The sequence below is a fragment of the Homo sapiens genome, chromosome 4 (genome assembly GCF_000001405.40).
Source record: "Homo sapiens chromosome 4, GRCh38.p14 Primary Assembly".
In the NCBI taxonomy this organism is placed as follows: Eukaryota; Metazoa; Chordata; class Mammalia; order Primates; family Hominidae; genus Homo; species Homo sapiens.
Genome location: NC_000004.12, coordinates 59,101,138 through 59,245,316, shown reverse-complemented (window position 1 = coordinate 59,245,316; position 144,179 = coordinate 59,101,138). Strand labels below are relative to the sequence as shown.

General features: G+C 35.4%; 1 annotated feature.

Moving 5' to 3' along the window:
• Positions 85,620–86,121: an enhancer, noted in NCBI's record as "NANOG hESC enhancer chr4:60024914-60025415 (GRCh37/hg19 assembly coordinates)". NCBI's record gives its function as "activates a minimal SCP1, AML or CMV promoter by ChIP-STARR-seq in naive H9 embryonic stem cells {active_cell/tissue: H9 hESC(naive)}" and the evidence as "EXISTENCE:reporter gene assay evidence [ECO:0000049][PMID:30033119]".

Below are 144,179 nucleotides of genomic sequence, written 5' to 3'. Positions count from 1 at the left end.
CTTGTTATCAAAGCATTGTTGGAAATCAGTTCTGGAATTTTGCTTGGAAAGAAACAATACAGTATACAGTGAAAAGTGCAGTGAGATACAGTGAAAAGTGCAGTGAGATATTTTCTCCTTGTTCTTTTTGGGTTCCTGTATGTCTTCATCTCCAGGACAGAAGTTTTAATGATACATTACAGGACCAGATATCAATGGCATTGTCATTAAATGCTATTCAAATTTTATAATTTGTAAAGAGTCCTTCAACTCTTTACAGTTCTCACATTTAGCCAATCTTGAATGCTTAGATTAACTTGAGAAATTTGCACATGAAAGAAAGGAAGCCCATCCTTAGGGGAATAGACCAATACAGTAGCAAGATTCTTTTCTTTTTCTTTTTTTTTTTTTTTTAATTGTGGTAAGTACATTTAGCATGAGCTCTGTTAAGGTTTTTTTGTTGTTGTTGCTGTTGTTTTATTTTTGTTTTTTTTTTTTTGTTTTTGCTTTCTTGTTTGATTTTGAGATGGAGTCTCGCACAGGCTGGAGTGCAATGGAGTGATCTCGGCTCACTGCAAGCTCTGCCTCCCAGGTTCATGCCATTCTCCTGCTCAGCCTCCCGAGTAGCTGGGACAACAGGTGCCTGCCAACACACCCAGCTAATTTTTTTGTATTTTTTATATTTTTAGTAGAGACGGGGTTTCTCCGTGTGAGCTGGGATGGTCTCGATCTCCGGACCTCATGATCCACCGGCCTTGGCCTCCCAAAGTGCTGGGATTACAGGCATGAGTCACCGCTCCCAGCCTCCCGTTAAGGTTTTAATTGCAAAATACAGTACTGTTGACTATATGCATAATGTTGTACAGCATATCTCTAGAACTTACTCATCTTTTATAACTCAAACTTTATACCCCTTGAAGAGCAATTTACCATTTCACCTTCCCTCCAGCAGCATCAAGTAACCACTATTATACTCTCTGTTTCTATTAGTTTGACTATTTTAGATACCTCATATAAGTGGAATCATGTAACATTTTTCATTCTGTGACTGGCTTAATTCACTTAGCATAATGTCCCCAGGTTCATCTATGTTGTCACCTATGGTAGTATTTCTCTATTTTAAGGCTAAGTAATACTCCATTCTTTGCATATACCAAATTTTATTTTCCATTCATCTGTCAATGGAAATGTAGCTTGTTTTCACAGTTTGGCTATTGTAAATACAGTTTGTAATAATGAACATGGGAGTCAGATAACTCTTTGAGATCCGGATTTCAGTTCTTCTGGATATATGTCCATAGTGGGGTTGCTGGATCACTTAGTAATTCTCTTGTCTTTTTCTTTTGTTGTTTGTATTTTGTTTGTTTTGTTTTTTGAGGGACAAAAAGCATCAAACATAATTAAATGCTCTTTCATGATAAAAATTATCTACAAAACAAATGAGGCATAGAAGGTATCTACCTCTTTTATCCTTTATAGGCCGCACATGACAAGCTCACAGCTATCATCATACTCAGTGGTGAAAGACTGGATACTTTTGCTCTAAAATGAAGAACAAAGTGAGGCTGTCCACTCTTTTTATTTCTATTCAGCATAGTACTATAAGGCCTAGCCAGAACAATTAGACTATAAATGAATAAGTAAGTAACATCCAACTCAGAAAGAAAGAGGTAAAATCAGCACTATTCCCAAATGAAACGTTTGTACATGTAGAAAGCCCTATAGACTACAACTACAACCAAAAAAGCAAATAAAACCCTGTCAGAGCTAATAAATACAATTAGTAAAACTGAAGAATACAAATCAACATAACAAAAATCAACTATTTTTCTCGTCACTGGTTGCAACTGATTATCAGTAATGTTGTGAGTGGTAAAATAATTTACCAAAACAGCAGTGAGTTAAAGAAAAAAGTTTACTAGAGAGATAGTATGTTGTAAGGAAGCAATGGGCAGCACAGCAGAGAAGGTGCTGTCTGCCAAGAGGGAAGGGCTGGAGTGAAGTTTTAAAGGGTGGTGCTAGAGGGACTATGTGCAGATAAGGTCATGCTGCTGGGGCTACAAGCAGATTTAAAGAGTTGGGGCTAGAGGGACTATGTGCAGATAAGATCATGCTGCTGGGGCTATGAACAGGATGTTGTGCCAGTGAGTTGTCTGTAGTTAGCCATTTCTCAGAATACTCTCCTGCACCTGAGAGCACTTCCTTGTTCTTGCTTACTTACCAAGATTCTATATTTCTACATATTAACAACAAACCATCCTCACCCATCAAAAAATTAAGACAACAATCTCATTTACAATAGCATCAAAAAGAATAAAATGCTTAGGATTCAAATGAATTAAGGAGGTGAAAAACATGTACACTGAAATCTACAAAACATTGATGGAAGAAATTAAAGAAAAGGCAAATACATAGAAAAATATCCTATGTTCATGGATTGGAAGACTTAGTTTGTTAAAATATGCATACTACCCAAAATGATCTACAGATTTACTGTGATCTCTATCAAAATCCCAATGGCATTTTTACAGAAATAGAAAAAGAAATGTTAAAATTTATATGGATCCACAAAAGACTCTGAATATCCAAAGCAACCTTGACAGGAAAAAAATGAAGCTAGAGGCATCACACTTTAGGATTTCAAAATATATTACAAAGCTACAGAAATTAAAACAATATGGTGCTGGCATGAAAAACAGATGTACAGACCAATGGAATAGCATAGGGTGCCCAGAGATAAACCTTTGCATATACAGACAATTGATCTTTGAAAAGAGTGCAAAGAATACACAATGGTGGATGGATCATCCCTTCAAAAAATGAAGTTGGGAAAACTTGATATATACATGTAAAATGATGAAATTGGACCCTTATATTGCACCATACACAAAAATCAATTCAAGTTGGGTTAAAAACTTAAAACCTAAAATAGTAAAACTCCTAGAAGAAAACAGAGGAAAAGTTCTACAAGATTGGTTTGGGCAATAATTTCTTAGATATGACCCAAAGGTACAATACAAAAGCAATGATTAGACAAATGAGACTACATCAAACTAAAAATCCTCTGCTTATCAAATGAAATAATCAAGAATGAAAAGGCAAACTACACCATAACAGAAAACATTCACAAACTATGTATCTGATAAGGGGTTAATATTCAAAATATATGTGACTCCTACAGTTCAAAAACAAAAATAACATGATTTTAAAATGAGAAAAGGACTGAAATAAATAGTTATCCAAAGAAGACATAAAAATGACTAATAGGTATATGAAAAGATACACAAAATCACTGATCATCAGGGGAATGCAAATAAAGACAACAATGAGATAAAACCTCATTGTCATTGTTAGGATGGCTGTTAACAAAAGACAAAAGATGACAAATGTTGATATGAATGTGAAAAATTTATACATTTCCTACACTGTTGGTGGGATATAAAATGAAATACACTGAAAATTTAAATAACACTGTGAATGATAGGATACTCAAATCAATGGATCCCAGAGAAGAGCTGACCTTGTTGGAGGAGTAAGAAATGGGGTTAGCTGGAGAAGATAATTTTGTATGTCCAGGAAATGGAAGTTATAGCCAAAAGAAAAAATATTATTCAATACTATATTAAAAATATATATATAGTTATGAATATATATATTTACATAAATTTAAATAAATGGCCATACCTGTCTTTTAATCTCTCCATGTCTTGTTTTTCTCATCAGAAAGTTACAGGTAGTATTTATACATTTTTTAAATTTAATCCATAAAAAATCACAATTAGAACAAGATTATTAGTTTTGTTTTACCAATAACAATGCTGAAGCTCAAAAAGCAAAGTAATATGTCCATTATCATAAATGTTATTAAGAGGGAGAACTATGCTTCAAAGCATACGTTGCTGACTATACATTGATTCCCTTAAGCTATACGTGAGCCTGTTGCACACTGTATGCTGTTGTTGTGGGATATATGATCTCTAGAGCTAAATCCTCCTGATTCACATTGTAGGTCTGCCACTTATTGGCTGTGCAACTTTGAGCAAATCACCTTACTTCCTTATGCAAACTGTTGAAGCAGATTACTTGACTGTTTTCTTTGTGAAAGAAAGCTGATGATAATATATACCTCACAGGAGTTACTTTACGTAAAAGTAGTGCCTGGACTAGACAACCTTTAACTACCAAGGAAGTATTACTACAAATGTTTTAAGAAGCTAAAACACAAAAGGAAAAGGCACATGCAAAGGGAAGGGTGATCAAAGATGAACTCAAAGGATTCTGTTCATGGAGGATACTGTTTCAGGCAAGGGGATAAGCATTAGAAATGAAGGTGTCTTTTTTTTTTTAACATACTTTTCCTTTGTGATTTGATATCCTTTCAAGATTGCTTATGTAGGTTCATTCCTTAAAGGCTTGCAGACCTTCAGTATGTAGGAGCAGGAGTGAAAAGCTCAAAGAATGGGCATATGAGCAAAATAAATCACAGATACAGATTGCAAAGGATACATTGATATAGTATGTGATCAAATGGATCCAGTTGCCTTTAGGTAATCCCTGGCAACTCAAAAAATATATATGGTTCTCTTAGTCTATTATGAGACTCAATATCCTCAAAATAGCTTGTAAGAAAGAGAATGCAAGGAGTAACAGCAGCAAACAGCAAAATTTCTCCTACAATGCTGAGAATTAGGGAATGGTGAAAAAAGAAAAGGAAAGGTGAACGTGGATCAAAAAGCTGCAGTATTAAAGCTAGTCTGAGACATTTCAATATGCTCTTTATTTCTTTCACAAGATGCTTTTCTATGTATCAAAAATTGAAATTAGAAAAACGTCTCTGAAAACCAGTGTCACCCCTGATTAGAAATGGCATAAGAAGCAGGAGAAAAGCTTTACACTCAGCTTGAAGTCTTGGAAAATAAGAAAAGCTTTCAAGAGTAAAAACAAAACATAGTAGAGGAAAGGCAGATTACTGTGACTTCAGAAATGAGTTCTAAGACGACTGAAGCACAGTGTATTAGCTTTATGACGAGAGCTATTAGCTCTCCACGGACAGGCAATATTTCTAAAGAGCTACACTGCGCAGAGAAGAAAATGCAGAGGATCTAGGAAAAAAGCTTTGCTTTCTCACCAGTTATTAACCTCATTTATACCACTGAGTTCCTATCATTATGCTCATTGCCCTGACATGGTTCAGTGGATTGACATTTCATTCAGCAGGGTGCAAATTGTGACGACAGAGGAAGGAAACCCGGGAGGCTTGGCTGCAATTGTCTTTGTTATGACCTGCTGCACCTCTGGTCAAAGTAAACGTCTAAGTAACTATTCTGGAAAAAAATTTCCTAAAACATTTTCAGAGTCATTTTTCCTGATGCCAATTTGTCAACTATCTGTTTCTAAACCTCTGCAGGTTTTAAGTTCATTTTCAAAAAGCAGTTGCATTCTTTTATTCTACAGCATTGATAAACACAAGTTGTAAAGTCAATGTGGATCTTTCCATTAGCCTCCTTTGATTTTATTTTGTTTTTAATTTTATTTGGTAATATATTTCTATATATTTAGGGAGTACAAGTTCAGGCTTCTTACATGCATATATCGCGCAGTGGTGAAATCTAGGTTTTTGGTGTAATAATCACCCAAATAGTGAACATTATATCCAATAGGTAATATTTAACCTTTACCCCCTCCCACCTCTCCATATTTGTAGTCTCTAGTGTCTGTTATCTGTTATTCCATTCTGTATGTCAATGTGTACCCATTGTTTAGGTCTTGCTTGTAAGTGGGAAGATGTGGTATTTGACTTTCTAGTTCTTAATTACTTCATTTAGGATAATGATCTTTAGCTCCATCTAAGTTGCTGCAAAAGACATAATTTCATTCTCTTTTTATAGCTGAGTAGTATTCCATGATGTGTGTGTGTGTGTATTCAATATAAAGAAAACACACCACATTTTCTTTATCCAATCTTCCATTGATAGACACTTTGGTTGATTCCAAATCTTTGCTATTTTGAATAGTGCTGTGATAAACATATGAGTACAGGTCCTTTTCCGATAAAATGATTTAATTCCCTTCAGTTACATACCCAGTAGTGATATTTCTGGATTGAATGGTAGTTCCATTTCTAGTTCTTTGCAAAATCTTCATAATGTTTTCCATAAAGACTGTACTAATTCACATTCATACAGTGTATAAGCATTCCCTTCTCTCCATAGCCTTTGTAACATCTGTTTTTAGGCTAGCTATTCTCACTGGTGTAAGTTGATATCCCATTGTGATTTTAATTTGCATTTCTATGATGACCAGTGATGTTTAACATTTTTTTCACATGTTTCTTGGCTGCTTTTATGTCTTTTTTTGAAAAATGTCTGAGAGAAAAAGATGGTCAACTAGACACAGCCAGGTGAAACAGCTCCCACTGAAGGGCCAAGATGACTGGCACATTCTTAAACAGATCTCAGAGGGTAGGCACAGAGATTGGACCGAGGGAAGACACAGAAGCTGGGCTGAAAGAAGACGAAGCTGGTAACCCTGCAGGGTGTCTTCATATACCAGGACTCATTCCTGGCCCCCAATGACTCCAGGGGAATGGGTGGGTTGAATAGTCAAGGAGTAACCCACTCTCGCCATGGGTCTTTGGAATCACAGAAGGATGAGACCCCACAACCAGCATGGACACTTGAGTTGGTGGAAAGAGTTGCTTAGAGAAGTGGTAGGGGCAGAACGCCAATGGAAGCAGAGCCCAGAGGATTTGGTATGGCAGTGTCTGCAGTGGAGCATAGCAAGGGAAGCCAACTATAGGCTTGACTTGCCCCCATAGGAATCTTTAGTTCCAGGGAAATTGTTGGACCTCAACTCTGCAGGACAACTTTACCCATCAGATGGGACTTTTCCAACCTGAGCACCCCTTGGTCGGCTGGCCACTTCCAGGGTCCCTGCTTGGCCATGCCTGCCTTTATGCACGTGTGTATGGGTGACTTTGCCTTGCCTGTCCCACCAGTACAGCTGTTTGTGTTCACCCTGTCCTGCCACTCCTGTGGTGGGAGTGCAATCTATCCCCACTTACCCACAACAGACTGCCATTGCAGTCGAAGCCTTGGCAGGCACAGAGTTAGCCAGGCCCATCCCCACCAGCATCCTGCCTTCTGCCAACACTGCCATTAGAGTGAAACTAGGCACAGAGAACAGCAGACCCTCCCTTGCCCTGAGTGACCACCCCTGCCTGAAGTGCACAGAGAATGCAGACAGAGCAGTATTCATGAGTGCCCTGCCCTTGTACTAACACCACCACCAGTACAATTGCATGCCCAGTTTCCAGGAGAGGTCTCCCATTTCCCCAAGCCACACTGCCTCTGCCACTATTGTGAATGCCTACACAAAGGCAGGAGCCCCAGCACCTACCAACACCCTGCTCCACTTGATGAGTGTGTACTCTACCATACTGCCACTGCTGCTGGCATATGTAAACAATGATACTTCAGGATCACCTTGACCCCCCTACAGAGCAGTGGACTCCTAACCAAAAGGAGCTAGAGAACAAAGTTGGGGCCTGATACAAGTCCCTCAGCATCAGAGCACGTAGTCCAGGATTTGGGAGCTGAATATTTTCTTCCCAACATCTTACAAAAACAAAGCTAGTTGGCTGAATCCACCTTATACCACAATCAAATCCTCAAAGTTTTCAAGTAGGATAAAAGAAAAAAAATCAAAGATAAGCAACTTTAGATTGAAGAAACATTAGCCTACAAAGATGAGAAAAAACCAATGAAAGGAATTTAACAACGTAAAAAGCCAGAGTGCTTTCTTTCCTCCAAACAACCACTCCCCGTCTCCAGCAAAGGTTCTGAACTGGCCTGAGATGCCTGAAATGACAGAAATAGAATTCAGAATATGGATAGGAATGACAATCATCAAGCTTCAAGAGAATGCTGCAACCCAATCCAAGGAAGATAAGAATCACAATAAAATGATACAGGAGCTGACAGACAAATTAGCCAGTATAAAAGAGTACATAGCCAAACTGATAGACCTGAAAAAGCATTGCAAGAATTTTATAATGTAATCACAAGTATTAAGAGCGGAGTAGACCAGGCTGAGGGAAGAATCTCAGAGCTTGAAGACTGGCTTTATGAAATAAGACAGTCATAGAAGAATAAAGAAAAAAGAATAAAAATAAATGACCAAAACCTCTGAGAAATATAGGCTTATGTAAAGAAACAAAATCTGTTACCAATTAGTGTAGCTGTAAGAGATGGGGAAAGTGTAAGCAATGTAGAAAACATATTCTAGGATATCATTCGTAAGAAATTCCCCAATCTAGCTAGAAAGAGCAACATTCAAAATCAGGGAATGCAGAGAACTCCAGTAAAATATTTCACAAGAAGATCATCCCCAAGACATATAATCATCAGATTCTCAAAGGCCAAATGAAAGAAAAAATGTTAAAGGCAGCTCAAGAGAAAGGTCAGGTCACCTACAAAGGGAAGCCCATCGTACTAACAGTAGACCTCTCAGCAGAAACCCTACAAGCTAGAAGAGATTGGGGGCCAATATTTATCATTCTTAAAGAAGATAAATCCCAACCAAGAATTTAATATCAGGTCAAACTAAGCAAAGGAGATATATGATTCTTTCCAGAGAACCAAATACTGAGGGAATTTATTGCCACCAGACATGTCTTATAAGAGCTTCTGAGAATGCTCTAAATATAAATAGAAAAGATTGTTACCAGCCACTACAAAAACACTTAAATACACAGACCAGTGACACTATGAAGCAACCATACAAACAAGCCTGCATAATAACCAGCTCACATTAGGACGGTAGGATCAAATCCACACATACCAATACTAACCTTAAATGTAAATGGCCTGAATGTCCCAATTAAAAGGCACAGAGTGGAAAGCTGAATAAAGAACCAAGATCCATTGGTATGCTGTCTTCAGGAGATCCATGTCACATGCAATCTCACATGCAATGGCACCAATAGGCTCAAAATAAAGAGATGAAGAAAAATCTACTAAGCAAAAGGAAAACTGAAAGAAGCAGAGGTTTCAAACCTAATTTCAGAAAAAATAGACTTTAACAAAGATTTTTAAAGAAGACAAGGAAGGGCTTTATTGTGGGTGGCAAGCCACCCAGGGGCCAAGGCAAGAGACTGAGGACATGAGCTGTTCCAGTATAATAAAATATAAAACAAGAATAGTTATATTAGATATAGATCTTAGATATGATTATATATGAATATCATTAATCATTGGTTTGTAGCAATTACTCTTTATTCCAATATTATAATAATCCTTGCTCTATAATCATAACCTAGGAAAAACCAGGCCATACAGAGATAGGAGCTGAGAGGACATAGTGAGGAGTGACCAGAAGACAAGAGTGCAAGTCTTCTGTTATTTCCAGACAGGGCCACCAGAAGGGCTCCTTGGTCTAGTGGTAATGCCAGAATCTGGGAAGACGCCTGTTGCAAGGTGGACCATGGTCTAGCAGTAGCGTAAGTGTCAAGGAAAAACACCTGCTACTTAGCAGACCGGGAAAGGGAGTCTCCCTGGGGGGAGTTTAGAGAAGACTCTACTCCTCCACCTCTTGTGGAGGAACTGACATTAGTCGGGCTCGCCCGCAGTTATCTGGAGGCCTAACCACCTCCCTGTGATGCTGCGCTTTAGTGGTCACACTCCTAGTCCACCTTCATGTTCCATCCTGTACACCCGGCTCTGCCTTTTAGATAACAGTAGCAAAATTAGTGAAAGTACTAAAAGTCTCTGATATGCAGAAATAATGGCGTAAGCTGTCTATCTCTCTCCCTCTCTCTCTCTGCCTTGGCTGCCAGGCAGAGAAGGGCCCCCTGTCCAGTGGACATGTGACCCACATGGCCTTACCTATCATTGGAGATGACTCACACTCTTTACCCTGCCCCTTTTGTCTTGTATCCAATAAATAACAGTGCAGCCTGGCATTTGGGGCCACTACTGGTCTCTGCGACTTGGTGGTAGTGGTCCCCCAGGCCCAGCTGTCTTTTCTTTTATCTCTTTGTCTTGTGTCTTTACTTCTACACTCTCTCATCTCCGCACACAGGGAGAAACCCACCGACCCTGTGGGGCTGGTCCCTACAATTATAAAATGGCAAAGGGTTCAATTCAACAAGAAGACCTAATTATCCTAAATATATGCACTCAATAAAGAAGCACCCAGATTCATAAAGCAAGTGCTTGGAGATGTTTAAAGAGAATTTGACTCCCACACAATAATAGTGGGTGACTTCTACACCCCACTTACAGAATCAGACAAATCATCAAGACAGAAAATTAACAAAGACATTCATTACCTGAACTCAGCATGAGACTAAATGGGCTTGATAAAAATCTGCAGAACTCTCCACACAAATGCAACAGAATATAAATTCTTCTCATCACACATGAAATATACTCCAAAATCAACCACATATTGGACACAAAACACTTCAGCAAATGCAAAATAACTAAAATTATAACAGTCTCTTAGATCACAGCACAATCAAATTTCAAATGAAGACTAAGAAAATCACTCAAAACCATACAATTACATGGAAACTAAATAAGCTGCTCTTGAATGAATTTGGGATCAATAGTGAAATTAAGGGAAGAAATCAAGAAGTTCTTTGAAACTAATGAGAACAAAGATACAACATACCAGAATCTCTGGGACACAGCTAAGACAGTGGTGAAAGGGAAATTTATAGCACTAAATGTCCATATCAAAAAATTAGAAAGATCTTAATTTAACAACTAAAATAACTAGAGAACCAAGAGCAAACGAACCCAAAGCTAGCAAAATAAAAAAAATAACCAAAATTAGAGCTAAAGTGCTGGAGATTGAGACACAAGCCAAAAAAAAAAAGAAAAAAAAATTAAAAGATCAATGAATTCAGGAGCTCTTTTTAAATAAAATAAACCAGTAGCTAGACTAATATAAAAGATTCAAAGATTTAAATAAACCCGATTAGAAACAAGAGGCTATTACCTCTGACCCAACAGAAATGCAAATAATCATAAAAGAATATTATGAACACCTCTATGCACAAGAACTAGGAAATCTAGAAGAAGTTGATAAATTCCTGAACATATACACCTTCCCATGACTGAGCCACAAAGAAATTGTATCCCTGGGTAGAACAGTAATGAACTCTGTAATTTAATCTGTAAAAAATAGCCAACTAACCAAAAAAAAAAAAAAAAGCCTGGGAACAGACAGATTCAGAGCTGAATTATACCAGATGTACAAATAAGAGCTGATACCACTTCTACTGAAACTATTCCATGAAATTCAGGAGGAGGGACTCCTATGTAACTTATTCTACAAGGCCAGTATTATTCTGATAGCAAAATCTGGCAGAGACACAACAAAAAAGGAAAACTTAAAACCAATATACTTGATGAACATCGATATGAAAATCCTCAACAAAATACGGGCAAACCGAATCCAGCAGCACATCAAAAAGCTAATCCTTCATCACCAAGTGGGCTTTATCCCTGGAATACAAGGATGGTTCAACTTAAGCTAATCAATAAATCTGTTCATCACATAAACAGAAGTAAAGACAAAAGCACATGATTATCTCAAAAGCGGCAGAAAAGCCTTTCGATAAAATGTAATATCTTTTTATATTAAAAACTCTCAATAAATTAGGTATTGAAGGAACATACTTTAAAATAATAAGAGCTGTCTAGGACAGATTCACAGCCAATAACATACTGAATGGGCAAAAGCTGCAAGCATTCCTAAGATAAGGATGCCCTCCCTTATCACTCTTATTCAACATAGTATTGAAAGTCCTGGTCAGAGCAATCAGTCAAAAGAAATATAATAAATAAAGGGCATCAAATAATAAGACGAAGTCAACCTAACTCTGTTTGCAAATGGTATGATCCTGTATCTAAAAAAACCCATGTATTCTGCCCAGAAGCTCCTTCAGCTCATAAACAACTTTAGCAAAGTCTGAGGATAAAAAAATCAATGTACAAAAATTACTAGCATTTTTATGCAACAGTCAAGCCAAGAGCCAAATCAGGAATGCAATCTCATTCACAATTGACATAGAAAGAATAAAATACCTAGGAATACAGCTAACTAGGGAGGTGAAAGATCTCTACAAGAAGAACTACAAAATACTGCTCAAAGAAATCAGAAATAATTCAAACACATGGAAAAAAAATCCTATGCTTATGGATACGAAGAATCAATATCATTAAAATGGCCATATTGCCCAAAGCAATTTATATATTCAATGCAATTCCTATTAAACTACCTATGACATTCTTCGAGAAAAAAAAATCTTTTAGAATGTATGTGGAGCCAAACAAGAGCCCAAATAGCCACAGCAATTTTAAGCAAAAAGAACAAAGTTGGAGGCATCATGCTATCCAACTTCGGATTATACTACTTGTCTACAGTAACTAAAGCAGCATAGTACTGGTAGAAAAACAGCCATATAGACCAATGGAACAGAATAGAGATCCCATAAATAAGGCCACACACCTACAACTATCTGATCTTAGACAAGGTCGACAAGAACAAGCAATAGCGAAAGGATTCCCTACTCCATAAATAGTGCTGAGATAATTGGTTAGCCATGTGCTGAAGATTGAAACTGGACCCCTTCCTTACACCATGTACAAAAATCAATGCAAGAGAAATAAATGTAAAATCCAAAGCTATGAAAACCCTGGAAGGCAATCAAGGAAATTCCATTCTGGACATAGGATCAGACAAAGATTTCATAACCAAGATGCCAAAAGAAATTTCAACCAAAGAAAAAATTGACAAATGGGATCTAATTAAACTAAAGAGCTTCTATAAAGCAAAATAAACCATCAACAGAATAATCAGACTTCCCACATAATGGAAGAATTTTTTTTGCAAACTATGCACCCGACAAAGGTCTAATAACCAGCATCTATAAGGAAGTTAAACAAATTCACAAGAAAAAATAAAAAACCCTACCAAAAAGTGGTCAAAGTACATGAACAGACACTTCTTCAAAGAAAACAGACATTAGACCAATTATATATAAAAAAGCTCAACATCATTGATCATTAGAGAAATGCAAATTGAAACCACAATGAGATACGATCTCACACCAGTCAGAATGACTATTAATAAAATGTCAAAAAAAAAAACAGGTGCTGGTGAGGTTGCAGAGAAAAAAATGCTTATACACTGTTGGTGGACATGTAAATTAGTTGAACTATTGTGGAAAACAGTGTGGTGATTCCTCAAAGGCTTAAAAACTGAATTAACATTTGACCCAGCCTTCCTGTTACTGAGTATATACCCACAAGTATATAAATCTTTCTATCTTAGAGACACATGCCTGCATATATTTGTTGCAGCACTATTCACAATAGCAAAGATATGGAATCAACCTAAGTGCCCATCAATAAATAGTATACTGGATAAATAAGATGTGGTACGTATACACCATGGAATACTATGCAGCTATAAAAAAGAACAAGATTATGTCCTTTGCAGAAACATGGATGGAACTGGAGGCTATCATCCTTAGCAAACTAAGAAACAGAAAATCAAATACCACGTGTTCTTACTGATAGGTGAGAGCTAAATGATGAGAACACATGGACCCAAAGAGTGGAGTAACAGATACTGGGGCCTACCTGAGGGTGGACGGTGGGAGGATGGCAAGGATAAGGAAAAATAACTATTGGGTACTAGACTCAGTACCTGGGTCATGAAATAATCTGTACAACAAAATCTCATCACACAAGTTTACCTATATAACAAACCTGCACAAAGTTTTCCTATATAACAAGCCTGTTACCTGTATAACAAACATGAACCTCTGAACTTACAATAAAAGTTAAAAAAAGAAGAAAACTGTCTGTAATTTTGTTCAATTGCTTTGGGCAGTATGGTCATTTTAATATTGATTCTTCCAATCTATTAGCGTGGGATTTTTTTTGTTTGTGTCACATATGATTTCTCTCAGTAGTGTTTTGTTATTCTCCTTGTGGAGGTATTTCACTCCCTTGACAAAATATATTCCTAGATATTTTATGTGTGTGTGGCTACTATAAATGGGATTGCTTTCTTGATTTGGTCCTTAGTTCTTTGGTCATTGGTGTATAAAAATATTACCAATTTATGTACATTTATTTTGTATCCAGGTACTTTATTCAATTCACTGGTCAAATCAAATGATTTTTAGTGAAATTTATGGGGTTTTTCTAGAGGTAAGATTATACTATCAGCAAGGAAGAATAATTTGACTTCCTGTTTAGCAATTTGAATGACTATTTTTTCTCTTGTCTGATTGCTCCAACAAGGATTTCTAGTACTACGTTAAATAAGAGTGAGGAAAGTGAGCATCTTTGTCTTGTTCCAGTTCTTAAATGAAATGCTTACAACTTACCCACACTCACTGTGGTATTGGCCATTGATTTTTCATACGTGGCCTTTATTATGTTGAGATATGTTCCTTCTATGCTAGTTTTTTGAGGATTTTCATTCTGAAGGATGATAAATTTTATTGAATGCTTATTCTGTATCTATCAAGATAATCACGTACATTTTGTTTTTAATTATCTTCATGTGATATATCACATTTATTGATTTCTGTATATTGAACCATCATTGCATCTCTGAGATAAATCCTACCTGATCATAATGTGTTATCTTCTTGACGTGTTGTTGGATTCAATTTGCTAGTATTATGTTGAGGATTTTTACACCTATGTTCATCAGGGATATTGGTCTGTAGTTTTCTTGTTCTGTTGTTTCCTTGTCTGCTTTTAGTATCAGGGTGATGCTGGCCTCATAGAATGAATTAAGAAGAATACCCTCCTCCTTAGTTTTTAGGAAAAGTTTAAGAGAGAATGGTATTAGTTATTCTTTGTATGTTTGATAGAATTTGACTGTGAATTTGTCTGGTACTGAATTTAATTTTTTGGAAGATTTTTAAATTGCTGATTCAGTCTCACTACTCATTATTGATCTGTTCAGGAGTTCTGTTTCTTCCTGGTTAATTCTGAGGAAGTTGTGTTTCTAGGATTTTATTTATTTCCTCTAGTATTTCCAGTTTGTGAACATGTATTGTTCATAATAGTCTCTGAAGATCTTTTGTATTTCTGTGGTAGAAATTGTAATGTATTCTTTTTCATTTCTGATTGTGTTTATTTGGATCTTCCCTCTTCTTTTCTTGCTTAGTCTAGCTAGTAGGTGTGGTGGCTCATGCCTGTAATCCCAGTGCTTTGGAGGGCCTAAGTTGGAGGATTGCTTGAAGCTAAGAGTTCAAGACCATTAGCCCCTTTAATGGGAAACAGCTTTACTTAAATTTAGGAATATAATCTGTTGGGACGGTGGATTGGAAGGAGTGGGAAAGGTAGTATTTTAGCTACTTGAAAGCTAAAAGAAAGAATGCGTGCTCCAAATTTGGAAACTATCCTTTTAGGATGAGGATCTTTGGTTTGACTAGCATTCAGTGAATCACAAGATCTTGTGCTTTCTTACTTTACGGGTATGCTATGAGAAAGTCACTACAAAAAGAATAAAGATGTGTTTAATAAAATTACATTAATTATAATAACTTTGAGTTGCAATAATGTTTGATAAAATGTTATATCTCTTAGTAATTAAAACAGAAGATAAACTTTAAGTATAAGCATAATAGCATCTGTCTCTCTAAAATAAAACTTAATAGAAACAACCTTAAATGGGTTGTTTTCATTTATTAAAAATTCTTGATCACTCATACATAATATAATTTATAAATGTCACACTAGTACAGACAATTTTCCCTGACATTTAGAAATAACCTTAATGAAAGTTCAAATATTGACCAGGCATGGTGGCTCACACATGTAATTCCAGCACTTTGGGAAGCCAAGGCAGATGAATCACCTGAGGTCAGAAGTTCGAGACCAGCCTGGCCAACATAGTGAAACCCCGTCTCTACTAAAAATACAAAAATTAGCCGGGCGTGGTGGCGGGCACTTGTAATCCCAGCTACTCCGGAGGCTGAGGCAGGAGAATCACTTGAACTCGGGAGGCGGAAGTTGCACTGAGCCGAGATCGCGACATTGAAATCCAGCCTGGGGGACAAGAGCGAGACTTCTAAAAGAAACATTTTTTAACACTTTAGCCTGAATTAATCTATAAATTTGCATTCACGGGAGATATCTGAAATCAGGTTACTGACCAGAAAGTAAATATCACATCTATTCAGGACTTCATAATTTGTTAACCAGTAAAACACATACATATGTCTAATCAGAAGACTATATTCGTATAAGCAAATGACAATTCTGATGCATTGGTGTATATTACATGTAAGGATTTTAAAAGTTGTTATAGGGCCAGGCATGGTGCACTTTGGGAACCCAAACCTGGCAGATTGTTTCAGCTCAGGAATTCCAGACCAGTCTGGGCAACATGGCAAAATGCCATCTCTACTAAAAATATAAAAATTATCTGGGCATGGTGGGTGCACCTGTAGTCCCAGTTACTTTTGGGGCTGAGGTAGAAGGAGTGCTTGAACCCAGGAGGTCAAGGCTGCAGTGAGCCAAGATAGCACCACTATACTCCAGCCTGGGTGACAAAGTGAGACCTTGTCCCCAAAAAAACTTGTTATAAATGCCAATGTTTTATTTTAAAAGCCCAAATTCAATAGTAAAAACAATGACATTAGCGTTCAATATATTATTTTAAATAAAATTTAAGATACACATTTAATATATCTTAAAATTCTGATATAAGTATTACTTGCCATTAATGACTTTGATGTTTCTCTTGGTTTCAAGCCGCTTTGCCCTGTGGTCTTTAGAGCAACCAGACCCATTTGGCTGATGTGTTTACTTGCTAAATTTATCTCTTCTGTGAAGAGGTTTTAGGATAGTCTTCAGGAGTGTTTCTGCCCTCTGACCAAGAGATCTTGATAAAATATTTGCTTTCCAAAGTAACAAAAAATACAAATTAAAAATTCTACTCTTCAGTGGAGGAAGCGGGTAAAAGGGTAAGAAAAATTGCCAAGGATTAGTGGTGATGTGCTAATGAGAAGTCTGAGATGAGAATCCATGAGAAGGGGAAGAGGAGAAGTGAGGAGTAAGAATTGGCAAAAAAGCAAAGGAGATTGAAGGAATCTCAGTTGTTTCTGAAATAATGCTATTACAAACCACAAATACTGATATTGCAACCCTTTTAAATAGTACAATATAATAGAAAAGAGCTACACCCAAAAATCACAACCCACAATTAGCTCTGTGGGTGGAAAAAGCATAACATAAATAATTAAACTGAAATGAAGCAAGGGTAACTTAACTTCCCTTAGCTAGTTCAAAAAACGCTTATATTTATAAACTTTTCAGTCTTAATCGAAGGTCAAGAAAAATTTGATAGTTCGTATCTACCAAATAGAGTTTGCAATTTTAACACTTGATCTATGTGTTTCTTTGAAATGTAATTGCCCCAGTTTTTAAACTCAGATCTATCTCTTTTGAAAGTTTTTAAATCTTCTCGTTCACATTTCTGTGATCTGATGTTTTTGAGTGTGTTGACAACACAGGTATCTTTAACTCCTAGCAAGAATTTTCTGCCAGTGTAAGAAATAGTGAATACATTATTCCCTACAAACAAGTTATATTTAATCAAAATGGCCTCTGTGAAAACTGTTTATCAATGCAATAGGTGATTTTTAGATTAGATAGGTTCTTGAGATTTTATAAATAATCAAGTAAGCTCAATCAGCTTACAGTCAAATAAAATGCCTGTGCCAATGAAATTCACAATTGCTAGTTAAGGCTGAAATCAAACAGAACAAACTTCTAAATTTCTCCCTTTGAATTGTGCTTAGACAAAAGTTTGATAGTAATGTGAAGTAAAAGACAACTAAAGGAAGGGGATGAATTTGGCAAATAGATATAGATGAGCTATGATGTAATTCCCACATTAATTTAGATCAAGTTATTTTGAGAAAATGTCCCTGCAGAGCAAAAAGAAAAAGAAAATAACAACAAAAATGTGTATTTATATTGTTTGCCTATAATTATTTAGCCAAACCAATACAAATATCAAAATAGTTTTATGCCTTACATTAGTTTTTTGTTCTTTTTTTCAGTCATAACCTCTGGTTTTTAAGAGCATTCCTAAATGCTTCCAGATGCATTCTTTATAATTTTTGCAATATCCTCCATGTAAACTTGATTTAAGATATTAGTGAGAATTCTAAAATATTTTTAATAAGATAAATGAATTTTATGGCTAACATTTAGAAAATTATTTGGAAAAAATACTGTTTTAATTTAATGTTGATCATCATAAGGCAATTATATTACAAAAATAATAATGATGTTAATGTCAATAAAAATTAAAAAGCATACCGTTTACCGAATATTTTCTTGGTGTTAGTAACGTTCACTTTTTTATTAATTTATTATTAAAATTCTATGATAAAGGTAATTTTCTATTTTATAGTAAAAGAAATCAAGGCCAGAGATGTTAAGCAAATTGTCCAAAGTTACATGATAAAGTTAGTATTCAAATCTATATGTAGCAGCCTGTGAATTTAATTATTTTAACCAAAGTGCTATATTCAGTACCCACCTCACCTCCAAAAGAATATACTAGTTAAAACAAATAGCAGTAACTGGATAGTTGTCAGAATGCATTGAGTAAAGAGAAAGAACATAATGCCAATTCAAAGAATGATATACATGAATAGATTTGAATACAATTTGCTATACAAAAAAATTCATGTATTTAATCTATAGACATTTATTGGACATCATATATATTCCTGTTGTCACTGGGGATGCACAAGTGAATAAAACACAAAAGTCCTTGCAACTGAAAAGAATAGACTTTCTATTTACTGAACTGGGAAGACAGCTTCACTTTATATGTGGACTAAAGCCCGCATTTTTTCGCCATAGCCTTCAGAATCTCAAGGATATGCCGTGCCTGCCCATCCCTGCATCCTCAAATTTTGACACTATCCTTATTGCTCTCTTAGTTTCAGCTACAATGACCTTTTTCCACATCCTAAAAAACACTATGCACATTCTATTTCTTCTACCTGGAATGTCATTTTTTTTAACATCATTAAAGACACAGTGAAGATATTTCTTTTTCAGGGTGAACTTCCCTAAACGCAAGTACAAAGTACCCTTGTTTTGCTTTTTCTTGATGACTTTTACCATTTTGTTATTTTTCTCTAAATTATGTAGCATATTTTGATATATTTTATTTGCTAATTATTCAAAAATCATGAAGACAACATTTTTAAACGTATATTTTATTCATTACTGTGAATCTACCATATTACTTAGTACCTGGTACATATCAGACAGTAAATAAATATTTTTGACTATCTGAATTGATGAATTTGTATAGTTTTGTAGTCGATTACAATTATATTTCTATTACATTACAAACAATGTGATTATGTAGAACTCTCCAACGATTATTTTTAGAAAGCAAACATTTTTATCCAACAGTTATTTGTGAATTGCTTTCTATATTTGAAACCCTGTTCACCGGGGCTATAACAATCCTTATGCTCACGAAGATTATTTCTTTTTTCTTTTTTTTTTTTTTTTTTTTTTGAGACGGAGTCTCACTTTGTCACCCAAGCTGCGGTGCAGTGACGCGATCTAGGCTCACCGCAAGCTACGCCTCCCGGGTTCACGCAGTTCTCCTGCCTCAGCCTCCTGAGTAACTGGGACTACAGGCGCCCGCCACCACGCCCCGCTAACTTTTTTGTATTTTTAGTAGAGATGGGGTTTCACCGTGTTAGCCAAGATGGTCTGCATCTCCTGACCTCGTGATCTGCCCGCCTCGGCTTCCCAAAGTGCTGGGATTACAGGAGTGAGCCACCGCGCCCGGCCCGAAGATTATTTCCTAAAGAAAAGGCAGAGGCAATAAACAATTTAACAAGAAATTACAACTAATTCTGTAGAAAAATTAGTTGGACATTATACATAGGGAAGGTCATGCCTGAGGCAGAGTCAATTTTCGATATGATGTTTAAATGAAGTTCTCATTGAGAAAGTGACATTTGAACAAGTAGTTGAAAGGGGTGAGTGAACAAACCATGTGGATATCATAAATTATAAAGGCACTGACTTGAGAACTTGCTGTATACACAGAACAGTGGGAATCTGCAATTTCTATCTCCTATGCTTCTCACCCAGGTGACTGACCTCAGCTCTTCAGCCCATCTGCAGGTAGGTTTCAGAGAGTCTCCAAATAAGTAGTATCTACTTAGAAGAGGGAGACAGAGAAGAGCCATACTAAAAAACAGAGGGCAGGGTGAAAGTCTACACTCAAGAGTAAGACCAATTTCAGTTCCATTCCCTTGCCTTGCTTCGAAATGTCCATTGCCAAACCTATTTCTGTTAGGCAGGGCATTGGAGGATTCTTTGCTGAAAGAATTTAGGAGTCTCAATAAAATGTTCAAAAAACACAGTGAAGGGATTGAGTGACCATCTTCTTATAGTATAGTCCACATGTCAATTTTCCCTATTCAGACAAGCAGAGCTGTCAGACCATAATTAGTCATAATTACTCTTAATGATGAATGAACAACCAACAAACACCAGACATGAAAAGAAAGTCTACAACATGAAACACAGTCATCAAAAAGTTGGGGTGGGATTTGGTGGCAGGGGAAAAGAGACTCAACCCAACTAATCCAAATAAGATCTTGGGAACTAAAACTTTAGTTGCATAAAATATTATTCAACAATTACATAAGATGATATATATAAGCACATATAAAGAAATAACAGAATATAAAACAAAAATCAAAAGAAAGAGCTAAAAAAATTAAAGAATAAATTCAGAAGTTCCAATACACGACAAAAAATTTCAACAAAGAACAAATAATGCATAAGTTAACACATGAATTGTTTTAAAATAATATTTTAAAAAATAATGTTAATATATAAATATTAATTTTAGTACTTAAAAACATCTTTATTGTTAAAAATGTCTCCATATGGAAAGGCATACCCTACTGTGTACCCAACACAATGCATGAAATGATGCACAAAACGTAATCTAAGGCAGCTGAACATGAAGTCTTAGAACATGAGAAATAAAGAAAATACCAGAATGAAAAGTTATGTTGCAAAAAATAGAACAGAAATTTTAAATTTAAAATCAGATTTAAAATTTTAATTTTAATTAAATTTAAAATTTAATTTTAATTAAATTTTAAATTTAATTAATTTAAAATTTAAATTTCAGATTTCTCATTAGCAATATGATTAAAATTTCTGATGAGAAAGAATTTCCAGCTTAAAATTATATACCCACTCAAATACTAGTCAAGCAGAAGGATAGAAAAGAAGACATTTACATTAATGCAAACATTCTCAATATTTACTTTCCATTGTTCTTTTGACATAGAGCTGCTATAGAATGTATGATCCAGGAAACAGGAAATTTAACACCATAAAGAGGCAATGGATTGTCTAGGGTTCCATAAGCAAATTATTACAATGACAGCATGTAGAAGGCTAGAATAGCCAGGCAGCACTTAGAGTAGCAGAAAGAAGGAGGCATCTGGGGGCAGGGAAAATGACCCTGATTATTATCTAGTATGTTTAGATGTCTTTAAAGTGACATTGATAGATCTATATCAGGTCGAATGGAGCATATGGAAACAATTAAATTAGATTAAAAAAACAGACAAGTTAAAACATGAGACAATCATTAATTTCAGAAAAACGAGTAAGTTTTATAACAAAGAAAACTAAATATGATTATTGATGCAGAAATAAATAATTTAAATATATAATTTATAATAAAAATACAGCTTTTGATTGAACAAAATGCTGATACAGCCATAAATGGCAATATGTAGGGAGCTGAAGTTAAAGGAATATTGGTATAATCAAATTTTACCTACCATACAGAAATCTGACATAAAATGTAAAATGTTGTCATATGAAATTACTAACATAGCATACTGTTTATGAATATAAGGTAAATACTACTAATAACAGCTAAATATTTGAAAATGGTTACCCTCTTGTGAGAGAGTAGGGACTGGGGAGGCTTAAGCGAAGTATTGCTATTTTCATTGTAGACTTAGTATCTTGTACATATTATTTACTTTATTTTTTACTAATTGAATGCATTTTAAGACAATATAGTTCAAAATGCTCTATACAATATAATGATGAACTGCATTATCCTGAAAGTAACCCATTCCAATAAAATGCACATTTTAAATAAAAGCCTTAAAATCAGAAATTAAAAGCTTGCCATTGTCAGGCAACATGATGGAGGAAAGTGGTAAAGAACAGGCATAAATTGTTCCGAAATTTTTAAAAATTTTATAAGAATGAAGTTGAGTATTATCTCTATGCTCTGCCATAAACATTTTGATATTGATATCTGTAATGGTTCACTCATTTTCACATTTTTGGTAGAGATATTTTGAGTAAGGAAGGAAATATAAATTTCTTCCTCTAAAGCTTCGAGTTTTTTTTTCATATTACAGCAGTGTCATGATCTTATGCAAAATTATTCCGCTGTAGTCCCCTTAGAACAATTTTTAAAATTATCCCCAAACTAAAGTCAGCTAGTTCTTTAAGAACGAGTTCATTTTCCATGAAAATATCTCAGTCCCTCAACATAAACTCTATAGTTCTTCCAAGTGGTAAGAGTCTAGTCTGGTAAACAAATAAACTACAATCAATGAGAAAAGTACACAATAGGTAATCGTTGCTTGTTTGCAAAATGAACAAATTGAATGAATGTTTTCAAAGCAAATTAAGAAAAACCAGAAGTGTGGATTGCATTACATTCTAATATCCATTTTTAGCATCTTCCTTTGGAAGGCTAGCAATAAGCTCAGCAAGTTATTTTAATCGCGGGGAAGACAAACAATTGCCAAACCTAGTGCAGAGAAGCCACAAAAGAGCCATCTGTTTTTCACTGCTGAATAAATGATCTACAGCAATAAGGAAATTTTTGCCAACTTTTCAGAAAGGCAAATTGCCTTGGAAGAAGGAATAAAAGTCAAGTCCGACATCTACCACCATGTTATATTGAATTATTTCTATAACACAAGCATTTTCTAATTGTAATACATTATTTACTGCAAAAACATTTATTCATCTTGCTATTACTCTATAAGGAATATTAGATAAATAGAAATTTTCCATGGATCTGTTCTAGGCTGCCTTCTCATCTTTTTATATATATTCTATCTCAATCATCTCACCAGATCAGAATTTAATTTTCACATCTGGTGCATGACTGCCATATCTGTGTTTTTAGCCTCTACTTTTTTCTTATTCTGAATTTCCAGCCCCTGCTTCTTAATATCTCCAAATATCCTAGGATTGTTTCAAATTATGATGCATCTTTCATCTCAAATTTTCTGTTTTATTTTTTCTTATTTATGCACATATTAATCCTCATTTGTCGAATCACCTGAGCTCAAAACCTTAGTGTCTTTCTTCTTGTTTGACTCTCTAATTTCTTGCCAATTGCATGTATCTTTTCTCAACAATGTTTTCACACATATACTCATTGTTTATCCCCTTTTTCGCTCTCCTAGTTGACATTTTCCTTACCTTCCATGTTTTCATTACCTTTCATCTAGCAAGCAAGCTTAATTCCTACCCTATGTATTGTTAGCATATACGTTCTTCAGGAAAACCAACACTGGTGAACTCTCTGGTCAGAAATCACCAATGCTCCTTCAGCATTTAAGAAATAAATCCAGTTTCCTTGGTTGTAATTTTAAATTTGTCAAGGTCTTGCCTCCAATTATTTCTAATCTCATTTTTCAGTGCTTACTTTCTAGCATCTTATTTCTCTGTCAAACCATTTCAATACTTGTGCTTGCCTGCCACACTTTGACCCTATATTCATGTTTATATTTGTATTGGGATTTCCTTTTACTGTTAGTTCCACCAAGACAAATTCAATCCGTCTTCCCAGACTCATTCATATGTCAACTACGACAGAAAGTTTTTCACATTACACCACTAAAAAATGATGTGAGTCCTCATAGTAATTTTTGTGTGCCTAATTGCTAGTCTTTTTATCCAGTGTAAAACAATAATCTCTAAAGGCTAGGATTTATAATAGGTTGTCCGTATATTATCAAGTCATTTATAAAGAAAACATTTGCTATATAACTGATACTGATCTGTGTATTAAGAATATAGAGATGAATAAAACAAGATCTTTGATATAGTAAAGTATTCATTCCTTTAGTGGGAGAAACAGTTATTAAATGAGTAGGTGAATAAACACAACTGAAGGGAGTGAGTAGTGCCTCAAAGAAAATAATGCAGGGTAATATAATAGAGAGCATTTGTAGTCATTTGGTAGGGAAAAAGAGTCAGCTTAAAGCATTTAATGTGATAATATAATGAAAAGAAAGAAGGAAGAAAAAAGAAAGAAAAAGAAGGTGTATACATTGTACTTATACCAAACAATATATAGAATTGTTCATATATTTATCAAAAGCGCATATTGAGCAGCTCAAATATTCAAGATCTACTGTAATTACTGGATAAATAAAACATGATACAAACTAAAGTAGCTCACGTTGTGAGGAGACAAGTATGTAAGATCATATAATGCTATATGACAATTTCTGTAATAGCATGAAATGAGTATAAAAAAATTCTATTAGGAACATGAAACAAGTAGTAATTAGTGCAGTCTTGAAACACCATCTGCAAAGTCTGATGAACAAAGCGATTTCTATGCTGGATCTTAAAGGATTTAGTGCTCAGCAATCTTTTCTCCTTTCTAGTTATTGGGCTCATTCCAACAATATACTGCTCATGGAACTTCCAGTGCTTTATGCTTTTATTTGGTGCTTATTTATTTATTTATTTTTGTGCTTTCCTGGCCACACTGCTTTATCTATTGGTGGAGTTGTGACCCAACACTGTAGTACATTCTTGGGTCACAAATGGTTAGTTCCACGGTGCAAACCTAACTAAATGTGAACCTTTTTAACAGGAATCTTAAACTTGATATTGCAGATAATACTGAGTCTATGTCAAAAGCAAAGCTAACAAATATTCGTCAAAAATCTGCTGAGAGACTTATTTCAAAATCCAGGGACAATGTCAGTCAAAAATAATGGAAAGGACATAAGACGACATAAAAGGAGAAGCAGATATGCAATGGAAAGAAAAAACAGATCTTTTTTTTTTTCAAGATTATTTGTTAATTCCTGAAATCTAGTTCAATCCTTCAACTTTCTTTGGTTTAATTTTTTTTGAACTTCCATTTTTCTTAGCTGGTTCAAATTAGCATTACGTTGCTTAAAACCAAAAAACTTCCAGATTAGTTTAAAAATAGAAGGATGTTCCAGGTAGGGAAGGGAGAACAAGGAAAGACAAAGGCTAAGAGCTTTCCATGAGTTTCATTTGTTCAGGAAGTACAATGTCACCATGCTTCTCAGGACAGAACAAGTGAGGGGTTAAAAGTAATAGATGTGATGAGCTTAAGTTTTGGTGACAATGGTAGGAAAAATTGGTTAAATTAGCAGCACTATTATGGTTGCCATCTACCTTTTACTCTATGGTTTGCCTTTGAACCGTATATTTAAACTCTTTCAAAATTTTGCTTCATAAAAATGCTTTTCTGCTTTTCTCTTCACTCATCTCAGATACATTTTCCAAAAAAATTACCAATTTCATGGGAAATATCTTAACATTAAATTGGCTTCTGGAGAACTAAAAAAGTACTGAATTCCAGAAAAAGATAATCAAATGCATACTACACAAGACAATTTTTAAAATTTGATTAGGAATTAAAAAAATATGAGCAATAACAATAACCAGTTATATAGAGATTAATCTTGTAAGAAGGTAGATATGGTTGGTTAGCATGAAGACACGTCATATTTATATCAGAATCAATATAAGCTACTATTATTAACTTTGTTTTTTTATTTACTTTAACTTAAAGTACTTGAAAAATTAAGTATCCATTCTATGTCCAATTAGAGTAGAAGACAAAATACTATTTTATTTGCTTTTTACCAGTATGAAAAATAGAGTCATGAGTCATTCAGAATTAGTACAGTAAGATTTTTGAGTTGAACTCAATTTGGGCACAATATCAACATGTCAGTGTCCTCGCAGATTTATTCCATTGTTATCTAACTGATGAAAACCTATTATTCGTCCATTTTGTCTAGAAAAATGGATAGCAAATCCAAAATTTCAAAAAAGAATACTGAAGCTCCTGAAAGGTACTCCAAAGATATGTACATTCATTTTTTATAAAGGATATGGTAAAAAACAAAAACTGAAACTGAAGACAACGTGCCAGGTTTACAGTTGCACAATATTCCTTTCTTTTTTACAGGAAAATTTTGCACTTCATGAAAGCTTTGTTTGGTTGTTTAAATAGAAATTTGAAAATTAATGCATTTTATTATTATAACTGGGTAGGAAGACATGGGAGAATGATGTGGTTATGAAGAAATATGCTAGGAGACATTTGAAGTGTGTATAATTGGTTTGATCTTTAAAAGTTTTTATTTACATGACACATGTGACATAGTGAGACTTGCATATACATTTGCTTTGTATTTTTGCACTAAGCTTTTTAAAAAGGGATTTTTAATATTAAAATATTGTCTAATAAAATCTAATAAATCATAACCCTATTGATTAAATATTGCTATATTTAGATAATGTCGTTATTCATTTAAACATTAAGAGCACATTAAAAACAATTGACTCAAAGACATGAATTGTTCAAAACGTCTTTATTATCATTAGGGAAGACATGTATTCATAGCTTTTTACAATTAAAATAAAATTCCAACAATTCTATAAATCTCAGACATGAAGAAATACAGTTAAAGTTTGCATTCAATAATTAGTCATTAATGAGAATTGCGAAATACTAACTGACTTTAAAGAGTTTGGGCAAAGAGAGGAGTGGACAGATGAGACAAAAGTATTTGAAGTGTAATGCAAGCACCTCTTCACCCTAGCAATGCCAAGGAAATCGCAACACGGTACTTCTATGTATACTTCTCAACAAGGTGGAAGTTAGATACGTTTGCAGGTGGATACATTAACAGAATGGTTATCCAACTTGCTTATGTTTCAGTCAATTATATTAATTCCACAGCCCATTTTACATCAATATACTATATTGGAATGTTGTAAGGTTTCTGGGGAATTCCTTCCCCTTTTAATGCTTCAAAGTTTTGACAGATGACATAATGACACATTGTTATGAGATTATCAGAGCAAATAATCATGATACAGATAACATATTTACTTAAATTCACAAAATAACTGAGTTTTTGGCCCTTCATTCAATTAGAATGTTGGGAAAGCTTTAACTTTACCTATATCAAAATTGTATTGAGTCAATCCAAGACTATAAGTACAACATTAAATATACTTCAAAGTAGAACATATTATATATATTTAAATCTTCAACAAAGTATATTCTATTTATTAAAACTAAGATATTCTTGGATATTTTCTTGAACATACTTAACATGAAAAATACCAGGTTTCTGCAAAACTTGATCAATTTTTAGGTCCAAATGACTATGCCATGCCCAAAACGCACTCATACATGCATTAATATTTCCATTCACTCAATAATCATTGCAAAATAAAACTGGAGAAAAAGTAAAAAAAAAATAAGTTAAAGGATGACATCTTATTTAAATAACAGAAACAAAGAATGAATGAAGTTGTCTGAATTGTCCACTATTAAAAAAAAAATTATTTAAGTGAAATATTCCTTGATTGCAGTTTTTCTTAACTTTGCAGGTCCATTTGCAAATATATATATATACATATATATGTATACATATGTATATATATGCATGCATCTTTTTCTATATTAGCATTTAGAAAGTCCAGTGTAAGCTTATGATTTATACACACATGGGCAACAGAAGAGAAACAAAATTGGCTGTCAAAAAGCCAAAAACAAGTACAGAAAGATACAAGAAGCTGGCTTTGCTGTGAGTCTGAAAAATAGTCACAATGGAATACATGAGGGAGATGGCTAGAAAGAAGTTAAGTTGATTTCAGAATGAAGCAGCTGAATTTATTATTTCTGAAACAGCACAAGGCTGGCTATTGGCAATGTCTAAGGTGGTGATGTGGGGATAAGTAGCAAATGTACTTTAGTGGTAAAGATCACTTTGTGCAGTCTGATCCTATGAAACATGACATTATAGAAATATGATCAATCTAATTCTTCTCCATTTTAGATTTCTAGCATATATTTCAGTATTGACAGGAATTTCATCTCTAGATTCCTGCAACAAATGAGCTTATACTATGTGCCGGGCATTGAGCTGAGCGATTTACATACGTAAATTCATTTAATCCTTACAATAACCACATAAGAAGACAAACTCTAAACTTAGAGGTGAAAAAACTGTGGTTCTAAATATGTGAGTAACCTTTTGAAAACTGCATAGTAGGTAAGTTATGAAACAGTGTTCAAAGCCAGATAATCAAACCCCAGGTACTACATTCTTAAGGAATTGCATTATACTATTATCTAAAAATAAAGCCCAGAAAAGAGAAATAGATCTAATTGGATATTGTGATGGTTAATTTTAGGTGTCTATTTGACCTGACTAAGGAATTCCTAGAAAGTGGGAAAAGCAATATTTCTGTGTGTGTCTGTGATAGTGTTTCCAGAGGAGATGAGTGTGAGTCAGTGGACTGAGCGCAGAAGATCTGCAGTCAATGTGGGCGAGTACAGTCCAATCTGCTGGGGGCCTGGGTAGAACAAAAAGGCAGAGGAAAAAATAATTCTTCCTCTTTCTATTTCTTGGATTTGGGACCTCCTTCTACTGCCCTTGGACTTCAAATCTCTAGAGTCAATGGGCTTCGGATTCTGGGACTTACACCAGCCCCCACCTGGGTTCTCAGATCTTCAGCCTCAGCCAGACATTTCACACATTGGCCTCTGTGGTTCTGAGGATTTTAGACTTAGGTTGAGCCATAGTGCTAGCATCTCAGGGTCTCCAACTTGCAGATGACGTATCATGGGACTTCTCAGCCTCTGTAATCACAAGAGCCAATTCACCTAAAAAATACCCTCTCGTGTACTATATTTATATTTATATCTATATATCTATATCTATATCTATATCTATATCTATATCTATATCTATCTGTAGCTATATATCCCATTGGTTCTCTCTGGAGAACCCTAATACACAACTGAACAGCAGAAATAGCAATAATATTTAAGCACATAGGGAATATTGTCTTGCAGTGTTTATTAACTTTTGACTGTCACAGACCCATTAGCAAATCTAATTAGATCTAGGAACAATGTCTAAAGAAAATGCACATACATATATATTACAAAAATGGTCTTGCATAGATTTTGGAAAACAAAAAAATGAAACATTTATTAAAATGATAGGCCATAAGAAAAATATATAATTTGAAACACTTTGGTAAAATACTTAATACTTTGTGCAACATGGGAGATATGTCTATGAAGCTGGTTACATTTTTTATAGTCACTTTGGGCCTTAAGGATTTTAAAATACAGTGTGATCAGAATTAATGAGCCCCAGTTGACAGAGCCATCAATAGCATTATGGTATTCTTTTATGTGAGACATGAAAATTCCAAACATCCTGTACTTACTAAGGTTCTGTCTGGCAAAGGATTACCATGAGACACCTTTATGAGTTGTTTGAAAATTTCTTTGCAAAGATCAGTTCCCTATAGAATTGATATTGGTAATTCATTCAAAAGCAAAACTACCTCTCCAAAATGTGCAACTTTCTGTCTATTACAGCTGAGAGGCCAGGAAAAAAAAAAAAAGAGCCTTCTAAATTATCTTTGTTTCTAAAGCAGACTTACTCAGAGTTGGTTTCAAGGGCATAAGAATCCATACTCTTCAGCATTTTCTGAAAATTTCATGATGAGGCAAGGTTCCTACCTTGTGAGAATTATATATTTCTTTTTAAGTTAAAAATTGGCATTTTTAGAGCTTATTATTTGCTTCCCTCCGGCAGCTGCCATATTGCTCTGAATATTACTGTGTCTGCTATCATTTGTGACATACTCTTAGAAGGCCCGTCAGGAAATTTGGTCTCAGACTCTAACCTAATGCAGATTTAACAATAAGAAGAATCCTACACTTTAATAAAACATTAAAAACATCCTTGGCAGTACGAAGACTAAAAGAGAGCCAGTGGTAAACTCTGAGCTGTCTGTTGCATTCTGAGAGAATCAAGATGAGAGCACTCAAGTGATTTTGTAGCTTCAGATATGGTCAAATTGTTGTGTGACTGATTTGTGAAAATATGTATCTAGTAATGGGCAAGATGGTAAATTTACTTAAAATAAGTTCCAGATGAAAATTGTAAGACATAGTTCAACTATAGTTCATTCTTTCAGGAGGAATCACAGAAAGGGAATAACGACAATGTGTGTTTCCTTCCTGTTTTGTATCCTATGCATTATATAATTCTTCATGTCAATTAGTGCATTCCTATGACGTTTCACCTTCAAACAGCTTCTGGGGAAACCATAAGAAGAAGAAAAGAAAATGAATAGGAAAAGATTTAAAACTGAGAATGAGGAAACTGAATCATAGACAAGGATTGAAGAATAGAAATTAATCATTTACTTGTGTGTTACAAAACATTTTTATTGGCTGTGTAGAACAGTAAAACAGTGTGTCCTCTGAAAATGTGAAAAATAAATGTACTAAAATAGTTTCTTAGACTTAAATTGGTCAAATTTGTTTATTCATACAATTATTATTAGCAAGTAGTGGGAACTGTACAACCAATTGTACAATTGTAGCAACCAGTGGGAATTGTACACCTTTAACAAAAGTGTATTCCTTAGGCACTTATAAATACCTGGAGCACCAATCAGGCTACATGGAATTGTCATCTGAGATTCTGTACTTGAAAGGGATTATAATTTATCATCTAAAATCTGATCATTGATATTGACCCTGTTTAGGGAAATACTATGCAAGTAGTTCATTGCATAGTCTTATGGGAAAAAATGCATTTTCTAAACACAGGCAAACTTGGACTGAAGATGTTAATGCTTTGGTCCATATGTGGATTGTGGTATGACTCTTAACCTGGATTGGCTTAGCCCATTTATTCCTGTTGCTCCATTTCTATTTTCAACTTCTGACTGTAATTTGTCTTCCCATGAAGATTTCCTCTAAGGACAGAATATAATGATCCAATTATTTAAATATTTGATGCCCTGGACAGTTGATTTTCTGATTGAAAAATACAGGATCATAATTCTGTCATAAACCATTCTGTGTAAAATTGGGTGTTATGATTTCTCCCTGAGAATTCCTTACAATTTCGATTGCTAAAAAGAAAGAAAGAAATGTTTCTACTTTTAGGAGCTTCCAGTTAAATTTGGGAAAATGGTTAAGTCAATGAGGTATTCTTTATATTGGGAGGTACACTGTCAGCCAGACAGCCAATTAAGAGACAGTCAGCTAGTCATCTTTCTTTCATGACACTCAGCTTCTATCAACTAAACTAAGTCAATTTAGCCAGTTGCATTAGGCTATTTTGGTAGATACACACAGGCTTTGGAAATTAGATGTGAGGGCTCTAATTCTACTCTCCCACAATCTCTCTACCAGGTGGAACTACAAGATAAAAACAAGTCTCTAAATGAATTCTATACCAGAAAGCAGGCAAAAATTGTCACACAACTTACTTTTGTAAGTGCAGCAAAGTCTCACACACTCCTAATCACTTTGGATGATTGATTCAAGGCAAGTGCCATGATATTTTAGTAGCAGAAACCAGATAACCTTTAGTTGGAATCTCATTACGGTATTCATTATTATATAGCAAGAAAACAGAATCAGACAGAACTTCTATGCCTAGAGTACCAATGGAATTGGTATAAATTTTTGTTCTAACTAGAGCAGCTGTTCTTAAACAATATTTACAGCCTGCTCTTGTATCTAGAACAGCAAAGTCAAAGTTTTTCTATCACTTTTTATGCTGAACCAATTAGTCTCTTGCCATCAATCTGACAATCATAATAATGTTATTGACAATCATTGTGTTGGTGAAAGGTTAACTTGTAATTCTTTCCTAAATCTCCACCTCTGTAGCTGGTTTGTATGCAGCATTCTCTAAGAAGTTGAAATCCTTGAGGCCCGGCGAGGTAAAACAGGGAGTTTGAAAAGACCACTCAGTGGGCTAACACTGTCCAAATCTGCATGTGTCCTCTGAGGACATGAGAGGAAAGTGTCTTAATGTTCCTGGCTGATCTCTGTTGCATCTCTCTGGTTTGCTTTACACCAGTGGACTCACAAAGCATAAAAGACATATCTCACAGGGCAGTCAGTTTTACCAATCTCAGTGAAGTGGCACATCACTGATAGGTGAACTAAAATTGATTCTTGTGAAAACAGCTTAAGAAATAGAGGCATTCTGGGGATTAAATGGGTCCAGCTGGATAGAAATACAATGATACATAAAGGAAGGCTGCAGTTGTTAAAGTTGCTACTATTGCTAACTCCATGGGATAGTTTCATCAGTGTCAGCCCCTAAAAGGAACTGAACAAATTAGGACCTTTGCTATTTCTGCGTAGTAAGTTAGAAAAGAACACAGTGAATTGTTGAGAAGCCAATTACCAGTCTCTAGCATAGTTAGATGTGCTGATACAGTAAAGCTTTTTTTTTTCCCCCTAGGGATAAGCTTCTTTTCTTTTTTTTTCTTTTATTATTATTATACTTTAAGTTTTAGGGTACATGTGCACAATGTGCAGGTTAGTTACATATGTATACATGTGCCATGCTGGTGTGCTGCACCCATTAACTCATCATTTAGCATTAGGTATATCTCCTAATGCTATCCCTCCCCCCTCCGCCCACCCCACAACACTCCCCAGAGTGTGATGTTCCCTTTCCTGTGTCCATGTGTTCTCATTGTTCAATTCCCACCTATGAGTGAGAATATGTGGTGTTTGGTTTTTTGTTCTTGTGATAGTTTACTGAGAATGATGACTTCCAATTTCATCCATGTCCCTACAAAGGACATGAACTCATCATTTTTTATGGCTGCACACCATTCCAGGGTGTATATGTGCCACATTTTCTTAATCCAGTCTATCATTGTTGGACATTTTGGTTGGTTCCAAGTCTTTGCTATTGTGAATAGTGCCGCAATAAACATATGTGTGCATGTGTCTTTATAGCAGCATGATTTATAGTCCTTTGGGTATATACCCAGTAATGGGATGACTGGGTCAAATGGTATTTCTAGTTCTAGATCCCTGAGGAATCGCCACACTGACTTCCACAATGGATGAACTAGTTTACAGTCCCATCAACAGTGTAAAAGTGTTCCTATTTCTCCACATCCTCTCCAGCACCTGTTGTGTCCTGACTTTTTAATGATTGCCATTCTAACTGGTGTGAGATGGTATCTCATTGTGGTTTTGATTTGCATTACTCTGATGGCCAGTGATGGTGAGCATTTTTTCATGTGTTTTTTGGCTGCATAAATGTCTTCTTTTGAGAAGTGTCTGTTCATGTCCTTTGCCCACTTTTTGATGGGGTTGTTTGTTTTTTTCTCGTAAATTTGTTTGAGTTCGTTGTAGATTCTGGATATTAGCCCTTTGTCAGATGAGTAGGTTGCGAAAATTTTCTCCCATTTTGTAGGTTGCCTGTTCACTCTGATGGTAGTTTCTTTTGCTGTGCAGAAGCTCTTTAGTTTAATGAGATCCCATTTGTCAATTTTGTCTTTTGGTGCCATTGCTTTTGGTGTTTTAGACATGAAGTCCTTGCCCATGCCTATGTCCTGAATGGTAATGCCTAGGTTTTCTTCTAGGGTTTTTATGGTTTTAGGTCTAACATTTAAGTCTTTAATCCATCTTGAATTGATTTTTGTATCAGGTGTAAGGAAGGGATCCAGTTTCAGCTTTCTACATATGGCTAGCCAGTTTTCCCAACACCATTTATTATATAGGGAATCCTTTCCCCATTGCTTGTTTTTCTCAGGTTTGTCAAAGATCACATAGTTGTAGATATGCAGTGTTATTTCTGAGGACTCTGTTCTGTTCCATTGATCTATATCTCTGTTTTGGTACCAGTACCATGCTGTTTTCGTTACTGTAGCCTTGTAGTATAGTTTGAAGTCAGGAAGTGTGATGCCTCCAGCTTTGTTCTTTTGGCTTAGGATTGACTTGGCGATGTGGGCTCTTTTTTGGTGCCATATGAACTTTAAAGTAGTTTTTTCCAATTCTGTGAAGAAAGTCATTGGTAGCTTGATGGGGATGGCATTGAATCTATAAATTACGTTGGGCAGTATGGCCATTTTCACGATATTGATTCTTCCTACCCATGAGCATGGAATGTTCTTCCATTTCTTTGTATCCTCTTTTGTTTCATTGAGCAGTGGTTTGTAGTTCTCCTTGAAGAGGTCCTTCAAGTCCCTTGTAAGTTGGATTCCTAGGTATTTTATTCTCTTTGAAGCAATTGTGAATGGGAGTTCACTCATGATTTGGCTCTCTGTTTGTCTGTTATTGCTGTATAAGAATGCTTGTGATTTTTGTACATTGATTTTGTATCCTGAGACTTTGCTGAAGTTGCTTATCAGCTTAAGGAGATTTTGGGCTGAGACAATGGGGTTTTCTAGATATACAATCATGTGATCTGCAAACAGGGACAATTTGACTTCCTCTTTTCCTAATTGAATACCCTTTATTTCCTTCTCCTGCCTAATTGCCCTGGCCAGAACTTCCAACACTATGTTGAATAGGAGTGGTGAGAGAGGGCATCTCTGTCTTGTGCCAGTTTTCAAAGGGAATGTTTCCAGTTTTTGCCCATTCAGTATGATATTGGCTGTGGGTTTGTCATAGATAGCTCTTATTATTTTGAGATACGTTCCATCAATACCTAATTTATTGAGAGTTTTTATCATGAAGCGTTCTTGAATTTTGTCAAAGGCCTTTTCTGCATCTATTGAGATAATCATGTGTTTTTTGTCTTTGGTTCTGTTTATATGCTGGATTACATTTATTGATTTGCATATATTGAACCAGCCTTGCATCCCAGGGATGAAGCCCACTTGATCATGGTGGATAAGCTTTTTGATGTGCTGCTGGATTTTGTTTGCCAGTATTTTATTGAGGATTTTTGCATCAATGTTCATCAAGGATATTGGTCTAAAATTCTCTTTTTTGGTTGTGTCTCTGCCCAGCTTTGGTTTCAGGATGATGCTGGCCTCATAAAATGAGTTACGGAGGATTCCCTCTTTTTCTATTGATTGGAATAATTTCAGAAGGAATGGTATCAGCTCCTCCTTGTACCTCTGGTAGAATTCGGCTGTGAATCCGTCTGGTCCTGGATTCCTTTTGGTTGGTAAGCTATTGATTATTGCCACAATTTCAGAGCCTGTTATTGGTCTATTCAGAGATTCAACTTCTTCCTCATTTAGTCTTGGAAGGGTGTATGTGTCGAGGAATTTATCCATTTCTTATAGATTTTCTAGTTTATTTGCATAGAGGTGTTTGTAGTATTCTCTGATGGTAGTTTGTATTTCTGTGGGATCGGTGGTGATATCCCCTTTATCACTTTTTATTGCATCTATTTGATTCTTCTCTCTTTTCTTCTTTATTAGTCTTGCTAGCAGTCTATCAATTTTGTTGATCCTTTCAAAAAACCAGCTCCTGGATTCATTAATTTTTTGAAGGGTTTTTTGTGTCTCTATTTCCTTCAGTTCTGCTCTGATTTTAGTTATTTCTTGCCTTCTCCTAGCTTTTGAATGTGTTTGCTCTTGCTTTTCTAGTTCTTTTAATTGTGATGTTAGGGTGTCAATTTTAGATCTTTCCTGCTTTCTCTTGTGGGCATTTAGTGCTATAAATTTCCCTCTACACACTGCTTTAAATGTGTCCCAGAGATTCTGGTATGTTGTGTCTTTGTTCTCATTGGTTTCAAAGAACATCTTTATTTCTGCCTTCATTTCATTATGTACCCAGTAGTCATTCAGGAGCAGGTTGTTCAGTTTCCATGTAGTTGAGTGGTTTTGACTGAGTTTCTTAATCCTGAATTCTAGTTTGATTGCACTGTGGTCTGAGAGACAGTTTGTTATAATTTCTGTTCTTTTACATTTGCTGAGAAGAGCTTTACTTCCAACTATGTGGTCAATTTTGTAATAGGTGTGGTGCAGTGCTGAAAAAATGTATATTCTGTTGATTTGGGGTGGAGAGTTCTGTAGATGTCTATTAGGTCCGCTTGGTGCAGAGCTAAGTTCAATTCCTGGGTATCCTTATTAACTTTCTGTCTCGTTGATCTGTCTAATGTTGATAGTGGGGTGTTTAAGTCTCCCATTATTATTGTGTGGGAGTCTAAGTCTCTTTGTAGGTCACTCAGGACTTGCTTTATGAAACTGGGTGCTCCTGTATTGGGTGCATATACATTTAGGATAGTTAGCTCTTCTTGTTGAATTGATCCCTTTACTATTATGTAATGGCCTTCTTTGTCTCTTTTGATCTTTGTTGGTTTAAAGTCTGTTTTATCAGAGACTAGGATTGCAACCCCTGCCTCTTTTTGTTTTCCATTTGCTTGGTAGATCTTCCTCCATCCTTTTATTTTGAGCCTATGTGTGTCTCTGCATGTGAGATGGGTTTCCTGAATACAGCACACTGATGGGTCTTGACTCTTTATCCAATTTGCCAGTCTGTGTCTTTTAACTGGAGCATTTAGTCCATTTACATTTAAAGTTAATATTGTTATGTGTGAATTTGATCCTGTCATTTTGATGTTAACTGGTTATTTTGCTCGTTAGTTGATGCAGTTTCTTCCTAGCCTTGATGGTCTTTACAATTTGGCATGATTTTGCAGTGGCTGGTACTTGCTGTTCCTTTCCATGTTTAGTGCTTCCTTCAGGAGCTCTTTTAGTGCAGGCCTGGTGGTGACAAAATCTCTCAGCATTTGCTTGTCTGTAAAGTATTTTATTTCTCCTTCACTTATGAAGCTTAGTTTGTCTGGATATGAAATTCTGGGTTGAAAATTCTTTTCTTTGAGAATGTTGAATATTGGCCCCCACTTGCTTCTGGCTTGTAGAGTTTTTGCTGAGAGATCCGCTGTTAGTCTGATGGGCTTCCCTTTGTGGGTAACCCAACATTTCTCTCTGGCTGACCTTAACATTTTTTCCTTCATTTCAACTTTGGTGAATCTGACAATTATGTGTCTTGGAGTTGCTCTTCTGGAGGAGTATCTTTGTGGTGTTCTCTGTATTTCCTGAATCTGAATGTTGGCCTGCCTTGATAGATTGGGGAAGTTCTCCTAGATAATATCCTGCAGAGTGTTTTCCAACTTGGTTCCATTCTCCCCATTGGAACCATTCAGGTACATTCAGGTACACCAATCAGATGTAGATTTGGTCTTTTCACATAGTCCATATTTCTTGGAGGCTTTGTTCGTTTCTTTTTATTCTTTTTCCTCTAAACTTCCCTTCTCGCTTCATTTCATTCATTTCATCTTCCATCACTGATACCCTTTCTTCCAGTTGATCTCATTGGCTCCTGAGGCTTCTGCATTCTTCACATAGTTCTTGAGCCTTGGCTTTCAGCTCCATCAGCTCCTTTAAGCACTTCTCTGTATTGGTTATTCTAGGTACACATTCGTCTAAATTTTTTTCAAAGTTTTCAACTTCTTTGCCTTTGGTTTGAATTTCCTCCTGTAGCTCGGAGTAGTTTGATCATCTGAAGCCTTCTTCTCTCAACTCGTCATTCTCCAGCCAGCTTTGTTCTGTTGCTGGTGAGGAACTGCGATCCTTTGGAGAAGGAGAGGCGCTCTGCTTTTTAGAGTTTCCAGTTTTTCTGCTCTGTTTTTTCCCCATCTTTGTGCTTTTATCTACTTTTGGTCTTTGATGACGGTGACGTACAGATGGGTTTTTGGTGTGGATGTCCTTTCTGTTTGTTAGTTTTTCTTCTAACAGACAGGACCCTCAGCTGCAGGTCTGTTGGAGTTTGCTAGAGGTCCACTCCAGACACTGTTTGCCTGGGTAACAGCAGCGTTGGCTGCAGAACAACGGATTTTCGTGAACCGCAAATGCTGCTGTCTGATCGTTCCTCTGGAAGTTTTGTCTCAGAGGAGTACCTGGCCGTGTGAGGTGTCAGTCCTCCCCTACTGGGGGGTGGCTCCCAGTTAGGCTGCTCGTGGGTCAGAGGTCAGGGACCCACTTGAGGAGGCAGTCTGTCCGTTCTCAGATCTCCAGCTGCATGCTGGGAGAGCCACTGCTCTCTTCAAAGCTGTCAGACAGGGACATTTAAGTCTGCAGAGGTTACTGCTGTCTTTTTGTTTGTCTGTGCCCTGCCCCCATAGGTGGAGCCTACAGAGGCAGGCAGGCCTCCTTGAGCTGTGGTGGGCTCCACCCAGTTCTAGCTTCCCAGCTGCTTTGTTTACCTAAGCAAGCCTGGGCAATGGCAGGCACCCCTCCCCGAGTCTCGCTGCTGCCTTGCAGTTTGATCTCAGACTGCTGTGCTAGCAATCAGCGAGACTCCATGGGCATAGGACCCTCTGAGCCAGGTGCAGGATATAATCTCCTGGTGCGCCGTTTTTTAAGCCTGTCGGAAAAGCGCAGTATTAGGGCGGGAGTGACCCAATTTTCCAGGTGCTATCTGTCACCCCTTTCTTTGACTAGGAAAGGGAATTCCCTGACCCCTTGCATTTCCTGAGTGAGGCAATGCCTCGCCCTGCTTTGGCTCATGCATGGTGAGCTGCACCCACTGTCCTGTGCCCACTGTCTGGCACTCCCTAGAGAGATGAACCTGGTACCTCAGATGGAAATGCAGAAATCACCCGTCCTGTATGTCGCTCATGCTGGGAGCTGCAGAACGGAGCTGTTCCTATTCGGCCATCTTGGCTGCTTCCCCAGGAATAAGCTTCTTATTAGTGCTTCTGCAGCCAATCCTAGGAGTCTAAACAGGTTTCTTGACCAGGGTTCCTCTTCTCCTGCTCTGGCCCCAGTCTGCTGAAGAAGAATGGTCTAAGGCAAGGTCATTGTCTTCAGCTTCACTGACAGACATTTTTGCCGTCAGTGAATTGCCGGAATACATTTCTTGCTTTTGGTTCTTATTGTTTTGCTTTTTACTTCACTAAAAGGAGTAAAATAGTTTATTTTATAATAATAAAAAGTAGTGGGAAAAGGGACAATGTTTTTTCTTCCACAAATCACCCTCCCAAGCTTGTGGGAAGTACTTCAGCCATTATCTTTATTAAATCTTCAATCTTAGGCACTTGGACTTTGGATAATATTCAGCCAAAACTTCAGCTTCCCTCACTTGTCATCTTTTGGGCTATCCTTTGGTGATTCTACTTTTCTAAGTATGTTCTCCACCTCATGTGGCTACTTCATTCTGGATGCTTCTCTTGCTCCATTTCATAGCATCTGAGAGTGTTAATGTCAAGCAAAACAGAAAGGATACAGGTGGTTGTTTCTCCAGCTGCAGCCTCTGCTCCTCTCCCATCACTTTCTCTCCCTCACTGCCACCAACCTTCCAGAAATGGGTAAGTAAAACTAAGAACATGCATTATGAAACAGAATTGCTCAGATAACTAACCACTTTTTTGGAGTGTGCATTGCTGTGTATACTAAGTAACCTCCCTGAGTAGCACAGATTAAGGCCAGCAAGCATGCGTTTATATTGAACACATACTGAATGCATACTGAAACATTAAATATTAAATTAAGGTAATATAACACCATCATTATACATTCCATTTTCAATTTTAAATGCATAATATCATATACTAATGCAAACACCCAAGACGTATTATCAATAATTTCTTGAAAACATTACAAATGGCCTTACGAGTTGTGTTAGCTTTTCTAGAATGGAGTGCAGTTAAAATGATGTTCTGGCACCCCCAAGCCCAGGCCTTAAGAGAACTGGCAACTTGTATTTTCTGTCTCTTCAAGTCTAGCCTCTATGCTCAAAGAAACCCAATGCCAAATGGAAAGACCACATAGAATATAACCAAAATACTATATTTAACGGTCCTAACTGAGCTGCAAGCCAACTGCCATATGAGCGAGGTATTTTGGAGGACCTGCCCTAGTTGAGCTCCCTAATTGATAAGTACATCTCAGCTGACATCACTTACAGCACAAGAATCACTGGGCCAAACCCAAATAGCCTACAAAATCACGAGTGATGAAAAAGTGGTTCTTATTTTAGGTTATTAAGCTTTGAAGTTGTCTATTATTTATTTAACAATAGATAACCAAATTTTGTATATGTATGTCTTTCTTTAAATAGAGGAATCAAGGAACTGACAGCATTATATGTAGGTGTGTACACACACACATTAATTTTGGATTCACATTTTTAAATGGTTATTTTAGATATATTGCTTGCAACATAATTAAAGAACACTGACAAGTATCTATGTGAAGTCAATTGACTACTCCCAGCATAAAGAAAGGTGATCTTCAGACCAATAACTTCCTTTCAATTGCCATGTAATATCATACAATACACATGTGCTGAAGTTGATCTCTGTGCACTTAGATGTTTCTTAACTTTTAAATAAAATGAGAACTGAAAATGTATGTCATACCAGCTGGTTAGTAAGCCGCAGAAGGTAGTAGTGGCATTATATTTTTAGACATTAATGGATACTTTCTGGTCTGGCCTTTAACATTTCCTTAATTCTTTTCATAATTGGGCAATTTGAAGGACCAAATTAATTTACCTTGGGGGAACAGCAGAGACAAATTATCGATCTTTGAAATTCAAACCTCAAGGTGCAACATTGCGGATAATATCTGCTATATGAAAAAAAGAGAAGTGAAAAGAAGAGAAAGAAAGAGAGGAGAGGAGGGGAGGGGAGAGAATGGGAGGGGAGGGGAGAGGCTGGTGCATGTACCAGGGATAAGAGTCTTCTTTCTGTGAGTCTCAGGCCCTACAAAGCCAAGTCCAGAGTAGAATAAAGCATTGATTTGAGCATCAATAATAAAAGAATATTTGTACTCCCCATACCACTGAGAGATTCTTACTTGTTGGTAAGGTTCCAGAGATTTTCTTTACCCAACTAATGGGAAGCAGTAGAAGATAGATGAAGGTTAGCGAGCCACATGAATTCTTAAGAGTGCAGTGGTTCTCAAGAGGGGGCGATTTTGCACTACCTCCAAGGTAATTGAAGATGTTTGGAGACTTTTTGATTTTTAAAGACCTGTGGGAATGAGGTATTTATTGCATACATTTCAGGGTTAAGGTTAAGCTTCCTACAGAGCAGAAGACAACAAAGAATTATGTGGTCCAAAATGTCAATAGTGCTGAGACTGAAAAGTCTTTCATCACCTCAGTGTGATGCAAATAATAGAGAAAATTATTTCATCACCAATAGAATTACCGTTAAATTAATGAAGAGCTTTAAAGAATTCTACTCACTTTTTCAGCCCCCGAGTGGATTGAGAACAATGCATTTTTAAATGTGTCTAAAAAGGTAGGAAAACACTGAGAGAAAGGCAAGTCTGCAAAGATCTTTTGTTTTCAAACATGGGAGAATACAACACCATATGGTGTAAACAACACTTGAAAACCAGATGAAATGATGTTCAGCAATTGATAGTTGGCAGCATAAAAGATCTAAATGCCAGGATTTCTTGACCCCTTCTTCCACTGACTGGTGTATTATGTAAGGCCCTCATGTTAGGTATGGCATAAAAGATAAGGATAGAGTTTAAATAATTTTTTACCTGAACTCAAGTTTTCATGGCCAGCAAAATAAAAACATGACTAAATATAAGTTCAATTTTAGAAACAAATAAATTTCTAGCACCTCTGAATTTCTAGAATCAATATCGTATCTGCTTCTAAACTATCATCTTTAGGTGAAGAAGAAAGTTATCAGCTGCACCAACCTGGGCTACATCTTTTACTTTCTTGAAAGCAAAGTGAAGGATAGTAATGATCAAACATTAAAATTTTTAAAATATTAAATCTGGGACATTATTGAGTATGAAAAATATTCCATGATTAAAAATGTCAAAAATATGAAACTAGACATATAGTGTTATTAATGTTAATTAGTTGTATAATATTTGATTAAAACTTTTCATAATTATTTTTATTTATTTTGTAAACATTGTTATATCATTGTTTTTGTCATAAATTGTTTATGTATTGTGTTATATGTAAAATGGGAAAGAAAGGATGTACATGGAATTGCTTTCAATTAACTGAAACATACTTCATAAGCATTCATACATTTCTAATAGAGAGAATTTGCAAAGATATGTGACTTTCTCTATTTAATGGAGGACAGAGTTCAGAGTATCTATAAACTTATAATTTCCAGGTGGAATATAAAGGAAAGTCAGGTCAGAAAAGGGTTGAAAACTTTTGAAAAGGTGAATCCATAAAAGAATTAGTTTTCATCCTTCCACCTCTCCCACTCATAGAAAAAAATATAAGGGGGAGAGGAAGAAGGATAGGAAGTTGCACCCTGAGAGGATTTTTCAGAGTTCAAATTGCTGAATAAAAGTAGCTCTGAGTTATGGTAAGGTTTAGGTTACAGTTGTGTGTGTGAGTTGCTGAAAGAAAGTGAAGACAAAATGTTTCAGAGAAGGAAAGGTCAAGGAGAGTCAAGTGATACATGCCAGTTGACATGACAGTTAATTGTGACTTCATTACTCCATGTTCATTAAAGATGTGCAATATACATTTTTCTTAAAATGATTTACGTGAAAAAATTTTTGTTCAGTTGAATTATTTTCCTTCTTTCAAAGAAGGAAAACTACATTATATAACTTTGTGTTCTTTTTCTCTTTACTACTGTGATTTAAAGAATATTCTAGAAAGTAAATCAATAAGAAAGAGGAAAAGAGAGAGGGAGAGGGAGAAGAAGAAAAATAGAAAGAGAAAGAAAAAGAAGAAGATGAAAAAGGAGAGGAGGAAGGAGTTGCAAAGGAGTAGCATCTATGCTAACATCTCTTCACAAAAATTCAGAGTAGGTTTAGGTAATGGGTTGTGATAATTTTTCCTTCTGAGCGTGAGCACAACAGTCATGATTTCTCCTCCAGCTGGTACTCCACAAAATCATTACCAATTTACTGAAAGTGGCAAGTGAGATAAATGTATTTTCTAGTTTCATTATAGATGGATCAATTGTATTTCCTCTCGAGAAATTACTAAACAAAAACTGATACATAACTGCAAGTATTAGCACATCTGTTCATATTTTCCTCCCTATAGGTTACCAATGTATATGAATTCTTTCATATATTTAACAAATACATGTCAAAATACACTGCTTGAGATGCAAAGAAAAAAATTCTTCTGGTCACTGAGGAACTTGAAAATCAGTATAAACAAGAAAATGATGAGAAAGAGAAAAAGAGATGGAAGAAACATGAAAATGGTGGATGAGAGAAAATTGCTAGGAGAGGAGATAGATGGGTAAGAAAACAGGTTACACTTGAGCTTAACTAGATTTCCATACGATAGACAACACAGCAGTGACAGAGGAAGGGATAGCCAGTGCAGAGACAAGGAAATGGGGAATAAGGGAGAAACTGAATAAGTGAAAAACATTGCAATTGCAACAAAAATAGAGTTTTCTTATTGCTATTACTTTATACTGCTATATCTTCAATTCCTAAAATAATGCTTGGGACTATTCTAGGTGTTCCATAATACTTCCAGACTGAAATTATAACTTCTAGTATTCTCTTGTTCTAAAGTATTTTCAAAGTTCAGTAGAGATAAGGATATGAAAATGGCTTTTCTGCAGTCCCAGCTACTCGGGAGGCTGAGGCAGGAGAATGGCGTGAATCCAGGAGGCGGAGCTTGTAGTGAGCCGAGATCGCGCCACTGCACTCCAGCCTGGGCCACAGAGCGAGACTCCGTCTCAAAAAAAAAAAAAAAAAGAAAAAGAAAATGGCTTTTCTTTGTTCACGTAGTTTTACAGAATGAACGTAACATTATGTTTTACACTGGGAAACATTACAATAGGTATGAATTTTAAGTTGTTAGTTATGCAGAACTTTCGTTATCATTTTATAACATTGTCAAGTTCTTGGGGAAATAATTTACTTTGCATGAGGCCTGGCTCAGTTCTGTCTGTGTATGCTGGTGCTGGGTAGACAAGCACATTTTTTAAAGCTATTTATAGTGTTCTTCAGAATTGAGCAATACCCTAGGGAGCTGTCAAAGCATTGCCTGAGGTGATTTCATATGTTTGTGCTTATAATTGTGAAAATGTAACTGCAGTCGCACAGCATAAATTTGTACTGGGACAGGTCTACCTAGTGTTACATCTCCTCCAACAATACTCTACCATCCAGAAGCAAGAGAAGAGGGGTTTGGTGTGTGAGTTATCTCAGCTGGGTGATTATTGCTTTGGGCAATACGGAAAGTTACTTGAGTAAAAGACACAATACTAAGGATAGCATTGAAATAGCAAGCTAGGCAAACACCAAGGAGAAAGAATATGAAAATCAAAAGGCTTGAGGAGTCTAGAGCGTAGAGTAGTGCATTACCCACCTTCCCAGTGGCTCTCAGCTAAGTACATTGAGAGAAAAAGGCTCTTAGTTTAAGAGAAACTGATTATTCAAGTCATACCACGTCCTCTAGGAGAGCCTACATCCAAAGACTGGTGCAAGGCAGCAGCTAGGATGGGGATGGGAGGAGAGTGACAACCTTGACTCAAAGTGGTCAATTTAAAGAAACATCCCAACTCTCCATGGGATTGGTCAAGGCCTTTTTTTCATACTGTGTCAGAGTTCAATTCTTCCTTTGCCCAATCCTACTTCACTCATCTACCAAATGTTGAGCCTAAGGGCACTCTCCAATACTACTTCTCTCAATAATATTTATTCATGCGTATCTGCTTCTCAAAGTTTATTTTCTGAAGACACTGAACTAATATATTTGGTGCCAAGAATTATCTAATGAACGGTCTCTAAGAATATTTTAGAGACTACATGGTAATAAAGACCTCATCACTTGTAGTAGGTGGAATTCTAATAATCTCTGGTATGCTATTGCAGTGCAATTGTTAAAACATTTACTGGTAGAAAATTGACACCACTAAAATGTATTGTAATGCTGGTTGCAGTATCTTAGGCTAAGAGATCTAAGAAGTACTAATTATATGAAAAATGGAATCAGACAGCTAGGTTGAGTGTCATTGATACTTTGGAGGATGAAAATGAAACTCTGGGGGTAATTATTCTCCACTTACGACTGCTTTAGCAATACTGACTAAAAGTCAAAGTGACTCCTTGGCAGCATACAAAGAGAAACTCACCTCCTGCAGTCAAGAGGAAGATTATACGTGTTTCAGAGTACAGAGAAAGTTGAATTATCAACTGTGGCCCCTCTGGGCTGCCAAGGTTAGGGCGCTGGTTGAGAAGGAGTGGGACACTGAGACTTAAGATGTGGATATCTGACTTAACCTTCTTGGAAATCTCAAAATTTCATATTCCCCAGAACCCATTGAGTATGCACAAATGATTCCTCCTTTTCTTTACATGGCTAGCGTTTCTCTCTTGCTTAGACATTATGCAAACACATCAGGATCTACCCTCATTTTCTCTCTTGAGCACTAGATTTTAACTATGGTCATATTACATGATTCAGCTAAAAAAGGGGTAGGCCTTCTAAGAAAGTAAAGGACCTATATTCCAAAGGACCTCCAGGACCTAGTCCACTCATTTTGGAAACAGCTCATAAAGCATGTATAATACTAGACCCCAAGAGAGCTATAGGAAAGCTGTTGGAAAGTAATGATGGGGGGAAAAAAAAAAAAGCATACTGGCTCCTAGCATATGGGAAGAAGGACCTTGGAAATGAATCCCTGTTAATACTGCTAAATGCCTCTTGGAAATTGGTAGGAAGTAATTCACCATATTAAGTGCAGTGGATATTCCACGTTGACAGACAGTGAAAAAAGGGGCCAGAAGGCTTAAAAAATTAGGCATGCTAGAGTAGCTGTACTTTGTGAGACCTGAAAACCCACCAACTGATTATGCTTCACAGAGGAGCCCAGAAGACATCCCATTTTATAAAGTGATAGACCAGGCCAGGCCCGGTACCTCACACCTGTAATCCCAGTATTTGGGGAGGCAGAAGCTGGCGGAACCCCTGAGCCCAGTAGCTCAAGAACTGTCTGGTCAACATAATGAAACCCTGTACCTACCAAAAAGACAAAAATTTGCCAAACACAGTGGCGTGCACATGTAATCACAGCTACCTGGGAGACTGAGGTAGAAGTATCCCTTGAGCCTGGGAGGTAGAGGCTGCAGTAAACCATGATCACTCCTGCACTCCAGCCTGGGTGACAGAGAGAGATGATGTCTCAAAAATAAATAAATAAATAAAAGAACATATGCTCATGAGAGTTAAATCTTAGATATCTTTGTGAAGCTCAAGGATGATTATGCTTTCGTAGGTCAGTCTAATGGTAGGGAAAGCTGTAAGAGAACAGAGGTTGCTGAGGGCAATAGTGATGATAAACCTCAGCGTAATAGAAACCAAATGGCAGATCAACAGTGTCAGGAATAAGGTGAGCATGCTTATCATAATGGGCAGCAAGACTGGACTGCCAGCTAGAAGGATTTAATCTGCCGATAGGTGTTAGGATGTAAAAGAAACTCTACATCCATAGGAGCAAGAGAGATGGGCAGACCATAAGGGCATTGGTTGATTCTTCAAATCAAAATAAAGATTGGATGATAAGAAAACTGACACAACTCTCTAATAAAAAGGCACAACGCTTTGCCTCGTTCCTGAACTGGAGCCAGTTTTTAGACCTGGAACCCACTAAAGAAAGAAGCAGCTAGATCTTCTGGAGGAGGGATCCTGTGACAGTACAGCAAATGTATAATACTTCTCCTTCCATTACAACACAGACCAACGCTGAGACCATTATATGACATTATCCCTCAAGCAGATCAATAATCCGTTTAAATGGGACCCCTTGCAACTGGAAAAAACATCAGTTAATGGTGAGTAAGATTTACAGGTATATTGATTGTGGATTTATATTTACCTTTTGAACTCAGCCAGCAACACTATCCATGTCAGTGTTTGATGCCTCAGCATGGGATCTTATATAACATCTCATTCAACTGAGAAACCCAATTAAAGACAAAGTATGGCATGGGATCCAGTGATCCTACAGTATGAGTTATCATTCAGAAGCTGCTGCAGGCCTTAAAGTGTAATAGGATATGGGATGACCTCTTTAAAGTACAATTGAGTATTCAGGTTAAAACTGATACTCGGCAAGATGAGACATCATCCTTCAGGGGAAGGGAGAGATGTATACATTTATAAATATATATGTATAAATGTATTTATAAATTATAGATACAAATTATATTATCTATATATAAGCCTAAATAAATGTACATCTATATATGTATATCTATAGATATAGATAGATATATCTCAATGATAATTATATGGTGCTGTATTCCAGTAGACAGACTACTTAGTTCTAAGAACGAAGGCATGAAAATAGCAGTGAGGATGATGACGCTCTTCATCAATCTTAGTGGTCCACTTGTAGAATGTTGCATCTTATTTCTACAACTCTGGGATACTCGGATTTAGAGGTCAAAATCTTCAGATATAGAAGTCTGTTGTAGTAGGAAAATGCTTTTACAAGAAAACTGACCAAGAGTCCTAATTGACTATAGCCCAGTTACTTTTAGATCCCTATACCACTCTTATGTGCTCTACTAATGTTCTCTAGAGCTTCCCCATTTGATTCATTGGTACCTTTGTTGTTACTCCACCTCAGTTTAACTCCCTTGCACAATCCTACTATTTTCAGCCACCACCAGTTGATCCTGGGGGCACTCTAATAAACTACCTACACACAAATTTTCATCTCAGAGTCTTTCCCTTGGAACTTAAAGTACAAAAGATAACCCAAAAGTAGATTAATCAAATAGGTACTAGATAGTTACCTTACTTCATCTAACCTAAGTTCTATCAATTTTAAAAGAAAACATTATTTTAATATTAAAACACATTCTAGTTAAATAGTGATAAAATGCAATCTTTTCACTTATGTTTATTTTATGAGCTCTTTGAGATTTATTTAGACTTAGATATTTATCATATATAATTATTGAGTATGCATTTAAAAAGCTCTAAATGATATAATTTATTAACCTATAATTGATTAAGCTATATCTAAGATATGTTTTCGTTCAGGTTCTGACTCTTATAATTCAATAGCTGGCACAACCACCATTGCTCATGTTTTCTTGCATAATATTCTCCTCCATGCTATGAACAGCCTAGCTGTCTCTGTTGTGTTGCTGTCTCTGGGATTCCCTTACAAGCCCCTAACATTCATCCTGCAGGTTTTGGTGCTGGAGATTTTCTTTCTACAACCCATTTCATTTCTGAGGAAAGAGATGCTCAGCAAAAGTAGGTGATATATAAAATCTCCAAAACAAGACGGTATGTAAGTAAAAATATTTTTAAAACTTGTATCGCAGGTGGTTAGGGGGAACATATCTATACCTATACTTCTATGCCGTATTTACAGAGAACCACTTTGCTGTTGCATAGGTGATAGTAATGACAAGAGAGAAATAAATAAATGAGAAGTTTTGCATTTTCCTAGTCCCAATGTTATCCTAAGAAACTGGGTTAATATCTACCAACCATTTGTATTAATTACAGATAACTACTTAAATCTGAATTTTTGTGGCCTGTTACTTCTTAGGGAATGTTCTGCTTCATGAAGGATACCTAGGTTCATACATCTAAATTAAATAGAGATTTTTGTTTGTTCCTTTCCCCTCATACTTATCTTTCTGTAGTTTAAATACAGCTAAGGACTCGCCCAAGGCAAATGTGGAATTTAAAGATATATAATGAAGCAATCCAAACCAAAAAACACAGCAAGATAGGTTCATGCAAAGTCAATCAACAACACAGCTATTTATTAAGGTTAGTAAAGAAGAAAGGAGAAATGATCAGAAGGGGTTTAATACATGTCACCAAGCAGGTGACAAGAGAGACAATTTCAAAGTCAGGATTCCAGGACCTGTAGAGGGTTCAAATAGCCACAGGGAACCTTGACACTGTTCTAGAAATGAAAACATGCTAAACAAGAGCCAGAGTAGATGGGGAGGCATTTCAGGAATGATAAGGCAGAAATATTTCCTGAAGCATGATGTTGAACAGAACATCCTTTATCTCACGGCATTCTAGGCAGCCCTCACAGTGCCCACTCTTCCTCTGAGGTGTCAGGGGAGACTTCCAACAGGGAGATCAATAATGACTGTAAAACAAACACGATTACTACTGATGCTGAAAGTGTTAACAATATTGCAGCTTAAGCAATAAGCAACCATGGCAACTAGGAAATTTGTTTCCAGATGCCTGCATAACTGTGAGTGCTTTGATGGACTAGAGAATCTTCTCAGTTCAGAGGATTCACAGTCCCTTATTTTTTCCTTTAATAAATATCAATTTAGCACCTATAATTTGCCACACATTTTCCAAATACCAATGTTAAAAATTCAAAAAATAGACAAAACTTGGATTTTTGCATAGAACCATACAAGTTTAGCATCAACTATTCACCAAAAAATCAACTTTGTACACACTATTATATTTTGTGCATGAACAATAATTTACTTCTGTAAATTATATAGGGCATTAATTATGATGAAATTCCTGTAACATGTATTAGAATTGTTTTATAGTGTTCACTTGAATTCAATGTGCATTTATTTTCTTTCCCAGGAGGTTTACAAGATAACACTCTAACTTACTATTTTGTTTTTGTCTTTTACCAAAGTAAGAATGAAAAATTTATTAACAAATAATTGATCATGAAAGAAAAGCAAACAGTTTTCTGCAAATGTAAAGTTAGGGAATATTACTAATGGTAATTTGCATTGAAAGACTAAGGGAGAAGATACTTAATCATATATTTCTTGTGATTTGGTGTATGAAAATTTCGTTTTAAATATATCGACAATTATTATGCATAACTCAGTTATACCTAACAGTTTTTGTGTGTCCTACAGCTGATCCATTCATACTGATTACATTCTAGTTTAATCAAATTGAAAAACAGATGGCTTGAAATGTATTTCATTAATAATCCATTTCAAACTGTGACTCATATGTGCATAATATTTTCCTCTATTTTATTAAACTTATTTTATAATTAGACACATGTATTTATTTGGCAAATGTTAGAAAGAATAGGTAAAATTTTATTGACATTATGTTTAATATCAGGTTTCAAAAAAAGCTTTTGTAATGTTCTTTGACGTTTTCTTGCCCAACAAGGAAAAAACATGAGGCCAAAGATTGTTCCTTTAAAGTGGAAAACATCTCTCAGTTCATAAGTTTCTTTTCCCTGGAGTGTTTTTCCTGGTGCTTTATTATCAAGGGCTCCAGATTAAAACCAGATCCCTGGAGGACAAAAACATACCAGTATTCCTCTTGTATTTTCCCACTACTCTAGAGCAATATTCCTTTCTGAAGAGAAGCTCAAGAAATATTGTTTGTTCACAACTTAATCCAATTTATTTTTAGTAATTTAGAGATGAAAGAAAGTTGCATGAATGCTTCCAATTGTTAGTATCAGAAGTTTCCTAAGGAAAGCAAGAAGACAAACAGATTGCATGCATGTGCACATTATAGAAACACCTTTGTGTAAAGGACATATCACTTCACTTGCATTTCAAAATGCATGGCTTCTTCTACAAGTGTTTTCTCAAAAGAATTTATTTTGTAGAACAAAAAAATATGGAAGGAAAACTACCAGTAGCTATAAAAACATTCATGCTGCATTTCTCTATTTCATTTTTCAGACACTATTTTTAAAATGTGTTCCTGTTCTGTCGTTTTGTATTCATCTGTGTGTGGTTATGTAGCTAGCAATAGGCTGCTAACACTAGGTGAATATCAGGGTTTAGAAATGTAATTAGCTTTTACTTCTCAGGAAAGCAGTGTGACTTCCATATATCTATTTGTTGACTAATTCAGCACCTTTTTAGTTTAATTTTATTTTATTTTTAATCCATACTTCAAATTAAGTTGTTTTTATAGATGCTTTTCCTTATTAAAATGCTAGGAGTTCTTGAATGGATTCTAATATTGAGTAGTCTGAAAGATCATCACTTTAAGTATCTGGCATTCTTAAGTAGAAATATATTGATCAGACAACACCCCATACATAATCATAATTCTCTAAGGAAAAGGCCTTTCTTTGGCAGCTATGGAGATGGATGAGAAAACATCCACTCTTAAAGTTCTTTAAATGCCTATACATGAGGACAGCTTCAATAACTAAAGATATCTGTAAGTTTGTCTGAGCATGGTAAAAGCTACCTTTATTTAAAATGCAATTGATCTATACAAAGTAGGTAAGTAGCTCCTCCTACCTACCTGACACTAAATTTTTGCATTTCCTGAGACTAAGAAGTACTCTGGCTTTAGTACACACTAAATATTTGATATGCTTTTAGAAAGACCTTTTCATGCAGACTGTGCATGTCTGGATGTCTATATAAAATAGATGGCATGTTAAAATTAGGATAATTCTAGGAGTCTTTAAAAAGGGACTCTTTAGAAAGGTGTAGTTGGGTATGAAAGAACCCAAGGGTGTTCGTTGGATGTAAGAAAGAATACAATAATCTGGGGCAGGGAACACAGAGTGATGGTTCCTAGAAACTTGAAGGAGAGTGTCCAGGGGAGAAGAAAGCTTTGAGAGGGGCAATGACCTTCAAGGGAGAGACACAGTCAGTGGAGGCATCCCCTCAAATAGGGAGCTAGAAAAACAATTACCATGATCTCACTTTTTGTCTTCCCTTCTACCCTCTGGGCATACCATTGGCCCAAGCTAATCTAAAGCAGAAGGCAGGGGATTTGTCTGTGTAATATATGCAGTTCATTCTTCCAGTGCAGACAGCAGGAGAAAAGTGGATAAATGTGCAGGGTGGATGTGAAAAGACACGTAGATGATAGGTATAACATAAGGTAACCAGTGAGCGCAAAGCGGAACATTTCAAGAGCTTCAGATTTAATGCCTATGTAGTCCTTGCTTGTTTTTGTGGCATCCAACCCCATCAGTGGATTATCCAGGTAAGCAGAATGACTTTATTTATTTATTTATCTATTTATTTTTATTATACTTTAAGTTTTAGGGTACATGTGCACAACATGCAGGTTTGTTACATATGTATACATGTGCCATTTTGGTGTGCTGCACCCATTAACTCGTCATTAACATTAGGTATATCTCCTGATGCTATCCCTCCCCCCTCCGCCCACCCCACAACAGGTCCCGGTGTTTGATGTTCCCCTTCCTGTGTCCATGTGTTCTCATTGTTGAATTTCCACCTATGAGTGAGAACATGTGGTGTTTGGTTTTTTGTCCTTGCGATAGTTTGCTGAGAATGATGGTCTCCAGCTTCATCCATGTCCCTACAAAGGACACGAACTCATCCTTTTTTATGACTGCATAGTATTCCATGGTGTATATGTGCCACATTTTCTTAATCCAGTCTATCATTGTTGGACATTTGGGTTGGTTCCAAGTCTTTGCTATTGTGAATAGTGCTGCAATAAACATACGTGTGCATGTGTCTTTATAGCAGCATGATTTACAATCCTTTGGGTATACCCAGTAATGGGATTGCTGGGTCAAATGGTATTTCTAGTTCTAGATCCCTGAGGAATCGCCACACTGTCTTCCACAATGGTTGAACTAGTTTACAGTCCCACCAAAAGTGTAAAAGTGTTCCTATGTCTCCACATCAGAGTGAACAGGCAACCTACAGAATGGGAGAAAATTTTTGCAATCTATTCATCTGACAAAGGGCTAATATCCAGAATCTACAATGAACTCAAACAAATTTACAAGAAAAAAACAAACAACACCATCAACAAGAATGAATTTCCTTTAGTGAGTAGAGGGTAGTGTTGAGTGATTATGTAGGTGAAAGAGGAACACTACTAGGAGCATAGTAGAACATTTCTATTTCCCTAATAGAGAAATTGGGAATGGAAGAATATAACTGTGTATAATGTGCCACAGTGGACATACCACTGCATATGTAGGCATCACTGTTCAAAGTTAAATGAAATATCAGGAAGGGGCCGGGCGCAGTGGCTCACGCCTGTAATCTCAGCACTTTCGGAGGCTGAGGTGGGTGGATCACAAGGTCAAGAGATTGAGACCATTCTGGCCAACATGGTGAAACTCCATCTCTACTAAAAATACAAAAATTAGCTGGGCGTGGTGTTGTGCTCCTGTAATCCCAACTACTCGGGAGCTGAGGTAGGAGAATCACTTGAACCCGGAGGCAGAGGTTGCAGTGAGCCGAGATTGCATCACTGCACTCCAGCCTGGGACAAAGTGAGACTCCGTCTCAAAAACAAACACACAAACAAATAAAGAAACAAAAATTAGACTTTAATTTATAATCTATGATAGCAAATTAAAATAAGTAATCTTTTTTATGAAATAAAATAAGTGCTATTAAGTTGAATCTAAAAAAAAAAGGTTAGCTTTCAATTTTGAATACTTGACAACTAGAATCACCGGTTTACTTTTGTTCTCAGGTTTTTGTGTGCATGAGAGTATTTAGACTTTATTCCAAAATTTTTTTGTTTTTTAATTATCCTGTGGATAAGTTCATGTAGAGAATGGCCTTTAGATTTCTTCAACAACATTCAACCCTAAACCCTTCTCTTAGGAAAATTGTAGAGATATCTAGTAAGATGTATTACGTAAATGTTGTCCTGGAGTCTCCCCACCCCAATTTTGGGAACTTTCTTTCTCTGCCTTCAGCAATCTGTGTGAATGGAGTTTAGGATTTAGAAACACAATTCTTAACTTACTCTTTTTCAAGAGAGGAGGGTTGAGTTATTTGATTATTAAATCTGGTAGAAGTAATGTAGTATTGTGGCTCTGTTCTATTTTTCCTCTCTTCTATGAGAAAGATGCATTTTGGGCTGCGGGTGGGAAGAAGAGAGAAGTATTTTTTTTAAATTGCAAATTAAATGTCTCTCACTATGTTCACTGGGAACATACCCTTAAGAATCAATAGAATATAGTTCCAAACGTGAGACATACTTGAGAGGAAAAAATTCAAGAAGATCAATGTAAACTAATGAAAGAGTAACTGGGAGAGTGTCAAGGAGAAATGGTTATTGCAGGATAATACTCAAGTGTTGCCTTCATCCTGAGAGAATCCCACATGAATGTTGTGGAACCGAGACTAGGGGAAAGCACAAGAATAAAGAAACATTTACAGGGAACAAAGAAGAACTTTTTTTGGAAAATTTACAACTTTTTATGCATAGAGTCCTAAGGCTAATTTTAAATCCCTAATGAAAAATGTTATGAAACACAGGTAATGATATTTTTAACCCCTACCTAGGAAATCTAATGAGCAAATTAATAGATTTTGGTGTTAAGTTGAACTGAGTCTCCTGTTTAGGTTTCTCTTATCTTTTTGTTGAAAAAGCAATTCTAATTAAAAGTAAATGAATTAAATACATTATGCTTGATGAATTACAAAGGTTTATCACTTGAGTTGTTAGAATATGTATTAACTAGGGTGATGGATAGAAAAAATGAAACCTTGGTAAATTACCTACAAAGACAAAGTATATTTCTTTATAAAGGTTTAGACACAAACAGAGATTTGGTAAATGAAGTACACACTCTGTATTATGAACTTCATATTATTATATAGCATTTTGGTAATGATGAGTAAAATAAACTCATTGGTTATTCATTGCATTTCTTAAACATTTCAATACTATTTGCAATATTTAATGGGTATTCAACATAACATGACTCCTCTATTTGTTTTCCAATTATATACAAGTGATGACTGTCTTGCTTCTTTCTTGCCCTTTATTTTGCCAGTGGGGATGGATGTTTCTAAACTTCTCTCAGATAATATATTCTGTACCTTATTACTGATGTATTTGGTCTTCTGAATACTTGCTATTCCTATGACCATGATTCATTTTTTATGAAAAGATGCTACAAGTTGTTATTCGTGTCCCTTTGTGTCATCCTATATTTCTACTTTTAATAAATAACCATAATACTTGTTAGTACTACGGCAAGATGTTTTTAATGATCAAAAGAAATTCTTGCCCATTTACCTTTCCATTTCTCAAAAGAAAAAAATCAGAACACAATTAAATAAAGCTTTTTTGTTTATTCTATTCCTCCTTTAGAAAACAGTTTCTGAATTTCTCAAGTATTATTGCAAATGTAAATAAATAATGCTTATAGAAAATTACATCCTTTCACACTGCTTCTTGCTAGATCTTCCTCTGCAATTATATTTCCCGAAAAAGAAACCCTTTTTATTTTGTAAGCCACATTTCACCTATGCCTCACAAGCCCAGTTAACTCAGAAAATATTCCTAGCTTTAGAAGCTAAACTTCAATTGGTTATACTATAAATCTGTTTTATTTTTCAATGTATTATAATAATCCTCTTTCTTACTCTGCCTGTCTATAGTAAGCATCTTTTATATTCAAGGATATAACTTCAATCAAGTTTAGCTGGGAACAAGTATGCTTTAGGTTAACCTGCGGCTGCCACATTAAAAAGTTTCTACTAATGAACCATTTGCTAATGTGAGGACAGAAAACAATCTTTGATATTATGGAAGGCTTTTGAAATTAATTTTAGTTTATAAAACTGAAATTATTAATATGAGTTTTAGTTAATGCCTACCATGTATAAAATACTAGTAAATGCAAGGCCTTGTGATATACATACTCCATTATTATTCCCACTGCTATTATTATTATTTTCCCACCACTGTGCAACAAAATTTCCACAAATTTAGCAGCTTGCAACAGCATATGCTTATTATCACACAGTTACCAAAGGACAGGAATCACAGCACAGTTTATTTGTGTCTTCTGCTCAGTATCTGACATAGACATATCAAAGGTGTCGGCAGGGCATGGTGACTCATGCCTGTAGTCCCAGCACTTTGGGAGGCTGAGGCAGGAAGATCACTTGAGCTCAGGAGTTCAAAACCAACATGGACAACATAACAAAAACCCTGACTCTACAAAAAAAAATATAAAAATTAGCTGGGCATGGTAGTGCCTGCCTGTAGTCCCAGATACTGAGGATACTGACATGGGAGGTATCACCTGAGCTGGGGGAAGTCAAGGCTGAAGGAAGCCAAGCTCACACCACTGTACCACTCCAGCCTGGGAGAGAGAGAGAAAAAGAAGACTTTTTTTCTTCTGTCAAAAAAGAAGAAAGAAAAAAAAGGAAGAAGGAAAGAAAGAAAGAGAAAGAAAGAAAGAGAAAGAAAGAAAGAAAGAAAGAAAGAAAGAAAGAAAGAAAGAAAGAAAGAAAGAAGACAGAGAAAGAAAGAGAGAGAGAAAGAAAGGAAAGAAAAAGGAAAGAAAAAGAAAAGAAAGAAAGAAAAAGAAAGAAAGAAAAAAGCAAAGAGAGAGGTAGAAAGGAAGGGAAACAAATGCAAAGTTATCTGCCACTGGGTCTGTGACCTCACCTGAGGCTCAGGGTCCTCTTCCCAGCTCATGTGTTTGAAAGCAGAATTCATTTTCTTGCAGATGTGTAAATCGTGACAACTTATTTCTTCAAGGCCAAGAGAATTGCTTCTCTGCGGCTCTGAGTCTTATAAAGGGCTCAGCTGATTAGGTCAGGCCCAGCCAAGATAATTTTCCTTTTGATTAAATTAAAGTCAACTGATTGGGAGATTTACATCTACAAAATTATTTCATATCTGTCATTTAATGTAACCTATTATGACAGTGGCATCTATCATATCCACAATGCATAGCCACACTCAGAAGGGAGGGGATTGATAATGCAGAATATTCATGACAGAGAGTGGAAACATGGGGACAGTCTTAGAATTCTTCCTACCAATGTATCTTTCTATGGTGGTCAAAGTAGCTGTAACAAATATGGTTCAGAGTTGTAGTAAGAACACGTACATACATACATACATGCATATCGAGTAGGTTCATGCACACTCCTGGTTTAAGAAATTTGGAAGAATATGTATACATATATTTCTGTTAGGCATATGTAAGCCCAAATAGCATTAAATTTTTGCTTACTATATCTACTGTGAAAATGTTTTTGTTGTAAACTAGAGAGAAATGTGGAGATGACTTATGTAAGCATCTGGATTTCTTTCTTACCACCCTAGGCAGTTACAAACAACCAGATGTTCTCTTAAATTAACTCCTTGTTAATCTAGCCAAGCCCAAGCACCTGTATTTCAAAGAGTTCTATGTTTTAATTAAGGAAAATTACTACAGTTGCTATATGTTATAATGACTAATCAGTTTGAATATTTATTTTTATCTTTAATAGGATGTGGAAGATACATTAGTGAGAAAAGTGAGTTAGCAAGAAAAGTAAGTTTTAAGGCAAAGTCAGTGAAAAAAGTATCAACATTTATTTTAAGAATTTTTTTTTATTATACTTTAAGTTTTAGGGTACATGTGCACAATGTGCAGGTAGGTTACATATGTATACATGTGCCATGCTGGTGCACTGCAGCCACTAACTAGTCATCTCGCATTAGGTATATCTCCCAATGCCATCCCTCCCCCCTCCCCCCACCTCACAACAGTCCCCAGAGTGTGATGTTCCCCCTCCTGTGTCCATGTGTTCTCATTGTTCAATTCCCACCTATGAGTGAGAACATGCGGTGTTTGGTTTTTTGTTCTTGCAATAGTTTACTGAGAATGATGATTTCCAATTTCATCCATGTCCCTACAAAGGACACGAACTCATCATTTTTTATGGCTGCATACCATTCCATGGTGTATATGTGCCACATTTTCTTAATCCAGTCTGTCATTGTTGGACATTTGGGTTGGTTCCAAGTCTTTGCTATTGTGAATAATGCCGCAATAAACATACATGTGCATGTGTCTTCATAGCAGCATGATTTATAGTCCTTTGGGTATATACCCAGTAATGGGATGGCTGGGTCAAATGGTATTTCTAGTTCTAGATCCCTGAGGAATCGCCACACTGACTTCCACAATGTTTGAACTAGTTTAAAGTCCCACCAACAGTGTAAAAGTGTTCCTATTTCTCCACATCCTGTCCAGCACCTGTTGTTTCCTGACTTTTTAATGATTGCCATTCTAACTGGTGTGAAATGGTATCTCATTGTGGTTTTGATTTGCATTTCTCTGATAGCCAGTGATGATGAGCATTTTTTCATGTGTTTTCTGGCTGCATAAATGTCTTCTTTTGAGAAGTGTCTGTTCATATCCTTCGCCCACTTTTTGATGGAGTTGTTTGTTTTTTTCTTGTAAATTTGTTTGAGTTCATTGTAGATTCTGGATATTAGCCCTTTGTCAGATGAGTAGGTTGCGAAAATTTTCTCCCATTGTGTAGGTTGCCTGTTCACTCTGATGGTAGTTTCTTTTGCTGTGCAGAAGCTCTTTAGTTTAATGAGATCCCATTTGTCAATTTTGGCTTTTGGTGCCATTGCTTTTGGTGTTTGAGACATGAAGTCCTTGCCCATGCCTATGTCCTGAATGGTAATGCCTAGGTTTTCTTCCAGGGTTTTTATGGTTTTAGGTCTAACATTTAAGTCTTTAATCCATCTTGAATTGATTTTTGTATCAGGTGTAAGGAAGGGATCCAGTTTCAGCTTTCTACATATGGTTAGCCAGTTTTCCCAGCACCATTTATTAAATAGGGACTCCTTTCCCCATTGCTTATTTTTCTCAGGTTTGTCAAAGATCAAATAGTTGTATATATGTAGTGTTATTTCTGAGGACTCTGTTCTGTTCCGTTGATCTATATCTCTGTTTTGGTACCAGTACCATGCTGTTTTGGTTACTGTAGCCTTGTAGTATAGTTTGAAGTCAGGTAGTGTGATGCCTCCAGCTTTGTTCTTTTGGCTTAGGATTGACTTGGCGATGCTGGCTCTTTTTTGGTTCCATATGAACTTTAAAGTAGTTTTTTCCAATTCTGTGAAGAAAGTCATTGGTAGCTTGATGGTGATGGCATTGAATCTATAAATTACGTTGGGCAGTATGGCCATTTTCACGATATTGATTCTTCCTACCCATGAGCATGGAATGTTCTTCCATTTGTTTGTATCCTCTTTTATTTCCTTGAGCAGTGGTTTGTAGTTCTCCTTGAAGAGGTCCTTCACGTCCCTTGTAAGTTGGATTCCTAGGTATTTTATTCTCTTTGAAGCAATTGTGAATGGGAGTTCACTCATGATTTGGCTCTCTGTTTGCCTGTTATTGCTGTATAAGAATGCTTGTGATTTTTGTACATTGATTTTGTATCCTGAGACTTTGCTGAAGTTGCTTATCAGCTTAAGGAGATTTTGGGCTGAGACAATGGGGTTTTCTAGATATACAGTCATGTCATCTGCAAACAGGGACAATTTGACTTCCTCTTTTCCTAATTGAATACCCTTTATTTCCTTGTCCTGCCTAATTACTCTGGCCAGAACTTCCAACACTATGTTGAATAGGAGTGGTGAGAGAGGGCATCCCTGTCTTGTGCCCGTTTTCAAAGGGAATGCTTCCAGTTTTTGCGCATTCAGTAGGATATTGGCTGTGGGTTTGTCATAGATAGCTCTTATTATTTTGAGATACGTCCCATGAATACCTAATTTATTGAGAGTTTTTAGCATGAAGCGTTCTTGAATTTTGTCAAAAGCCTTTTCTGCATCTATTGAGATAATCCTGTGGTTTTTGTCTTTGGTTCTGTTTATATGCTGGATTACATTTATTGATTTGCATATATTGAACCAGCCTTGCATCCCAGGGATGAAGCCCACTTGATCATGGTGGATAAGCTTTTTGATGTGCTGCTGGAATTTGTTTGCCAGTATTTTATTGAGGATTTTTGCATCAATGTTCATCAAGGATATTGGTCTAAAATTCTCTTTTTGGGTTGTGTCTCTGCCCAGCTTTGGTATCAGGATGATGCTGGCCTCATAAAATGAGTTACGGAGGATTCCCTCTTTTTCTATTGATTGGAATAGTTTCAGAAGGAATGGTACCAGTTCCTCCTTGTACCTCCAGTAGAATTCGGCTGTGAATCCATCTGGTCCTGGACTCTTTTTGGTTGGTAAGCTATTGATTATTGCCACAATTTCAGAGCTTGTTATTGGTCTATTCAGAGAGTCAACTTCTTCCTCATTTAGTCTTGGGAGGGTGTATGTGTCAAGGAATTTATCCATTTCTTATAGATTTTCTAGTTTCTTTGCGTAGAGGTGTTTGTAGTATTCTCTGATGGTAGTTTGTATTTCTGTGGAATCGGTGGTGATATCCCCTTTATCATTTTTTATTGCGTCTATTTGATTCTTCTCTCTTTTTTTCTTTATTAGTCTTGCTAGTGGTCTATCAATTTTGTTGATCCTTTCAAAAAACCAGCTCCTGGATTCATTAATTTTTTGAAGGGTTTTTTGTGTTTCTATGTCCTTCAGTTCTGCTCTGATTTTAGTTATTTCTTGCCTCCTGCTATTTTTTGAATGTGTTTGCTCTTGCTTTTCTAGTTCTTTTAATTGTGATGTTAGGTTGCCAATTTTGGATCTTTCCTGCTTTCTCTTGTGGGCATTTAGTGCTATAAATTTCCCTCTACACACTGCTTTGAATGTGTCCCAGAGATTCTGGTATGTTGTGTCTTTGTTCTCATTGGTTTCAAAGAACATCTTTATTTCTGCCTTCATTTCATTATGTCCCCAGTAGTCATTCAGGAGCAGGTTGTTCAGTTTCCATGTAGTTGAGCAGTTTTGAGTGAGATTCTTAATCCTGAGTTCTAGTTTGATTGCACTGTGGTCTGAGAGATAGTTTGTTATAATTTCTGTTCTTTTACATTTGCTGAGGAGAGCTTTACTTCCAAGTATGTGGTCAATTTTGGAATAGGTGTGGTGTGGTGCTGAAAAAAATGTATATTCTGTTGATTTGGGGTGGAGAGTTCTGTAGATGTCTATTAGGTCTGCTTGGTGCAGAGCTGAGTTCAATTCCTGGGTATCCTTGTTGACTTTCTGTCTCGTTGATCTGTGTAATGTTGACAGTGGGGTGTTAAAGTCTCCCATTATTAATGTGTGGGAGTCTAAGTCTCTTTGTAGGTCACTCAGGACTTGCTTTATGAATCTGGGTGCTCCTGTATTGGGTCCCTATATATTTAGGATACTTGTCTTGGAAAACAAAAAAAGGCAGGGGTTGCAATCCTAGTCTCTGATAAAACAGACTTTAAACCAACAAAGATCAAAAGAGACAAAGAAGGCCATTACATAATGGTAAAGGGATCATTTCAACAAGAAGAGCTATTTTAAGAAATTGTATTCAGTTAATAATTATTTAAAACCTGGTGTGCTAACAATAGTATCACTTTTCATTCATATGTGTTTTAAGGCTAACAAAGCTTTTTTAAAAAACTGTATTTTTTATTTATTTAATTATAAAAATAATTACACCCACTTTAAAATGATAAATATTCTCTATGTTTTTACTTTCTTACAGAAGTTGAAATCAAAATAATATTTTCAAGATCTTGTCTGACACCACTAACATGTTTCTGAAGTTGAAATGAGTATTTCTTGATAACTGTAATTCTCAGAATCAGTAGGAGTTCACGTAGTCCCACAAAATCATTTGCTTATTTTTTACTCGGAGTAAACGAAGCAAAATGATCATTATGCATTCCACAAATCAAATACTTTTTAAAAATGTATCTACATTATCTGCTGTTTCAATACTTCCTTTCATCTCCCAACATTTTTACTTATTGTATAAAACTTTTCGATGTATCAAATTTGTCTTCCAGGCTGGAGTGCAATGGCACAATTTCGGCCCACTGCAGTCTCTGCCTCCTGCATTCAGGCTCCTGAGTAGCTGGGATTACAGATGTCTGTCACCACACCCAGCTAATTTTTGTATTTTTAGTAGAGACGGGGTTTCACCATGTTGGCCAGGCTGGTCTGGAACTCCTGACCTCAGGTGATCCACCTGCCTCAGCCTCCCAAAGTGCTAGGATTACAGGTGTGAGCCACCGTGCCCAGCCAAGTGAATTTCTTTATACTCAGTTTATGTTGGTGAAATAATTCATGCACCTGTGTGATTGAACGATCATGGGTTTTGTTACTCATTGGACCTTAGTGTGAATCACGATTTTATCATATGCCATCTAGTAGCCTTTAGAAAGTCATTTAACTTCTCTAAGACTCAATCTTCTTTTGCATAAATGAAAGGTAGCAAAACCTATTGTTTGTCATGAGCATTATGACTGTTGGGGGAAACATCCAGCATCATATCTGGCTCATATTGTGTGCTCAAGAAGCAGCCTTTCTTCCTTCTGTCTTTGTTTTGTCCCTTCATCCTTACTTCTTTTTTCTTGTTTAAATAGCTATATTGAGGCATAATTCAAATGTTACAAACTTACTGATTTAAGTATATAACTAAATGTTAAATATTTTAGCATATTCAAAAAATTTGGCAATCTTCAACACAATTTAATTCTAGAATTTTATCATTTCAAAAAAGAAAACACTGATGCCCACTAGTAGTTAGTCCCCATACCCTATCCCCCAAAAAACACTGCTAGCTTACTTTCTGTCTCTGTATATCTGCCTACTCTGGATGTTTCATAAGTTTTTGTGATTGGCTTTTTTAACCTAATGTTTTCAAGATCTTTCTGTATTGCAGCATGAATCAGTCCTTCATTAGTTTTCATAGCTAAATCACATTTCATTGTATGAATATAGCACATTTGTTTATCCATTCATCATTTAATGGACAATTAGGTTGCTGCCACTTTATAGGTATTGTGAAAAATGCTGCTCTCCACATTCATATACAAGTTTCTGTGTAGATATATGTTTTTGTTTCTCTTTGGTATATACCAAGGTGTGGAATTACTGGGTAATATGGTAAGAGTATGTTTAACATTTTCAGAAATAGTACAAGTTTTCCAAATTTACTGTACCATTTTATATTCCAACTAGCAATGAATGAGGGTTCCAATTTTTCACATACTCATCAAAACTTGTTATCTCTTTTTTATTTTAGCTTTTCAAGTTTATGTAAAAATCATATCTTATAGTGGTTTTAATTTCTATCTCCTATTTTTAATTGGTTGTCTTTTTATTATTGCATTGTACATGTTCTTTACATATTAGGTATATTAGTCTCTTATCAGGTATATGATTTGCAAATACTTTCTCCTGTTCTGAGTTGCATTTTTACTTTTTTGAAGTGCCATTTATAGCAAGAAAAAGTTTTAAATTTTTATGAAACTCAACTTATCTACTTTTAAATTTTATTTCCTGTATTTGCATAGTAACATCCATCCAAAAAGTACAGTATGGATAATTGGGTAAAAATATTAACTACAGTGGAGAAGCTTGAAAAACACTACTGAGGTCAGGTAATAAAAGTGAACATCAGTAGTGATAAGTCATGTTGATAGTACCTTTGAAATGATGTGATGAAATGGCATTTAATCTTTGTAGTCTTCCTCTCAAAAATGCATAATACCAGTCTAATCATGAGAGAAACATCAAAGAAATCCTAATTGATAGACATTCTAAAAAACAGTTTTACTTTGAAAAGCTTTATTTTGAACTTTACTCCTCAAAATTGTCAATATCATCAAACAAAGAACACCTAGACTACACAGCCAAAGGAATGTAAGGAGACATCATCATTACATGTGATGTGGGACTCTGGATGGGATAATGGAAGATAAAAAGGATGTTAGTTAGAAACTAAGAAAAACCAAGAAAATCTGAAGAATATGTAAACTTTAATAATGAATCTATATTGGTTCATTAATTGTAACAAACATACAACACTAGTGTAAGATGTAAATAATAGGGGAAACTGGGTGCAGGGTATATGGTGACACCTTAGTGTCATCACATTTTGTCCCTAAGCCTATATCTATTCCAAAATAAGTTTATGTAAACCAGAAAACTTTAATTTGTAACTCATTTACATATAAATTGCATTTTATGCATCAAAAATGATAAGTTCTGTAGGTAAAAATCTATAAATTAATCTAAAATTGTTTGATAGTGGATTTACAAAGGAGAAAGATGCTGCATATAAAAATTAAAAAATTTTGGTTCCCTTGAATTGCTGGGGACTGAGTGTAGGTTATAGTGAAAGTAAGAAGCCCTTGAGGGTAACAGTCTTACAGTGACTTCCATACTTCTTGGGGTTTTACTTTCAGAAACTCAACAAGTTTCTAATGGTGAAGAACCAAGAAAGATCCCTTCCTGACTCAAGCTCCACTAATCTTTCAAATTAATTGAGCCTACAGTTATGTTCAAGTATCAGAATACTATATATTTGCTTTATTCTCTTGTCTTGTTATAAAACCAACAGGTTTGTATGCCCACTGCACAGTAATGGATCAAAATACTGAGACAGAAGTGTTTACAGCAGAGAAAGATCAATTGCCCTGAGGAGTTCTGGGCTGCGATTTTTAAGGGGATCATGGAGGATGAGGGGCTGGAAAACTGAGATCATTGATTGGTTGAGGTAAAAGGGATGAAATCATCAGGACGTGGAAACCATATATATATATATATATATATATATATATATTTTTTTTTTTTGGAGACAGAATCTAGCTCTGTCACCCAGGCTGGAGTTAAATGCTGCAATTTCAGTTGCCTCCCGGATTCAAGCTGTTCTCCTGCCTCAGCTTCCCAAATAGCTGGGATTACAGGTGTCCGCCACTATACCCAGCTAATGTTTGTATTTTTAGTAGAGACGGGGTTTCACTGTGTTGGCCAGGCTGCTCTCAAACTCCTCACCTCGTGTTCCACCCGCCTCGGTCTCCCAAAGTGCTGGGATTACAAGCGTGACCCACCGCACTTGGCCAGAATCTTCATTTTTAATGAATCAGCTCCTTGTGCGGTCCTTCAGAACAGCTGGTGTCAGTGGGGTTCTTCAGATCAGCTGACATCAATAATCCTAGGTCTGAGCTCGCTGAAGTGCTGCAGCTCTTCTCTCTCTTCTCTCCTTTTCGTCACCCACAGCCTGGCTAACAAGGAGCATGTTTCAGCCGTGTTTGTGTTACTGATCTTTCAGTCCCACCATTCGGCAGGTCCAGGAAGAATGAGGTTTGCGAACAGCTGAAGGGTGAGTAAAGTAAAGAGGTGCTTTATTGAGCAACAGAACAGCTCTCAGGAGACTTGAAGTGGCTAGCTCCTGTCTGCAGGCAGGTCATACTGATGTCTGTGCAGCCCTCAGTGGAGAGGTGACCCGGGGTGGGTAGCTCCTTTCTCCAAGCAGATCATCCTGATGTCTGCTCAGCTCTCAGCTGAGAGGAGACCCACAGTCGGTAGATCCTATATGCAGACAGGTTGTCCTGACATTTGCTCAGCTCTCAGCTGAGAGGAGACCCACAGTGTGTAGCTCTTCTCTGCAGAGAGGTTGTCCTATCATCGCTGCTGAAATCATAAAACCAGGGGGTTTTATGGGCTTCAGAGGGGAGGAAGTGCATGCTGATTAACCCGTTGGTGGCCATGGATGGTCCTGGAGAAAGCACCGTAAGTTCTCACTTCAGTCCATGGAACTGGCCACCCGACCCTGTGGCCTGAATGTGGGGCTTCACCAGAGACCCACCCCTTTCTGCACAGGAGCCTATCAGCCTCCCACCACCATCAACCTACTGTCCATGGTGCCAAGGCTGTTCATGCTGAGGGGTGCCTGCAGGCCCATGCCAAGCTGCCCTCAGAACTCCCTTGATCTCCCTCCAGTGCTTGTAGGTGCCCAAGTCCAGAGGGGGCTAAGGTGGCAGGGGACTGGTGTGTCAACACAACAGTGCCTGGCCTCCACTTTGCCCCTAAATTGGAGCAGGCACAAGGAGTGGGGACAGACCAGGCAGTGGGAGCAGGCACTTCTGAGCCTATTGGGGCAGGGTTTTTCCTGGGTCCCCAAGAGTGCAGGGATATCTGGGTCTGCAGCTGAGGCTGGGCAGCTGCAGCTGTACCTAGGAGGATGGGGCTCCCACCACTCCAACTCAGAAGGGAGTGGAACTTCCACCTGTTCCTGGCTCCCACCACCTCCACTGAGCACGTAGCCTAGGCCACATCATGGTGGTGGGCACTCCAGAAGGGCCTTTGCTGCCATCAAGTCTATGACTAGAGGCAGTGAACAACCATGAAGAAGCAGATAAGAGAGCAAGCTAACCTCGATTAATGCTGAATGTGCTGCAAGCTTAGTTCATTTTCGTTTTTCCCCTACCATCATTTTCATTAATTTTATAGAGCTTATAGGGATGGCTTCAGTATCTATTTCTTTTTCTTCATCTCTCTCTTCATATTTACCGAAAGAGATATGGAGGAGGTGCATATTTTAATTCTACTCACAATTTAGTTTTAACCCAGAAAATTAACATATCTAGACAATGATCAGTTTGTAAAAATAAAATCAATGCTGAACTACACCAAATTAAATGTATTTATTTTCCATTGTTCCATAAAATATTAACACAAACATAGACACACATTTCTCTCACAGTTTTTCTGGGTTAGGGGTCTAGACACAAGTTAGCTAGATTTTTTTTTTTCAGGTATCACAAGTCTTTAATCAAGATGGTGACCAGTATTGAGGTCCTCCTCTGGGACCCAGCTTCATCTGCCAAGCTCACCCAAGTTATTCAAATAATTCAAGTCCTTGCAGTTGAATGATTGAGATGTCTTCCTACTTGCCAGCTCTCAGCCAGGAATTTGCTTTAAGTAACTGAGACCTGCAGTTCCTTTCTTGGACTAACAGAATATGTAAAGCGTATAAGGAAAATAAAATGAAAGAAATTTTTTTTTTTTTTGAGATGGAGTCTCACTCCATCACCCAGGCTGGATTGCAGTGCCTTTATAAGAATCCAAAAGGCTAGCTAATCTGGGAATTTAGTGATGTGGAGAAATAACACTTGGGATTACATCTTCTCACTATGGGAGGTTGAGAATTTTTATGTAGTAACTTAGAAGTGGGCTTCAGTGACACAATTGACAAGTTAAGATTTTTGTACTTGTTTGATAGATGCATTGTTTATGGTTAATGTATATATTTAATTATAGTAATTGGTGAATTTGAGGTGTTATGCTGAAGCCCATCACCATCACAAACCAATTCTGAAGCCTCCCCTGCCTGGTACAAATAAATGAGTGTAAGACAAAATATATACTTTAACTACTATGTGTGTTTGAGGATGATAATACTTACCTTTGAAGTGTTATTAAGAAGAAACAATCACGAAAAGTGCTTACTACAGTGTCTAGTGCGTATTGAATAATTATCTATCATTGTTGATTACTAAAATCATTATGATTAAGATAGTTATTATAACACATCATTCATGGAAATACAATTTTTCTTACTTCTTTGGTGACAAAAATTAGTTGATTTAAACTGCAAAGGTTATTCTTGGACCAAACAGTATTTGGCAACATACCTGAACTATAGTTAATTAATTGTTATTGAAATAATTATATTGAAATTATTGAAGTAATGAGTAATAAGAATTATATAGATATAAAAAAGAATTATAGAGATATAGAATTATTATATATATTTCCAATTCTAATTATATATATAATCTCTTAAAAACAAATAATTATAGATTGAAAGTTGTGTATATCTATGTTTGTATATACTTTTCTATCATTTAAAATGTATTTAAAAGTTTATAATTTAAGAGTATACAATGCACAGCTGTAAAAATGGTATCCTGTGTCATTGTATTTATGTGGTGTGAAAAAAATAAAATTACAAAAAAAGTAAAATAAAATAAAACTAAGTAAAAACAAAATCTTTCCACTAGGACTTTCAAAATTGTAAACACTTTTTACACTTTTCTCTAGGTTCAGGCAAATTAGTACATGGATAACTGTAATACCAAATGCATTTTTTAAATTAATATTTCAGGTTAAATGAATATTTCCTAAACTTATTTTATGTGTAAGAAAATAAAATATTAATCTGTGACAAAAGAACACAAAGAAGTACCATGGTTTTTTTTTTTCATACTATAGATATGAGGTTCACTGAGTCATATGGAATTTACTTCACTTGTTCAAGCTCACTAACTAGTCACTAGGGGAACCCTAACTCCAACAAAGTATTTTTCTTTCATATAACACTGTAACACAACCATGTCTTTTATTGGGGCTGAGTTTTTGATAAATTAGATGTTGGGGAAAAAAAAAGAGAAAAACAGACATCTACTGTGTAGACTCAGAAAAGAAGCTAGGCAATGTTAATAGCACAAGCTAACCGATTATAACTAATTCTGACTCTGACACATTGTTCTTTTGAATGCTTTGGCTTAAGTGCTTCTAGTTTTCTAATTAAGTGTGAAGAAGCCATGTGTGTTCATACTTGAGATGACACTAGTTAATTTTCACCTCCTCCTAAAGGCATAGCTTTTAGATTTTTTACTCTTTGAGAGGTTTTTTTTTCACTTTTTTTTAATGACTCCATTTTCAATTTTTTTTAGTAAGACAAGATAGTGATATTTTTAGGATCGTGAAACAGTGTAAATATTAATGGCTAACATAACTAATTTCAAATATAATACAAACAGTAGCCTTATATATTAAATTTTCCAAAATGTGTAATATGTATTAATGTAGAATTGTGAAAGAATTTGGCAGAGATAATAGTTGGAAGACAGAATGGGATTCAAAATTTGCATTTTAGCATTATATTACTTATACCTATTACAATTAAGGAATCCACCCGTGCTTGCATCTTGGTATAATATCAGTACATAACTGTTTGAAAAATGCAACACCATTGTTTTAATTTTAATGTGCACAGGGAGAATAGATTGGAGAATTTTGTTTCCTTTAGTTCTCTTAATGGGTAATTGTGAGCATGCTCTTTGATTTTAGAGTTTGATCTAGTCCCCATTCCATCACTCAGCAGCTATGTCACCTTGGGCAGTTTCTTTTGGCTTTTGGGGGCTTTAGTTTCATTGTCTGTAAAATGTGCATAAAAGTAATAATCAGATTTATGGCAAAGGCTTTTATAACAAGATGCATATAAATTCGCATTACAGAGTCTAGTTAAAAGAAATGTTTTGGTATGTTTCTATTTACTTCAGAAGTGGAGAAGGATGAGTAAGAGGAGGGAGAAGGAAGAAGAGACAAGTCCCGACTTTGGGACTAAAAGACAAATGTACATTGGCACCAAATGCACATTGGCACAAATCTTTTTTATTTTGATACATGCAGATAAAGCACTCGAAAACAGTTATTCTTCAGTATTACTTACCATATTCAGAATGGATTTACAGGAATATCCAAGAATCACTTGCTCATGCAGAAGTTCCCAAGTACATAGTGCCTATTCAAAATGATTTGACTATTCAGATCCCATCTCTCCAGCGAGCTTTGTTTCTGTTCTTTCACAGTTGAAAGCTTTTAAGTTTATCTCATCTTCTCAAGACTTTAAGAATGAGGTGATTTGATTTCTTTAGTTTAATGGGGCTGAAACAACCAAGTAAGTAAGAGGGTTAATTAATTTGTTCAGAATCTAAGTTTTATTTTTGAATAGCATATAAGGGAAATAAGCAAAAGCAAAAGTGCTTGATCAGCATGAGACAATGTTAAGAGCACTAATTAGCTTGTAAACCTGTTATGGCTTTGTTAGTTTGTAGAGATCTCTAAACCCAGTTGTATAGTAATGAGCCTTAATTGTATCCCTTAAACCATAATTTGTAGTCAGTGATTGACTAGAAACATGTTTTCAGATGTGTTTGTATTCTGATCTGATTATATAACATCTGGCCTTTTATTTGTGAATTTATTTATGTTTTATATCACATATATTTAAAAATTTCCCCCTCGGACTTTCTGAGTGTGCTTATATGAATTTTCCAAATATTCGTATAGGAAGTAATCTCAGTGAGTTGGACACTTAAAACATAAAGACTTGCAGTGGAAAATATAAAAACTAAGTGAAACTTATTCAGTAAATATTCAGTAAGTTCCCACTGGCTACAATGTACACACTTCTTGGGTAATTGCCACACTAAAATCCCAGACATCATCATTATGCAATATAGCCACAGAACACAACTGTACTTGTACCTTTAAATCCATAAGCATAAAAATAAATAGATAAGTTCATTAAATTATTTTATTTTCATAGTTGATCTTAACGTTCTAATTTTTCTCTACGATAGGGTATGTACAATTGGAAGAGTCCTTTTACCACTGATACAGCTCAGCACCAGAAATAGTAACATGATCAGACATGAAATGTATCTTGACATGTTACAGTGTGAATAAAGTATTATCAGCTCTGAAGTATTCTTGACCAGAAAAAATGTTTCAAGTGAACCCAAACAACATTTTAGATTTAACTTCCAATTGGCATTAAAAACAAATGAAAACGAGCACATTAAAGGCATATAGGAAATAAATCAGACAAATTCAGAAGGTGGGGCATTCTACAAGACAATTGTTTGCTTCAATAAATTAATGTTGTGAAAAGATTTAGCCATTGCTGATATCAAAAGGAATTAAGAGATATAAGAGTCAAATGCAGTATGTGGATATGGCTCAATACTGGTTTGAAATGAACTGGAAAAGATATTTTGGGAAAATCTGGAGAAATAAGAATATACTCTGGGAGTTAGATAATATTAAGTTATTATTTTTTGTTTTTTTAGATGTGGCATAGTATTCTTAGGAGAATGCTTTTTTTGGTATTCATACTGAAGTACTATGGGGTACATAACATGAAATTATTTTAAAATATTAGTGCAAAATAGATGAAGTAAATATAAGATAAGGTGACAGTTGTTAGATATTGATGGGAATTCAGGGTTTATCATATTTCTCCTTTTATATTTCTGCATATTTGTAGGTTTTAATAATAAAATGCAATATAAAATGGAGTCTACTTAATGCTAAATCAAACAGAAAAGAATCCATTCAAATATTTAGCTTCCAACTATTCATTAACTCTCCACCTATAGTTGTCCAGCTTCCATGATATCTGTGGGTTGGTCGTACAGTGAGCTTCTCTGATTTATTCTCTACTCTTACAGAACATGCAGTGTAAGGGGGATGATAAGCACTGACCAGGTCATTATAAAGGGATTATAAAGTGGGAGGTGCTACAAATGTGAGTGACAGTTGGACCTCACTAAGTCTGAGACAAAATGAAATCTCCCAGGGAAAAGTACCTATTAGAAGGAATCTCAAGTGCAGATAAAGGACATGCAGTGAGTGGTGGATGGCCTTGCCGCTTCCTCTTTTTTAAAAATAAGCATAATTTATTAAAGAACACACACACAAAAGTGCAGTATGGTGGTAAAATAGAGAGGTAAAAGGGAAAATACAAATGAAATAAGACTAGAATGCTAGACAACAGCTGAATTTCCTTTAGATTAAGTTAAGGATTTTATGTTTCTATTCTGAGAAAAGTGGGAAGTTGCTGAATGATCTTAAGTAGAATTAAATGACTATGTGAGAGAACTCACTCTTGCTGAAATGAAAAGAATGAAATAAGGGATGGCAGATGTGTCTTTGAGAGAACAGTTAGGAGAAGGATACTGTAGGCATTGAGATAAGAAATGGAGATGTTTCAGGGAGTGGAAAGGAGAACTGGTAGCATGATACGTGGCTCTGAGAGCTTGAACTTGAAGTGCCCTCTTTAAGATCTTCTAAGTCTCTCTCTGGTACCTACAGTGTCCAGAATAGCAACACCATTAGGATAGCAGAGCATCTGGAGCTCAGATCATGACCTACCTGGGCCCTGTGACCTGTGTTTCCCCTTTAGGACTTTCTTTTATCCTCAATTACCTATATAGGCCATGGGGTTGATTTTACAAGAAGCTCTGGAACTCGCACCATGAGGTTGTCCAAGGGCCTCATGACAAGGGTGGATCATGTGATTTTGTTTTCAGACTCATATGAGATTGGAATGGTAGGGTGCTGACATCCTGACTTGGGATTATAGTTGTGTTGCACAGAGGGCAAATCTAGACAACTAAGAATTTAATAGTCCACTGCTGACCTTTAGGTTCAAACAGTGCATGTGAACCATTTATTTAGCTCTTACCCATCAGAATTTGTACTTCAGTGGGGCCTTGGGTCTACAGCAGGTTCTCTTAACTTTGACACTATTCACATTGCAAGCTAGATAATTCCTTGTTGTAGAAGGCTGTCTGCATACTGCAGGATGCTTAGCAGCATCACTGTCCTCTACCCACTAGACACAGGTAGCAACCTTGCCTCCCTGCCCAACCTCCCACTATGTGACAACTAAAAATGTTTTCAGACATTGCACATGCCCCCTGGATGACAAAATAAGCTTTACTTGGAGTGAACTGAACTACAGAATCTTAATTGGGGTAGTCCAAGCATACCTTACCTTGCTCATGGCACCTAGAAGAGTTGCCCTACCTCCTCTGAAGTCTCCACACACCAGGCCAGTAAGTCTTATGGCTACTTGTATCTTGTACAAGAGCTTTCAAAACTATTGTTCAGTTATGTTAATGAGTGCTTCTCCACAATTTGGTGACATCGTCAGTCATAAACCATGTCAGCTTAGGGGCAGAGTTTTCATTCCTTGTTTCAATAGAACTGTTATTTTCATTCTTCCCACATACTCTTTGTCTTACAACTTTCACCTCCAAGTAACTGTGCAAGAGAGAGGGGTTGCAATTAATATTTAAAGACATCAAATTCTAGGAATGCAGTGATTATAGCATAATGCATTCAGTAGAAAAGAAGATTGGGCAATATGTTATTCCATATTTATCTTAATCTTATATTAAAGTAGCATATACAGAAAATAAATAATAACTCACATTTTTCTGCAAACCCTGGACAAGGCTTGCATATGTGTTCATCATCAATTAAGTACAGTAACAATTTTTGAGAAAATCAATTGGAAGCCAAGAATTGGGAAGAAGGTGGCACAATGGATGGTGAAACATTATAAATAATAATATGAGGATGTAACCAGTATTAAATAATTGGTATTAGGGATTTGCAGAGGCAAGAAGATCCAAATTATTTCAATACTAACATGTTCTGAAGAGCTATTGCATTGTAATACTGGGCTTGTTAGCTTTTTCTCTCAGTAGGAGGTAAGACGTTAGCCACAATTGCCTAGACCAGCTCGGCTGTGGAGACTCTAACCCAGCAGCACTAGAGAAATTAAAGACACACACATAGAAATGTAAAGTGTGGAGTGGGAAATCAGGGGGCTGACAGTCTTCCGATCTGAGAGCCATGAACAGAGTTTTACCCACATATTTATTGACAGCAAGCCAGTGATAAGCATTGTTTCTATAGATTATAGGGTAACTAAAACGGGAAACAAAGGGGTGGGCTGAAACAAAGGGATGGGCTCTGGCTAGTTATCTGCATCAGGAACATGTCCTTAAGGCACAGATCTCTCATGCTATTGTTTGTGGCTTAGGAATGCCTTAAGCGGTTTTCTGCCTTGGGTGGGCCAGGTGTTCCTTGCCCTCATTCTGGTAAACCCACAACCTTCAGCGTGGGCATCATGGCCACCACGAACATGTCACAGTGCTGCAGAGATTTTGTTTACAGCCAGTTTGGGGGCCAGTTTATGGCCAGACTTGGGGGCCTGTTCCCAACAAACAAAGACACATTTGCCAAAAAAATAAAATAAAATAAAGGAAGATTTCTGGACCTAAACAAAAAGATATAGTGCCTTATTACAAATAATTTGTATATAGACTAATGAGAAAATTAACACATATGCAAGCACATGTTCTCTACCCATTTTTCAAAAACCTTATTGATAAATCACTATACTTTTCATAGGCTGATGAATAATTTTTAAAACAAATTGCTTATAAAATAGAGACCCTAAAATAAACATTTACCCAAGTCCTGCACATGCAATAGTCAGCTTGGTAGAAAACAGTGTATTAGGAAGATATTTAGAAAGAGAATGTAGGATTTGATGGTTTATCAGATATAGAAAGATGAAGAGTTGAATATGTCCTCCAAGTATTTGACTTGAATAATTCGGTAGATAAAAACTGTTGTAATGAATTTCCACAAAATTATGATTACTCCATATTATGTAATTCATGGTTTTGTAATGTAATGCCATTGGAAGAGTAATTTGTTCTTTAACTACCATTCTAAATATTTGTCCAAATTGCCATGCATATTAAAAAAGAACAAGAGTCAGAGGTAATTTTTTTCTTTCCTCTATCTCTCTTAAATTTAAAACACTGTAACTCTAGCTAATATTTTTACATGAATGAGTGGATTGCATAAAATGCATAAAAAGATCCAAATCACAAAACCTTCCTGAGTTTTCAAAGCACACTAAATCAATGTAGAGCAATCCAGACAACTGAACTATAAGAATGGAGAGTTGTATAGCCTTGACTTGATGTGAGTAGTATAGTGCATTGATTGACATTTGAGAAATGTAGCATTCAATACTTACCCTCCAGAGAGGATGAAAAATAACCACAAATTCAATAACACCCATCTGTGCATAACTAGACTATCACCTCAAATTTATCTTCAAAAGTTTGCTTTTTGATCTTAGGTTGATGTAATTATACAAGGTATCCTGTACTTTGATAAACTGTAATGTCATTTTTAACATTAATTAAATTTTAGTTGTTATCTACAGAATTTCCCAACGTGAAAGTACAAGCATACCTCATCTTACTGTGACTCACTTTGTTGTGCTTTATTGATATTGTGCTTTTTATAAATTAAAGGTTTGTGGCGACCCTGCATCTAGCAAGTCTATTGACACAATGTTTCCAACAGCATATATCTCTGAATTATATTTTGTTAATGCTCACAATATTTCAAATATTTTCATTATTATTATATCTTTTATAGAGATCTGTGATCAGTGATCTTTGGATTTACTATTGTAATTGTTTTGTGGTGTCACAAACTGCACCCATATAAGATGGCAAACTTAATAATTTTTTTTGTGTTCTAATTCCTCCACCAACTGTCCATTCTCCTGTTTCTCTCTGTCTCTTCAGACTTCCCCATTCCCTGAGACAAAATATTTAAATGAGGTCAATTAATTATTCTATAATTAGCCTCTAAGTGTTCAAGTGAAAGGAAGAGTTGCACATTTCTCACTTTACATCAAAAGCTAGAAAGGATTAAGCTTAATGAGAAAGGTATGTCAAAAGCAAAGATAGGCTGAAAGCTAGGCCTCTTGCACCAGACAGTTAGCCAAGCTGTGCATGCAAAGGAGATGTTCTTGAAGTAAACTAAAAGTGTTACTACACATGCCTGCAATCCCAGCACTCTGGGAGGCCAAGGAGGATGAATCACTTGAGCCCAGGAGTTCAAGAACAGCAAGAGCAACATGGCAATACCCATCTCTACAAAAAATTAAAAAAGAAAATAGCCGGCTATGGTGTTGCATACCTGTAGTCTCAGTTACTTAGGAGGGCTGAGGTGAGAGAAACACTTGAGCCAGGGAGGTTGAGGCTTCAGTGAGCTGTGATCGGGCCTCTGAGCTCCAGCCTGTGTAATACAGCAAGGCTGTGTCTCAAAAAAAATGTTAAAAAGTGGTACTACAGTAAACACACAAATAATAAGAAAATGAAACAGCCTCATTGCTGATATGGGGAAAGTTTGAGTGGTCTGGCTAGAAGATCAAACCATTCACAACATTCCCTTAAGGAAAAGCCTAATCCAAAGCAAGGCCTTAACTCTCTTCTATTTTGTGAAGGGTGACAAAAGTTTGGAAGCTGCAGAGGAATCATTGGAAGCTAGCAGAGGATAGTTTATGAGATTTAGAGAAAGAAGCCATATGGAAAACAGAAAAGTACAAGCCAGAGCAATAAGTGCTAATGTAGAAGTTGCAGCAAGTTATCCAGAAGATCCAGCTAAGACAATTGATTAAGGTGGCTACACTAAACAACAGATTTTCAATGTAAGTAAAACAGCCTTCAATTGGAAGGAGATGTCTGTCATCTTGTACTTTCATAGCAAAAGAGGAAAAGTCAATACCTGGCTTCAAAGCTTTAAAAGACAGGCTGACTCTCTTGTTAGGGGCTAATGTAACTGGTGATTTAAGTTCAACTCAATATTCATGTACTATTCCAAAAATCTTAGGACCTTCAAAAATTATGCTAAAGCTACTCTACCTGTGCCCTAAAAATGGAACAGTAAAGCTTGAATGATAGCACATTCGTTTACAGCATGGATTTCTGAATATTTTAAGCCCGCTGTTGGACCTACTACTTAGGATGCAAGGCTGGTTCACCATACGCAAATCAATAAACGTAATCCAGCATATAAACAGAACCAAAGACAAAAGCACATGGTTATCTCAACAGATGCAGAAAAGGCCTTTGACAAAATTCAACAGCCCTTCATGCTAAAAACTCTCAATAAATTAGGTATTGATGGGACATATCTCAAGAAGATAAGAGCTATTTATGACAAACCCACAGCCAATATCATATGAATGGGCAAAACCTGGAAGCATTCCCTTTGAAAACTGCTACAAGACAGGGATGCCCTCTCTCACCACTCCTATTCAACATAGCGTTGGAAGTTCTGGCCAGGGCAATCAGGCAGGAGAAAGAAATAAAGGGCATTCAATTAGGAAACGAGGAAGTAAAACTGTCCCTATTTGCAGATGACATGACTGTATATTGAGAAAACCCCATCGTCTCAGCCCAAAATCTCCTTAAGCTGATAAGCAAATTCAGCAAAGTCTCAGGATACAAAATCAATGTGCAAAAATCACAAGCATTCTTACACACCAATAACAGACAAACAGAGAGCCAAATCATGAGTGAATGCCCATTCATAATTGCTTCAAAGATAATAAAATACCTAGGAATCCAACTTACAAGGGATGTGAAGGGCCTCTTTGAGGAGAACTACAACCCACTGCTCAAGGAAATAAAAGAGGACACAAACAAATGGAAGATCATTCAATGCTCATGGATAGGAAGAATCAATATTGCGAAAATGGCCATACTACCCAACGTAATTTATAGATTCAATGCCATCCCCATCAAGCTACCAATGACTTTCTTCACAGAATTGGAAAAAAACTACTTTAAAGTTCATATGGAACCAAAGAAGAGCCCGCATTGCCAAGTCAATCCTAAACCAAAAGAACAAAGCTGGAGGCATCACCACGCTACCTGACTTCAAACTATACTACAAGGCTACAGTAACCAAAACAGCATGGTACTGGTACCAAAACAGAGATGTAGACCAATGGAACAGAACAGAGCCCTCAGAAATAATACCACACATCTACAACCATCTGATCTTTGACAAACCTGACAAAAACAAGAAATGGGGAAAGGATTCTCTGTTTAATAAATGGTGCTGGGAAAACTAGCTAGCCATATGTAGAAAGCTGAAAAAAAAGAATTATTTCAAAATATTACTGTTCATTGACAAGGCACCTAGCCACCCAAGAGCTCCGACGAAGATATATAAGGAGATTAATGCTATTCTTATTCCTATTAACACAGCATCCATTCCGCAGCCTATGAATCTTAAAGTAATTTTGACTTTCAATTCTCATTAAAGAAATGCATTTTGTAAAGCTATATCTGCCATAGATAGTGATTCCTCTGGTGGATCTGGACAAAAGTTAAAATAACAAAATCAACAGGAGTTTTGAAGAAGTTGATCCCAAACCTCACGGATGACTTGAAGGGGTTCAAAACTTCAGTGGAGGAAATAACTGCACAGGTGGTGGAAATGGCAAGATAACTCAAATTAGAAGGAGGCTGAAGATACGAGTCAATTGCTATAATCTATTTTTTGTTTTGTTTTGTTTTGAGACCGAGTGTCACTCTGTCACCCAGGCTGGAGTGCGGTGGCAGCATCTTGACTCACTGAAACCTCTGCCTCTCAAGTTCAAGCAATTCTCGTGCCTTAGCCTCCCAAGTAGCTGGGATCACAGGCATGGGCCACCACACCTGGCTAATTTTTGTATTTTTAGTAGAGATGGAGTTTCACCATGCTGTCCAGGCTGGTCCCCAACTCCTGACCTCAAGTGATCTGCCCACCTCAGCCTCCCGAAGTTCTGGAATTATGGCATGAACCACTGCCCCTGAACAATTGCTATAATTTTATGATAAAACTTGAATGAATAAAGATTTGATGTTTTAAAATAATTTCAACATTTATATTCAGGGGGTACAAGTGCAGATTTGCTACATGGGTGGATGGTGTGATGCTGAGGTTTAGGATTCCCTCATCCAGGTAGTAAGCATAATAACCAACAAGTAGTTTTTTGGCCCGTGTTCATCTCCCTCCCTCCCTACTCTATTAGTCCCCAGTGTTTATTGTTCCCATTTTTATGTCCATGTGTACTCAAAGTTTAGCTCCCACAATGTTTCATCTCACAGATGAAAATATTGTGTTTGGTGTTCTATTCCTGTATGAATTTACTTAGGATAATGACCTTCAGCTCTAACCATGTTGCTGCAAAGGACATAATTTGTTCTTTTTATGGCTGCATAGTATTCCATGGTGTATATGTACCACATTTTCTTCATTCAATTCATTGGTGATGGGCACCTAGATTGATTCGATTTTTTTATTGTAAATAGTCCTATGATGAACATATGCATGCATGTGTGGTTTTTGTAAAACAATTAAGTTTCCTTTTGTTTATACACCCAGTAGTAGGATTACTGGGTCTAATGGTAGTTCTGTTTTTAGTTCTTTGAGAAATCTTTCTATCACGGCTGAACTAATTTAAATTTCCACCAACAATACAAAAGCATTTCCATTTTTCTGCAGTTGCTCAGCAGCTGTTATTTTTTGAATTATTAATAACTATTCTGACTGGCGTGTAATCCTCTTTTACTGTGGTTTTTTTATTTGCATTCCTCTAATGATTACTGATGTTGAGCATTTATGCTTGTTGTTGACCACTTGTATATCTTCTTTTGAGAGGTGTCTGTTCATGTCCTTTGCTTATGTTTAATGGGGTTATATGTTTTACTTATTGATTTGTTTAAGTTCCTTATAAACTCTGCATATTAGACTGCTGTCAGATATGTAGTTTGAGAGTATTTTCTCCCATTTTGTAGGCTGTCTGTTTACACTGCTGATAATTTTTTTGCTGTGCTGAAGCTTTTTAGTGTAGGTAGTTCCCTTTATTTTACTGGAATTGCTTTTGGGGACTTGGAGAAAATTATTTGCCAAGGCCAATCTCAGGAAAGCTATTTCCTTGGTTTTCTTCTAGGATTTTTATAGTTTGACGTCCTATAATTAAGTCTTTAAATCCATCTGTTTTTTTTGTTTGTTTGTTTGTTTTGTTTTGTTTTGTTTTTTGAAACAGAGTGTCTCTCTGTCACCCAGGCTGGAGTGCAGTGGCGTGATGTCAGCTCACTACAACCTCCGCCTCCTGACTGCAAGCGATTTTCCTGCCTCAGCTTCCCAAGTAGCTGGGACTACAGGCACGTGCCACCACACCTGGCTAATTTTTGTATTTTTAGTGGAGATGGGGTTTCACCACGTCGACCAGGCTGGTCTCAAACTCCTGACCTTAGGTGATCCACCCTCCTCAGCCTCCAAAATGCTGAGATTGCAGGCGTGAGCCACCACGCCTGGCCCATCTTGAGTTGATTGTTGTATATGGTGAAAGGTAGGGGGCCAATTTTATTCTTCTGCATATGGCTAGCTAGCTGTCCCAGCACCATTTATTGAACAGAAAATCCTTTCCCCATTGCTTATTTCTGTAGACTTTTTTGAAGATGAGATGGTTGTGTGTGTGGACTTTATTTCTGGGTTATATATTCCATTGGTCTATTTGTCTGTTTTTGAACCAGTTTCATGCTGTTATGACTACTGTAGCCTTATAGTATAGTTTGAAGATGGGGAATGTGATGCCTCTGGCTTTGTTCTTTTTCCTCAGGAATGCTTTGGGTATTCAGGTTTTTTTTTGTTTGTTTGTTCCATATAAATGTTAGAATAGTTTTTTTTTTTCCTAATTCTATGACAAATTACATTGGCAGTTTGAGAGAATGAGTGGTGAATCTGCAAGTTGTTTTGAGCAGTATGACCATTTTAATGATGCTGAATCTTCCAATCTATGAGCTTGGAATGTTTTTCAATTTATTTGTGTAATCTCTGATTTCTTTCAGCAGTGTTTTTTAGTTCTCCTTGCAAAGATCTTCAGATATATTCCTAGGTACTTCACTGTTTTTTTGGCTATGGTAAGTGGGATTTACTTCTTGTTTTGGCTCTCAGTTAGAACATTGTTGTTGTATATATAAATAGTACTAATTTTTCTACAGTGATTCTGTATCTTGAAACTTCATTGAAGTTATTTATCACTTCTAGATGTTTTTTGGTATAGTCTTTAGAGTTTACTATGTAAAGAATTATATCATAAGCAAAGAGAGATATTTGATTTCTTCTTTTTCTAATTTGATACCTTTTACTTTATTCTCTTCCCTGATTGCTTTGGCTAGGACTTCCAGTACTATGTTAAGTGGTGAGAATGGGCATCCCTGCCAAGTTCCAGTTCTCAAGGGGAGTGGTTCCAGCCTTTGCCCATTCAGTTTGATGTTGGCTATGAATTTGTCATAGATGACTCTTATAATTTTGATATGTTTTCCTTTGATGCCTAGTTTCTTGAGGGTTTTTAAAATCATGAATGGAAGTTTGATTTTATAAAAAGCTTTTTCTGCATCTATCAAGATGATCATATGGGTTTTGTTTTTAATTCTATTTATGTAACAAATCATGTTATTGATTTGTGTATGCTGTACTAACCTTGCACCCCAGGAAAAAAGTCTACTTGATCATGATGAATTAACTTTTTGATGTGTTACTATATTTAGTTTTCTTAGTTTTTTGTGAGGATTTTTGCATCTATGTTCATCGGGAATATTGACCATAAGTTTGTTTTTTCACTGTGTCTATGCCAAATTTTGGTATCAGGCTGATGCTGGCTTCATAGAATGAGTTAGGGAGAAGCCTCTACTCTTCAATTTCTTGGAATAGTTTCAGTAGGATTGGTAGGAATTTTTCATTGTATATCAGGTAGAATACAATTGTGAATTCATCTGACCCAGGTCTTTTTTTGTTTGGTAAGTGTTTTTGTTACTGATTCAATTTAAAAACTTGTTTTTGGTCTGTTAATGTTTTCACTTTCTTTTTGTTTCAATCTTGAGTGATTGCATGTTTCCAGGAATTTATCAATTTCTTCCAGGTTTTCTAATTTGTGTGTGTAAGTGTGTTCATAATAGCTTCTAAGGACCTTTTGAATTTCTGTGGAATTGGTTGTAATGTCATCTTTATCATTTCTGATTGTGCTCAGTTGGATTTTCTCTTTGTGTTTTCTTTGCTAATCTATGTAGTGGTCTATTGCTCTTGTTTATTCTTTTCAATAACGAGCTCTTGGTTTCATTGATTTTTATATGGAATTTTACATATCAATTTCATTCAATCCTCTTATTTTAGTTATTTATTTTCTTCTGTTTCCTCCAGGGTTGGTTTGGTCTTTTTTTTCTTTTTCCTTTTCTTTTTTTTTCTAGTTCCTCTAAGTACAAGGTTAGATTGTTAATTTGAGCTATTTCTAATTTTTTTATGAAGTCATTTAGGGCTATAAACTTTCCACTTGGCACTGCTTTAGAATATCCTAAAAACTGTACAAGTTTTGTCTCTATTTTTCTTAATTTTAAAAATTTTTGAAATTTCTGCTATAATTTTGCTGTTCACCAGAGTTTAGGAGTAAGGTGTTTACCTTCCATGTATTTGTGTAGTAGTGAGATATCTTAGTATTGATATCTATATTTATTGCACTGTGTTCTGACAGTGTGCTTTGTATGATTTCAGTTTTTTTGAATTTTATTGAGATTTGCTTTATGACTGAGCATGTGGTCAATCTTAGACTATCTTCCATGTGCAAATTAGAAGAATATATACTCTGTCATTGTTGGATGGAGTACTCTATAAATGTCTAATATGTCCCATTGGTCAAAGTTTGAGTTTAAGCCCAGAATTTCTTTGTTAGTATTTACCTTGATGATCTGTCTAATGCTGTCAATATGTTGTTGAAGTCTCCCACTATTATTATGTAGCTTTATATATCTTGTCATAGGTCAGGAACAACTTGTTTTATGAATCTGGGTGCCCCAATATTGCGGGTGTATATATTTATGACACTTCTTGTTGAAGTGAACCCTTTCTCATTATGTAATGCCCTTCTTTGTTGATTTAAGGTCTGTTTTATCTGGTATTAGAATTGCAACTCCTGCTCTTATTTTTTGCTCTGTTTGCATGGTAGATCTTTATCCCTTTACTTGGAGCTTGTTGGTATTCTTACATATGAGACAGGTCTCTTAAAGGGAGCAGGCAAGTGGGTCTTGTGTTTTTATCCAGCCCTCTATGCCTTTTACTTGGGGGGTTTAGATAACTTAAATTCAGAGTTAGTATTGCTGTGTGAAATTTTGATATTATCATCTTGTTGTTAGTTAGTTGTTTTGTAGACTTGAACCTCTTATAAGACCAGTCTAGTGGTAATGAATTTCCTTAACATTTGCTTGTCTGAGAATAATTTTATTTCTCCTTCACTAATGAAGCTTAGTTTAACAGGATATACAATTATTGGTTGAAATTTCTTTTCTTTAAGGATGCCGAAAATAGGCCCCCAATCTCTTCTGGCTCATAAGACTTCTGCTGAGAGGTCTGCTGCTAGCCAGATGGGTTTCCCTGACCCTTCCAAATAACTTCCTTTCTTTCTTTCTTTCTTCCTTTCTTTCTTGCCTTCTTTCCTTTCTTTTCTTTCTTTGTTTCCTTTCCTTTTTTCCTTTCTTTTCTTTTCTTTTCTTTCTTTCTTTCTCTTTTTCTTTCTTTCCTTCTTTCTTTCTTCCTTTCTTTCCTTTCTTTGCTTTCTTTCCTTTCTTTGTTTCCTTTCCTTTCTTTTTTCTTTTCTTTCTTTTCCTTCCTTCCCTCCTTTCTTTCTTTCTTCTTTCTTTCTTTCTTTCTTTCTTTCTTTCTTTCTTTCTTTCTTTCTTTCTTTTCTTTTCTTTTCTTTCTTTTCTTTTTTCAAATTGACCTTGCTGAATCTGATTACTATGTGCCTTGGGGATGGTGATCTTGTATAGTATCTTCCTTGGTCTCTCTGTATTTTTAAAATTTCCATGTAAACCTCTCCAATGAGATTGGTGAAGTTTTCATGGACTATATCCTCATATTTATTTTCCAAGTTGCTTACCATCTCTTCTCTCTCAGGAATACTAATGAATCATAGATTTGGTCTCTACATAATTCCATATTTCCCAGAGGTTTTATTAACTTTTTAAGGTTTTTTTTTTCCTACATTTTGTCTAACTGAGTTTATTTGAAAAACTGGTCTTCAAGTTATGAGAGTCTTTCCTCAGTTAGATCTATTCTGCTTGTAATACTTACAATTGTATTATAAAATAAGTGTAGTGATATTTTTTATTTCCAAAAGATTAGTTTGGTTCTTTCTTAAAATGGCTATTTTGTCTCTGAGCTCTTGGATCATTTTATTAGTTTCCTTGAATTCCTCGGATTGGATTTCAACTTTCTCTAGAATCTTGATAAGCTTCCATGCCATCCAGATTCTGAATTATATGTCTGTTATTTCAGTCATTTCCAACGTGGCTAAGAACTATTGCTTGGGAGCTACTGCGCTCATTTGGAGTTAAGGGGACACTCTGATTGTTTGAATTGACAGTCCTTACACTGATTCTTTCTCATCTGAGAGGGTTAGTATTCTTTTAATTGTTGTGTGCGTTGAGTATAGTCGATTGGCTTCATTTCTGGATGTTTTCAGAGGGCCAAAACTCTGTACAGGATTTTTATTTGCAGGTGAATTTTTGCCCTGAGTGTCATACATTTTGAATATTTCACAATATTTTTGGTGTTGTAATTTGGGATTCAAACCAGTAGATGGCACTTAAGAGTAATTGCCATCAGATAGTCCCTGGCTCAGCTGCATGGCTCTTTTCTATTTCAGCATGTTCACAGTGGTGGGTCGGGGGAGAGATGACTCCATCACTAACTTCGCTCCTGGGTCTTTTGGGAGCCCTCTCAAATCACTTGTGCCATGCCCGCATTCCTCTGTTAGGTGTTCCACGCTCTGAGGCTCTCTTGAGCAGAAGCTATAGCTAGCAGATAGGCGATACCCTTCCCAGACAGGTTCTGTAAAGTAAGGCACACCCTGCTTCTGTGCCAGCCCATGAGCCTACATTTCTGACCCCTCTGAGTGTTCTGAGAGTGGGGGCTTCTCCCCTGCTTGAGTGCTGGACACCAGTGTCTGCAAGGCACTCCTTGCGTGCAGCCCTGGGAAACTGGGACTGGCCAGCAGCTCCAGTCTCCTATCCCTTGGGGTTGGGCACTGACTGCACTTAAGTGTCAGAAATAATATCAGGCCATCAGAAATTGGTGAGTTGGGGATGCCAGTGATGCACCAAGGCTGGGCAGTGGAAACTGCTGTACACATGCTCCTGCAGGAGTGGCCAGGCAGGGGCTTTGGGAGAGGCTAGCAGGCAGGAGGGCTTGAAAAACAAATGTGCTCCAATTCTGCAGGAAAATCATCCATGCTCTCTTGTAGGAAAATCAGCCGTGCTGTCTTTTGGGCTCTCAGTATTTTGAGGTAAGAGCAACTCAGAGGAAAATGGGGAGCCTGGGGGGATGGGTGCCTATGGCCCTGTTCGCTGCGACTGCCCTGTGCACAAAAATCCTTTGGCTTAGCACGGGCTGAAATTCTGTCTCTGCTTACTCTTTAGGCAGACTCCTCTGTCAGCTCAAGTGTCCATAGGGGATGTGGAATCTCTTGAAATTAGGATCCCAGAGGTTTATGGAGAGAGAGAGCTGACCCACCATTCCATCGCACACAAGTTCCCTAGGAGGAGTTCGGGAATGGATACTAACCCTGACATTTGGCAACCCCGTGCAGGGTTCTCAGCTTCCTCCCTCTTCTTCAGCCTCAGTGTCTACATTGTCTTTGTAATGATTCTTGGTTTTCTTTCTCCAAAGACGTGTTTTTAAAATGTTGCTTTGCTCAATTTTAGTCTCTTTTCCATGAGAATGCTGCTTTCTGGCTGCATCTATTTGGCTATATTGTCCCCTATCTCAAAGAATTGCTTCTTATAGATGAGCCAATAAAGTGGTTTCTTGAGATGAAATCTACTCCCGGTGAAGATGGTGTAAAATTGTTGAAATGACAAGAAAGGACTTAGAATATTACCTAAACTTAGATGACAAATCAGCAGGAGGGTTTGAGATGATTGACTCCAACTTCGAAAGAAGTTCTACTGTAAGTCTAGTGCTGTGAAACTGCATTTAATGCTACAAATATATATTTCATAAAAGGAAGAATCAGTGGATCAGAAAACTTCATTGTTGTCTTATATTTTAAGAAATTGGCACAGCCACGACAACCTTCAGCAACCACCACCCTGATCAGTTAGCAGCCAGCAATATTGAGACAAAACCCTCCACCAGTGAAAAGATTAATACTTGCTGAAGGCTTAGATTATCATTAGCATTTTTAATCCATAAGGTGTTTTTAATAGACTTGCTACATTGCAATATTTGCTTTAACATTGTGGTCTGGAACCAAACCATATCTCCAAGATATGTCTGTAGATACTTAAATTTAAAATTACATAATTTGTTTTTAGCTAGTGGGAATATCAAAAATATTCTCCAGTGTCACCTCATGTCTCTATTATTAAAGTCTCTCTATACACCTGAGAAGAGGGATGATCAGCTATAATTCATTTCTTTTCCTCTTACCATTTACTGGTTACTGCAGCAGCATTTGGATTATTTCCTATTCTTTCTGTGATTTTCAAGGTGGTGATGCAGGGCTTTGGAATTTTACTGTTCCCCACTCAGCATCACCCCCCATTGATCTCTTTCCATTTCTTTGCAAGAACAATAAAAACAACAATGATTTCATGCATGCTCATCGTATGCAAATTTAAGTGTATGGCAAACATTATCTCTTTTAATTTTACAAATATCAGTGAGGGAGGATCTTTGTTTATCAATGAAACTAGTTTGTAGGTAAAAAACAGATGATCATCAAGGTTACATAATATGTCTCATGTCACATAACTAGTAAGAGAATGCTCTGACCATCACAGGCAGGTCTCTCGAATTCTAAATTACCATGTTCCCTTTTATTCCCAGAGCTCTTGTGTGAGTATCAACTTTGTCAGGGATTGAGGTTAAACATTACCTGAAAAGATACAAGATTTTTCTCAGCCTTGGGAGGATAATCAATGTCAGTATCATAAATCCTCAAAGAATGACGTAGTATATACACTTATATCGTATAATTTATGAATAACTAATAGGTAGATACAGTTTAACATTTAAAGGGATAGTAATAAGAGGGAAATCAAAAGAAGGGAATAATACAGTTTAATGTTTTTGCATGACACTTTTCTACTGAACTTCATAAAAATTTATGATTAGTTATAGCATTAGAAAATGTTGGATTCTATCTAAACACTTTAAGTTATTAAAGACAAGGAGTAAAATTTCTCTCTATATAATTGGTTAGTAGCCAATGTTTTAATTCATTACTAATAAAATTTTATTCAATTACTATAAATGGTAGCAATATTTGACAAAATATATTTTTCATAAAGAAATAAGTTCAACTGAAAATCTCTCCTTAAGACTATTTTCTAAGATGCCTTTTCTACTCTAGAGCTATTTCAGAAATTTATTTAAACTTTGTAAATCCAGGGTAAAAGCTTTTAAAATATGTTAGCTGTTGAAATAGTATTCTGTAGGAAGGCAGGCATATTATTATATTTAAAATTATTGTCTGAAGAGATGTAAAATAAGATACATCTTGAACAGTGATAGAAAGCTGACATCCAGAAAAATAGGTACATGCAATCAGAGTTTGTTGTAATAAAGAATGACAAAATTTCTATACACCAAAGCCATTCATTGAACAAAAGTAAATCATTTCTGAATAGATATTGATTAAAGTACAAAGCATAAAACTGACACGTCAATAAAGGTCAGAATGAAACTATTATAGGAAATAGTTGACATGACATGGTGATATGTTGGACCAATAAGAAACATAATGAAATATAAATGGAATACAATGGAGCGGAAAAATGAAATGTTGAAAACATATGCAGTGATCAAAAATAGGAAAGACTGCAATAAAGAAGAAAAATTCTGGAAGAGTGTTTTAAAAGGAGGTGCTGGTGGCTTTTAACCAAATTGAGTACAGATAAATCCATCCGAGGGTATATGGGATTAATGGATCTGTCTATACAGAGCGGAGCATGAGTGAATTCATGGCTGTTGATCATGATATTCAGGACTGCCAAGTTCCTTTGTGGCTTGTAACAGAGAATCTGTGCCTGTATAATGTATCAGAGTGGGCATAGACTGCCAAAGAGAATGCCTAAGATAACTCTGTGTAGAAGGATGAAATGCAACTTTTTTTGGTCTGTGATTCTTAATTGTTAAATGTGTATTTGCAGCTAAAGTAATTACAAATCGGAATCCCTGTTTTTGTTATTGTTTTCTTAATGTATGGTCACTAAAACTTAATAAAGCTATACTATCTGTGCAATACTATCTTACATTGAGCATTTTTCTTTACTCCAAAATATTTCCCATCAATAAAAACAACAAACAAAATATGTATAAGACCTTTCTTTCACCTCCCTTCTTAATAGCAAACCAAACTTTTTGGAGTGGTTTATTCAGGTTTTATGCTTCTTTCTGCATGACCCGTGCTTTTCAGAAGACTTAACTTGCCTAATGTTAGTTTGCTTACTGAGTTTTCAGAATTTTGGTCTGTGGTTAGTGTCTAATAAATGTGCTTTGAATTCCACTGCTCCTTAGAAATTATTTGTTCCATATGAGTAAATTAAAAAAAAAAAACCTTCTTTTTACATTTAGTAAACAAGAATGTTATTGAAGTTATTTTAAACAAGAGAATGTTGTAAAGATATTTATATAAACCATAAGTAGTTATACCTATGTAAGGTTTTTTTCGTATTAACTATTATTTTCACTAAGAAATAGCCATAATTCCTCACAAGCCAGGATAGCACAATGAAGAAATTTATACTATGAAATCTGAAGTCAAGTTAAATTTTATGTGGACTTGAGTAATTTACTGAGAATCTCTTGGCTTTATTTTCTATTCTGTAAAATGTAAAAAAAAAAAAGTGAAGATTTCAGACAATATGTGAAAAGCTTTCAGTATGTAAGGACTAAGAAAATTGTCACATAAAAACTAAATTCAGAAACCTCCACAATTAAATACTTCATCATCACTTTTTACTCTAACTTTTCCAAATAATAGCTATTTCCAGATTATAAATTTATTTTATATTAAACATTTTATAATTATATGATGATGATGCAGAATGTAAAGTAGTATTTACGTACCACTTTTTATAAATAGAGAAGTAGCACTCTTAAGGATGTTGAGGCATAAATAAGGTTTTGGGAATTGTAATTTAGAATCATATTTTATTATCCCCAAGTACTAGTTCATATCACTTTAAGGTGATTTTAAAAAAGGAAAGTCAGCTTCCTAAGTAAATATTGAATTAGGAGCAAATTCTTCTTTGATAATTTGCCAAAACAACTAAATTATTAATATAGTAATTGTATAATTTTTAAAATTTCTCAAAAATGACAGATAATATGTAAAGAACAGTGCTTTTCCACCTGTCCAGAGTTATTTTAGGGTCAGTTTTAGACATTGTTGTAATACCAAAAAAAGTTTAAATAAATAAATAAATACATTTCATGCATTTTAAAGAGCTTTATTACAAACATAAAAGTTATCTTACTGAAAACAAAGGCAGAATATTTATTTGGCACATTCAGGCCTTAGGAGAAACTAGGCACTGAAATTGAAAATTTGAAGAAGTCAAACAGCTATCCATGCCATTTCCTTTTTTTTTCCTCTGGGCTGGGATGTTTTCTTATCTCTTATTTCTATTCTCCACATGCTTACTTAGAATATGAAGTGACACACCATGAGCACAATTTAACTGTTTGCTAAATAAGAGTAAATTCTTCTTTAAAATGTGGGAGATTTTTAGTGCATAAAGATTCATAGAATGCAAGTTTCATTTTGAGAGATCGAAAGATAGCAAACTGTCAGATGTCTCTGAATCCAAATTCCAGGGAGAAATAATCTCATTGGCACTGTGTGTGTCAGGGATCCACTTCTGGTCATTATACTGTGATTAGGGGCAGAGTCAAAAGTCACACACATAGACACATGCAGCAGCTTAGTTCTCTGAGAAATGGATCTTGCTCTTTGTGCTGGTACTTCAAGAGATGTTTACTATAGGAAAGTTGTGAGCTCTTGTTTCTAGCTACACCATCAGTACTCACTAGGCATACAAAAGTAGAAAATACTTAATGGGAAGAAAATGAAAAAATGCAGTGGGCCTATGTATCTATCTACTTTATCTATCTATCTATCTATCTATCTATCTATCTATCTATCTATCTATCTATCGAATCTTTTGCTAGTGTTATACATCAAAGAAATCTCTTCTATGACATTGAGGTTAAAGAGCTGTCATTAATTGTAGCATAGAAAGCTAAACTCCTGAATATCTCTTACACAATTCAGATATATCAACTTTTCTCAGTATATAGTTGCATCGGTGTTTAGCTTGTACATTCAAAAACATGTAACGCTTTCTGTCTGTGTGCATGTGTGTGTGACACTAATCACTTTGCTATTACAAATAACATGTTTAAATTTTTGTTTTGCTCATGGTATTTCTCTCCTTAAGGTGCTTAATATATAGTGTTTTCTCTTTCTTTTTTCTTTTATTTTCTTGCCAGAAGTATTTTATCAGTGGTCCCTATTGTTTTCCATGGCCAGATATTAATTCTTCCTCAGGATCTGACTTAGAAGTTACTTCATTTTTTTTGTATAAGTGGAAAAGACCCTGTAAGTCTCTCTTGAATATCTGTGTGTTTTCTGTATTTAATGGAAGTTTTGTAATGATTTAACTCTTCATTTTTTAAAAAATTATCGAGACTGTAAAACCTGTCTCAGAGCTTGACACATTGCAGAACTCTGAAAATATCTGTTAACTATATGGATGAATTAATCTAGATAGACTATTTCCATCACACTTAATTATAATAAATTCCAGAAAAAAATAGTTAATACTACCTGATATTAGTCATTCTTGTCTATTCATATAAATTTAATGAATAATTAACCAGATAACAATATGCTTATTAACCAGCATAAGAATATGCTAAATATTGTTAGGTATGCTCAATTACTTACTACATCGTCTTTTACAAAAATAAATAAACATTTTTGGGTTGCTTTCAGCCCTCTCACTTTGTGCCAAAGGTAAGGCCAAGAGGTTGGGTTAAAAATGGATTTCAATAGCAGTCACTTCCCTGTATTCAAACTCTCTACTCTTCATCAATGACTAAGCCTTTGTTATTAGGTCAGGATCATTATCTCTCTTTTCTCAGAATGAGTTGCTTCTCATAAACCTGTTATTCCCCTTGAAAAATAGGCATGTGTCCAGTCACCCCAAGAGTTTTCTCTATTTTGAGATATATCTGAATTTTAATGATAGAAACAGGTTGAAAGTTTTCATTTATCTATTTGTATGTGTTTGTTTTCTTGGTCTTTTCTCACAAGCCTTCTGACTCCTCAAATAAATTTGGTATATCATGCCACTTTATTCACCAAACATATTCAGGGATGCATGCAAAAATCCCTGAAATAAATAGGAGTACTTCTTTATCGTTAATTTTAATTCTCTACTAGGGATTGATAACTCGATGAAGGCTGAAATCAGGGTTATAAATATACATGGCCATTTATAAGTTAAAAGAGATAAATCAAAAAGAATAAAGTAGAAAGAAAGAAAGAAAGAAGAAAGAAAGAAAAGAGAGAAAGAAAGAAAGAGAGAAAAATAAAGCAACCAACCAAACAAAGTACAATTTCCAACTGGTAGCATTGTAAAAGCAATTATAAGTAAGTTTGTATTCTTCTTGTAGCCTACACAATAAAAACTATTGCACAGTGCTAGGCACATCACTTAGGACTCAATACATTTTCAATGACTAACTGGGGGAAGTTAATAAATGTATGCATTTGTTCACTGATTGGAATGGTTAATTTAACATGTCAACTTGACTGGATTCAGGAATAACTAAATAACTTGTAAAGCATTATGTCTGAATGTGTCTGTGAGGGTGTTTCAAGAGGAGACTGGAATATAAATCAATGGACGGAATGGGGAAGATCTATCCTCAATGTGGATGAGCAACATCCAATTGTCTGGGGGCCCAAATAGAACAAAAAGACAAAAGAAAACAATTTCCTTCTCCCTCTGTCCTAGAACTGGGACGCTTTTTCTCCTTCCTTTGGACATTGGAACTCCAGGCTCTCCAGCTTTTGGACCCTGGGAGGTTTGCGCAAGACCCCATCCCTCTTCGAGTTCTCAGGCCTTCAGCTCAGACTGAGAATTAGACCTTAGGCTTCCCTGGTTCTGAGGCCTTCAGACTTAGATGGAGCCACGCTGCCAGCCTCTCTGGTTCTACAGCTTGCAAAGACTTTTGTGAGACTTCTCAGTCCCCATAACTGCATAAGCCAATTCCTCTAATAAATCCCTTCTCTTACATCTATCTACATACACATTATATATGTATGTGTGTGTGTGTGTGTGTGTGTGTGTGTGTGTTTGTGTGTATCTCCTATTTTTTCTGTCTCTCTGGAGGACCCTGAAAAAATAAACCAAGTGAACATTTATAGAAGGTTTGTTTATGTTTAAGAAAACCAAGATGATAAACTAGGAGCTTATAGAAAGGAGTCCATGTTAGTCCAAATGCATCTAGGCAGTGTACAACTTTAAATTTTCTTAGAAATTGATTCCAATAAAAATAATTAGTAAAAGTGTCTTCCATACAGAAATCATGAGGTAAGGTGTCTTTAAAACAGTCCCCTATACATGGTGAAACATAAAATATAGATTCTAAATTCTTAAGGCCATAAGTAAACACATTTAAATATGTTAGGGAAATTTTTAAAATCTAAGTTAATGAAGAATAAAACTGATTCATTAAAAACCAACTTATAAAAAATTAGAATAACATAATTATACAAATTAACATATCCTTAGGAATCAGTTGGCAGCACAATAAAGTATTTTTCAAGACTAATGTTTTCCTAACCTTACTGATAATTAGAATCTCCCATGGACCATTGCCAAAATAGACACCTGGGGACCTGATACAGAAGACAGCGGAAAAGTCTGGAAAATATTGTAAAAATAACCTCCCCTGATAATTCTGATAGTCTATCAGACTTGGGATCCATTGCTCTACCTCTGTAACATATTAGAACTAGGAAAACATAGGAGCTAGATAGTTTAGCTCTAATTAGTTTCTTTTATCTTGTTATCAATGAGCAAAATCCTTCAAATATCATCTTCTTTTACTTAAAATATGCCCATCAAAACTTACCCATGATTTTAATTCTCATCATTCCTCAGTCCTCACTGACACAAATGAATGAGCCTGGGAAAGGAAACATGTGATAGGTGAATCGGTCTGGTTTTTGCCTTCCTCTGCTCTCAAGCTTAAGAATGCATTTGAGTCCACAAGTTACCACAAGGAGTCTGCACATTTGAATTGCTTGGTCTCTATATGGCATAGACCGGGATGTTAGGATAATTACATTCTACTCTGATTTTGTTTGTTTGTTTTTTTGCTACCCCATATGGAATCATCACACCTGCACCTAAACTTGGAACACCTACTGGCCTCCAGAGTCCAAAGAATTGCATGAACTAGATTCTGCTGATGTTTGCAAGATTGAAGTTCTCTAATCCTACAAACAAATAGTCATTCACTGTGAAAGACTCACTATGGGGAGGTTATGAGGTGACATGAAGATATTGTAGCCCTTAGACCAATTATGAAATGTTAAATAAACACACTTCTTGTATTATCCTCCATGACAGAAGATCCAATCCATCCTTCTAGATGTGTGATCTCTTGGGGTGGGACAGGAATCTGGCATGATCAACAAAATACTGCTCTAAACATTTTCATGTTATTGTTTCTGCCTTGTCTTTGGGGCAACCTCCAATGGCTAGGTTACAAGTTTACTCTATTACTTCTTATCATAACAGCAGGACACTTGCATAGTGCAAAGTAAAGACACATACATAGCTGAAGGCTTGGGCTTTAAACATGTAATCAAGTAAATTGTTGGTGCTCACAAACAATTTATTTGGCTTTCATGACAATTAATGTAAATGTAAAATCAATCATAACAATCTTATTTAAATAAAATGTGTATATTCCAATATCAGAACTTCACATGGAAAAATCATGAGGGTCACAAGAGTATAATTTTTGTACTGATTTTATGACCAATGCCTAATTTGAATAATAAATTATTCATCTGTATGTGTGTGTTTATTGAACTAAGTTTTTATTTGTCTTACACCATTGGAACATGAAAGCTGTAAAAATAGCAGAAATAAAATATCACTTTTTCCTTGCACAACTTAATTATTAAATAGAATATATGGGAAGCAGATGTATTGCAATATCTCCTCATAAATATTGTTCTCTTTTACTCAGCCTCAGTGTCTGATATGAGAAGTAATTGGTGTATTAAGTCATGGGAATCTCAATTCACATACATTACGTTAATTTCTACTGAACTTATGTCATGCTTTAGATCACTTATTTATTGTGGTTCTGATAAAAATTCTATTCATTCATTTTGTAACGTTACATACATAATACTAGCTGCCTTTCCTCGAGTACCTAATATGTGCCAAGTACATTGTTAAATTTGAATATTTTATAATATAATATCTAAAAATACTTAAAATCCCTATTTTATGGGTGAAGCAGGTGAACATGGAGAGGTAAAGATTGTCTCATATCTTACTACCAAGAAATGGTACAATCAGGATGTGAAGGCACATGACAAATTCTTAGCCTTCAGTCATTGCACTGTGCTGTTTCCTATTTCAGGTATGTCAAATACAAAGGAAGGAATTCTTGTCAAATTCTCTTATATGAATATTTTATAAACCTTATACATAAAAGGACTATCGTTGTTCCTTTGAAATATTCTACTGTTCCTCTGTGAAGGACTTCACATTATATGTGTGTGTGAATTGAAAGCAAAGAGGAAAAAATCACCTTTCAATCTACCAGAAATATGATGGAACAATGTGCGTGTGTATGTGTGTCTCTTCCTCAAACATACTGTGTTATCTATTTTATTATCCGTCTGTAAAAATTATTAAAATATGTGATTCTATTCATCATGATAAATTTAAGCATAGGAGAAAAGTAAAGTCTTATTTAAAGTAATGGAACTTATTCTGTACACAATAGAAAAATCTATTTTAAAAATCACTTGTGAATCTACAGTAGATGTGATGATATAATGTTATAAGTTTCTTTTACACACATACATACACATGTTATTTTACAAGTTGTAAATTTCATCTCATTAATTTAAAAACACATTTTAATGTCTGCGTATCCAATATTCCTTATGGAGCAATAATTTAAATTTAAATTTAACATGAAGGAAGGAATTTTTGTCTGTCTTATTCACTGACATGAACATCAAAAGTGCCTGGCATATGAGCCACGTGTTGAATAATTGTTTAATGAATAAAGTAATGAATGAATTTACTGATGACTCTGGATTTGGAAATGTTGGCTCTTTTCAGTTTTCTATTATTTAAAATTTCATGTGATGATTACAGCTTATTCACTGAACGAAGACATGATTACTTTCTTATGATCGATTCCCAGCAACACGATTATCAGTTCAAAGGGTATATACATAATGTTATGGCTTTTGAGTTCCAGTTCTTCTTCATTTAAGAATTAAAAAAATGCAAAAGGAGATTGTCTACTCATTTTCTTGTCCCTGCAGTCTAGCATTGGAATTCATGGTAATGAGAGAGAGCTGGATTGGTCTTTCCACAACATTTTGGTTCTTAGAAGAAATATTTTAGCCATTTCACTACACTAAGATTTTATGCTTATCAAACTATCTGACAGCTGCCAGGCTCTATGTCTCTTCCATTAAAAAATTTGGCTCTTGAGTCCACTCTATATCTAATTATCTGTACCTATTTTTTTCCTGCAAGTTTTCCTTGTTTTCTCATATCAAAGTGACTCATGCTAAATTGACTTTGTGGTTATCTATCTATCATCTATCTATCTATAATTTTAGATTTCATGAGGTGTCTGAGGGCAAGAATGAGGCTAGATAGCTGATAGTTGCCACCTCTATTGGCATCATTTAATTGAGATGGAAAGACAAAGAATGGGCTAAGGGATAGGCTTTTTATTTAAACAAATTATCCTGAAAAATATATACAACTACTCATAATCCTCATTATCTATGAATGAGGACACTTCCTTTCCTAATCTTTGGACTACTGTGAATAATTTTAGGTGCCATTTTGTGAGGAGAAAACTGGCATCTCATTTATTTTTCATGTTTTGATTATCAGTTTAATGCCTGCATCTCATAAATGTATTGTCCATGTGACTTTTGTCATGTATAAAATGCCTTTTTTTCTTACTTTATCTCAGCATATTTGTCTTAGTTCTTACTGTCTTTAATATTTACCTTTGAGGTTGACTCACCATTGAGATATAAAAAAGATAATATACATGAAAATAACATTTTGAGAGAAGCTGATTTCAAACTGAGATCTGAGATTACTGTATGTCTTTGTATTTTTAATCTGATTTACTAGTTTCATTTAATGCTTGGTCTTTTCAGATTGGGGCATGCAGAGAGAAAGAAAGGGAAAGGTCCCTGCACTGCATGTTTACACACTGAGCAGAGGTTGGCGCTGAGTTACTTTGCCAATTAACACCTGGGCCTGCAGTTCAGAGGATACACAGGGCACTATTGAACCTTTCAGACATTCATTGTTTGAAAAGTTTATAAAAAGATTGAACATTTCATTCTCAAAATTACACTGAGCTTCAAATAAATTGAAAGCACTGTGAAGGGTGTAGCATTCTGCTTCCTTCAGAAAGTCACAATCTACTGTTTGTTTTTTGATTCCCATTATATGAACGTTTTGATGTATTATAATAGGGCTGCAATATTGAACTGAAAATTGAGTTCAAGTTACATCACTTGCTGTAGCAACAGGGTCCTCAAGTAAAGCAGTGAGAACATTCATTGTGTACCAATTACCTGGAAAAGAGGACTTTTAGAATCCTGATTGGGCCACATTCAGGTAATCTATTTCTTGGACCTTTACCATAAAATCATAAAGAAATAAGAAAGCAAACAGATGGGAGAGAAGGTAGGCAAAAAGAAACCTTAAAATGTACCTATAAAGTTGTATCAGCTCTTCAAGGCACCAAAAAACTTACTGCAAATGGAGCAGCCACTTTCAGCCCAGAGAGCAAACTCCCTGTGCTAGCACAAGAAACTTGTCCTGTTTAAGTTACTCTATAGTATTTTATTGCTATTTGTTGTTTCTTGGTATTTATTAAGAGATTTATTTATATTTCTGGGCAGCTTATGCTGAGCTAAAATTGAAATTGAAGTAAGAATAGAATTGGGATACAAATCTATATCAAAACTATAAAATGAAAGTGATGTACTTCTGAGGTGCCTCCATACTGGAGTATCAGGAATCAAAGTGTGAGAACTCCAAAGAGAGATGCTTCACTCTGGAAACCACTGGACTGATAAATAATGAATGTCCCCTTTTCACTTTGAGGTTTTTCTTCCAAGTTTAAAGCACAGAAGGACTAATCCCTGCTTTAAAAAGTGAGGTAAATTTTCTTACACACATAGACCTATCTAAAGATAGCACAGGATATTTTTGTCAAGTACTACAAACTGAATGACATCTTGGTGAAATGCACATAAAACTTTTGAATCAATTGATACCCAGTGGATTTGGCATGTGTTCTATACTTTCATTCATCAAAAATTTTCAAGAGTTTTGATCTCTACTAAAGATTAAACAGGGCTGAGTTTCTTATTCATTTATTATGAGTTTGATAGAGAGCAATATTGTTGGCAAACTGATCTGCCTCTTGAGAAGAATCCCTTGAAATGCGTAGATCATTCCTGAGTCCATCCTATTGCATAGATCATTCCTGAGTCCATCCTATTTATTGATTCCAGGATTTTATTGGCAAGATACTTCAGGAGAGGGAAGTGGGGTAGAAAAATGCAGCCGGGGTTGGGTGTAGGATGTATGTATGTTAGCAGCAGAAGGGGAGCTGATGGCAAAGGGTTAGGTGTTCTGAAGATATATGCTTATATAAAGTCTGAGTTTTCTGAGAATCACACACCAAACTGAGACTTGAGTTGTGTATATTTTAATAGAGTGACTGTGTGAAAGAGTATGGGGAGGCTGATAGAGGCACCAGATCACAATGCAGTTCTACCTCAGACACAAGAAGAGAGAAACAGGAGGGTGGAGAAAGCATGCTAGACTGTCATGCAGTCTAAGAAAGACTTGGCAGGGTATCTGGAAGCCTTAAGACCAAGTCAGCTTTCAAAAGACACCTATGTGTCTCAGGAAAGCCTTAGTATCCAGCTACCCTCAGCCCTTGGTTGAGAGGAGCCTGATGGAATCATGTCATGGCTATGGATTTTAAAGCACAGCACCTGGGGCTCTTGGTCCGTAATACTCCCTGAGTTGGAGGTCTACAAGCTGCATTTTTAATGGCATCACAATAAAAAGGGGTACAGAACAAATTAAAGATTTTTAGCATTTATCAAATGTTTACAATAAGGATTTCAAGTAAATTCTTATACTTAATGTACACAATAATTAAGAAAAGTATTATGTCACAATTATCAAAATTAGGATTCAGCGTATGAAGAGGTAAAATAATTAGCCCAAGGCCATAAGTTAGTTAGTGGGGGATAAGCGGGAGTTAAAGCAGGTCTGTGTAACTTCCAAACCCATACTTTTAACTTTTAAAGTTAGCTGCTTGAAAGACAATAAGAAAAGTAAACAGAATCCATTCACAATTGCCACAAAAATAATAAAATACCTAGGAATATGGTTAACAAAAGAAGTGAAAGACCTATTCATGGAGAACTAAAAACTACTGCTCAAAGAAATCAGAGATGACACAAACAAGTGGAAAAACATTTCAGGCTCATGAATAGAAAGAATCAATATTGTTAAATTGCCCATCTGCTTAAACCAATTTATCGACTCAATGCTATTTCCACTAAACTACCATTTACATTCTTCACAGAATTGGAAACAAAACTATTCTAAAATTCACATGAAAACAAAAAAGGGCCTGAATGGCCAAGACAATCCTAAGCCAAATGAACAAAGCTGGAGGTATCACACTACCAACTTCAAACTATACTACAAGGCTACAGTAATCAAAACGGCATGGTACTGGTACAACAACAGACACATAGACCAATGGAACAAAGTAAAGCATCGAGAAATAAGACTGCACACCTACAACCATCTTATCTTTGACAAACCTGACAAAAACAAGCAATGGGGAAATAATTCCCTATTTAATAAGTGGTGCTGGGATAACTGGCTAGTCATATGCTGAAAATTAAAACTGAACCGTTTCCTTACACCATATACAAAAGCAACACAAGATGAATTAAAAACTTAAATGTAAAACCGAAAACTCTAAAAACCCTAGAAGAAAACCTAGATAACACAGTCAGGACATAGGCACAGGCAAAGATTTCATGAAAAAAAAGGCCAAAAGCAATTGCAACAAAAGCAAAACTTGACTAATGGGGTCTAATTAAACTAAAGAGCTTCTGCATAGCAAAAGAAACTATCAACAGAGTAAACAGACAACCTACAGATTGAGAGAAAATTTTTGCAAACTATGCATCTGACAAAGGTCTAATATCCATCATTATAAGAAACTTAAACAAATTTACAAGAAAAAAAAAGCCCATTAAAAAGTGGGCAAAAGACATGAACAGACACATCTCAAAAGAAGCCATTCATGTGGCCAATAAAAATATGAAAAAAAGCTTAACATCACTGATAGAGAAATGCAGATAAAAACCACAAAGAGATACCATCTCACACCAGTCAGAATATCTATTATTAAAACTTCAAAAAACAACAGATTCTGGTGAGGTGTGGAGGAAAAATAAATGCTTTTACACTGTTGGTGAGTGTAAATTAGTTCAACCTTTCTGGAAGACAGTGTGGCAATTCCTCAGAGACCTAGAGGTAGAAAAACCATTTGACCCAGCAATCTCATTACTGGGTATATACCCAAAGGAATAGAAATTATTCTATCATAAATATACATGCATATGTATGTTCAGTAGCACTATTCACAATAGCCAAGACATGAAATCAACCTAAATGCCCATTCATGAGAGGCTGGATAAAGAAAACATAGTACATATACACTATGGAATATTATGCAGCCATAAAAAGAAACAAGATCATGTTCTTTGCAAGGGACATGAATGGAGCTGGAAGCAATTATCCTCAGCAAATGAATGCAGAAACAGAAAATCAAATACCACACGTTCTCACTTACAAGTGGAATCTGACTGATGAGAACGCATGGACACATGTGAGTGAACAACACACACTGGGGCCCATGGGAAAGTGGGGGATGAGAGGAGGAAGAGCATCAGGAAGAATAGCTAATGGATGCTGGTCTTAATACCTAGGTGATGGGTTGATCTGTGCAGCAAACCACCATGGCACACATTTACCTATATAACAAACCTGCACATCCTGCACATGTACCCGTGAACTTAAAAAAAAGTTGGAAATCCAAAAATAAAAAAGAGGAAAATAAACAAAAAGAAAGGGATAGGGAGATAAAAGAATTATGCAAGACAAGAAATTCATGTACATTCCTGTGAATGTTGAATCCTTTAGCTAGCTTAGGTTACTGGGTAATAAATGTAAAAAGATGAGTGAAAGCAAAAAAGCTTCTCATTTTACTTTTCTCTAAAAGTAGTGATTTACTACTATATTATTGGAGCCCTTTATGAATCTTTTGATGAAAAGTGGTAGACTCTTCTCCAAATTCCTACCTCTAATTGTGGTTAAGTGTAAAACATTTGTGAATGGGCTGTTGAATTCTGAGGCCATCCTTGAAATGTTACAGTCTCACGATTTTGTGGTTAAGATGTGGGCTGGGGCTGAAAATCATTAGAATGCATGATTGAGGTTAGAGTATCTACTTCCAAAATGGCTCACTCACATGACTGTTGACAGAATGTCTTAGTTTCTTACCATATGAGTCTGTCCGTAGGATTCCTTGGGTGTCTTCAAAACACCCATACACCAGAAAAAGTCATCCTAGAACACAAGACGGGAGCCACAACATCTTTGCTGACGTATCTTCTAAACTCACACCCATCATTTCTGCAATATTCTATTGGTTATTCAAGTCAGCTCAATTCATCATGAGCGGGACCTATGCAAGTATGTGAATACCAAGACGCAAGGTCCATTGGTGGCTCTCTTAGAGCTTGTTGTTATATAGGGTTTAAAGTGAATAGTACAAGAAGGCTGTATGGTTTGTATCATACAGCAATAGATATTTCCACTTAAAAATGTCTAAATAGAAATCATAAACCAAGTGGGATCCGGCAAAGCACAGAAACATTTGAACAAGCAATATCAAATGAACATATCTATAGTAATAGGAAGCCTCTATGTTTTAAATAGCCTTGAGGATTCCAACTGTACAGGATGATGATATTTTCCCTGTGCTAAAATGAGAACTGGAACAGACAATAAAGGAGACCGTCTGGAGATATTGCCTTTACTACTGAATTTATTATATCAATAATCAGCAAACCAAAACAGCTTACTTCATACAAGAAATAAAATGCTCCCAAAGAACTTATTCAACTGATTTAAAGAAATAAAAAGTTTTCTGATAGCATTAACCATTCTGCTACCTCTGCCGAAGGGTTATATGGATATTCAGCATTAAGTACCGACAAAGGAACCTGAACACTGCATTCTGAAATGTTTTCTTCTCTCTAGAATACTGATGATATTGTATGAAGGTGCAGTCTAGCTACCTGGAAGCAAGGAAATATTTTTTTAAATGGATGTAGTTGAATATGAAACTTAAATCATAATGAGAAATCTTATTATTCATAAAATGGGAAAGTTACAATATTTTTACTTTCCTGGTAAATATATTGATGCCTTGGAACAGTATTGTTCAACCTTAAGTAATAGAAAAAATTCCACTCGAGTGGGCAAAATTATTTTCATGTACTCCTGATTGCTGATTTATTTTTAGCATAATGTCATTTAAACATGTAAAATAATGAAATTAGGTATACACTCATAGCTGATGTATAATAATCAAAAAGCCAATTTAGTAAAACAAAACACGAAAATACTCAAACAATGCTACTTAAATTAAGAACAGATGATGTTTACAAATGGAATTGCTTATAAAATAAATAATGTATGATATGCCATAGCAGGATTTTCTTTAAATTCAGCACATCCCTTTAACTATGTGTCTTGAGATAACTTAAATCTTCTCTCACCTCATGTATTCGGATTACTGGGATGCCCTAGTTTTCCAGTCATGGCATAATTTGACCATTAGTTGATATAAATGCATCATACAATAGTTCCTGTTTCTGTTCCTTTGACAGTAACTTTTTGTAGTTAGACTAGTATCTATTGCTAAAGTAATTATAAGTAAAGATGCAAGAAAGACACTAGAATGACATGATACTGATTGATGTAAAGTGCTGATGTAGACAATCCAACTACACACACAGACACACAAAGAAACAGGCAGCATGTAATGGGTATGTGTTTGTGTGTGTATTGATTGAGATTGGCATTGAAATTAAAATACAAAATTAGGAAAACAAACAAATAAATATTTTTGATCCCCAATTAAAGATCAACATTTTTTATCTTTGGGGAAAAATGAGAGAAAATAGGGGGAAAAAAATCTTTCTTTTGTTTGATTGAAAGTGAGGATGGAGTAGGTGAAAGACTTAAACTCTAGTTAAGGAAACAGCTATTATGAAAAGGTTACTGTGAGCTTTAGAATGACATATCTGCTATAAGGAGGTATTACACTTGAACTATGCTGTAAGGTGCCTGTGTCAGATAAATATTAACAACTGGAGCCCTGACACTAAAAAATAGTTTTCTGTATATTCTGTAAAATCCATATAAATTATGATATATTAAGAAGTTTCTATTGAGAGTGAAAGGTAGAATCCACAATAGAGGAACTTCTTAACAATTCAGTAGGTGCATATTAGGAAACTAATTCCGTTTAACATTGCCAGATAACTATTACACATACACACACACACACACACACACACACACACACACACACACAGAGCAATGTTATTGCATTTGTTCTGTTATTTGAGAAGCTGATAATTTCTGGAATTTGAGGGTAGTATTTTCATACTTTGTTTCCATCTAAATGAAAATATATTTATATTTACAAATATTCCACAAAACTTCACACTTTCTTTATGTTCTTAAAGTTCTGCTAACAGAACATTTTCCCACTAGTCAAAATGACAATCTAGTTACAACTGGAAAGAGTTGGAAGAGTTCACATCCTAGAGCACCTGTCAGAGTTATATCAAACGATGGTCCAGCTCATTTACAATGGACAAAAAAAACACAAAAAACAGGAAAATCAAAAGTGAGTCTTTCTCTCTTATGCTCAGAAGGTTATGTCTCTTGAAGTACAGGAACTGTACATATAAAAAGCCTTAACTGGTATTTGCAACAGGCAGCTTTATAAATGAAATATTTTAATATTTGTAGATCAAAGAACTGGAGAGAATTTTGTTTCGAGTATGACAGAGCTGCAGTTCGTGTGCCATCTTGTATAAGAACCTGCTTAGTTATGGCACTTTTCTTTGTCTAGTGCTGTGAAAGAATGTGTAAACTATTTAAATTCATCATGAAATATGCTCTTTATTCCTAAGGTTTCTGACCCTGAAAGCCTAATTTGCATTCAATTAAATCGCTAGGATCTTTCCAAGGAAGCAACTTAAAAGATAAGTAAATCTGAGTGGGTGCAATTGGCAAGCAGATGTTCATATATGAAATATAAGTCAATGAGAATTTTCTTGTATTTGAATTAAAATCTCTCCATTTTTGAGTAACATAAAGTTCTGATTGAAGCATTCACTCTTTTAGCCCTATCTTTTGGAATGAAGAACCTTTGCACACTAAGTGTTCTTGAGAATGCACAAAGCAAATGGTCTTACATGTCACAGGAGTAAACTTTTTTATATTAGTTAACTTAATTAATTTTCAAGGTACATTTTTAAGCATTGAAAAATTTTTAAAAAACAACTTTAAAGTGAACAAATGTATGGAAGCCTAAAGAAAAGATATCATATTTGAGTCATTTAAGTATATTGAAAAGAGTAATGAAATTCTTGAAATGAATACAATGTACATTCATTTATGCAATTTCTTATTCTATGCCCATTTCATTTAAAAATAAATCTAAGACTTCTAACACATTTACTTAATGTGCACATAATATAGATTTAAACTAAATTTAAGTATTCAATTCACCATTATTCATATTACCAGGATTGGGTCATAAAATAATTTTTATATCCTTATTAAGCAAAACAAATTTCATTGCAAATCAAGGAGTCAGTTAAGAAAAGACACTCAAATCTCTGAAACTCACTTCAATTATTATTAAATTGATAATAAATATAATAATGTTTATTTGTCTTCTATGGTTCTTAGATCATGTTTCATTATAAGTTTTCTGATACTTCAGGAATTGAAGATCTTTTCTAGAGCATTAAATATATTAGCAGAGAGTGGCTACTCAGAAAATCCAAGCTAAATATTACACATATTTTTTCATGAATTATACTGTTGCTTCTTATTGAACTAAGCCAATGATTTATGATTGTACTTTGAACTAAAAAGTACAATTTTACCTCATTTATACAAATGTACCTGGGTAAATGTTAAAAAAAGTACAACTGTACACTTTTAAGCAGCAATTTTTAAAAAATTGTTAATTACTTTCATAACATATAACTAAAGGCAAAACTTCTCTATTATCTTAATTCAAGTAAAATGAATTCCATATTACACTTTCTGAGATAACTTTCCTAGAAGAAATGTTGACCAGAGCACATGCCACGATGAGATATTATCATTGGGAAGGCCTGTAACTTTTTTGGGTCTTAGTTTTCTCACATGTAAATTATAACAGCTTCTGTAAACACTTGTGTACCTAAAATTAAATAAGATCATGCCGTTGCAAGTGATCTTCAGAGAGGTGGTCTTGGGGAGCTCCATTTTCTTGACAGAAGCTAAGCACTATAATTCCATGGTGAAAATAATCTAACATAATAATAATTACAACAACAATAATAATAGCAGTTAATGTTTATTGAGGTCTTATTGGTGCCAGACAATATTTTTGGCACTCTACATATGTTAATTCAATTAATTTCCATAGGAATTATAGAATTCATAGCCGACTATGATGGCTCCCCTGTTATAAGTGGGATATTATCCTATGAAGTAGGTATTATTATTACTTTTAGTTTATAGATGTAGAAATTGAGAACTATAGCTTGGGAAACATGACCAAGTTCACACATTTTTTAAGAAGGAGGAGCCTGGATTTAAACTCAAACCCTCTGACTCCAGAGCCACTTAGTATAATCTCGTTGGACAAAAAATACAGATATTTCTGGTTATATAATTCATTATCCACTATTTGAGTCCAACAAACATTAATTGATTTCCAATTACTTATAGGTGTATATGGGAGATAAAATGCCAAAAAGCCATCTTTAATCTTCTGAATATTATATGAATTATGTAAATGCGAAATAGTGAAAAAAGATCCGCACTAGAAGATCCTTCTCTGCCTGGTCCTGTTACTCACTGGACAGGCGACCTCAGGGAACTCACCTACCACTAATTTTCCTCTGATTTGTCATTGTAAATTATTCATAGTGAGACATGCCTTTTTATATTTATACATGTGCTTTTTCAAAGACTAAAGGAAATAATGTACTTTGATTAGTAAAGGAAAACATAAAAGTAAGTTATTATTACTATTCATAGTTTATTAAATTGGTAATTAATTCTATAACTAGACTTACTAAAGCATATGACTTAAGTTGGGAAGTTTACACATACTTTGAATTAAGATTACAATCTTTATTCAGCTCCACTTAAAGTGAATTATTTGAAATCCCGGGAACTTGTATTTTATTCACAGATTGAAAACAATGGAATTCATTAACTTATCAAATATTGTGTGATCCTTAGATAACACTGAATATGAAAACATAAATTAATAGAATAGCTTCTATTTTATCAAAACATATACACATATACATATATTAACTTCTTGGCATTTATGCAATAGCTTTTCTCCACAGACCCTAAGCCTTTTCATAAATTTCAGTTTAATTTCAATGATGTTAATTTTCACAACTGAAGATTTACAGACATAGTTGCTAGGCATTTTTGGTATAATTTTACTATAATATCAGTATCAAATAATAAGCAAATTCATGAAGAACACTTCAACATAAGCTGGAAATCCCTGCACAAATGTTACACATGGACAACTTGCAGACATCGGAAGAGAATGCAGACATTGGAAGACAATTGTCATGTACTTTCTAAATCTTCCTAATTTCATGCAAAGTAGTTCAATGCCCTTCTATCAGTGCTTAATGTGTGCTAGATTTCACACTTTTCCCCTTTTAGTTACTTTCCTAAAGACATGCTCTGACATCTACAATTTCTTTTTTTTTTTTTTTTTTTTCTGAGGCAGAGTCTTGCTCTGTCACCAGGCTGGAGTACAGTGGTGCCATCTCAGATCACTGCAACATCCACCTCCCGGGTTCAAGTGATTCTCCTGCCTCAGCTTCCCAAGGAGCTGGGACTACAGGCGGCCACCACCATGCCAGGCTAATTTTTTATATTTTAGTAGAGACAGGGTTTCACCACATTGGCCAGGATGGTCTCGATCTCCTGACCTTGTGATCCGCCCGCCTTGGCCTCCCAAATTGTGTGAGCCACCATGCCTAGCCTTCTTTTCATTTAATATATAATATTAAACTATCTGTATTTTTCCTTTCACATCACACTTTTCACCCCTTTATGCTATATTAGTACACAAGTTTGCATTGTATAGTTTAACAGTTACCATGGACAAGAAGTCACTGACTTCATAGACAAGCTGAGCAGATTGAATTTCACTTTCCAGACAAAATGATGGGCACCTATACCAAAGCAAAGAATTAAGCCACAATATGTGTTTCATATTTTTCTCTACCCACAGTGAACATAAATGATAAAATTGCAATTAATGAGGGACTTGGTCAGAGATTTTCACTGGTGGTTCATGGAAAAATAACTATATCAAGTCTTGGATTTAGCCACTCGTATAGGCACCTGCAGAAGCGCGAATATTCGCTTCAGCCGAAAGCCAGAGTTCCTTGTTCGATCCCAAATGTCAGCTAGATTTTATATCTGGAACACATTGATTAAAGAAGTGGTTGTGTCATGATGAGGAAAGACCCTTCAACACCATGGGAAATATAGATTGTGATGATTCTCCCAGTCTCAGGGAAAAAAAAGAATATCCAGTTATTTCAAGAACTATGACGCTAAAGGCTCAAGGAATAAATTTACTTTGATACCAAGAGACCAACAATAATAGGTCCCTTGTTATAAGTGGACGCTTTCAAGGAAAAAGTACTGGCTGAAATCCTAGCTCACATTGAGCCTACAAAGTCCATGGATCCACCTAATATTCAATTCTTCAATCCGCAAGTATATATTTGAAATGGGTATATACAGCAATTAAAATATGCCCCTCCCCGCTTGCCATTGAGATCTTAGATTGTTAAGTAAGACCTAGTACAATGATAAAAGGCAAAAGAAAACCTCTGACCCTTCCCCAACACTTCAGGGAAGATAATACATAAAAATAATATTTCATCCTTAGGAAGATGGTATAGATTAGTGCCATGGATAAAGACCTAAAAGATGCATGGCTGGTTGTCTGCATCATATCTCTACTTCATTTTCCAATCTGGCCACTGCAGAAAACAGATGAGTTCTGGAAATGACTATAAATTGCCACAGTCTTAACCAAATGGTAGCCACAATCACAGCTGCAATCTCATGTACATGTAATGTGATCATTGAGTTGGTGAATATGTGTTTTCCACTCCAATTAGATAAGAAGATGAGAAACATTTTACATGTACTTGAGATAGACATTATTCATTTACAGTTTTGTTTCAGATTTATATTAACTCTCCCACCCTTTATCACAATATAGTCAAAAAATCTATACCATTAGAAGCTGTATTATGTTTGAACTACTAAATGTAAGCATTCAGATGAATCTGGCAGCAGGCAGTCTTAACGTAAAAATATTTTATACTGTTTTCAGCCTAAGCAAAGTAAAAATATGTGGGTAAGCTTCATGACCAGGTACCCACACTGTGCTTGCGGTCATATTGTGGGGAGAGATCCTTACGACCAGTTGAAGGAGGAGAAAAACACAATCTGACTATGGCTTACAGACAGATTGTCTCAGAGCATGTGTGGAAACCAAAAATGGATAGCAGCTGCATTGTGGCCACATTAGAAGTAGCCTTGAAAGATAGTGGAGATCAAAAATTTTCCCAATGGACAAAACTACAGCACTACACCTAGTCATCCATATTGGATGAAGAAAAGGTGGCCCAAGATGAGAATGCATATAGATTTCTAGACAGTGACCAATGGTCTGTTTATGTGCTCAGGTGCCTAAAAGGAAAAGAACTAGAAAACCCATGTGGTAGAAGGAACAATATCCCCCTCCCCCCAAAATATCCACATCCTAATTCTTGGAACTTGAGGATGTATTATCTTACATAGTAAAAGGGACTTCGTAGACGTAAGTAAAATTAAAGGCCTTGATATGGTGAGATTATCCTGCATTATTAGGGGGGTCCTGTCTAATAATATGAATTATTAACAGTGGGAAACCTCTCCTGGCTGTATTGGGAAGGAATTGTGACTACAAAAGCTTAATAAGAAGGATGCAGAGGGTCTTCAGTCAAGAAATGTGGGTAGCCTCTAGAAGCTGAAAAAGATAAAGAAATAGGCGTTCCCTTAGAGAGGAATATAGCTCCGTGGACATTTGGATTTTATCCCAGTGAAACCAGTGTTTGACATCTAATCTACAGAACTGTAACAGAATAAATGTGTATTTATTTATACCACTGAGTTTGCAGTAATCTATTACACCAATAATAGAAAATTAATGGAATGGAAATAAGGAGGTCTGTGATACAAGCACACAGGTAGATACATGAGAGTGGGAGGATAACTGGAAGGTTTTGCAGACACATGTTAAAGCCTGCTAGACAGCATCCACAACCAGGAACTGAACAACACAGACCAAATGACTTGACCAGTTGGTGTTTGTCAAACTTCTTCATCGACTGTTCCAGAACTCACCCTCTAGGCACGAAGGGAATAATGAAGGTAATGGAGACAGAGGCTATCTAGAAACCCAACAACATGGATTCTTGCTAGTAATTGGTCTATCTGAATGTCCAAATGTTCAGAAAAAGGCCAACACTGAATCTGCAATATGGCAATATTCCTTAAGGAATTGATTTTCTATGGCAACTTGAGTACATTGAGCTCAGTTCAGTTTGAACTCAGCCGTCTGTCTTCTCAGCCATACTGTCTTTCTGAGTATGAATTTGCCTTCCTTGCCTGCAGAGTCCACTGTAAAGAAACTTACAAAATACCTGTTCTGCAGGCATGAAATCTGCCACAGCATAGCATGTGACCTGGGGACTCACATCACATTGAAAAATTATGGCCGATAATGCACCATCTGAAAATAAGAGCCCCATAAAAATCTGGAAAGCCTTTTAAATGGCAGCTGAATTATTATCTCATAATCCAGTGTGAAATAATGGGATGCCATCCTTCAGGACAAAGTACATGTATTAAATCCGAGGAATCTATATGGTGCTGTATTCTCCAAAGGAAGAATACATAGGTCCCAGAACAAACATGAAGAAGTGGAGTAGTATGGATCCATTACTAATATTTCTAAAAACACAGCTGGAGGGAATTTGCGCTTCTTCTCTCTAAATTCATGTGCTCTTCATGATTGGAGTTCTTAGTTCATAAATGGAGCATATTCTTTAAGGGGACACAGCATGGATGCCACTGGACTACAGACTACAAGCTACACCAGGGTTCTTTGGACTCCTTGCGTGCAGCATCCAACTGGTAAGGGAAATCAGCATACTGGCCAGAATAACTGACTCTGATCAGCAGAAAATGTTAGGGCTGCTTTTACCCAATGAGGGAGGAGCACTGGGAAGCTGAAGTGATAAATTTGGGTGACTCCTGATATTCTCTTTCCTTACTATAACTGTGAATGGATAAATGCAGCAACCTGAAAGTCAAATGACCACTTGGGAATGAAGGTTTGGGTCACATTACTAGGTTGGCCACCAAGACATGCTGATGCAATGGCTAACAATAAACAAAAATTAGAATGGATGATGTAGGAGAGAGAGGATACCTGCAACTGCAACTTCAAAACCAACTGCAGTGACCAGGGCTATAAATTGTCCTGTTAATCTTTCTTTTATGTTTCCTTTCAGGAGGAGAAATCCTGGGGTCTGTGGAGGAGCTATTCCCAAATCTGCATTTAAAAGTAAATATTTTACATAAGAAGGATTAATTGGAGTAACTCTGAAAATGTGGCTTTCTGAGCCTCTGCTTCAGGGAGTATAATTGTCTGATAGCCCCCTCTGCTGCTCTCTGAATCCACACTGATGCCACACCTCCAGTATTTTTCATGGCTTGATTGCTTATTTATTTTTTATTTTATATTTTATTTTATTTTATTTTATTTTATTTTATTTTATTTTATTTTATTTTATTTTATTTTATTGTTATAAGTGGATGCTTACAAGGAAAAAGTAATAAATAAAGTACTGGCTGGAGTCCTAGCTCACAATGAACCTACAAAGTCCATGGATCCACCTAATATTCAATTCTTCAATCCGCAAGTATATATTTGAAATGGGTATACATAGCAATTAAAATATGCCCCCCCCCACCCTGGCCATTGAATAATATTCCATTCCCTGGATATGCCACAGTTTATTCATCTGTTTACTTACTGAAGAACATCTTGGTTGTGTCCAAGTATTGGCAATTATGAGTAAGGCTGCTATAAACATTTATGTGCAGGTTTTTGTGAGAAAATAAGTTTTCAACTCCTTTGGGTAAATTTCAAGAAGCATGATTGCTGGATCTTGTGGTAAGAGTATATTTAGTTTGGTAAGAAACAGTCAAACTGTCTTTCAAGATGACTGTTCTATTTTGTGTTCCCTCCAGCAATGAATGTGAGATCCTGTTGCTCGACATTCTTGTCAGCATTTGGTGTTGTCAATGTTCTGAATTTTGGCCATTTTAATGGTGTGTAGAGACATCTCACTGTTGTTTTATTTTGTGTTTCCCTGATGACATATGATGTGGAGCATCTTTTCCTATGTTTAACTGTCATCTGTATATCTTCCTGGGTGAGTTGTCTGTTAAGGTATTTAGCTCAACATTTTAATTGGGTTGTTTGTTTTTTTATTGTTGAGTTTGAAGACTTCTTTGTACATATTAGATAGCAGTCATTTATCAGCTATGTCTTTTGCAAATATTTTCTCCTAGTCTGTGGCTTCTCTTTTAATTCTCTGGACAATATCTTTCACAGAGAAAAAATGATAAATTTTTAATGAAGGCCAACTTATCAATTCTTTCTTTCATGGATTGTGCCATTGGTGTCATATCTAAAATGTTATTATCAAAGCCTAGGTCATCTATTTTTTTCTTTGTTGTCTTCTACTATTTTTGTAGTTTTGATTTTTACATTTCAGACTGTGATGTCTTTTAATATTTGTGATACCAAAGGGTTTTTTTTCTCTCTCTTTTCTATTATTTTATATCTCACTTTCAGAAACACTAACTATGCATATGTAGGCATACTATATTTATTTTATATATTATGTACTTATCTTAATTATTGCCTGCTTAATTCCATAGGAATATATCCCTTTGAATACCAGAATCATAAGATGTGTTTTTGTTGTTGTTGTTGTTGTTTTTGCCAATCTACTATTAGTAGCTGCTATGATTTAAATGTTTGCTCCTGCTACAATTCATGCTGAAATTTAATTTCTATGTAACCATATTCAAAGGTGAAAACTTTAAGAGATGATTAGGCCATGAGGGCTACATGTTCCTGGGTGGTATTGTTCCCATATAAAAGGGTGAATTTGAATATCTCTTGTTCTCTCTTTTGCCCTTCTGCCTTCAGCCATCACTATTTTCATTTCCTTGATTATACCTTTTAGCAGTGAATTTACTTATTTATTTTAAAAGAGTGTGTTAAATCTGTGACCTACCAGCATTAGTTGTAAAGGGGAATGGTTTTGATTTTTTTGATGATGATCGATGTGTGTGTGTGCGTGTGTGTGTGTGTATGTGTATGTGTATGTACATTTCTGTGAGTGAATGTGTACGTATATGAATGTGACTGGGATTTTTTTCCCTTTCTTTTATTTCTTATTTTATAAAATGTACTACTAATTTTCCTTGTGAAAGAAAAAAATATATTGATGGCATATTAGTTAGGCATCTCCAGAAAAAGTGCCAATGAGATGTGGCTCATCCGAAATACATGAATACATCCAAACATCCAAAATACATAAAATTAAGCCAAGGTGATGCATAAAAAGGGACACACATGGACAAAAGGAGACAAAAGGGATATGGTAGGATTGATGGATACCTGGGGAACTGACAGAATGCCAACTGAAGGCGTCGTTGCTGGATATCCAGGACCAAACTGAATAGATCTGCTTCAGAGGATGTGCTGTGGGAGCTGAGGGAGTTCTGAGTGAGGCTTTCGAGGAAACGTGCTGGAAGATACAGTGTATGTGACCTGAAGCTCTGAGAGAGGAATCTTTATCCATCAGCCATAAGAACCCCCATCTATGCACCGTGTGTGTTCCCTTGAATATCTACTCTACTCTACTCTACAGAAAATTGGTAGAGACCTTTCTTTCCTGGTATGGCAACTGAGTAAAATTTGGACATGCACAGGATTTCAATTTGTCCTAGATGGAACCACTGGGTAGTTTGTGGGGTGGAGAAGACATTTGCAATCTGTTTTTTCCATAGAGGTTGCAGAAATGAGCAAGTTCAATCCCTTGTAACTGGAAAAAAGGTCTTACAGAAGAGATTCTGGAATAGGTGATGAGAAGGATAATGGGGTAAGCATATATTGTTTGAACCCCACCCAAGTTCGTCATGCCCCGCTACCAACAACAAAATATATTACTCTTTGAAAAACACTTGTATAGTGTATTAAACCACACAATGCTCCAACTGCTAATTACCATGCTACTTACTGTAAGATTTGGTCTTTTTCTATAGGATGAACATAGTACTTTTCATAAGTAGGTTCAGAATGTAATTTTAAACATTTGATTAGATAACACAGCATAATGCAGGTTTAAGATTTCTGTAGATTATAAAAATATATATTTAGAACATGTGTTGGTATGTGGAGGAGTATATGTGAACTATTTACCCAGGGGAATTTTAATTTGCAGATTTCCTGGGAGTAGATTAAACCTTTTAAACATTAAGTCTTTTAGATATTAAACATTCTTTTAAAATTTAAACATTAAAAAGAGGGTGAGGTGGCCGGGTATGTGGCTCACACCTGTAATATCAGCATGTTTGGAGGCCGAGGGGGGCGGATCACCTGAGATCATGAGTTCGAGACCATCCTGGCCAACATGGTGAAACCTCATCTCTACTAGAAATACCAAAAATTAGCCAGGCGTAGTGGTGGGCACCTGTAATCCCAGTTACTCAGGAGGCTGAGACAGGAGAATCGCTTGAACCCAGGAGGCGGAGGTTGCAGTGAGCTGAGACTGCACCGTTGTACTCCAGCCTGGGCAACAAGAGTGAAACTCCATCTCAAAAAAAAAAAAAAGAAAAAAGAAAAAAAAGATGGTGATAGAACTTAGTGTGCTTAGAGTCCTGGTTTGCTCCTGTTGTTGTAGAGATGTTATTAGAATCACCTTCTTTTCACCATCAAAAGAATTTGATTTGGATGATATGTAATATTATTAGTGTTTATTAGCTTCTAAAATTGTATTATATTTATCCTACTCCATTGCTTGCATCCATTTACTTCTTAGCTTTATCTTCTCTTCTGTGCTCCCAAGAGGTCACATGTGTTTTACTAATTTCATTCTACCTACTTTAAAGAGGATTGACCACATGTTGGCCTTAGCTGATAATTTAGAGGTGGCCTCTTAATTTCACTCCTCTGCAATTTGCTGTCCTACATTGTAATTTGGAGTTCCAGTGTTCAGAAAATAAGATATGATACCAAATGCTGTGTAAAAAGTCTGTGTGTTCTGTGCATTTGAGCTATAAATTTCATGACTTGCCAATGAATTAACATGCAAAACTTCAGGGATAAAGAAGTCTACATTTGTATAGTGCTTTCCAGTTTAGAACATGCTTTTATAAAAATCATGTCACTGTGCTTCTTTATATTTTAAAAAAACACTAATTTCTTACAATCTCTTTGTCAAGATGACCAAATAAGTGTGAGATCATTCTTTAATGCTGAGGATACATTCATGACAAATGAAATCCACCCAAAAGTAGCACTTCAAGCTTTCCGTTAGTAACCTGGCCTTACTGCCAATGTTTAAAACTTATTTCAAGTTCTCCTTAGCTTCAGAACACTTCAATAATTCATCCTTGTTTTAACTGGCCACTGCCTTTTCTTTATTTGATGTTACATAAAAACCTATACCCTCTTTCTGCTGAACAAGCAACTCTAAAGACAAAAATCAAAGTCTTAGCAAAGGACTTGTTATTTGTACTGTTGCTTGAGACAATATCACATCTTCTCCCATCACCCCAAGGAAATATGTTCAGGTCCATTCGAATAGCAACCTAGTTCAATTATGCTTCAAAATCTTAACCAATACCAGTTAAAACAAAGATGATCCAGGTTATTCAGATAGTACCTAATATATTTTATGAAAACCTATTATTTAATATACAAAAATGTGAAATAATATATTTTCTAAATTGGTATTCCAAAACTGAAAGCAGAATCATCAAGTTAAAAGCTGGACACTGGTATTAAGCAACATCATGCTAAGTAAGTTCAATTTATTCTTCTTAACTTTTGCCGCAAATCAGATTTCTTCATATCATATTGGGCCTTTTGGTCCTAACATGTGACCTCATTGTGATAGTCATTAGAGCTATACACCAACATTTCTGATTCTTTTCTTTGTAGGCACACGATAGGATCTCTTGTAGTTAGAGGTGGCTAATGAAATGTCAGATTCCAGGTGGAGATTTTAAAAAATTGGTGATGCACAATGACACAGTTTGTATCTGTGTGTATACCAGCCCACGTCTTAAGGTTAAAGGCTCAATCTCTGGGTGAGGATAGTATGGATGGATGTGGGTATGAGGGAAAAATAAGCCCTTGTCATTTTCAGCCATCAATACTTTGGGTTTTTTTTTTTACAGTACCATAATATAATTTATCTTTACCAACACATTCATAAAAATGAAAATTAATCATGTATTGCAAGGTGGCTACAATAGGTTGATTAATGTCCCCCTCCCCCAAAAAAGAGATATCAGGTTCTATTCTCTGGAACCTGTAAATGTTACTTTTTATAAGGGAAAGGCATCTTTGCAGATGTGACTAAATTAACGATGTTGAAACACAGTGATTCTCCTGGATTATCCAGGAAAGGTTATCTAACTGCAACCTCAAGTAATTTTATAAGAGAAAGGCAGACAGTGATTTCACACAGCCACACACAGAGAAGAAGTCAATATGAAAAGGGAGCAGAGAAAGATTTGAAGATGTGAGCCTTGATTTAAATAATGTAGCCACAATCCAAGGAATGCCAGCAGCCAACAGAAGCCAGAAAAGGGAAAGAATGTATTCCTTCCTAGAGCCTCTGAAAATAACATAGCTCTGTCAACACCTTGGTTTCAGCACAGTGCTACTGATTTAGGACTTTTGGCTTCTGGAAATGTGAAAGAATAATTTATGTTGCTTTAAGACACTAAGGTTGTGATAATTTGTTAAAACAGCCTTATAAAACGAATGTATTATAGCTGCTGTATTTTTCAATAAACTAGCATTTTTTAATAAAATATATTTATTTTTAAGTTTTCCCCATAAGTAAGCATTGGCTTCATATAAAATGTATTAATACTAAACAATGAGTAAGTCCTAAACCCCATAAAACTATCAAACTGAACATACAAGTTTATAATAAGTGCTTTGTTTTATATTTGAAGCAAATGTATACAGCAAACATAATATTTACATATATTAAAAATATATATATATATCCATTGAGAGGATATATATATATATATCTCCTCTCGAAGCTGTTTTCAATGCTGACAAATAATTACTATACTATAGGGAAGACTTTTAAGAAATTATATATCCCTGTAATACCTTTTAATAAAAATGATCTCAATAAAAATTGATAAAAAATGTGGAAAGCTTTAGGAAACATTATTTTGTTTTCTCCCAGAGTAGATGTTCAGAGATCTGTGTTTCACTAATCATTTCTAAATGCTTTCATGTGCTGTAAGTTTTCAATAGGTTTATGTTACTAAGAATGTAAATGTTAGAGTCTTGCCACGAGGAGAAAAGTCTTATGTGTATGTTGTGGAAAGAGCCCTTTTGCTTTAAACAGTACGAGTCATTTAAATGCCATTGCCCCAAAATTAAAGCATTACTGGTAATGACCATATATAGAGCATACAGCTCAGAGATTTGTCTGCCAGTTTTACCACTATATCCCTAAAGCCTGGAAAAGGGCATGACACTCAGTAGATTAATAAATATTAAGTTATATTTTAAAAATAAGTTGAAATTCAGCTTTTTATTGAGAAGATACCATTTTGATGCTTAATTTTGTGTGTCAACTTGGAGGGTGTGTTTGAATCAGTTTACCATTTCAATGATGAACTTGAAGTAAAACAGATGGCTTTTCAGAGTGTTAGTGGGCCTCATCCAGTCAGTTGAAGGCTTGAGTAGAACAAAATACCAGCCTCCTCCAGCAAGAGGAGTTGGTAAATAGAGTTTATAAAGAAATATTTTATACCTTGCCTCACCAAACAGAAATGTGATGTAAAATTGAGCAGGAGCATCCAATAGTTTTTGTCTTTCTTTTTCATGTGTCACATAGTCATCCCATTATTTATATCATTTTTTTTTCTAAACAATATTTAGGAGTATCCCTTTGGTATTTCTGGGTAATATACCTATGTTTTACTTCTTTATTTTAGTTTATTTTGCTTGCCTTCTTGCTGATTTATTCATTTATTATATTCCTCTACTCATCCAAATTTGTCTCTTCTTATGTACTTGGAGCTGTATTATGAAAACTGTAAAAACTCTAGCTGGGAGGAAGAAAGCAAATTTTTTAGTTGAATTTCTATTGCTGAGTAGTACTTTATCCTAGACCTCAATTTCCCCATCTGTAGTATATAACAGCAATGCTTGCTTTATTTAATTCACAGAATTGACAGGATGATTAGATACAATCATATATGGTAATACAATTTATAAATCAAGGAATTAATTTTATTACCTCAGATGTCTGTGTTTTGCTGCACCATCAAAAATTGGTTCTAATACATTAACTAGTTAATAATTTATTTCTACTAATTATGACTATCTTGAACAAATTAAAATCCATATATACTCAAATACAATTTTTAAAAAATTATGTAATAAGGGAAGTTGATTTTGTTCAGGTAGAACATTGAGGGTCCTTGAAATTGCATGCTACGTATTTCCTGTTTTATCTAGTTGTAATTCACCACTGTTTTCTCTTGTCTCTTCATATATTTCTGTTGTTTTCTTAATCTTTGAGGTTTTTGTGCTGCATTTTTGTTTCACTACATCTCATTTCTGCTAAACTTACATGTATATCTTTCGATGTTATCTTGATACTGCCTTTTACTTTTCTCTATATATTTTAAAGCTATGATGGAAAGCACTTTACAAGCAACTGCAGTGTCTATGAGTTTGTATCTTCTTCAGTCTTTAGTGGAGACTTCATTTAAAAACAAAACAACAAAAACCAGTTTCCACTGACATCTCTGGGATGCTTGTCCCTTTACTTCAAGTTTCACTGACATCTGGCAGATGAGAACACTGCAGTAATTTCACAGAAAGGCTGCCAAATATGACACCAGAAAAAGTACAAAGCATCTGCCCTTTCTTGCTTCAAAAAGCCTAAGGCCTAATGACATCCTTAAATGCCTGGAAAAAGCAAATGATGACATGACTGCCAATAGTAGTGTTGTCAGGTGCTAGACAAATGGACTGGAGATGTCAAGAGGAGAAACTGCCCTCCGGGCAGGAAACTATTCTGCTTATACACACATAACACATCAGATATTTTATATAACAGCTCCTACTGCAATACTTAGCCTGTGTAATTCTAATATTACAAGGATATCAAGGGGCTACCTTTTTCCCACTGACCGGCTGAAAAAAATAGAAGAGAATGAGAAATGCAAGACTTATGATTTAAATATTTTTTATAAAAGTAAAATACTATTTTGTAATAAGTAAAAGATATTTTGTCCTTTCTCCTGTATCCTGGTTTCCAATCTTGTCTGTTTCTTGATGGCTTCTGTCTTCACTTTTATCTTTTTCTATCTCCATCATTATAATATATGTACTATAATACTATTGGATCTATCTCTTCTTCATTCAATTATGGACTAATTTCCATAACTGAAAACACGTCATTCTCCTCTGAACATTGCTGATATCCTTCCTTGCTTTGACATTTTCTTTTCAGAGTGAGGAGCTTCTAGTGAAATCTTTTTTTAACTATGGATTTAGTATCTGGATATTACTGCTGAATATTTGAAACTTTGCTGTTTTTCTCGTAATTCCTAATTGTAATTGTTGCCGTTGGGAGTGATGTATTTAATGGAGAAGGGGCTTTATTCTTTAGCGAAGTCTCACATGAGACTGATTCAGCATAGTTGCGTGCCAGAGTTGATTCACAATATAGATATTTTTCCCTCCAGGCATTATTTTCCCTTTTCCAAGGGTCTGGGGATTGCTGCCCTTAATTGATGAGCCCGAAGTCTTCTCTTTCCTGTAAGAGCTTATAGTTGTATGATCTTCTCATGTCATCAATTATCTTCTAGTTTTGCTGCCCTAAGTTTTAGCCTAAACTGCTTTTCTTATCCACTAAGTACTAAATATGCCATGTCTAATTTCCATTAATGTCTCTACATGTTTGCTTTAATGTAAAATAAAATGTTTTGTATTTCAAATACTTCTAGTTTATTTTGGAGTTTAAAACTTTTTTGGCTGGGCACAGTGGCTCACACCTGTAATCCCAGCACTTTGGGAGGCCGAGGGGGGTGGATTGCCTGAAGCTCAGGAGTTCGAGACCAGCCTGGGCACATGGTGAAACCCCATTGCTACTAAAAAATACAAAAAATTACCCGGGAATAATGGCATGTGCCTGTAAACCCAGATACTCGGGAGGCTGAGGCATGAGAATTGCTTGAACCAGGAAGTGGAGGTTGCAGTGACCCGAGAGCATGCTACTGCACTCCAGCCCAGGAGACAGAGTGAAATTCTGTTCAAAAACAAACAGACAAACAAACAAAAACCTTTGTTGTTTTAATAGCTTATTATTAGCTTATTATTTCAAAGTAGAACATATTGTATGTATATACTTTTCAGCCACTAATGAAAATATACCTAGAAGGATGAGATGGCCAACTTGAAAAGACTTTTACATTATAATACGTGTTTTCAGGACTTTATCTTAAGGGAATAGGAAGCTATTCAGTGATATTACCTGTGGGATTTCGCAATCAAATGTAGACTTTGCTAAAATACCTTTTGTTTTGGTGAAATATAATGGGATGTGTTAAGAAGGAAGACAGAAGAGGTTCACCATGGGGAATGCCGCTAAGAAATCATGTAAGAGGACTAAAATACAGAGTACAGAGTGGATCGGTAATTTTAAAAAGACTAGTGGAGGCAGATAACAATTTGGAGTCATATAAGAAGAAATGAGAAGTTGGGAAAAATGTGAACAAAAGTCTAACTTGAATAATAAAAACATAGCATCACAGCCCCTCAATCAATTCCCAGATCAATTCCCAATTCCAGCCAGTTCACCCTCCCAGAACCTCTTGAATAAAGAGAAAGCCAGGTCCCTTTGAGAAGGACCACACTATACTGTCAAACCATGTACTGTTAATCCTTCTTCAGGCTTTCCCCAAAGGGACCTATGGCCTTTTACCAGGATGATTGTGCATTGGGAAAAAGGAAGTAATCAGACCTTTTGAGAATTAAGGGACTCTAGTTCCAAACTGAAACTAATTCCAGGAGACTCAATATATGGTGGTGCACCAGTCAGAGTGGGGACTTACTGAAGGCAGGTGACCAGTGGAATTTTATCTCAATACATCTCATACTGGGCTTAGTAGGTCCCTGAACCCATCCTGTGCTTATTTCCCTAGTTCCAGGATATATAATTGGCATAGACACAGTCAGCAACTGGCAGAATTCCCACACTGGGGATTCTTCTCTTCACCATTTAGACTTCGAATGAAATTTCAGTTCCATAGAACACTATTTCTGACCCTTCTCAACAGATTAGGTTAGGTATCATTATATGACCCCATATCACCATGAATTTTACATTTGTGCAATTTTCTTTCTCATAATTTTTAAATCAGTTATTGACTATTTGTTATGTTTAAGCATGTCTTGTCTGCTGTATTGTAAACTCCAAGAGGGTGGGGACCTGTCTGCTTGTTCATGGCTACACTTTAAGTATCTATCCAGCGCCATAGGTAAAATATTAGTCTTTGTCAATTGGATGTCAGCCTATACTATTTCATTAAATCTACATCCATATCTGTCTCAGCACACACTTACACTCACACATGCAAAGACAGCTTTCTAATTTATTCCAAGCTTCCTGTTTACATCCTGCTCTTTATTTTACTGTCTAGTCAAGGCTTCTGCAATCTCCTTGATTTGCCCTTTAGGATGACCATTTACTGATTTTGCTTCCATCTTACTTTTAGGCTCCTGCTTTAGTTGGGAGTTGTGTTCTTCTCTACAAGTCAATATTGAACTTCTCTTTTTTCTCTTACATGTCTAATCACATTAAGCTTTAAGAACTTACTTGACTAGAGTTGAAGAATCTAGGTAAAGAGGAAATTACCTGAGGCAAAATAAACATTTTATGTAAAATTCTTGTACTTCCAAACAAGTAAAATAGTCATCCCTCAACATGAGGAGTCTTTTTAGAAAATAGATTTTAATACTTTGAACACATTTCTTCCTCCCAGAGCAGGAATTTTTGTCCTTCACATCTTTTCTAATGATATCCAAATCAATTTTTAATCCTAAACATTCTCCTATTTTTTGTACTTTCATCTTTTCTTAAAAGAGTTTTTTTTAAAGTGAGCTAAAGTATCACTCCCATTAAATCACTCCAGTGTTACCTTGCCATTGTCTTTTCCTCTTAATCTAGTGTATGATGAATCCTATGACAATTTTAATACAAAAGTACGTTAAACCACGCTTCTATTAGGAAATAGTTTCTTTTGCTTCTGTTTTTCAATGAAGAAGCAAACTGGAATTTTATACAAAAAGTTTTTTACTAATAGCACACATTCTAATTCAATAGCAAATAATTAAATATATTAACAATATAAATTTCAACTAACTCAAATAGTTCTTCTCACTGTGATGTATAATATACAAACAGAGCTTCTGAAAAATGTTACTACAGGTAATTTGTATGCATTATCTATATTTCTATGCACAGATTACGTTATTATACAAAGAGCTTCAGATTTAGTTACATAAACCAAACTGAGCTATCAGCACACTTGGCAAACTTTATTTGCTCATGTTCTCACTGCAGTCAAAGGATGCTGGTTAATTGCTAAAGTACTTTCATTGTCTAAAAGAAATCTCTGAACGTGACTAATACTGAGCTTTGGAAAGAGCAGTAACAAATGCATGGATCAAGCCTCCACGCAAGCTATTATGTAAGTCCTATGGCAATTTCTCAAAAGATTGTGATGAATTGGTCAGCTTGTTCTATAGCCATGAATTTCCTCTTTCTTATATTCTAATTTAAATATGATGCCAGAAATGTAATTATCCTTGAAGGTTAGCATTTTCAATTATAATATTTGTATATAAAGTACATAATCTTTGATATGGAAAGTTCATCTTTTGGTATTCACACAATATAGGTGAAGGGTGTACAAAGTAATTTGTGAATGACAAAATTTTACATGGAACTTATCTGCAAGAGGTATTTTTTTCTTGATGGCTGAGTGCTATTTGCCTATTATAAATGACATTTGTAACTTTAATTTAAAGAACACAATCTGCTTTGCAGGTAAACCTCAATATGGAATTTTCATGGAGATTTTGTATTTCTTAGATGTCAGTTGGATGTACTGAATAGTTGATTTGTTAATCTGATGCTTCTCTATTATATGATGCAAAATTGTCAATTAAACATTGTATTCTTCTTCTTACAGAAGTAATGTTATTTACCTCAGAAGACAAAAGGGAAAATTTGAGATAAACAAAAACAACAAAAATTACCTGTAAACCTATAATAGAGAAAACCAATTACATTTGGCATGTAATGTTTTGATTTTTAAAGTTTTGTCTAATTCTAGCAATAACTTTTAATGTAATATTGGCTTTTCATAAAAAAATTTTATTTAATATGTCCTCATTGTGAATCAAAGTAAAAAATGTGATGTATCTGATGTAATCATGTAAGAAAATAGCAAGCAACTAATACTCTATGTGCACGAAATCTAGTGCCAGGATACATAAGTATATATATACACACATCACTTTTTATTATTGTGCAATTCTCACTTATTATTATTGTGTTCAATTTCCAGCATGACACAAATTGGAATAGGCCCTGAAGTCTATGGTCCAGATGGAATGGGCTCTGAAAATGATATAAAAAGTAGCTGATGGAATGGGAAAACCAATGAGAAAAACAAACAAATTTAGAGCAAATGTTTATTTATTAAACAAGTATAATTTAGTGACTACTAGATACTGGATACTGCTCCAGGCACTTGGGATAAATTAGTATCCTTAACTTTGGCAAATAAATCTCCTAAAATAATTGAGACTTGTCTCATCATTTTCCTTGACTGACAGTGGGAACATGCAAAAGTTCAGTGTGATGGGAAGTAAAGGGAAAGCTGGATAAAAAAATGAGGTCAAAGAAGTAATGACAGATGGCATAAGGGAGTATATGCAGATGTAGCTTTTTTCAGTAAAGAACCAAATTGCAGGCCTAGCACAATGACTCACGCCTCTAATCCCAGCACTTTGGGAGGCCAAGGTGAAGGGATCACTTGAGCTCAGGAGCTTTACACCAGCCTAGGCAACAGAGGGAGACTGTGTCTCTACAAAAAAATTGGAAAAAATAATAATTATCTGGGTATGGTGGCTCACATCTGTAGTTCCAGATACTTAGCGGGCTGAGGCACAAGGATCACTTTAGCTGGGGTGGTAGAGGCTGCAGTGAGCTATGATCTCGCCACTGCACTGCAGCCTGGGTGACAGGGTGAGACCCTGTCTCAAAAATAAATAAATAAATCAGTATTAAAAAGACAAACACAAATTACATGCATAGGGAAAGTAAACTAATTTTGTGTAGGCCTAATTAAAATATGAAAAAACAAATTTACATTTCCAACCTTTAGAACTTCTACAACATGGAATAGATATACTGAAAAAGCAACACTTTCCCATTTCCGTGTGATCAGGGAGATACTCGATGATCTTTCAGAAACATTGGAAAATGAGGACAGAGATTAGCAGTGTTCTCAGTATACGTCTGTGTAATTTTTTTCAAAGAAAATATTTGATATTAGTATCTGGCAGATCAGTAATAAATAGATTTCCACATTTGTCCCCCTGTTCTATCATTTCTGATTAGCATAATAGAAATTATAGAACAAAAATTACAAGCAAGAACAAATAGAATAAAATATAACCATTTATATTTTATTGCATAATGATATAATCTGAATTAGTTCTGGTGCGCCTCTAGTGGAAATGTATATACATTTTTGTATCTGAAGTCAGGTAAGTTGGCAATTGAATACAATTTCTAAGACATGTTTTTGTGTTATTTTGAGTTTTTCTTTCAGTATCTTTTAAAAGAATGGGATACTTCTTAGGGTAAATTAAATAATTGCGTGCTCATTGTTTGGTGCTAGATCCAGAATATGATAGACAATGAATAGCTTATTAATAATACACAATCTTAATCAGTGGCTTCCCAACTACAATATAAAATATATATCAGTGTGACAGGAACTCATTTTTTTAAATTGCAGAATACCTACTTCCCCTTCAGAGATTCTGATTCTATAATTTAAAAACCCCTCAGGATTTCATTGAAAAGAATCTTAAGGATTGATTTTTTGTTTGCTTTTTTGGTTCATTTATAATGTCCCTGCATATATTACTTCATATTTATCTTTTTCTGGGGGATATTGACTATTAAATATCAATTATAAGTCCCCCTCACATCACGCATTTAATTTCTAATATCTTTTTACATTTTACCTTTTATAAAATGTATGGAAGAAAATAATTCCATATTTCTGTATAGAATCTTGTTACAAATTTAAAAAATTAAGTTATACTATGAAATTCGAAAGTACAATTCAGGCATGATTTAAAAACAGTGCCACACATATTCCCCCCAAAATTAAAAATAAATGTCAATTTTAGTCTTTTTCTACCCCTTGTGGATAATGATGCTAAAGATCGTGACAAATTATCAACATTCCAGAGAAAGGTGCAATGAATAAGAGCATGACCCACATGACAAGAGGGCAAGGATCTAAAATCCAGGCTCTGTCACTTAATAATTGGTGTGTCTGTGGGCGATTAACCCCTTTTCCCCCTCAACTATGCATCAGCAGACAGGAGGAAACATCCAATTTCTTTACTGGGGTGTCAGAAGTATTAAATATGTTTGTGAATGGAAAGCTCGTGGTGACTCACCCGGCAAAATGTAAACAGAATGTATGTTTCCTATTTTAGTTTATGTAGTATTTGTTAGTGTGGTAGGCCTGGCGAAAGGTTTCAAATAATTTCCTGTTCGTATATTTTAAAGGGATTTTACATCAAAGGAGAAATTTTGAGACTGATGACTTCATATTCCCTGCAGCATATTCACCCTCTTTTCCCATTTTTAAAAGTTTTTACCCCATAAAATCAAATAAACATGCAGGATCATCTACTTTAGCCTCATCTGGAGGGGCTGCATTCTTCCACATAAATTTGTGTCTTTTGATTTTCACTCATAAAAATTTTGTGTGGTTAAATACCATAGTAAATATACGTTAAGTAAATAAATGTTCCACATGCTTTTTCTCTCTATCATATGTTTTAAATATGTCATCCCTAAAATGTGAGAATGTGTATTGTTATATAAGTGGATATAAAATGATCCCAAAGGAACGCTTTGATGACAATTGTCTGTACATGTCATGAAGCACAAGACACTAGGCTTTGAGGCCTGAGATTGTCATTTAAAGATTCCTTCCTGATTGAAGCCTTGGCTCCTTTCAGTTTCCCCTTCACTATTTCTTGTTAATATGGACAACAACAGATTCCCTGCTAAGAAATTTCAGACTTACTACAATTTTATCAACTCCTCTCCGTTACATGTGCTTGCTATACAACTCTACTTCAGGTAAGTGAATCATTTTCTTTGATTTAAACGTTTCCTGCTGAGGTGTTTGAGAATAAAAGCTATTTTGTAAGAAGACTGTCAACAGAGCACTTTGTCATCTATTTAGCTTAAGTATATCAATGAGAACTTAAAAGCACATTTTGTCACATGCATAACCTTATGCAGAGATGATCCTCTTGTAGATTTTTATATTTTTAAAAATATGTTTTTGCGTCCAAAATGTGTTGTTTTTAATGGGCAGCTTAGTCCCATATTTTCCATTTTTAGCATCATCAGTGACCAGGAAAATGTCTTTCTGATATTATGATAGATTCTTCCCTAATTAAATACTTTTTAATACTTGGGTTATGTCCATCTAATATATGTTTTAACTTTTTTAACTTTGGCATTGTTTTTTGTTTTGGTATAAAATTTGATTTTAAATTCAGTTATGATTTTAACATTTCCATTTCACAGTAATTTTTCCAACTTATGTAATTATGACTTTTGTGACAATTTAATTTTTAATTTTTTTATTTCCATAGGTTTTCTTGAGTCTCATGAGGTTCAGAACACACTACCTAAAATGTGGTGCTGTGGCATATTGAATAGTTTAGATTGAAATACTTTAAAGAACAGGTGTGAGAAGGACTCTCTGACTTTCTCCTTTGCCCCTGAAGCAGGTCGTAGAAAGAGTGCGTGCTAGAAAGACGCTTTGATCTTTACCTTCTCTGAAAGTAGATCAGAAGACCCTCATGTGAGAGCTGTCCTCCCTACACAGAGAAAAAGAACAGCTTTATCTCCAAAGACAGAAGGATGTAAAAAGGAATCTGAACAAACAGGCCTTGCTAAGTTTCCTCTAGTTTACTACCTTTAGCTCATACCTTTTGTCCTATCACATTTTTCTATGGCTTTCCACTCGTCATTAAACCCAGTATAAACACATTTAGTTTAATCACCTCTTCATGTGTCTTCATTTCCTTATGAAAGCTCCAATGTCATGTAAAACATATTACATAAATGTATACGTTTTTATATTGTTAATCCATCTTTTGTAAATCTAATTTACAGCTGGAGAATATAGGAGGGTAGAGAGAAAATAGATTTTTTTTTCTTATCAACTGTCTATTTTTCTTTTATCTAACAGGATTTAAGCATACCCTGAATGCTTTGAAAAGGGAAGCCAGACATGAAAACCACTTCTAACTGACGTATACTTGTTTGGAACCAATTTGTTTTATGGTATGCATCATATACAGTCATTACATCAGAAAGACTTGTAGTCATGAATGGGAGCTATGTTATATTCCTACATATTTATAATATATGAAGGTAAAATATTTTCAAAAGGGAAATTGTAACAAACAGATCAAACTGTTTTTGAAGGAGGAGATTTTTATTTTGAATACACATAAGAATAAGAAGATTAATAATATTTCTTTCTTTTAAAGATTAATAACCCTCACATTATTTTAATAAATGCTCCAGTCAGTCAGAGACTTAAGTGATTGTAGTAGATACGGTAAATAGCTTGCTCAATATTTGTTTAAACTTTTAGTGTACCTTACTGGACTTCATTCACAGCAGAATAAAAAATTGCTTTCACTAGGATTGTTTTCAGCTTAAGTTTCTGGAATTCATATAGAATCTATTTACCAAGGACTTGAATTCAGACCAGAGTTAAGTGGAGACCGTAACAGCAAAGGCTAGTCAGATATAGGAACAGAAGTGCTTACCTACTTTACCTCGGTAAGAAATTAGTCACACAGTATTAATAAGTTAAGTTAAAAAATCAGAAAAAAATAAATTCAGTAACTAAAAAGTTTGAAAATTATATCAAATGACAAGTTTCTGCAATAATTCTTTTCACCCATATCTGCCTACTTCCTCTGCCTTCCTATTTCTATCTTTTTATGTGTTTCAATTGATTAGATTGATTTTAAATTCATTTTCTGAGGAAAGAAACATTGCTTAGATTAGAGCTTCATGACTTTTTCAAAAGGATCACCATGCATGAAAATACTTAACAAATGTCTCAGAATTCTCTGTTTTAAGTAACACAGTAGGTCGTCTCTACGCAATGGTTTTACTACCTTTTCAAGAAGCTCAGAATATAATTGAGAGACATATATAGTGCAAACTACATTATAATATGAAATAATTTTTAACATCATAATATTGAATTCTAAAATAATTATAGGAAACTACTATTAATCAGTTACTGAGAAAATAATGTATACAGAAGGAAACCCATGAACATTTGTGTTTAGACAAATGTTCACTATGTATTCTTGCCCAACACCTACATTACCCCTCATGTTTTATAGAGGGAAAGGGCAGTACATGCAATTCAGAAGTGATACATTTTTAAACTTATGAATGTCAGCTAATGTATCCCTCAAAAATGTCTGTACTCTTTAAAAAAAATCTTTAATTTTAAAAGTATTTTTTTAATTTTTTAACCACATTATGACACAGACTTCCTAGCCTATGCTATTATCTGTTGTATTATTTAGCTTGGCTACTATGACATGAACTAGGTGACTTATAAGCAAAGAGTTTTATTTCTCACTCTTCTGGAGACTGGAAGTCTGAGATCAGGGGACCAGCATAGTCAGGCTCTGGCGAGAGCCTTTCCTGGGTTTCAGAACACTTCCTCACTGTATCTTCACATGGCAGAAAGCAAAGTAGAGGAAGCAAGCTCTCTTGTGACTTTTATAAGAACGCTAATCCCACTCATGACGACTCCTCCCTATGACCTCATCTAATTATAATTATTCCCAAAGTCTCTACCTCCTAACACCATCACATTGAACAGTAGGATTTAATCCTATTGAACAGTAGTGGGGAAAAAGTGGTTCAGTCTATAACACTTGTATTTAAATGTAAATTTGTTTTTCTCATTTTTGAGTTACTTTCAGATATCCATCAATATCCATGCTGACTTCTCCCCCTCATATCACCTTTTATGATATTGCATAGTAAATTTCCTTTAACTTTTAGAATTTAAAATATTAGTCATACATTTAATACTTTCTACATTCTTAATACAATAAGATTGTAAGATTTTATGATTCTCCGTGACTTTTGAATATAATTATCTTCTGTTTTGTTGCATAGCTATGCTTAGAAGACTTCAGATGTTATAACCTTTTACTTTAAGCATAACTCAAAATGCCTGCTAATCTAATTTAGCTTTAAAAACATTACAATATGGATAATTAGACATGTAACAGTTTCAGATATGTACATATAAGTAATCTATTTTTAAGTTAGCAATAATTTTACCAAAGAAAAAATATGGTATAAGAAAATAAATCTTCATTAAACAGCCACACACAATGTATATGCATAAATACATCATTAAAAGCAAACAAAATATACTGAGCAGTTAATGTATTAAAGAAAATGATGGCAACAAATCTTGTAGCAAATAGAATGTTAATTTTACTGTTCAGGAATAATCAGAAATGAAGTTTAAACCGATTAATAATTTAAAATTATTATTTAAATTTAAAATTATTATAATTTAAAATGCCAATGAATATCTTATTTATGTTTACTTTAAAAATTTTGTTTTGATATACAGATTGGATTAGTCTCTTCTCATGCAGCTAATAAAGACATACCCAAGACGGGATAATTTATAAAGAAAAAGAGGTTTAATGGACTCACAGTTCCACATGGCTGGGGATGCCTCACAATCATGACAGAAGGCAATGGAGGAGAAAAAGCCCATCTTACATGGCGACAGGCAAGAGAGAAGTGCAGGAGAACTGCCCTTTATGAAACTATCAGATCTCATGAGACTTATTCACTATCACGAGAACAGCAAGGGAAAAACACGCCCCATGATTCAGTTACCTTCCACTGTGTCCCTCTCATGACATGTGGGGATTATGGGAACTATAATTTAAGATGAGATTTGGGTGGAGACACAGCAAAACCATATCTCAGGTAATTTCAGTTTACCATCCTTCAGGAAAGGAGACAAGAAATACAGCTGTACTCTGTGTAAAGTGCGCCAGGGGCTCAAACAAGAATACCCATATCTGCAAAAGGAAAGAAATAGCTATTTATATATATGAAAATCTGTCCTGTGTGGGCAAACTCTTTATTATCGACTTTACAACACAGTGATTCATCTGATGTCAACACTGGTGAAATCTTTTCACAACCTCTATCAGTCACTGACGTGTCATTTGTGAAATGATGTAATCAATTCAGTTCATATCCTGTTAAAGTTAATCTGGCAGGGTAAGGGGGCAGGTGGACAACAGCTTTCCTAGGAAACAACATCAATAATTCTTATTTAGAGGAGACAGCTATATATATATATATATATATATATATATATATATATATATATAGTAAGTCTCTCCTCAGTTTTGACTCAATGCATTTTGCTAGGAAGAGATTAAGCCATTTTCAAATCAGGAAGTGAAAAATAAATTCTACCTTTTGTAGGATGATTCCAAATTTTAAAAATTCCAGCTACCTTTTATAAACAGTTCCAATTCTCTTAGTGTTAGTCAATCATTTATTAACACAAAGCACCACCTGAGTCCAAAATATTGACAAAATTCATGTATTTTATGAGCAATGCAAATATTTACTGGAAGAAATCAAGCCACAAATGACTAAGGGCCTATAACACACTGAGATTATGTACAGAGTGTGAAAATTGTGATTGAAAAGCAATTTTGGAATCAGCATTTTCTGGTATGGTAATTTATCTCTTTTTATAAATTTCAACCAAATATATCATCTCTACCATTAAAAACAAACACCTCTGAGGCATGACAGCACCTGATACAATCAGGAAATTTGTGCTGGAGTAACAAAATTGCACTGATAAATAAGCTTTTCATTTTAGTGACTTCTCAATTTTTACAGTTATTTTTTATATCTGCTTCTGACAGTAAACTTAGTGTTGCATAATTAAAAAGATTAAAGTTCATTGGCTGATATGACTTTGAAAGACATTCAGTTAGGACTTTATAGCATTCCTAAGCAAGGGAAAAATAAATGTGATACTGTGACATATTTTCAATGTGTATAGTTCCCAATCATTTGAAGAAAAGGCTAACAGGCTAGAACCATGTCATACTGCCAAATTGTTATTTTATTAATATGTTAATGTATACGTTATTTTAACTTTCATTGAATTTAAGGTCAAGTATTTTTTTCTGCCTTCGTTTCTTATTTTCCTTCTCTCTTTTTGTTTTTCTCCTATTTTCTTTTGAAGTTAACAAAAGGGTTTGGACATTTGACTTAAACAGGTATTCAGTAATGACTTCTTTTTATTCTCTTTTATTTTATCAAAGCAATAAAAATTATGGTAGACAGAACAAGAAAGTATCATGTCATATTAGGCATGGAGAATTATTTAGAAAGCTTTTGTTAAGCTCATTTTTGTAAGCCTGAGTAAAATTCCACTGCTGCTTTGGTAATCTTTAAGGTTCTATCAGAAAATAGTGGTCATGACGATGATGGTGATGAGAATAATGATGATGAGATGAAACTAGCAGGAGGAAGAACACTTATCTAAAAATATACCAGGGGTCATCTTAGCTATAGTTACATTTTTAGAAAAACATAATAATTATAAAAAAACCTATGAGGAAATTAATTTCAGGATAACCTATATTTTATGGTCATTTTTTAAGGGAAGTTTTTGAGGAAAAAATAATAAAAAGAATTTTAACATTTTGGTTATGAGAAGTAAGCATAGGGAGACTTAGTTTTCTTTTTATTCATTCACTTGTTTACATTATTACTGAATGCTAACTATGCAACAGGCATTGTGTTGACCACTGAGGGTGTGGCAGGTAATCAAACAAACAGAAATTTTAATTACATTAAATTTACATTTCAGTGTAAGCATATAGAAAATATACAAGTAAAACAGCAAGTTATATAAAGAAACAGCCTCCTTGGATAAATGGCTGAATCTAGAACTGGGATAGGGAAAATCCAGGATGGGCCTGTTAAGGGCTTGAACTGCCAGAATGTAAGGGAGTGCTAACCAAACCAGCAAGCACAAACAAAACAAAACCCTTAAACAGATGGCAGCATGTCAAAGGGGCCATCTTGTAAGAACTCCAAAGGGAGAACAGTTTGACTAAAACAATAATAATTGTAGTAGTGTACTATATCCCAAAATATATAATAATGCTCATGTCCCTACTGATATAAATAAATGTTTAAATAAATAAATACATGGAAGAGAAGAGATATTTTTTCTTTACAGAAGAATTCTCAAATCTACAGACAGATATCTACACTTCATTATATGAAGATTAATTTCTATTTCTTAGAGCATGGGCTGGATGTAGAAATTTGAATACAATGTGGAAAAGTAAATAGGGCCAATATTCAACATTCTTAAAGAAAGGAATTTTCAATCCAGAATTCCATACCCAGCCAAACTAGGCTTCATAAGTGAAGGAGAAATAAAATCCTTTAGAGACAAGCAAATGCTGAGAGATTTTGTTACCACCAGGCCTGCCTTACAAGAGCTCCTGAAGGGAGCACTAAACATGGAAAGGAACAACTGGTACCAGCCACTGCAAAAACATGTCAAATTGTAAAGACCATAGATGCTGTGAAGTATCAATTAACAGGCAAAATAACCAGCTAGCATCATAATGACAGGATCAAATTCACACATAACAATATTAACCTTAAATGTAAATGAGCTAAATGCCCTAATTAAAAGACACAAACTGGCAAATTGGATAAAGAGTCAAGACCCATCAGTGTGCTGTATTCAGGAGACTCATCTCACATGCAGAGAAACACATAGGCTCAAAATAAAGGGATGGAGGAAGATCTACCAAACAAAAGGGAAGCAAAAAAAAAACAATAAACAATAAACAAAAACAGGGGCTGCAATGCTAGTCTCTGATAAAACAGACTTTAAACCAACAAAGATCAAAAGAGACAAAGAAGGCCATTACATAATAGTAAAGAGACCAATTCAACAAGAAGAGCTAACTATCCTAAATATATATGTACCCAATACAGGAGCACCCAGATTCATAAAGCATGTCCTTCGAGACCTACAAAGAGACTTACACTCCCACACAATAATAATGGGAGACGTTAATACTGCACTGTCAGTATTACATCAATAAGACAGAAGGTTAACAAAGATATCCAGGACTTGAACTCAGCTCTGCACCAAGCAGACCTAATAGACATCTGTAGAACTCTCCACCCCAAATGAACAAAACATACATTCTTCTCAGCACCACATCACATTTATTCTAAAATTGACCATATAATTGGAAGTAAACCACTCCTCAGCAAATGTAAAAGAACAGAAATCACATCAAACTGTCTCTCAGACCACAGTGCAATCAAATTAGAATTCAGGATTAAGAAACTCACTCAAAACCGCACAACTACATGGAAACTGAACAACCTGCTCCTGAATGACTACTGGGTAAACAAAAAAATGAAGGCAGAAATAAAGATGTTCTTTGAAACCAATGGGACCAAAGACATAATGTACCAGAATCTCTGGGACACATTTAAAGAAGTGTGCAGAGGGAAATTTATAGCACTAAATGCCCACAAGAAAAAGTAGGAAAGATCTAAAATCAACACCCTTACATCACAATTAAAAGAAATAGAGAAAACAAATTCAAAAGCTTGCAGAAGGCAAGAAATAACTAAGATAGAGCAGAACTGAAGGAGATAGAGACAAAAAGCCCTTCAAAAAAAGTCAATAAATCCATGAGCTTGTTTTTTGAAAAGAACAACAAAATTGATAGACCGCTAGCCATACTAATAAAGAAGAAAAGAGAGAAGAATCAAATAGATGCAATAAAAAATGATAAAGGGGATATGACCACCGATCCCACAGAAATACAAACTACCATCAGAGAATACTACAAACACATCTATGCAAATAAACTAGAAAATCTAGAAGAAATAGATAAATTCCTGGACAAATATATCCTCCCAAGACTGAACCAGGAAGAAGTTGAATTTCTGAATAGACCAATAACAGACTGAAATTGAGGCAATGATTAATAGCCGACCACCAAAAAAATTCCAGGGCCAGACAGATTCACAGCCAAATTCTACCAGAGGTACAAAGAGGAGCTGGTACCTTTCCTTCTGAAACTATTCCAATCAATAGAAAAAGAGGGAATCCTCCCTAACTCATTTTATGAGGCCAGCATCATCTTGATACCAAAGCCTGGCAGAGACACAACAAAAAAAGAGACTTTTAGACCAATATCCCTTATTGGGAAAACCCATCTCCAATATTTCAACATAGGTTCTTTCTATTTTCCCTAAGTGTCGACCAGTCTGAGAAACAAAAAGAAAGAGTACAAAGAGAGGAATTTTACAGCTGGACCGCCCAGGATGACATCACATATTGGTAGGTCTGTGATGCCCACCTGAGCCACAAAACCAGTAAGTTTTTCTTAGGGATTTTAAAAGGGGAAGGGGTGTATAAACAGGGAGTAGGTCACAAAGATCATATGCTTCAAAGGGCAAAAAGGAGAACAAAGATCACATGCTTCTGAGGAAACAGGGCAAGGACAAAAGCAAAGATCACAAGGCAAAGGGCAAAATTAGAATTACTGATGAGGGTCTATGTTAAGCTGTGCACGTATTGTCTTGATAAACAGCTTAAACAACAGAAAACAGGGTTCAAGAGCAGAGAACTGGTCTGACCTCAAATTTACTGGTGTGGGATTTTTTCCCCACCCTAATAAGCCTGAGGGTACCACAGGAGACCGGGGCGTATTTTAGTCCTTATGTCAACCACATAAGACAGAAAATCCCAGAGCGGCCATTTATAGACCTCCCCCCAGGAATTTAATTCTTTTCCTAGGGTCTTAATATTTAATATTCCTTGCTAGGAAAATAATTAGCGATATCTCTCCTACTTGCACATCTGTTTATAGGCTCTCTGCAAGAAGAAAAATATGGCTCTTTTTGCCCAACCCCACAGGCAGTCAGACCTTATGATTGTCTTCCCTTGTTCCCTAAAATTGCTGTTATTGTATTCTTTTTCAAGGTGCACTGATTTGATATTGTTCTAACATACATGTTTACAATCAGATTTCATATTGTTCAAACACACAGGTTTTACAATCAATCTGTATAGTTAACGCAATCATCACAGGGTCCTGAGGTGATGTACATCCTCAGCTTACCATGAAAACAGGATTAAGAGATTAAAGTAAAGACAGGCATAAGAAATTAGAACAGCATTATTGGGGAACTGATAAATGTCCACGAAATCTTCACAATTTATGTTCAGAAATTGCAGTAAAGACAGGCGTAAGAAATTATGGCAATATTATTAGGAAAGTGATAAATTTCCATGAAATCTTCACAATTTATGTTCCTCTGCCATGGCTCCAGACAGTCCCTCTATTCAGGGTCCCTGACTTCCCGCAACAATCCTTGGTGAACATCAGTGCAAAAATCCTCAATAAAATTCTGACAAATCAAATCCAGCAGTGTATCAAAAAGCTTATCCACCATGATCAAGTTGGCTTCATCCCCGGGATGCAAGGCTTATTGAACATAGACAAATCAATAAACATAATCCATCACATAAATGGAACCAATGACAAAAACCACATGATTATCTAAATAGATGCAGAAAAGGCCTTTGACAAAATTCAACAGCATGCTAAAAACTCTCAATAAACTAGGTACTGATGGAACGTATCTCAAAATAATAAGAGCTGTCTATGACAAACCCACAGCCAATATCATACTGAATGTGCAAAACCTGGAAGTATTCCCTTTGAAAAATGGCACAACAAAAGGATGCCCTCTCTCACCACTCCTATGAAACATAGTGTTGGAAGTTCTAGCCAGGGCAATCAGGCAAGAGAAACAAATAAAGAGTATTCAGTTAGGAAAAGAGAAAGTCTAATTGGCCCTGTTTGCAGGTGACATGATTGTATATTAAGAAAACCTCATCATCTCAGCCCAAAATCTTCTTAAGCTGATAAGCAACTTCAGCAAAGTCTAAGGATACAAAATCAATGTGCAAAAATCACAAGCATTCTTATACACCAATAACAGACATACAGAGATCCAAATCATGAGTGAATTCCCATTCACAATTGCTACAAAGAGAATAAAATACCTAGGACTCCAACTTACAAGGGATGTGAAGGACCTCTTCAAGGAGAACTACAAATTCCTGCTCAACAAAACAGAAGAGGATGCAAACAAATGGAAGAACATTCCATGCTCACGGATAGGAAGAATCAGTGTCATGAAAATGGTCATACTGCCCAAGGTAATTTATAGATTCAATGCCATCCCCATCAAGCTACCAATGACTTTCTTCACAGAATTGGAAAAAACTACTTTAAAGTTCACATGGCACCAAAAAAGAGCCCACATTGTCAAGACAATCCTAAGCCAAAAGAACAAAGCTGGAGGCATCACGCTATCTGACTTCAAACTATACTACAAGGCTACAGTAACCAAAACAGCATGGTATTGGTACCAAAACAGATATATAGACCAATGGAATGGAACAGGGGCCACACATCTACAACCATCTGATCTTTGACAAACCTGACAAAAACAAGAAATGGGGAAAGGATTCCCTATTTAATAAATGGTACTGGGAAAAGTAGCTAGTCATATGTAGAAAGCTGAAACTAGATCCCTTCCTTAAAATCTTATACAAAAAAATAATTCAAGATGGATTAAAGACTTAAATGTCAGACGTAAAACCATAAAAACCCTAGAAGGAAACCTAGGCAATACCATTCAGGACATAGGCATGGGCAAGGACTTCATGTCTAAAACACCAAAAGCCATGGCAACAAAAGCCAAAGTAGACAAATAGGATCTAATTAAACTAAAGAGCTTCTGCATGGCAAAAGAAACTACCATCAGAGTGAACAGGCAACCTACAAAATGGGAGAAAATTTTTGCAATTTACCTGTCTGACAAAGGGCTAATATCCAGAATCGACAAAGAACTTAAACAAATTTATAAGAAAAAAGCCAACAACCCCATCAAAAAGTGGGCAAAGGATATGAACAGACACTTCTCAAAAGAAGACATTTATGCAGCCAACAGACACATGAAAAACTTCTCATTATCACTGGTCATCAGAGAAATGCAAATCAAAACCACAATGAGATACCATCTCACACCAGTTAGAATGGCAATCATTAAAAAGTCAGGAAACAACAGGTGCTGGAGAAGATGTTGAGAAATTGGAACAGTCTTACTGCTGGTGGGAGTAAAAATTAGTTCCACCACTGTGGAAGACAGTGTGGCGATTGCTCAAGGATCTAGAACTAGAAATACCATTTGACCCAGCCATCCCATTACTGGGTATATACACAAAGGATTATAAATCATGCTACTATGAAGACACATGCGCACGTATGTTTATTGTGGCACTATTCCCAATAGCAAAGACTTGGAACCAATGCAAATGTCCATCAATGATAGACTGGATTAAGAAAATGTGGTGCATATACACCATGGAATACTATGCTGCCATAAAAAAGGATGAGTTCATGTCGTTTGTAGGGACATGGATGAAGCTGGAAACCATCATTCTCAGCAAACTATCACAAGGACAGAAAACCAAACACCTCATGTTCTCACTCATAGGTAGGAATTGAACAATGAGAACACTTGGAAACAGGGCAGGGAACATCACACACTGGGGCCTGTCTGGGGGTGGAGGGCTGGGAGAGGGATAGCATTAGGAGAAATACCTAATGTAAATGATGAGTTGATGGGTGCAGTAAACCAACATGGCACATGTATACCTATGTAACCAACCTGCATGTTGTGCACAAGTACACTACAACTTAAAATATAATTTTAAAAAAAGAAAAAATAATAATGACATTTCAGTGAAGAATGGTGTGAGAAACAACATACACCACATGTTTAAGGTTAACGTCATCAGTGGTAAGTCATATTCACATCATGAATCCTAGTTATAATGTCATGAACAGCGTCCTTCACCCCTATAATATTATTTACCTAAATTCATAACCCTAGTGTATTCACAAGAAAACTTCAGACAGCCTCAAATTGAAGAGTATTCTACAGCATATCCTATAAAATCTCTTCCAAAGGTTCAAGGTCATGAAAAGCAAAACTAAGAAACTAACATAGATGGTAGATACCAAAGAGAGATGTGGTATCTAAAAGTGTCACAGTATCTTAGATTGGGTACTGAAATTAAAAAAGGCTATTAATAGACAACTGGAAAAATCTGAATAAAGTTTGTAGTTGAGCTAATAGTAGTGTAACCAAAGTTAATTTCTTAGTTTTGACCGAGGGATTCTTGCTATGAAAGGTGCCAATAGTAAGGCTAACTGATTGAAATCATTACTATTTTTGCAACTTTTCTGTAAACTCAAATAATTCCAAAATAATTATTTTTAATAAAACTGTGTATATCTGATGGTGACAAATGCTATGGAGTTAGAACTAGAAAGAGGGTTTGGTAATGTTTGATCACTAAAGCACTCAGTGAGAAGGTGACATGAATAAAAAGACTTTAAGAAAAGAAAGAACAGTTCATTAAGGTATCTAAATATAGATATCTGTCATTTAGACACATGGAACAGCCACTGCACAGGAGAATAAAGAGGGTGTTCTTGTGTTTTATTCATTATTAACTGCTCATTGCTAATAACATTATGCATTTAAAGAAAGTGATCTTTTGTTCACACCATGCTTTAAGTTCTGTCTCTACTGAAATAGAAAATAAGTATCAAATCTTTTATTTATTTACTTAGTTACATTTTTATTTGAGGGTTGAGACTGAACTAGCTTCCTATTAAAAATTTTTGACACCTGAATTTTAAAATAATAATAAAATCTTTTGGGTCAATCTAAAATAATCTTTTTAAACTGAGTCTAAAATTGTCTCTGAGCTTAAATGTGCATATACTTCTAAATATTATAAGGTAAAGAGGCATTTGTCTTTAAAATAATGTGTCTGGTACTAATGAAACAATAAGCTATCTGGCATCAACATGTATTAAAAGTGCTTATAAACTGACTTCTGCCTATTGCAAAGCTTTACATACTTTTTTCAGTGCCTTCAGATATCTGACTATCAGTGTAGGCTAGGAATAGTGGCTAATGAATACAAAACCATGTATAATAGGTATTGGCTAGCATCTCATTCAACCAAATTGACTCTCCAATAATGGAAGACTTATCCTTTATTCAAGTGGCTATTTTTTTCTTTGGGTATTAATTGGTTGTCAACTGGTTGATGAAATCATTCTGTTTATAATCTTGTTGTCATTATATTCAGCAATGCTGACTTCATAGGCAGATATTGTCCTGGATCAAAAGCTATGAAATCTCCCAAATCAAAATATTTCTACTCTTCACTATAAACCGTTACTTCATTATAATTCTACATAATAATCATAATTGTGAAAGAATTCTATGCACTCAAAAATTATACATTTTCAACAGACGGAACTAAAGAAACTGGATAATCACATGCCAAGGAATGAAGTTGGACCAGCTACCTCACTCCATATACGTAAATTAACTCAAAATGGACAAATAATCTAAATATAAGAGCTAAATCTGTAAAACTACTAGAAGAAGCATAAGGGTAAATCACCATGATCTCAGATTTGGAAATAGATTCTTATTTGACAACAAAAGCACAAGCAATAAAAAAAAAAAAGATAAATTGTACTTCAAAAATATTGTTTATCAAAAACATTACAAAGACATTATAAAGACAACATAACGAATAGAAAAAATTTTGCAAATTATACCTGATAATGATTTACTATTCAGAATATATGAAGAACTCATAACTCAACAACAAAAAGACAAAACAACCCAATAAAAATGGATAAAGACTTGAAGAGACATTTCTCCAAAGAATATATTCAAGTCCAATTATGACCAATAAAGATGTTCAACACAATTGGTTGTTAAAGAAATGCAAATCAAAACCCCAATAAGATACCATTTTAGAACCCACTAATGTGGCTATAATAAAAGAAAGAAACAAAATAACAAGTCTTGGTGAGGATGTGTAGAAATAGTAACCCATATAAATTACTGATGGGAATGTAAAATGGTACAGTCACTGTGGAAAATGATGGTTTATCAAATACTTAAAAATATATTCATTTTATGGTCCAGCAATTCCACTTTTAGGTATATCATATACCTAAAAGAAAAGTAAATAGGCACTCAAACAAATTTTCATTTATAAATATTAATTGCAGCACTATGCATACCAAACAAAAGGTGGATATAATCCAAATGTTTATCAACGGATAAATGAATCAACAAATTGTGTACTTCCATACAATATAATATTTTCCAGCCATAAAAATTAATAAAGTACGGAACCATGCCACAGCTTGATGAACACTAAGCCTTTAGTCCCAGATGAGAGAGAAGATAAACAGCAAGAACCAGCACAACCAGCAAGTGTTCGCCTCTAACTCACCCAGGGGACTTTTCACAAGGGCAGCTACTGTGTCTCATTCCAGTTTTGAAATTGCCACTATCAAAATGCCTAGGGATTAGAAAACACCTAACAATACTCATTAAATACATTGATTTCAACATTAATTGAATCAATTTGGGGAAAAGTTGCTAGCAGATAGCAAGAACTTCCTCATTCATTAAATATAATATGAGGTATGAGACTGGAGGGTATGGTTTGTCGTCAAACCATTTCTTTAACTTATTTGATATTTATGAAAACTATTGTAGAAAATAGTCCCCTCTTTCCTTCACTTTTGAACCTCTTCATGAGATGCTAACATATCTGCCTGCATCCTCAGTACTGTCAATCCTGATTCAGATTTTCAGTTGTTACTTGTGATGTCTCTGATGAATATTATTGCCATTTTCACTGGTATCATTTCCTCTAGTGTTCTAGACATGTCTGAGACCCTGTCTATGAAAAATATGAAAAGATCAGTCTCTTGATTTTAGTATTACACTGTTTTGCTGCTGTGGCATTATCGAGTTTTGTGGGCTTCAATGTATTAAAGAGATTTTATTGCAATGATCTTTCATTTTCAGCCAGAAAATTTCCCCTAACCACTCATCCTCTCTTGCTTTACCATATTACTTGGGGGAAGAGGTTGGAGAAAAAGTTCAAGTGACAAATATAATATTAAACTAAAATTTTCCCTCCTGTGTAACCTAGAAGTCTTAGGTACAAATATGATTGTGAATTGATGTTCTCCCTTAATATTTATCCCCAAAAGAGGCTTTTCAGTCCCTCATACTAACAGATTTTTCAGGGATAGATCTACCATTTCAACAACGACAAGGCTTAGGACCAAGTTTCCCCCATCCTTAACCCAACACAGCATAGAAATAGATAGCACTTGACAAGGGCGTCTTATAAACACAATTTTCCAGTAGTTTGAGTATGTCAATGCTCTTCAGGATTTTCTTGCAAAAATTGTTTTTGAAAAAGAGATTTCTCATCAGATCCAGTCTATTAATTTTAGTATGACTGATCAAGACTGTTAAGAAAACCTCAGTTAACAAAGGGAGTATAAAGGAAAGAAAATAAAACAAAGGTGTTGATTTGCAACAAGCATTATGGGAAAAAAGGTTGAGATATTGTACAACATATAAAAGGTAGCTGAAAGAGATGAAAGCAGCAGCTATAAAGGGCAAAAAGTATATAGAGATTTTTCATACACACACACACACACACACACACACAATCTTTAGGAGCAAGGAGTGTGTATCTTATGAGAGTTCCAAAAATATCATTTAGCTCAACCTGACAGCAAACTGTTTTCTATTCTTGCATGACAACTTAAGGAGTCCAAAAATTTTCATTATGAATATATATAGTTATAAAATTGCTATTTCACTAGTCATTTATTTCAAAGGCACCTCAAAACTAATAATTTTCCTCTTTTTAGTATTTCAATGTTCAAAGTCTAATGTAAGTTTTGACTAATGTGTCAGAGATTATGATTACCCCCATATCCATTGTCCTTTTTTTTTCTATTAAGTAAGATTACAACATTGATAATCAGTTGAAATCTACATTGCCTATATTGTTTGCAATGATGTTTAGCCATGTGATTTATTTCTGGTCAAGGATATAAAATAAACTAATATGTGCAATTTTCAAGTTATACTTTCAAAAAGAAAGAAGCATGTGTCAGGTATTAAGATGCAGCAAGCAAAAAAGTAAGACAGCGCATTTCCTTAACATCCTAAGGATGCCCTCTCTGCCTGGACTGTTCACATTTTGTCACATGAGAGAAATATAATCCAAACTGTACTTTCTCATGGGTATCTGTTACAATAGCCAAGCCTATATTCTAACACAAGACACAATAGTGAAGTCACTATCATTTGAAGAGTCTTAGAAATTTAGTATCTGTATTTAGAGAGTTTCTTAATATTAGTGGGGGAGGGTGAGCCTTTAAAAGAAATTTGCCAGAAAGAACACTTTATTTTGACAAAAGTAAAGCAAATGCTTTCTTTTGATTTTAGGTAAGTAAATGTAAGTCTGAATGTAAATGTTGGATATTGGGTTGTTATTGGCTATTACTAACTATACATTTAAATTGTAGCTAGATAGTGAGACACATAGTGTTGTTTTGTTTGTTTGTTTGCTTGCTTTTTGAGACTGTGTCTCACTGTGTTACTTAGGGTGGAGTGCAGTGCCTATTCACAGGTGCAATCTTGGGGCACTGCAGCCTCAAACTCCTGGGCTCAAGTGGTACTTCAGAGTAGCTGGAACCAAGGGTCTCTCTCTCTCTTTCTCTTTCTCTCTGAGTCCTTATATTTCTCTTCCTACATTGTTCTCATATTCTTGCTGTCTTCCAACTTCTTTCCCATTTCTATTGTTAAATTTAGTTTGCACAAAATTTGAAACCCCTCTTTCCATTGCATTCTCCTTCCTTTTTTATGGTTTATTTTATTAAGCATCCCAACACTCTTTGTCACATGCATTACAAACCTAGATCGTTTTTGAATGAAGGAAATAGTTGCTTTAGGCATGATACTCACGAGACAAATAATATAATAAAGACGGATGGGAATGTTAATTCAAAGTCATAAGTCTTCAAGGATCTGGAGCTATTTAAGATTTAAAAAGCCTTATACTTGTCAACATACTGGAAGGCAACCTCTGATATAAAACAATACAATAATTCTTTTTAAAGTTTATTAAATATCAATTAATGCTAGTATACAGGGAATTATGCAATGCAATTTAGATGAATTTATGTTTTACATAAAGGAAATTAAGCTAATGAAAAGATGCAGTGACAAATCTACTATTAAAAATAAAGACAATGTTTAGAGTATTTTTTTGTATGTGTCCCTTAGTGTTATAAGTATGTTTAGGTAATTACTGGGCTATCTTTGTTGGTGGAAGTTCAATATTGAGCCTTTGGGGGAGTGAGATTTTTAGACTGTCTACCTCTTAATTAATTATGAACACATTCTATGGAGGTTTTTATATGTTGCTCAATTGAACTTTCTATCCCCATCTATTCCTGGGGTAAGAGCTTCCTCTCATTTGGTATCATAAACAGAACCAAAATAGGATATAATACAAGCACAAATCTTTTAATGAAATTGCACGAATCTTTTAATGAAATTACACAACAGCTTAGAGAGGCACATTCATTATTAGCAAGAAAACTATGCGTGTCATTATAAATGTTTTGTAATAACACTAATATTGAAATAGCTATTTCAATATATGCCATTTTGAGAATCTTCTGAATACTGAATACTATATGTCCGGTCTTATGATGGGATAAAGAAGATAAAATAAACTAACAGCCTGAATTAGGGCTAACCTAAGGAAAAGGAATAGACTTATTCTAAGAAGTTAATAGGAAGATGAAAGGAAGTGACTTAAGAAAGAAAAGATTCAACGATGCCTATCCAAAGTGGTTTCTGTATGATTGGCACCTAAGGCAAAGAGAAAGTAAAAATCCCATAACAATTAATTTGAAGAAAGAGATCCACTGAAGGGAGAGGAAACCTTCAAAACCTGACAATGACAGCTAATTCTGAATCACATTTGTTATGTACCTGGACTTTTCTGCCAAGGAAAGTACAATTTACAAGAGTAACTGCACCAGATGGTACAGACATATTTTCTGTATTTGTTTATGTATGCTCTATGCAGGAACAAACTTTCAAGAAGGCATTGGTTTGCATTTTACTTTACACATTGTCCTTTCATGGAAGCATCACTATTTATCAGCCTCTATTTCAATTTTGTCTCAGAATTAATTCTTACTCAATAATTAAGCAATGTCCACTACTTAATCCTACCTGTGAAATAGCCAAAAGATTTTAGAACTATTTTAATTGCTTTCTATACAACATGTCTAAAAGATACATTTCTTCTTCTCTTGACATCAAAATTTTACAATTTTTTATCTTGAAAGATAATTACTGATAACATTTATTAAGTGTAAGGAAATATTCTGTACATTTTTCATAGATTTACTCTTCTATAAACCACCTAAAATAGTTATTTTTAATTCCCATTTAAAATGACAGCATAAGGTTTATTTAACTTACAAAAATCATTTTTATTCAATTATTTAACTTTCCTTCATCTGTTTTTATTATATTCACAATTCCATTAATATTATTGTTTAATTTTGAGACTACTTACATTTAAGAAATTAGGTCTTCTCATCTAAGAGAATGGCTTGTGTTTTCATTTGTTGTGTTTCTTATTGTTCTTTAATGTTTTTTTATATTATACCTGCAGTTTCATTATGAGATTTTCCTATTTTATTGTCTTAATTATATTATTTTAATTTTTACTTAAGTTTTAGTTACATAGAAGTGACAAACTTTATTGTAAAAAGACCACCAAAGCATACTGTTTATGTCTCACAGTGGTTGGGTTCAGAAATACTTCCTTTATGATGAGTCTTTAGATAAAATCTATTCAATGTCATAGAGTTGGAACTTGGGCCTAGTAGGTCAGAGTGTTGGCTCCATAGGTAGACTAGAGGGTTAGAATATTTGTTCTGCCATTACCTTGGAGCTAGTTTCCTCATTTGATTATGAGGCTGTGATTTAATTTATGTAAAGGATTATAACAACTTGGTGTATTGCATTCATTGCTCAGTTATAGTTATGATGGTTAGTTGTGGTTCAATTCAGAACATTTACAGAATGACTAATGTATCCCCTGGCACTCACAATATTGCAGGCCATAATTTTTTCTTTTATTTATTTTATCAAGTATTCACCGTAACATATTATATTAAAATTGTGTTATTTCCATTTGTAGATAATTGATAGATTAAAGAAAATCTATAAATTATTTTAT